The sequence below is a fragment of the Cibotium barometz genome, chromosome 65, assembly GCF_041138505.1.
Source record: "Cibotium barometz isolate CiBa-2024 chromosome 65, ASM4113850v1, whole genome shotgun sequence".
Classification (NCBI taxonomy): domain Eukaryota; kingdom Viridiplantae; phylum Streptophyta; class Polypodiopsida; order Cyatheales; family Cibotiaceae; genus Cibotium; species Cibotium barometz.
The window spans coordinates 26,425,979-26,570,157 of record NC_141110.1 but is presented as its reverse complement, the minus strand read 5'-3'; the positions used below and the strand labels follow the sequence as shown (position 1 = coordinate 26,570,157).

The 144,179-nt window shown below is 41.9% G+C and overlaps 2 protein-coding genes across 3 annotated transcripts; both read left to right on the top strand.

Annotated features, from left to right (window-relative positions):
* Positions 1–37,650: 37,650 nt before the first annotated feature.
* On the top strand, positions 37,651–46,778 carry LOC147603114 (light-harvesting complex-like protein OHP2, chloroplastic). The gene is made up of 2 exons (XM_086797250.1): positions 37,651–38,144; positions 46,386–46,778. Exons 1-2 carry the CDS (start codon positions 37,762–37,764, stop codon positions 46,498–46,500), a joined length of 498 nt encoding a protein of 165 aa, XP_086653376.1. The 5' UTR covers positions 37,651–37,761; the 3' UTR covers positions 46,501–46,778.
* A 49,956-nt stretch (positions 46,779–96,734) lies between these two features.
* Positions 96,735–136,979, top strand: LOC147603113 (uncharacterized). Of its 2 annotated transcripts, none has more exons than XM_086797160.1 (8): positions 96,735–97,113; positions 97,356–98,644; positions 98,766–98,846; positions 98,948–99,013; positions 99,250–99,315; positions 99,428–99,808; positions 99,980–100,116; positions 136,577–136,979. In XM_086797160.1, the coding sequence occupies exons 2-7, from the start codon at positions 97,436–97,438 to the stop codon at positions 100,091–100,093; spliced, it is 1,917 nt and encodes a 638-aa protein (XP_086653286.1). In that variant the 5' UTR covers positions 96,735–97,113; positions 97,356–97,435; the 3' UTR covers positions 100,094–100,116; positions 136,577–136,979. The 2 variants fall into 2 exon arrangements, with proteins under 2 accessions (XP_086653286.1, XP_086653284.1); XM_086797158.1 differs by having other exon boundaries at positions 99,951–100,116.
* The last annotated feature ends 7,200 nt before the right edge of the window (positions 136,980–144,179 follow it).

Here is a 144,179-nt window from a genome sequence, read left to right as displayed (position 1 = left end):
CAAAAACCTAACCAAATTCTTAAATGGATCCCATCACTACAGTGGATGGGCAGTTCGCTAACCCACGGGACTAGATGGGGTTAGGCTAGGCTGATGGATTCCTAAAATGAGACTCAATTCTGTTATGGTACGATAGATGAAGTAAATCCCAGATGAAAATTGTTCTATGGAAAAGAATCAACGGCTGTGCCTCTCTCAATGAGGAAAAAAGTGTTGGTCTCTATGATCCAAGTGCAAGTCTTTTCCTTGATCTGACTATGATACTTACCGGTTCGATCGGATGAGTTCAGTTAGTTAAGGCTCTTGACTACGTTAGAGTAAAAATATCCTGGAGGAATCACCCGTGCTTTCCGAGCGAGGGAAGTTTTTTTGGGTTCAGTTTTGGAAGAACCAAGGGATTAGTCTCTTGTCCGGATATTCTAAAAATATAAAAGTAGGGCACCATCCGGTAGAGACCCAAGCAATGGCCCCCAGAGACCCAAGCAATGGCCCCCACAGACCTTATACAAGAGTATCTAAGAACTGCTAAGTACCTCTAGAATGATGGTTGGTGTTTTTTTTAAAGCCCTTTATCGATAGGTTTTTTGCCACAAGATCCCATCCCATGGAGATTAAGACTACAGTCCCAAAGCTCCATCACTAAGAGCCAAAAGTCCTACCTAGATCGCACATGGTGATGGTTATCTTCTTGTGGTTTTTTTTCTTTGGTTTTTGGTTTTTAGTTTTTTTTTTGGGTTTAAACTAGTTTCACTTTCACAAAAAATCCATGCTGGTGCTAATTGCTAATCTAAACATGCTTCGATGGTGACCAAACTTTGCGAGCATGTGGGGGTGAATCCCCCCTACATGCTCGCAAAGTTTGGTCACCATCGGAGCATGTTTAGGTACGATGGCATGGGGAAAAGCAAGATTTTCCATGGCCTCTAGAGCATGTGGGGGCTTGCTTAAAAAGTTTTGGTTAGCATATCAAACGATGTTTGGGTTAGCAATTAGCGCCTAGTGTGGATCTTTTAAGCCCCCTATGGTGACCAAACTTTGCGAGCATGTGGGGCTTGGGTCCCCCCCACATGCTCACAAAGTTTTGTCACCATCAGAGCATGTTTGGGCACGATGGCATGGGGAAGAGCGGGATTTTCCAGGGTCTCTTGAGCACTAAGAGACTTGGAAAATCCACACAAGGAGCTAATTGCTAACCCAAACATGCTCTGATGGTGACCAAACTTTGCGAGCATGTGGGAGTAGGTCCCCCCCACATGCTCGCAAAGTTTGGTCACCATCAGAGCATGTTTGGGTACGATGGCATGGGGAAAAGCGAGATTTTCCATGGCCTCTCGAGCATTAAGAGACTTAAAAATCCATGCTAGGTGCTAATTGCTAATCCAAACATGCTCCAATGGTGACCAAACTTTGCGAGCATGTGGGGGTGGGTCCTCCCCACATGCTCTCAAAGTTTGGTCACCATCGGAGCATGTTTAGGTATGATGGCATGGGAAAAAGCAAGATTTTCCATGGCCTCTAGAGCATGTGGGGGCTTGCTTACAAAGTTTGGTCAGCATTAGTTTTGGGTTAGCAATTAGCGCCTAGTGTGGATTTTTCAAGCCCCTTATGGTGACTAAATTTTGCGAGCATGTGGGGGTTGGGTCCCCCCCACATTCTCACAAAGTTTGGTCACCACCATCAGAGCATGTTTGGGCACGATGGCATGGGGAAGAGCGAGATTTTCCATGGCCTCTCGAGTACTAAGAGACTTGAAAAATCTGCACTGGGTGCTAATTGCTAACCTAAACATGCTCCGATGGTGACCAAACTTTGCGAGCATGTGGGAGTAGGTCCCCCCCACATGCTCGCAAAGTTTGGTCACCATCAAAGCATGTTTGGGTACGATGGCATGGGGAAGAGCGAGATTTTCCATGGCCTCTCGAGCACTAAGAGACTTGAAAAATCCATTCTAGGTGCTAATTGCTAATCCAAACATGCTCCAATGGTGACCAAATTTTGCGACCATGTGGGGGTGGGTCCAAAGTTTGGTCACCATCATCGAAGCATGTTTACGTACAATGGCATGGGGGAAAGCGAGATTTTCCATGGCCTCGAGCACTAAGAGACTTGAAAAATCTGTGCTAGGCGCTTATTGCTAACCCAAACATGCCCCGATATGGTGACCAAACTTTGAGAACATGTGGGGGTGGGTCCCCCGCACATGCTCGCAAAGTTTGGTCACCATCGGAGCATGTTTGGGTATGTTGGCATGGGGAAGAACGGGATTTTCAACAAAAAATATGATAGCCAAAGTGTTTTAAAAAACCCATAAACCCTGAACATCAACTAAAATGCAATGGTTCTCAATAATGAAAAAGCTCATAATGATCTAAACATCAACTAAGTACATCAAAATGTGAGCTAACCCAACTACTCTAGGTTTAGCCACTAACTCAATAGATCAAGGCATAATGAAAATGAGCTACCCCAGCTAATCTGAGGTTAGTCACTGCCAATAAATCTAAGTACAATGTAAGTGAGCGAAGTCACTAAAAAAAACAGGCACCCAATCAATATCGTCATCTCTGATTAGTGGTTGACGTGCATGCCAAGGCTGTTATGCACGTCGAAGGAGGTTGTGCCAGCTGTGGGGGTCATCGAATATCTACAAGAGGTCTGCCTCAAAGGCAAGGTCATAAGTTGGTGCTGGTGTACTCGAGATATCACAAGTCCCATAAGCTACTAAGCTACAGCCATCTCCCTCTCTCTATGTCATGCTACTACAAGACGTCTCTGTCTGTAACCCAAAATCTGTAATCGGCAATGGTTTGTGCTTGCCATTCTACGTGTGTAAGCTCCTCTGTTGTTGTAAGGACACGCTGCTCATGTGAAGCAGCACTACTGCCAGCACCATCACCCGAGGTGCCACTGGGACCAGCACCACCCACATGCTCGTGTGCAGTGAGCCGGCTCTCTTGAAGGACTCTATGGTATCCATCGAACTCATGTGCACTCCACTTAATCTCTAGAGGCACCTCAGGCTCCTGATCTCTGTCATCGGTGGCATCGAGTCCTAAGTCACTAGTTGATGTAAAATCAAGTGGCCTGCTAGTCCTAGCATCAACTCAAGTGCAGCCTAGGTGAAGATCATCAATGCCGAGAACTCTGTATGTCACTAGGTCGTCTCGTGCTCGAGAAGAGGGACATGCCGAGAACTGTACTAGCTCCTAGGTAATGCAAGACAAATGGAAAAATCTCCACATCCCAAAGCATATCCACCAGTACTGCCGATGTTCTCGAGGCATAGAGTGCAACGGGCATCACGAAGGAATGGTGGTGCATCCGGAGGGAGAGGTTGTCGAAAAACCTCCTTAACAAGCCGTGGATATAAGGCCAAGTAAGGCATTGTCATGTCAAAAGACCTACAGAACTTCTGAACATGCAGGATCAACTGCTCTGCCCTGTGCTACGCAATCCTCTCCATAATCATGTGCTGCTCTATCTCAACTCTAGCACTCTATCCCAATCCTGGCCTACTCAAAAAGTAAAGCATACAAATAATTGATTAGCCTCTTTAATTAGGTATTACTTAAAGAAATTTATAACTTTAGACCTTATAACTCTTTTACATACAAGAGAGGCCTACCAGGTGGATGTCAATCTCTCTCGCATGGCGCGCCTCTGCAGTGGCTGCCTCTGTTGTCTGCAATGCTGCTCTAAGATGATCGATCTCTGCTCTTGCCTCTAGCAACTCATGTCGTAGATGTGAGATCCTACGTGACACAATCAACCATGCCTCTCATTTTAAAAATATAGAAAATTACATATAAGCATGTAAACAAATGACTATGGAAAACCTAAAGAAGCAATGAATATGTATAAATACCTCAACATCTGTCAGTATCAATCATGAAAATAGGTGCACCACATGCTAGATGCTCTTAGTGGTACTCTTTGCAAGCGCTTAGTGCCTTGATAGTAGACAGAGACACAAACGGAGGATCTATAGCAACTACACAAAGGGCTAGTGGAGGCCGCCTCCCCTGGTCCTGGAGACGACCTCGACCAGCACCGCCATCAGGCCAATGGCTGTGTAGTCTACCTGCTCTCCTAAGACAAACTCTGCATATAACTACTTTACAAAGTATATGGGGATCTGGCAGTTGTTCGGCACCCTCCCATATGCGACAACATATCGACTATAGATATGTGCTGCCATATGAAATAGTAAGGGGCTTCCCTGCCCTAGGCTGCATCCCACGGCTATCAAGAAAAAGGTCCAAATACGCTCCATACCTAATCTAACCAAGCTCACAAACCTAACGATATGTCAAGCCATGTGGTACTGGAGAAATGCAGTGACGTGCTATCCACTCATCTACATAAACAATATCGTGAATGCTATGAAGGGATGAGAGCATCGCCTCCAAGTCTACCATGATATGTAATGTAGATGGTGTGTCTCTAGCACTCCTAATGGATAGCCGCTAACTCACGGTCTATCTTTGCGAATGAGGTCCACAATAGAGACGAGCGGCCCTCCTCGCATGACTCCTATTGTTGGGGTTGCAACAATGCACACACACAAGATAGATAAACTTAAGAGGAAACAAACTCACTAGATTAGAATGAACAAATGTGTGCCAAATACAAAAGATAAGTACATACCCCAAAATGAGTAGATAAGAGGGTGTACATATGCACGAGGGAAAAAACCTCCTAGTGAGGGAAAAAGTGTCCCGGCGGTCCTAAGTGTGTTCACACACATCACTACCATATAATGCTACAAATCCTCCCTGGAGTGATGATGTGAACATGTAAGGGTATGGCCGATCAATCTTGAAAAGGTAGTAAGCCCAAAGCTTTACAAAAATCTTTAAACTTTTCACGAGGAAGAGCCTTCGTGAATAAATCTGCCGTGTTGTCATGTGTAGGCACATAGACCAAGCTAATCTCTACTGCAGAGTCTCTTTTCCTAACATAGTGGTAATACACCTCAATGTGCTTAGTGCGAACATGAAACACTGGGTTCCTCTCGCAACTGCTAATGCACTCTGGTTGTCAGTGAAAATCATAGTGCTAGACGGCTGTCCAACACCCAAATCATAAGATGTCTGAGCCACACACACTCAACTGTAGAGCTGTAAAAGCTGCCCTGTACTCAACTTCACAGCTAGAAGTGGCCACTGTAGGCTGCTTCTTGCTGAGCCATGATATACATGAATCACCAAGGTGAAAGTAAAATCCACTAGTGGACACTCGTGTGTCATGACATCCATTCCAATCTGAATCACTAAAAGCATAGAGCTGTGACTCACCCCCTGGATAAAATAATCCAAAATACTGAGTGTCTTGTAAATAGCAAAAAACCCGCTTAACAGCCTGCCAATGCTTCGTACTTGGGCTATGCATAAATCTACTCAACTGTGAGACCATATACTATATATCTACCCTCGTGTTGCATATATAAAGAAGGGATCCAACAGCCTGCTGATACAAACTAGCATCAAAAGAGTCTCCTATATCTTGAAGACTAAGTCGAGTACCTGTCTCCATAGGTTTAGCCATAGGTTTACAGTCTTCAAGATTAAACCTCTTCAATAGCTTCTATATATATTTAGACTACAGCATAACAATGCCATCATTATGATGCTGCATAAACTGAATCCCCAAATAGTGATGCAACGGTCCCAAATCTAACATCTCAATGCAAATCCGCCTTAAAGGCTGAAATATGATCTATGGAGCCCTTAAGGCCATAAAGAGCCTTTTTCAACTTGCATACTTTAGACTCTTCTCCTTTCACAACAAAACCAAGAGGCTGCGATACATACACCTCCTCATGTAAATCACCATTCAAGAATGCAGTCTTAATGTCCAACTAATGTACATTCCACCCATGATGTGCTACCAAAGCAATGAGACACCTAATGATAGTCACACGAGATGTGGGTGCAAAGGTCTCATCATAATCAATGCCCTTTTGCTAGGCATACAAGTCTGGCCTTGTAGCGATCAATGCTACCATCTGCTTTGCGTTTTAACTTGTAAACCCACCTCATCCACTACATCCTCAATAATTGCCTCATCAAAAGGCTAGTTTGCAAGTTGATTTTGCACTTGCAAAGGCTGAATTTCAGCACTTGGTTGAGCACTCAATTTCTTTACATATGGCTTCTCTCCATTAAACAAAGGTAGGAGTGAATCAAACATGTCGTGTGAGCATACATTCTGCTATTTTTTGCATGAAAGCATGGGCTGAACTGAGTTTCGACAAAAACAACATCTCTACTTACCAAAATCCACTTTGGGGCCAGATGGTAGAGTCTATATCCCTTGCTTTCTAAACTATATCCCACAAATATGCATTTAAGTGCCTTACCATCAAGCTTACTGCATTGTTGCTTTCTGAACTATATCCCACAAATATGCATTTAAGTGCCTTATCATCAAGCTTACTGCATTGTTGCTCAGGCACAAGAGCATAAGCAAGACAACCAAAAACATGAAAATGAGCCACAGAAGGCTTCCTGTCATGCCAAGCTTCATAAGGAGTTTTAAACTACAAGGCCTTGGTAGGGCATTTGTTCAGCACATAGTTTGCACGCATAGTTGCCTCTAACCAAAAACCATGAGGTAAATCTTGGGCTTTTACCATACATCGTGCCATCTCCATGAGAGACCTATTCTTCCTCTCTGTTGCCACACCATTTTGCTGAGGTGTGTATGGCAGTGTGTACATTGATGCCTTATGCCTTTTCTAGCCATATATACACGAAATTCCTTGGACATATACTCCCCCCTCGATCTAAACGAAGGGTACTAACTTTACATTCACATGCATTTTTAGCCATGGATATGAAGCGCCTAAAGCACATAAAAACCTCTAACTTCTGCTTTAATGGATACACCCAGCCATATCTAAATTATTCACCAATAAAAGTGACGAATCAGAGATATCCCCCAATAGATGGTGTCCTCATAGGACCACATACATCACTATGTATAAGCTGTAATTTCTTAATAGTTCTCACAGATCCATCCTTTGGAAATGATTCCCGATGCATTTTACCAAGAATATACCCCTCACATACATGTCTAGTAGGGTTCTCAAGAGTTGGCAACTCATACACCATATCTTGCCTTTGAAGGCATAACAAAACTGCCATAATTCAAATGGCAAAATCGTGCATGCCATAATTCTGCATCACTCATAGCATGAGTCGTAGAGACTGAGCAAGCATCATGCTACAACTTCTCAAATATATCCATCTTGTATAGGCCATGAAACAAGGTACCTGAGGCAATGATAGAATAACCATCATTTCTATCCTAAACTGTATATCTTTCATCCACAAATTTCACCATCAAGCCTAACAAAGCTAAGACTGAAACTGACAGCAAGTTCTTCTTAATGCCTGGCACATATAAAACTATAGAAAGAGTAAATGCACCCCCATTTGCAGTAGTGAGCACAACTCTACCAACTCCTTTGACAAGATATGAGGAACCATTTGCATATGTGACGGTTCCTGCACTTGGGATAGATTCCAGAGATGAGAACAATTTTTTTTTGACATAATGTGCTTACTAGCACCACTGTCAAGTACCAAACGTCCGATTCTGCCACTGACATGCATACATCATGAACAGAAGGGTCATAACTGCAATGTACAGTCCATGCCCAATCATCTTGAGCAAAACTTGCAGTTTCCTTCTTCTTTGTACTTGGTGCAGATGCATCAGCCACCACAGCCATGCCCGATTCTTTCTTTTTCTCCTTCTCTAGCCTTTTCTTGCACTCATGTATGTAGTGCCCTGGTTTCCTGCAAGTAACACTTGCCCTTATTTTTAGGCTTATCACCTTATTTCTCTGTATCCTTACCTAAGGATTATGATTTTGGCTTATAGCCACCATGTAAAGAAGCTTTGCCTTTACCTTTCTGATTAGCAAGCTTGGTCACCAACTCGCATATTAGATCTATTTTTCCTAGACTGCTCTTCTTGCAAGAGTACTGAAACCATCTCATCAAATATAAGGGCATTTGGATTTCCCTTCATCTGTGGGTCTAAGGGTAGAGGCAAAACTCTGATAAGAATTCGGCAATGCATTGAGAACTGTGAGCACCAATGTACTATCAGGATATATCTCATCCACACTAGCAAGCTGCTCCTTAAAGTCTTTGATCTTGGTCAAGAAACTGTCCATTGAGTCTCCCTCATTCATGTGCTCAGACTCCAACTGTTTGCGCAAATATGTAACACGTGCTTCATTGCGCACCTGGTATAATGCAGTAAGTGCATCCGATGCCTGTTTTGAAGTCTTACATGACCGAATATGACAAATAATGCTTCGCTTCACAGAAAGTGCAAGCAATGCATGTGCCCTGTGCATCTCTTCCATCCCATCTCGTTTGAGCAGTAGTGGGAGGTACTGGTGGTGCATATGGAGGAGCCACATCTATATCAATAGTGGGAGGTACTGGTGGTGCATATGGAGGAGCCACATCTCGTTTGAGCAGTAGTGGGAGGTACTGGTGGTGCATATGGAGTAGTGGGAGGTACTGGTGGTGCATATGGAGGAGCCACATCTATATCAGATTCTACTTCAGATGTACCTGCAGCCATGAGCCCATGTGATGCTATCGACTGGGTCTCATCTAGTTTTTCCAAGTCAATTATCCTTTCAGCTAATGCGTTCTTAGTTACAGGCTCCTGTACGAAAATCCTTAAGCTGGGGACTAGGTATGCCATGGTGGGCATAACCGCTTCATCAACACCATAAGCTAGACGAAAAGGAGTATATCACGTTGCTACCTTATATGATGTGCGGTGGGCCCAAAGATCTGCTGTCAACTTATGCTTCGAATCTGTTCGATTTGCTTCCAATGTTTTTGTCAATATGGTACACAAAATCTTGTTGGTACTTTCTGCTTGACCATTGGCTTATGGATATTAAGGTGATGATTTTTGATGGATCCTTAAGAATCCTGCAAGTAAATGATTAATCACCTCATTGATAAAATGTGAACCACTATCACTCATAATTCTAATGGGCAGCCCCGGAACCTTGATATGATTTGCTCATATACAAATTTTGCAGTTGTTTGCGCATCAGCTTTCTTTGAAGCTCTGGCTTCCGCCCCCACTTCGTGAAATAGTACGTGTGGCCACGATTATGTACCGGGCTTGGGATGGATGTGCTGCTGGACTAATTGGCCCCACAAAATCTATCCCCCATTTCTCAAATGGTTTCCTTACGAGCGATGATGGGGGTTAGCGGCAGCTTGTCCTTCTGTTGTGGACTAGAGAAATGTTGACATTCCTCATATCTTTTGACGAACTCTATGGCATCCCCGAATAACGTAGGCCACTAGAGTCCAGCTTGAAACACTTTTTGAGCTGTAATTTCTCCAGCAAAATGCCCGCCTGCTATCCCTGAATGAGACTCTTCCAATATGGTTATGAATTCATCCTCTCTTATGCACCGTCTAAGCACATCTTCCTTGCCTAGCCTATATAGTTCTCCCGTAATCAATTGATATGGTGCCACAAGCTTGATAAGCCACCGCATCTTATCTTTGTTCAAGGGTATGTCCTGTGGAAAACCATAAGCTAGATACTCTGAGATCTCTTTGCTCCACTCAGGTACCATGTCCAACTTGAATAAAAAAGCATCACGAAGGTCATCATCGACACCAGTTTTACTGGTTCCCCATTTGGAATTCTGGACAAGTGGTCGGGAAACACATGATGTGTTCCCTTCCTTACTGTGACAATAAAGTCAAATTCAAACAACAATAGTAGCCACCGGGTGATTCTTCCCGTGGTGCAAGGCTTATTCACTAGATATATGGCCAATCCTTCTCTCTTTGTAGTGGTGTAGTTCACCTCTGCATCATTCAACTGATGACTAGCAAAGCAAACTGGATAGTCCAATTTGAACTTACCAGGTTGGGCTAGCACGCAACCAATAGCAAAATTTGATGCATCGATGTGTACATGAAATATGAGATCCCAATTGGAGGGTCACAAAATAGGTGCTCTTGCCAAGGCTTGCTTCAAACAATCATGAGCTTCTTGACACTCCTCAGTCCACTCAAAGATAATGAGAAGTTTGTATAAAGGTCTAGCTATTTTAGCATAAAAAATGATGAAGCGTCGATAATACCCCACATGACCCATAAACCTTTGCACTCCTTTGTAGTTGGTAGGTGGTGGTAGCTCCAAGATCAGTTTGACCTTGCTATCATCAGTGGATATACCATTCTTTGAGACTGTGTCCCAATATCACAAATATGTGGTGTTTTTGTAAAAAAATCTATTAATGCTTGATTTAAACCATAAAAAATAAAAAAAATAGCATTAAACTCACGAAATTCCCCCGCAACGTCGATTCGTCCATTGAATTGTAGTAACACACGTTCCAATGACACTTCAATGTGTAGATATCCAAGGTTTCAAAATGTGGCACAACTACTAGCAAATAGAGCCCCATTGGCTTTGCTAGCACCACTTATGCAGATCACTGCCACTGCTGGACAACCCAACTCTTCCTACTTACCTAGGGGGATGTTCCGGGTACAAGATGCTTCGCCCTTGCCACCACCAGTTCTACCGCCACAACCACCACATACGAAGATCAATCAAGTAGTGATTGAAGAGCCATTAGAAGATGTTGACATGGTGCGGGAAATGGAACTTAACGGGGAATACTACGAGGACATGGCTAAGGTTACGCTAGAATACTATCTCCTACAGAATAACACACAAGTACCTGTGTTTCAAACCACGGTATAATGGAAGGACAAGGAAATAAACTCAAATCTGAGAAGAGGACCTTTATAATGCTATGGCTTTGGTATGGGCCACATCAAGTAGCCGCCAAATGCCCAAACAAGAATATAAATCATACACACCAACCACAACAAGTGGCAGCCACGCCCAATGACATGCCAGTGCTCACCTGCACTAAATGTGGAATTGATCACTTGATCAAGGATTGTCCCTACCAAGCAAGTGGCTCTGCTTCTACTGTTAATCATGCCACCATCCACACCATTAGTGTACAAATTGGGAAGATCACACCGCTCAATGTCCTAACTATAAGATTCCTCCCCAGCCTCTCAAGATGTCAAGTATCTTCCCCTGTAATCAATCCTCTCTTCAAAAATATCATGCCACCATCCACACCATTAGTGTACAAATTGGGAAGATCACACCGCTCAATGTCCTAACTATAAGATTCCTCCCCAGCCTCTCAAGATGTCAAGTATCTTCCCCTGTAATCAATCCTCTCTTCAAAAATATAAAAGATCTTGTTTTACCTGTTTTGGCCTAGAGAGACAAAATATTATAGAGAGAGATTATTCAAATTTTGAATATTTTTGGATGAAAAAATATCTCTTCTTATTAAAATAAGTTTCCCCGAAACAAAAGTTCAAAAAGATTTTCAGAAGGTGCATTAGAAATCAAGTATAATCTGTTCAAGAGGCCTTATCCTAGGGGTCCAAATTTTCAAAAAAATTTAAATTAAGGTTTTGAGGGGCCAATCAGATTCATCCAAATGTGTGGAGAAGATAAATAGAAGAAATAAAGAAAATCCCCCCCAAAAATGAGTAAATACTCACATAAGATGAAGAGTGGACTAAGGACCAAAGGAATTACTAAAAAAATAAATTTTCGACACCTCACAATGGGAATTCCCACCTCATGAAGGAGGCGCCTACTTCACATGTGTGGTGGAGTTTAAAATTATCAAAAATTGAGATATTTCATCTCTCCTCTCTCCTAATTCAAGTCTAGTTCCAAAAAGTAAGCTAAAATTGAGATATTTCATCTCTCCTCTCTCCTAATTCAAGTCTAGTTCCAAAAAGTAAGCTAAACTGACCTAAAAATGGTCAAAAATCGACCAAACTGATCTGGAAAATTCTAGAATCAATTTGCTTGGTTAGAAGCTCACTTTTTCCTTTAAATAGAAGCCTCCCCCTTTGTTGAAGCTTAATAGTGTTTTATGCACTGTTACTCTACTCCTCCTCCCAAGAGCCAAGAACTGTGAATTTCTTAATGATTCACTAGTTTTTGACCATTCCCTCTTCTAAAGAATTGGTGGCCACTCTTGTTGCAAACAAGAGTAGATCCCTCAAACCATCAAGCCAAAGGAAAGCTCCCAGAATTTCATGTAAGTAAGAAATCTTACTTTTTCTTATTCTTTTAATGGTTTCTAAATTGTTTGTTATCTTAAAATGATAAACAGATGCTATGCCTTCTTGGAAAGGCTTTCCCCCTCTCTCACTCTTAAAATCAGCCCTTCTTTATCCTATTTAAGTGATCTAATTGTTGAAATTAAACTTTTCATATTATTTCTCTCTTAAAAGTGAAAATTGATTAGTTTAGAATGCTTTAAACCAATTGGGAATAATTCCTAAGTAGATTAAGGTTAGAAAAATTAAAAAATGGTCAGCCATACAAAGGAGGTTATGGCAAAATTTTCTAAAAATTTATGAAATGAATTTCATCTTTTATTAATCAAAAAGAGTAATCCCCATCATTTGTGTATTCCAAAAGTGTCATTTTCATTCATGCATAGAAAGATGCATATTGATTATTTTTTAATTAAAAAAGAGTGATTTTTAATAGAATTAAGTTCTATGCATAGAAAGATGCATATTGATTATTATTATTTATTAAAAAAGAGTGATTTTTAATAGAATTAAATTCTATGCATAGAAAGATGCATATTGATTATTTTTTTATTATAAAAGAGTGATTTTTAATAGAATTAAAGTCTATGCATAGAAAGATGCGTATTGATTATTTTTTTATTATAAAAGAGTGATTTTCAATAGAATTAAGTTCTATGCATAGAAAGATGCATATTGATTATTATTATTTTATTAAAAAAGAGTGATTTTTAATAGAATTAAATTCTATGCATAGAAAGATGTATATTGATTATTATTTTTATTATAAAAGAGTGATTTTTAATAGAATTAAATTCTATACATAGAAAGATGCCTATTGATTATTTTTTTATTATAAAAGAGTGATTTTCAATAGAATTAAATTCTATGCATAGAAAGATGCATATTGATTATTATTTTTTATTACAAAAGTGTTAATTTTATCAAAATGGATTTTATGCATAAAAGAATATTTTTATTATTATAAAAGTGTTACTTTCATCAAAATGGATTTTATGCATAAATAGATGCATAAAAGAATATTTTTTTAAATTATAAAAGTGTTAATATCATCAAAATAAATTTTATGCATAAATAGATGCATAAAAGAATATTTTTTTAATTATAAAAGTGTTACTTTCATCAAAATAGATTTTATGCATAAATAGATGCATAAAAGAATATTTTTATTATTATAAAAGTGTTACTTTCATCAAAATGGATTTTTATGCATAGATAGATGCATAAAAGAATATTTTTATTATAAAAGTGTTACTTTTATTAAAATAGATTTTTATGCATAATATGATGCATGAAAGAAAATTTTTATTGTAAAAGTGTTACTTTCACTAATATTGATTTTTATGCATAAAATGATGCATAAAAGAATTTTTTTAATTACAAAAGTGTTGCTTTCACCAATATTGATTTTATGCATAAAATGATGCATAAAAGATTTTTTTTATCCAAATAAGAGTTCACTTTTATCCTATGTTTAAATCCCATGAATATTGGAAAAATGAATAAGTAAATACTCAGTGAAGGAAAATTATACCGTTTTATATTCTCTAGGATGGTAATGAGAAAATTCAGAAAAACTATCGAAGTCAGAATTTTATCGATAAATGACTAATTTATTCCTCATAGGAATTCGTGTTTAGTTTTGAATTCAGTAAAGTAGTAATTGAAATATTACCTTCGAGAAAGATAGTTCAAGGAGAACCTTTCCAGACTCAAACCCTGAATCAGACTATGACCAAGACGTAACTCCTTCGTCAGTTTCAAGAAATGATGATGTGACCAGTTTAGTAATCTACACTCAAATCACCCACCGAATCTGAAATTAAGTTGAGACCTTTGATTTTGATCTGAGGATCAAGATTACTGAATTCGAGGAATTTTGTTTGGGAATCCAGACCTGTGATCTAGAAGTCTTGGGATACGGAATTAAGATATACTCATTATATTCAAAAGAAAATCAAAATTGAAAACTTGCATAGAAACCCTGTTTTCTTAAAGGACTGTCTTACGCCAGAATGCTGGAGGGAGCATTTGGTATATGTGTGTTCTAAGGGAAGTTCTGTTACATACGCCAAAATGCTGGAGGGAGCATTTGGTATATGTGTGTTCTAAGGGAAGTTCGGTTGCAACAGCTGGTGGGGAGTGTTCAAAGGACGGCTCGATATGGTTAAAATGGTGCGCTTTCGATACGATGGACGAGGGCCGACGAAGCGGTCCCTGAGTGAAGTGCCAGGACACCTAAGGAGGATCCTAGAGGGTTCTGACCAGGCGATGCACGGGCTCGCGGTGCCGAGGACACCCATGCGTATGTCGTCGAAGATATATATGTATGATGACGAGAAACTTATTGTAATCTATTATTGGATCTCGTTGTTGCTGACCTGCTGGTCTTAACGGAGAGTCCAGAGTGATACTGTTTTGTGTGAAACAAGGATTGAATGGAAATTTTGAGTTGTGACATTTGTACCCAATAATTGTTTGTTGTCAATGGATTGTTTTATAAATTAAAGTTTAAAGAGGAGTGTGTGAGTATCTGTATTCTAAAGCAAAAGTTAAGAAAGGCTTTCAATTATGGGTGGGTGAGTACTTGTCTGGTTCTACTTGGGCGGTGGCTAACCCATGGGCTGGAATCAGTAGAGTTTTAATAATAAAATTGATTAATAAGATTACGCTTAGAACTTGAATAGTTAAATAATAACCTGAAGACTTCTCAAATGAATAGATCAACGGCTGTGCCTAATTCAATTAGGAAAAAAGCGTTGATTCCTTCAAGTTAAGTCTGTTATAGTTTCCCTTCTATCTGGTTTATTCAGATGAAGGTTAGATCAATCTTGACTTCGTTAGAAAAATTCGTTAAGAAATTCAAAATGGTGGAATCGTCCCCACTTTCCGAGCATGGGAAATTTTCCCGATTTTGGTTTTCGGAATGACCACCAGCTTAGTCTCGTGCTCGGACATTCGATGGCGAGGCCCCGAGTGAGAAACCTTGCCCCGCGTAAGAGGGACCTGCTTCCGCTGCCAGCAATCGGGAATCCGGTGCACGGAGGGGGCAGTGGGATCTCACACTAACCACCATGAGCTCAAGAGGCTCAATTAGGAGAAAAGGGAAGAAACCGCGATGCGACTACTTCCAGATCTGTCCGTAGGAGAAGAGTGAAGAAATTAGGAAAGGGGGACATACGGGTTACAATCCAAGACAGATCCTAAGAAGATACAATTGATACCGGATCCACTCAATCAAAGGATGAGGGGGGTCAAGGGACCAATCTTGGGGGATTAGACCATGGAAAGCAAGGAGAACAACCAGCACTCCTAAGGGGGTTGGTGAATATCCTAATGCCGGACAAAGAAATAAGGAAGCTAGAAGATGCCAAGGCCTTAGTCAAAGAGTACTACGACTTCATGAAACTAAGCCAAGGACTAGCCGAGTAAGGGATACCATCTATCCATGAGATGAACCAACCCGGAATAGGGTATTGAACATGCCAGCCCCGATTCCGGAAGGAACGGAAGAGGACTCCCAAATAAACACAATGTCTAGAATGTTTGAGGAAAATGAGTTGGGGGGTCTATCCATTCCTTCCCCATAGAAGAATACAAGACACCTACATGAGAAGAACCCTCTATATCCAAAGAGCCCACGGATATAGGAAGCCTCGAAGCTGTACTATCCACGCCTGTCCAGATGCCATTGGGGCAACTGTTACGCAATTGCAAACCACATCCATACAGATATGCCAACCTACGGAGGGGGAAACCAAGGAGGAGGAGGAAACGAGAATGTATGCGTCACTACCTCCTCCAGACTTCAGTGAAAATTGGATGCATGTGTTGGCTACCATTGATGTCCCCACGACTTCTATCTACATGGTTAATTGGCAGACCCTGGATGAGGAATCAAGCGGGGAGACATCAAGTACAGAAAGTACCGTGGCACGAAGCCGTATCAGTGCTTGCTCAACGCCTCAGATGATGGTGGCGGAGACAGAAATGGTATCGAGTTTGACGAAACGCCATGCTACAAAGTAGACCTACGGATGCCCAATGGTTGAGATACCTTGAGGCTATGAAAGTACATGATGAATTCTCAAAGGATTGGGGCGAGGAGTTGAGTAAAATATCATTGGAAGGGAGGCACAAAGAGAAAATTGCCCTTCAAGAAAGTGATGCACCCAAGCTTACAAAAGCAGGGTGCCGAAAACGCAACAAGGCCTTAGTAGAGGTAGAGTGTGAGGCCAAGAAGATTGTGGTAAAAGCCAAAAGTGACAATGAGGACAAACCAGACTTGCTTTCAGTACCCGACCATTTCAAGAACTATACGGTGGATGATCGGAGAGTGGTCCAGCCGCCGACAGCTACTAGGGTAAAAGAAGAGGGGCTGTTGGCATCATACGATGGCCTGACAGAAGTCAAGGAGGTTGATATTGTGGGACCATGGGAAGAAGCACGACCCATATACATTGCTAAGGATTTGACTCCTGTAGAGGAAGAAGAGCTCATTATTCTCCTCAAGGAATATAAGGATTGTTTCGCCTGGAATTACAAGGAAATGAAAGGGGTACCGCTAGAGGTGGTACAACATACGATTCCAATCATGGAAGGTTCAAGACCAGCCAGGCAAAACCATATCAAATGAATCCTAAGTATGCAACAATTGTAAAGGAGGAAATTGATAAGCTCATTTTGCTGCGGACTTTATCTATGAGATCGAACATACAGATTGGTTGTCACCAATTGTGATAGTGCCTAAAAAGAATGGGAAATGGAGAGTATGTGTAGATCTTAAAAAAGTAAATGCAGCCACTTGGAAGGACCATTACCCATTACCCTATACCGAACATGTTTTGGAAAGAGTGGCTGGGAGGGAAGCGTACAAATTCTTGGATGGGTTTTTCGGGTACAATCAGGTGTCCATAGCACCAGAAGACCAACATAAGACAACCTTCAACACAATGTGGGGGACATTTGCTTACAAGGTTATGCCGTTCAGTCTCATAAATGCCCCTGCAACCTTTCAACTGCTGATGTGCACAACTTTTAAGGACTACTTGCAAAAATGGTTGGAGGCATTCATTGATGATCTATGTGCACATTCTCGATGGAAAGATCATCTAGCCTGCTTGAGGAAAGTGTTTGAACGTTACCAATTTTATATCGTATATCACTAAACCCTTTAAAGTGCCAGTTTTGGGTCTGGTAGAATGGATTCCCTAAATTCTTGGATTTTTAAGGAATTTTTTCTAATTTTTTAGGAATTTTTTGAGCATTTATATGATTAAAAATGTATTTTTTATACATTTTTGTGCGGGTTTTTCCACGGGTATGCGATCAAATTTCTGTCTATTTTCTACTGAAATTCAGTAGTAGGGGACAGCGTGTTGATGCATGAAACGTTCTCCCGTGTGCGTGGGACTCTCTCCGCCTCTCAAATTTGATTTTTCCTTCTTTTTTTCGTGGGAAATTCTCTCAAAAATATTTTTTTAAACATTAATCATAATTAATGTTAATTATGATTTGTTTAATTAAAAACTTTAATCAAAGATTAAAGTTAATCTCTGTGATTAGGGGAGGAGAAAGAGAATGGAAGGGAGAAGAAGGAGAGGAAAGAGGGGAGAAGAAGGAGAGGATGGATTTATTTTTTACTCCCTCCCTCCCTCTCTCCCTCCTTGCGCGCAGATGGTGGGGGTGGGGGGCTGCGCAGCAGCCGGTGGAAAAAAACGCCCCCCCTAAAAAAATCAAATCCTCTAATAAGCTTAAAATGCTTATTTTTATTTTATTTTATTTTATTTTTATTTTTTTAAAAATGAGTTTTTTATTATTAAAAAAAGCGTTTGAAATCTTTTTCAAAAAAAGCTTGAAAAAAGCCTGAATACTAAGAAATTATGCGATTCGAGGAAAAAATCTCTAAAAAGTTTTTGAAAAATTTTTCTTGAAACTTTTTGGCTTTTCATCTTCCGAAAAACCTTTGGCTTTCCATTTTCCCGAAACGTTTTGGCTTTCCGAATTCCGGAAAAACTTTTGACCTTCCGTATTCCGGAAACTTTTGACCTTTCGCATTCCAATTTTTTTTGTCTTTTCATTTTCCCAAAACTTTTGGCTTTCCGTATTCTGGGAAAACCGTTGGAATTCTGAAATTTTTTAACCGTTCGTATTCTAAATGCGTTCGGGGTAATTTTAAAATTTTAAAAAATTTCTAAAAATTAGTGAAAAATTAGACAAAGGTTATTTTAAATTTTGGAAAAATGTGGGGTTGGTGTTTGGCATGTGGTGTGTCCATTCGGGCGCCCGTGACCATTCAAATTCCTTTAAAAATATATTTTTGACCCAAAAATTTAAAAAGTCCATTAAAATTATATATTTTCATTGGATTTGAAAATTATCGGGCGGAATTGGAAATTTCGTGAACGATGGGATTCTCAAGAAAAATTAGGAAATTTCTAGAAATTATTTTTAAAAATCCTCAAAATTGATATTTTTAAAATATTAATGGTATTTTGGCAAAATTAATTGCTAAAATTTTTTGGAAAAATATAGGTTTGGAATGCCATAAGATAGGTTTGGTGGAATTCAAAATTATCATATTTTGAGGCCCTATAAAATTAGGGAAAATTAGAAAAAAATCATGATAATTCTTTTTCTCGAGAATTTAATATTTTCAAGGGTTATTTAATGTTGAAGTACGTTTTCGCGTACTGACATTAGATAGATGCAGATTATCCACATATTATTAATACAATTATATCTCGTATTAATGGATATTTATGTTTGGATTAATTCTAAACAATGTATTCATGATTTTTTACCATTGTTTAGCTATTCTTTTTGGACATGTTCCTTAATTTCTTTTGATGGCTATAATTTGCATTCAAAGTGTGTTTCACCTTTGACACTTTTCCATGATAACTTATTTTGCACTTGTGTAATTGTGATTTGTGCTTAATTTCTTAAGCCTAAGACAAATTCTATCATGGGTAAGTTGATCGGTTTGTTTTGGTGGATTTTATTTGATGTTTTCCAAGTTTTATATGGACTCATCAGGTTCTGCCTAGGGGTGTTTTATTGAGTGCTACACACATGTGTTTCACTTGCTTACTTTGGAGTTCTGCTTGAACGACACAATGTTCATATACTCCGGATTGATGAGTTGGCCACCAATTTTAATGCTTCTTTTGGCATGATTAATGTTCATTAGATGGTATGCATTGATTTTTATGATCAACTATGGTCTTTATGGATTCGAGGAGCTTCTATGCTTTTATCCATGGTTTTATAAGGATCTTTTGATCTTTTGTGAATAATTACATGTGCTTTGAAGGTAGCATTTGCCTTCGTTTTTTGCACGTAATTTTGGAGTATATATCTTATACTCTTGTACATATTCCAACTCGGATACCTAGTTGCTTATATATCTAGGTGAGTTTTTTTTCTACCCTAACTTTATTATGTTTTGGGTAGTTATCATTAGAAAGGCGCCAATAATTCAATTTCTTTTCTAATGATGTACTCAAAAGGAGTTATTCCTTGATGTAGTCTCAAGTATATAGAGACAGGTTTAGTATGTGAAAGTTTGGATAAGGCCATCTTAGTCCTTTTATACAAGATTTTATTCATATTTCCTAGACGGCATACTAGGGAGTTTCAAATTGTTAAGGTATGTATGGGTGGTATCATGGTGGTATGGGACGCTAGTGATCCCTCACGTATATTATCTTATGGGATAATTTGGGCTCAAGATTATTGCTTTGCTTACATCACTTAGCATGTTGTCCTCAACATTCAAAGACAATCTCATTTTCTAAATTCACTAGAAGTTATATTGTGGGCATTTTCTAGATAAACTTCTTTTATCTATAGCTTATATGTTGTGATGAGGGTAATCTCATCGGCATTTTCACTTGTTGAAATCTCTTTCTTTAGAGTTCAAACAAGTTTATCTTGTTGTGTTTGGATAAGAAAATTTGGATTCTTCCTTTGTTGGCATTTCTTTCTCTAGTTCCGTACTTTAGGTGATTTATACAGTCAACCTGATTGTTTACGGATGGACATATGTGACTCATCGAGACGTTGATGACTCTCTATGTTGATATGGGTAACTCGAGACGTCGATTATTCCATATGCAAATGTGGGTATATCGGGGCGCCGAGATGAATCCCTGGTTTCTGCTGTTAAAATGCCATGTTTTCCTACTTTATTCCGAATGGTTTACAACGAGGAAGTTACTTGGAATGTGAATTGCTCTGATCATCGACAGTCTGATGGGCAAACAGAGCGTATGAATCAGATTATAGTGTATATGCTTCGTGCATATGTCTCTAGAAAATCATCATATTGGGAAAAATATCTTCCAATGATGGAATTTACCGATAACAGTTTTAAATATACGGCTATTGGTTATAGTCCGTGCATACTTATGTATGGGTATCAACCCAGGGCGCCTATTGATGTCGGTCTTAAAGGACATCGAGCTTGATGTATCGAGGGATTTCTTGCGAGATATGCAGGAAATGTTGACCGAAGCTCGGGATTCTATGAGGAGTACTCAGGATAGAGTACGATTTTATACTGATAGGGGACGCTCATCTCGGTCTTTTGAACCAGGAGCGTTGGTTTATTTTAATGTTCCTAAAGATTCTCAGACTTTGTCAATAGAAAAATGCTCGAATTTATCTCCTAGATATTGTGGTCCATTTTCGAGTTATACATCGGATTGACACGGTTGCGTTTGAACTTAAAACTACCTCCACATGTTAGAGTTCATCCAGTCTTTCATATTAATAGATTGAAAGGGAAACTAGGAGGTGAGGATAACACACTTACTCCTCAAGAACTCATTGAAGTCAAAGATGTATCCTATGTTCCACATGAACCTGATAAGGTTCTTGAATTCAAGGAAAGGAAACTTTGTAGTTGACTAATCCCTGAGGTTAAAATTAGGCGAAAAATAGGGAATTCGACTTGGGAGTCTGTTGAGATTGTTCAGCGCAGTTCTCCTTCTTTTCATTGCAAGAGTGCAATGTTTTGAGAGAGGGGAAGTATGTTATATGCACATTATGTGTGCATATACTAGGAGGCTAACCCACATTAGGCTTGTGAGCATGGGAGCATGGGAACAAGCTCTAGTGAAGCATGGGTTAGGACTAACCTTAAGGGTTAAGGTTAGGGTCAGGCATCCAAGGGTCACACATGGGAAATGGAGAGTCAAGAGTCACTTGAGGGCCCTCCTATATAATAGGGGCATGGGGCACACTCAAGGGAGGCTTGGAGGCTTGGGCTTATGAGGCCAAGGCTATGTTATGCTCTCTTGTGTAGAGGTTCATATCTACTCATCTACCATTTCACACTATAGCTACATGCTATTGGATTGGAGTTATACCTCTTGATGGTATGGGACATCAAGGTAGAGGTATGATGTATTTCATTATTATTCATGTGTGCATCTCCCCTTGGGCTCGGGGTTGGTTGGGTGGTTGAGTTTATGCCTGATTTATGCATGTTTATGCATAACAATTATCTAGAGAGATCTTAGGGTTTTAACACTCTCCATAGCACAAAGGGGATTGTGTCTTTTTCATTATATGAGAAAATGCCTTATATACAATTGGCCCTTGTTCACACTTGGGCGCTCAAAACTTACTTACTAGGCCTTGGGTGGCCAATATATTATAATGTGCAACCTTTATATATCATAATGTCCTCAATTAAGGATCATGTTGTTAATCTAAATGGGATTAACACTACCATATAATTCTACAACTCCATGCTAGACCCTAAGCCTAACACAAACGGGCAGGCCAATGTGAAAGGATAATGTGAAAGGTCCAAAGCTTAGTGCTAAGAAAATATTAATGTATCCTTAATGAAGCTATAAAACAACACTAATGATTTATTCAAAGTCCACTAATTGCGCTTCAATCCAAGAGAGAAAGGAGAGTGAAAATGACGTGAGAGAATGAGGGGGGGGGAAATCTTTGTGGTTTTATAATCTCGATCAAGGTTCAGTGGCATGCATTTTAAGGTTTGCAAGATGAACGACCCAGATATATGCGTGGTTTTAGGGGATTTTAGGGTTGGTGGTGATCGACGGCTTTGATTTGACGTGGGTATCTCGATCGAGATAAATGGACGGCTTAGATTTTGACTAAATACCTCAATCGAGATACCTTGGACAGTCCCAATTCGACTACATATCTCGATCATCGCATCATCTCGGAATAGATTTTAATGGACGGGCCAGATTATATGAACTTATCTCTATCAAGATATTTATATGGCTTCGATTGCATCTAGGTATCTCGAATGAGATATATGAACGGATGAGATCACATATCCATATCTCAATCAAGATACATCAATGGTTGAGATTACATTTTCATATCTCGTTTCGAGATACGTGGATGGTGGAGACGGCATTACTGAATATACTGAATGTACATCCGAGTGGGCAAGTCGAGGGGGATCCACTATGGCATGGACATGGATCCGAGGCCTACATATCTTTATCAAGATAGCGAGGTGGCAATGACATGTATAAGTGACATGGATGGCTCTGAGCCTACTGGCATGGTGGTTGTTGATATCTCGATCGAGATATAGGGCTTTTGGCTGGGGAGGGACTTGTCATGTTTTAATTGATAGTGATATCTCGATTGAGATACTCCTCCCGAGAGTTTCTCTCTTTGCGTCAATGTCCCAGTTTTAGAGAGAGTGAACGAAAGTGAGTCCTCACCTTGCAACCACCCTGCAATAGGGGTCATTATATGTCTAATTATTGGACTCTTATCATGTTGTATGTATTTTATTTTCCTAGTATTTTGGCAACATTTTGCACTAATGCTTATAGTTACTTTCTTTTAAATGGATCTCTTCAAAATTATTGGTGAGAATAACTCTTAGATTTTTATTATAAATGGAAAGGTTACAATCTCAAGGTGATTCCACAGCATCTAGGATATGTGGTTTGATATACAAATAGAGCAGGTTTTGGAAGCTTCACTCCTGCTTTCGATTTTCCTACATCAAACTTAAAATAGAAATCCCTTGGTGTATCACTATACATTGATTAGATTACATCTGTGATGGGGAAGATTGAGTTTCATCATGCATGTCTTAATCTAAGATTTACTAGATGCCTCTCCACATAGCAGTCGCCAAAATCGCATGCATAATGTTTGCCTCCCAATGAAATACCTGGTCATAGTAGAAACAACCAATGCTAAAAACTAATAGATGTCACCCTAACAGAATTTTCTATAAACACAAACAAACATTATGTTCTAATTTCACCTGAATGTAACATCTGGTATTGTTACTTTGCATTCAATAGCATCTTTAACAAAGGTCCTCTTTACATCCCATCTTTCCCCCAAAAACTAGTTCATCCAATCATTATCAAGTGACCTCACTTGATATGTTATCTTTGTTTTCTTAACATCCTCACATGTTGCAAACATCTGTGCAAAGGCGCTAAATGGTATAAACCAACTCATATGGATGTCCTTAGAACCTGTTGTGATGGTTTCATTGATGCATGCATATCTGTTCTGATCTTATTCTTACATGCTACAATGATCTCTGTGCAAGAACAAACCCATTCTCAGTTAGATAATGATGGTAGTGGGATAAACTCCAGTTCATTTGCATTAGCTAAAACATACATAGAAATTGTAAAAGAATATTCCTTGTGTTGCTAAATAGATGGGTGGGTTGTCATATAGCAATGTGCCTATCTCTATGTGAAAGACATTGATTCTTCCACTGATGCACTCTGCATTCTGCCACTCCTGCATATTCGATGGATATAAAGCTGTAAGAAAATTTTAATGCTTAGCTATAGATCACAAAACACTTACCTATTGAACACAAAAAACAAACACTACTTACTGAATCTTACTATTTATCTTAGATCTTATACTTTGATTGTTGGTGATGTACCATTATATGCTTGTACATATAAACATGCTGCACAAGGACCTCTATTGCACCATTTGACTGCCTCACATAACTCTAGGATCCTACCTTTCCAATGCTTGTTTGAATCATCAATGTCTTTTTATTTTACCTTGAATTCTCCTCGAGTGCTGGGTCTCTCGTGATCCAGTATAACTTCTTGAACCACTAAGGAATCCAACTGCCATCAGCATCCTTCTTGTTGAAAAGCTCCACACTTTCAATGTTGTAGACATGTTTTCTCCTATAGCTTATCTACTAAGGGAGAACATAAAATTATTGCCATTTTGATGCAATTAACAATCTAAATAACTAAAATAAAACTTGTAAAAAATGTTGTGAACCATACCTTGCACTCAGTTTTCTTTGTAGTCGAGTTGACAAATAATCATGTAAGTTTTCACAAATGACATCATGATTAGTAAGGTTCCATAACAAATAAAATCATAAATAAATCATGATTAGAAAACATAGCTTAAAGAAGTTTACTAGACTATTAAGGTTCCATAACAAATAAAATCATAAATAAATCATGATTAGCAAACATAGCTTAAAGAAGATTACCAAACTATTAAGATGGAAGAAAAAGAGGCTAAGAGAAAGAAACATATTGTAAATTTCTGTAAGAGAAGAAGAGATGAAGCAGATATGGCAGAAATGAGTGACGCACAAGAGAGGCAGGAAAACGAAAAGAATAAAGTTCAAATTGTGGAGAAAGTGAAACATTATTCTTAGACACAACTAAAACTCAAGTTTCTTCTAGTCTCTAGACTAGTTTTCAATCAATCTGGCTCTTTTCCAGAGATTCCTTCTAACATACTTTGCTTTTAAAGTTTGGGTTGTGGTATTCACGCCTGACATCCTTCTATTTTTTTTAGTTTTATGCTAATATACTTTATTCCTCTTTTTTAAGCTCAAATTTATGGGACCCGCTCTGACAAAAAGGATCCATATTTCATGGATCTAGAATCCAAGGTCTCTCATTCGCTAGCCTTATATTTTTTGAATGGGCTCTAAAAGGGCCCATTTGGAGTCCAAATCTCTCCTAATGAAGGCATTGGAAGGAGATCATATTGTCATGGAGAAAAAAATTAGAGTATTGGAAGCTATAAAGTTAAGCTATGTAACAACGCTTTCACTACAAAGAGAGTGGCTCAAAATATTCAAAAACACCTTGCAACCATAAAGAATATGCCCATGGGATTCAGAGAGAAAAATGAAGTGGCAAGTGGTAGACTCATTGGCTGAATGTAGTGGTGCAAGGAAAAGAAGACTAAGGGCCACATGGTATGAGCTCCTTATTTAATTTCATTTTCAAAAGTGTCATTGAATTGGGGTTACTTACAATTTCTCTTTTGATTTGTTTTGCAGAAATTTTGCTATAGTCAAATAATGGGATACAGTATTGGAGAAAAGCAAAAGAGAATTGGTCATCAAAAATGCAAATACCATTAAGATGTTAGATGATCCCAATAACATGACATACTACACAAAAGGTTTGCTGGGGAACTAAAGGATCTTGTTAGTCCATTAGACATATTACATGCATGGAATATAGTGGTGGAATCAACCATAGGGGGATATGAAGCAATATATAGAATCTTCATAGATGCACACACGGGGTGAAGTGATTAATGAGACCCTTTCTGCCGACTCCTTATAGTGTTAACATGACTAAACAATGCATGAAAGTTGATGTAGGTGCCATGTTGGGCAGTTTTATCACTATGTTGAAGATTCCATGCCTATCTCAAAAAAGTAACCCAATGAATTTAATAACCTTTACTTGGACTTGGTTACAGTTTAACACGTAATGATCAACTATTATAGATTTACATGAGATGAGTGTAATGGAACAATTGTATTTATCATCAAGTTGGATGAATGTCAAGTGGTCAAGGGTCACAACATGGAGAGAGTAAGCTTGACATTGATAAATAGAGAACTAAGGGATAAAGAGATGTCTGATGAACTTGTGACACCATTGGACCCTAACTAAGATGAGTTACTGCAAGGGACACCACGATTGATGATGGAAGTGTATCAAGTAATGTATCAAAGAAAAAAAAAAGAAGGAAGCAAATGAATATTTTGGTGTGCAATCAAAGAAAAATATTTGGTGAGTGGCTACATTTGAGGTGCCAATAGAATCACACAATACACTCAAATGTTATTTTAAAAGGAGTTCAATCCTAAATGTGATTAAACAACAATCTATAGGGATGAATCTAGAGGTAGATGGCATCAGCACATTTAGCATTGATGAGTGGCAATCTAAAGACACTAAAGTGCATGCATGAATGGAAACATGGGGCAAACTCAAAGTCACATGCTTTTCTGCTACCACACTAGAGTTGAAAATGAGAGGAATCGATGCAAAGAAAAAGGAAAAGAAAGGAAGGAATGTAAAGCAGGTGGGCAAGAAAGAGAGAAACTCAAAGCCAAAAGGAGAAGGGAAAAAACCCACCAAATGGGCCAATGGGAACAAGAACTATAATCAAAGTCTTTCCCCAAATCGGCATGAAATTATATAAGACTAGGACCCAATTCTTGATATCCCCATTTGTCATGTCCATCCGTGTACCCTACATGTAAGGCTTAGGATATTAGACAAGTTTCTCATGTTGCACGTTAACCATGCATGGAACATAGACCTGGAACAAAGGCGTGCCAAGTCTATTACCAAACTAGAGGAGATTTTGTCAAAAGTGGTCTTGCATGGAGAATCAGTTGAATTCATAAAGGATGTTAAAAAATCTAGGCAAACACAAGATTGGCCTAGTAAAATTTACATGGGTGGCTCATTGGCAAGGCATCTTCTATCCATTCAAATGTTGAAAGCCATATAGAGTTTGAGGTGTGGAAGAAAATATGTGACTGCATAACACATAGAGGAGCCATAGTCAATGCATGGGGAGAAATGCTTATTGCACATTACATGGGAAAGATATTCCTAACATGTACTTCAAGATTAAATTTTTTTATTAATTTTTACAGCATATATTGTATGCACATGGTCTCTTTTTTCTTGATGAATTTGGGTTGCTAGCCCTCTAGCCCTCTAGATCACCCAAGGATCCCATTACCTCATGAAAGCAATGTTCTTTAAAAACACCAAGCATGATAGGGGAATAAAAAGAGCACTAGCACCCCCATGAGATGTTCAATTATTTCTTTAGAGGTTTGGACAAGAGGAAGCATGTGCAATCTCAAAAACAAAAGCCCCTCTTACATTCCGTCATCAAAAAGGTCATAAGTATGTGAAGAAGCTTTGCAGAGGTCCTCACATGCACGGGAAGGGTAGCAAATGATGGTTTGCACAACACGTCATTGACACATTAACAAGTGGTTTCCCAATAAACTCCACAATCTAAAATTTTATCAAGAGACATGAATATATACTTTTCTAAACTTATCAAAAGGTCTATTTATAAATAAGTCTCACTTATAAGGTGGTCACTTATTATAAATATGTCTCACTTATGAGGTGGTAACTTCTTATAAATAAATATCACTTTTAAGGTGGTCACTTATAAATAGGACTCACCTATAAGGTGGTCACTTCTATAAATAAGTCTCACTTTATAAGGTGGTCACTTATAAATAGGACTCACTTATAAGGTGGTCACTTCTTATAAATAGGTCTCTCTTTATTTCATTTGTCATATGGCAAGGACAAAGCAAACTACATGCTGATTTCTCTCTACACCAACTAAAATTACATTGCAGGCAACTCTAGTAAGGTGTGCACGTTCACGTAGGTAGTGCAGTTATGTATCCAGCTTAGAAACCACATCCGCAACCATGAGCTTAAACCCTGATAACTAATAATCTCTTAACCTTCATCCTCAGGGAGACAAGTTTTTTATAGATGAGATCCTAAACCCCGTTAACACATAAGCTACAAACCCTCTAGTCAACCCCATTCCCATTAGTACAATAACTTCTAACCCTAACTCTATCATTCCTAACCCTCTAGTCAACCCCATTCCCATTAGCACAGTAGCTTCTAACCCTAACTCTATCATTCCCGACTCGGACCCAGGAGTCACCAAGACAGAGGTGATGTGTAGCAAGGTGGTTTTCCCAGATGTATGAGTTGCAATCATGGCTATAATTAAGAAAGGAGAGAGGAGATGTGTGTGTGAGTACTATATGCAAATGGGTGTGAACACCTTAATGAGTTGTATAAAAGGTGGATGTACTTAAGTTTCAAAATCAATATCAAGTGTTCTTTCGCCATGCCATTGTTGTGATTACTTTTCTATGAGTTGTGCTTATTCCCTTATGTTTGTCATTTTAGTTTGATTGGGCAATCAATTTATAAAGTAAATACCATCATGTCTGGGCCTCAAGCAAGTCAGGGATTCCATACAATTGCGGTACTTCCATCTGAAGACCCAATTATCAATTTATGAATTTCATTCTGAAAGCACATCTCAAGAGGAGTCTCCTTGGTAAGTACTACAGAAATAGTACACGCTTCTCAATATTAACATTGTCTTATTAGCATTCTTGGTGATGCCTTCTTCGCATAGACTTTTACTCAATGCTTTGCACTTGAGAAGCACTTCGGCTACATGGCTCATGTAGTCAACATACACCACTTTGTAGCACCTTAGGTGATAAGCTTCCTAGGTCATGCCCACGTGTAGCATACGTTCCAACCTTCTCTCGTGCACCTCCTTTTCTCCTTGCAAAGAAGTCAATAGAAAAGATACCGGCACTTAATAAATTAGGAGGTGTTCTCGCATCTAACATTGTTGTAGGAAAAATGAAAGATGAAGGAATTTACCCATCAAGTATATTTATTTTTAATGACTTACATCTTACTGATGTCAATGCTTCTAGGAGATGCATTGTGGGCTAGAGCTCGAGCTATCACCTATTTGCTCACTTAATAAATTAGGAGGTGTTCTCGCATCTAACATTGTTGTAGGAAAAATGAGAGATGAAGGAATTTACCCATCAAGTATATTTATTTTTAATGACTTACATCTTACTGATGTCAATGCTTCTAGGAGATGCATTGTGGGCTAGAGCTCGAGCTATCACCTATTTGCTCACTACCAGTCGGTGTTATATTCTTGCTGCCAGGCTCCTCTCTCATCTTTAATTGCAAGTAAGGTAGAAGCAACTATGTCGTCAATAAAAGAATAGGAACCATACGATAGGTACTCCATTGACTTCGTGAAGTCACTATCACTATAGTTGGTGAGGATAGATAGTGCTCCATCCTCCCTAAGGCCCAAATCCTTTTCAACATCATCTAAAAATAAAAACTCTTGCCCATCCATGATGACAAGGTTCAAGAGTTTGACATCAAACTCAGGGAGGAGATCAACAATTTCCTCTTCTCCTATAGAATACGTGTTACGGTAATTAATTTATTGGGTGATCCAATAAGTAAAAAGAATATCTTGGGTGACCCAAGTGTGATTAATTTGGTTGTGAGTGAATCCAACCAGGTGTGACATGTGTGTCCCATGTAAGAAATGTGTGAGTTTGATTGTGAGTGAATCTAATCAACTCTTTTGAATTAATGAGGGTGACCCTAGTTGGTTGTGAGTGAATCCAACCAGTTGTAACACGTGTGAAACGTGTGGTATACTTTGTGAATACGTGTGACGCGTATGAAAACATTGTGAGTGAATCCAATGTAGGAGTTTGATTATGAGTGAGTCCGATCAACTCTAAGACACGTGTGACGTGTGTAAAGGTTCTGTGAATTTGATCATGAGTGAATCCGATCAACTTTAAGACACGTGTAAAGGTTCTATGATTTGATCGTGAGTGAATCCGATCAACTTTAAGACACGTGTGATGCGTGTGAGGATATGTGGGAGTGAATCCACTTAAATACATAATGACATTGTGAGTGAATCCAATGTGGGAACAATTAATATATTTGATCACTCGCGTCGTGTGTTGATAGTTACAACCAAGGATGGTTGTTTTCTCAAACGAGAGGACTATCACGAGAGTGAGATTTTTCAGAATATTTTATCATGGGAGTGAATCCAATTAATTATGTGTGATGCATAGTTCATATGTTTGTGAGAATTATTTTTGTGAGTGATTTCAAAGTAATTGTGATCTAACATTGTGGATTATGTTGAGTATAGATCATAAGTTTGAGACAACCAAGGTGGACATTGGATGAGATTATCTAGCCAAGCACATGTGTGCTAAATATTTAATTTTGTATGGTTTGGCCCATTGTACATATGTTGGGCAAGGTTTATTTTTAATGAGATGCTTTAAAAGCATTGGACTAAGGTTCAATTTTGTAAAAGCCCAATTTTGAAAAAAGCTATGCTATTTATGGCTCTAAGGGCTAAATTTATTAATATGATTTAAATACCGCGTGTGGGAGTGAAGCCACACACTTGGGGGGTGGGAGATTGCACCCAATCTTGTGTTCTTTGATCTTTGATGCTCTTGATTTATGCTATGATGTTATGGTTAATTTCTTTTATTATTTAATTTTTTAGAATAATCTAATCTCCATGTACCATGGTCCTGTAACAGTGGTATCAGAGCACGACAAATTCAAGAATTAAATTTGGGTCATGGAGAGTTCAAGAAAAATCAAGAAATTGATGTTTTCTCAAAGGCTATTGGCTTGGAGCAAATTTAAAGACTTTTCAACAAATTAAAAATACTTACATTGGAAGTGGAGAATTTGGAAGTGAAAGTGGAGAATTTCAAGGAAAGCCTCCAAAGGTATTGAAGGAAAGCCTCCAAAGGTACTTACATGAAGGTCAAGCTCAAAAAGTACTTACACCAACGTCAAGCTCAAAAAGCTCAAAAATTGAAGAAGAAGGACTAAGGTATACTAAGGTATGAGAAGTTGCATTTCTTTCATCAAAAAGCTCAAAATTTGAAAAAAAGCTCAAAAATTGAAGAAGAAGAACTAAGGTATACTAAGGTATGAGACTAGTGGTTATTGACCAAAGGGCAAAGAAGGGTGGAAAACCACTCTCCCAATCCACCCTTACTAAATCAAACTTTATTAACCTTACTAAATCTTATTATTAAAAGCTTAGTATAAAGCTTTGATAAAGCTTTATAACTTAAAGCTTTTATTTTATATATATATATATAAGTTTAATTGATAAGCTTATATATACAAGCTTAATTTCAAAAAAAAAGCTTTTGAGGGATTCAAGAGAGGAGAAAGGGCCATAATTTAAAAATAAAATTAAAATTAAAATCTTCATATTTGTTTAAAAACTTCTTGCAACAAAGGTTTTGGGTATTATTTCTGAGCAATATTTTTGAAGATCTTTTGAAGCGGTTTTGAATGAGCTCCTTTCCAAATTGTCAACATCAAAGCATTACTGGATTATTATTTTAATTTCTTCGTGGGACGCCTCGATATCGAGCACTTCGATAACCCTTCTTTCGAAGTACATGGGAGTCAGATGAGTTTGCTACCTTTTCTATTTTATTTCTGTAATTCCATAATATTTTACTTGTTTCTTTTACAATGGCAATCTATCCACAACCACCTACTATCCAAGATCAAGTAAACACACTTCAAGCTCAATTATTGAGTGAGACGAGGCAAAGGGAAGATTTCAAGCGAAAATTTACTCGCAAGAAGCAAAGGCGTGCGTATCCCAAATCTGATTCTTTGGATTCTGACGACGACCCTATCCAAAGGACTGTGCGAGCTACTCTCAAAGCTCAAGAGTCTTGAAAGGGACACAAGATCAACAGAAAGGCTTTTACTTTTCAGGATTATGATGGCAAAAAGGATGCACACATCATACTCACATGGTTGAGTCAACTTGATGATTATTTTTCTGGAGAAAATTTTTCTAAGAAGGATAAGGTTCAATGTGCTACTAATCATTTAGTAGGTAGTACAGCTCTTTGGTGAAATGTTATTAGACAGGGCGAATGTAAACCAAAGTCATGGAAAGACTTCAAGAAGCTGATCAAGAAGGATTTCTTACCTCCGTCATATAAAAGTAAAGCCAGACAGCGATGGGATATTTTTAAACAGCTCGAAAAGAAGAACATATCAGCTTATGTTGACAGATTTTGGCAAACTTTATTGCAACTTCAAGCTATAGAGAAAGTTCGTGTGAAAAGAGCAAAGGAGAAAGTTTATAGTAGGTTTGAAGCCAATTATTAGAGCAGAAGTGAACATGTTTCATCCTCGTTCTCTTAGCAATGCCATCTCTCTAGCAACATATTGCAAGAAGAAAAATGGATCTCTGAGGGATAGTATAGTGACAGATTCTCATATTCTTTCATCTTCTCGATCTACACATTTTGAGAAGCTTCAGCACAAAGATAAAGCAAAGAAACACAATGGTCCACAAGTGAATGGAAAGAATACTCAAGCTGCAAAAGAAGACCAATAATATGGAGATCAAAAATCTTGTGTAATTATATACTACAGGTGCGACAAAAAGGGCATTATGCATACAAGTGTCTAGAAAAGAGAAAGAATCGAGTTGCAGTCGTGAACGTGATTAAAGACGAAGACAAAGGCGACCAACCTAAGCAAGAGGGTACTTCTAGTCACGATTTCTACCACTAGAGAGGTAAGCCTAAAACTCATACTTATGCATTGTTTAATTTTATTATTATTACTTAAAAAACAGTACAATTAATTTAAAATTAAAATATAATGGTTAAGATAGTTCAATGATTGATATGTACTTTCTACACGCGGAAGAAAATACATATTAGACCATTCACTATCAAGACTTAAGTGAACTAACAATGATGTATATATGTTTTTCGACTGATATGGAAGAATGTATGTAACTTATTGTTATTTCACATTTGACCTTTAAACTCAAATACCTCATTTAAAACACCTTCTTCAAATTATTTTCTTTTCTATTTCAAATAAGGTTAATCAAGTGTCTGTGAGAGATACTTGTATTAGTGTCTTTGAAAGATACTCATATTAGTATACATGAAAGATACTCTTTTGATGTCCGAGACAGATAATCTAAATGATATTTATATGTGACGGATAACTTATCACAATCTAGTGTTGAGAGGGATTCTATCTGTGATTTATACTTTGACTCTCTTCACTTGCTAATTAAATACGCAATTGAGGTCAGTTGCAACCTGAACAAGAGGGAATGTTACGGTAATTAATTTATTGGGTGATCCAATAAGTAAAAAGAATATCTTGGGTGACCCAAGTGATTAATTTGGTTGTGAGTGAATCCAACCAAGTGTGACATGTGTGTCCCATGTAAGAAATGTGTGAGTTTGATTGAGGGTGACCCTAGTTGGTTGTGAGTGAATCCAACCAGCTGTAACACGTGTGAAACGTGTGGTATACTTTGTGAATACGTATGACGCGTATGAAAACATTGTGAGTGAATCCAATGTAGGAGTTTGATTATGAGTGAGTCCGATCAACTCTAAGACACGTGTGACGCGTGTAAAGGTTCTGTTCGTGAGTGAATCTGATCAACTTTAAGACACGTGTGATGCGTGTGAGGATATGTGGGAGTGAATCCACTTAAATACATAATGACATTGTGGGAGAATCCAATGTGGGAACAATTAATATGTTTGATCACTCGCGTCGTGTGTTGATAGTTACAACCAAGGACGGTTGTTTTCTCAAACGGGAGGACTATCACGGAGTGAGATTTTTCAGAATATTTTATTATGGGAGTGAATCCAATTAATTATGTGTGATGCATGGTTCGTGTATGAAGCATAGTAGTGAATGATTTCCATTTGTGAGAATTATTTTTGTGAGTGATTCCAAAGTAATTGTGATCTAACATTGTGGATTATGTTGAGTATAGATCATGAGTTCGAGACAACTAAGGTGGACATTGGATGAGATTATCTAGACAAGCACATGTGCTAAATATTTAATTTTGTATGATTTGGACCATTATACGTATGTTGGGCAAGGTTTATTTTTTATGAGATGCTTTAAAAGCATTGGACTAAGGTTCAATTTTGTAAAAGCCCAATTTTGGAAAAAGCTATGCTATTTATGGCTCCAAGGGCTAAATTTATTAATATGATTTAAATTTATGGCTCCAAGGGCTAAATTTATTAATATGATTTAAATATCGTATGTGGGAGTGGATCCACACACGTCGCGGGCGAGATTGCACCCAATCTTGTGTTCTTTGATCTTTGATGCTCTTGATTTATGCTATGATGTTATGGTTAATTTCTTTTATTATTTAATTTTGTGGAATAATCTAATCTCCACATACCATGGTCCTGTAACAATACGGTCCTCCTCAATTGGTTCTTTAACCTTGTCCTCAAAGGCAAAGTGAAGGATAAAGTAGCCTTAGATGAGTACTTTGGGCATATTTTACAACTCATGGACCAAACAACTCACTCTGAGAAAGAAAATAGGATAATTAAAGATTACACTCTCACTGATGGATGCTTATTCTATCAAGTAATGATGTGCATGCCAAACATTAAGGAGTTAAAAGATCAAATCCTACATAAAGCTCATGATGCACCATCTGTCGGACATCGAGGATATGTTGAGATGCTGAGTGTTCTACAAAGGAGTTTCTTTTGGCCAGAATTAAAGAGGGATGTACTCAAGTATGTCACACAATGCTTAACTTGTTAGAGAAACAAGGTTGAAAGGGTAAAAATGTCAGACAAGTTGCACCCGCGAGACATTCCTCAAATGAAATGAGAATGTATCAGTATGGGTTTTGTCACAATTCTTCCTTCTGTACAAGGGGGTTATGACTCTATCATAGTGGTGGTGGACAAACTAACAAAAGTAGCCCATTTAATTCCTATCAAAAAGACCTTCAAGGCAATAGACATTGCAAGAATATTCATCAAGGAGATATTTAAACTGCATGGTTTGCCGAAAGTTAGGATGTTATTGCCGACATGGTTCTTTTTTTCCCCTACAAGTTTCAAGTATATATGATTTGAAGTTCTAGTAATGACTGAGAGCAAGTATTGATTAAGGTATCAATTTAACTTTTTCTATAAGTTTCAAGGTAGATTCGTTTGGAAGTTCAAGTAATGCCTAAGAGTTGATCTAGGTACCAAAAGATTGGTCCCATCCAGCGATTTGGAGTAGATTATATATTTGGATATTTGCATGGAGAGAAACTCTAAAGTTTCTAGAGAGATCCAAAGGAGTATCAGCATTGACATATCTACATCAACTTCACAATCATATAGACTAGAAAGCTCTTCAGCAACTCAAGTGTGTAGGCTAGGCTTGAATTGGTCAAGTTCAATGGTTGATCCATAACTTTCTTTGGGCTGGTAGAATGGGAGGCCTTCTCGGGCCAAGGTGGTGAGTCGTGTAAGGACTTCCTTCTTTCGGATGGCGAGCCCTGGAAGGACTTCCTTTTGGATAGGACCTCTGCCTTGGAAGGACTTCCTTCTTTCGGATGGCGAGCCCTAGAAGGACTTCCTTTTGGATAGGACCTCTGCCTTGGAAGGACTTCCTTCTTACTAGGATCTCCACCCGACCTTGGACCAAGAGGACGAGATGGATCTTCACAGAGATGCGGGCTTGTGGCTTTAGCTGTACATTTGAGGTCAAATTCGCAACTAGCATCTTGTGCGCTTGGGAGGCCAATCCACTCTAGTTGCATCTGTGGAGTGCCTCCATCAGCCTTTGATTTGGAACCCCCTAGTCCGTTTGTCTAGTGGTCAAATGTTGGGGGCTTGCTCGCACTTATCATGGGGAGCTTTAAGTATGGATCCTACTCGGTCACTCGGAGATTGGTTTATTTTCATATAGCTATCCCTAGAGGGCTAGGAGAGGAGCCTCACTAGGATACAAGGTAGGTATATGCTTAGCCTTGACATTGACTCTTCCATCCCCCTAGAGGGCTAGGAGAGGAGCCTCACTAGGATACAAGGTAGGTATATACTTAGCCTTGACATTGACTCTTCCATCCCCCTAGAGTGGCTAGCCCTGATCCCAGATCCTTCCCCCCCACCACAGTGATTGGGAGTGTTCACTATGCATGACATTCCTTTGGCCGTCCATGGCACTGATGAGAGCTTTGCCTTACTCACCTTCTCTATTGGAACACACATGGCAAACTTGAGAGAGAAGAGACCCCTTTGGAAGATTTCAGTGGATGCACCTTACAGGGTGATTGGTTTCCAGGTGCATGAGTAGCACATAAACCCTCCACCGCCCAAGGTTGGCCAGAGAGAGATTCTAGCATTTGTGGATTTGGGAGGGTCGCCCTCTCACACGCGACTCCAGTGGGACCTGGGGAACTTGGGGGAGTGGACATGGCATGATCCCTATTATAGTAAGGAGGCTCCCAGCACCCCCCCACCCTTCTTTACTTACACCGTATGGCTAGGCCATAGGATTCAGATGCCATAGATCAAGGGCACACCAACAGGTAGGTAGTCTTTGGGCCTCCCTCCTCAGTTTCTCTCACATTTCTAGAAAAGGTTGTGGGACAGTTAAACCACACGAATGATCACTCTCTTTCTGTGGTGGTGGCAGTTGCACATTGGAGCTTGTAGTTGGCTGGCCATAGGAGGTAGGCCGGCAGTCTATTCGAGGTGTGGCCATCCTCAAGAGCCCCAATGTCATTGCCTTTGGAATTGCCCGAAGGCTCCGCAGGTTTGGCAGCGGATTCATTTTCGTCACTATGGACCGGGTCCCCTCTCGTTGGCCGGGATTTCGGATCCCAAGTCCGAACTTGAGTTAAATTCAGAAGCTTAAGCACCTTGGGCAGAGAATCCAGAAGGCATTCCTTTAGTAGGATGATTGTTCGCTTCTGCCGGATGTAAGAAGATTGTAATTGATTCAGCCACTTAAAAAAGCGAAGCATTGTTGTATTTGGGCAATCATATATACGAATTCAGTTATTTCTCTATAATTCAGTTATTTCTCTATAATTCTGTGTAATGCTTTGTCTATGTCATGTTTCGATTTTTGGTTATGTTTTGAGTATTTGTATCCATATGTCTGTATTTCTACGATTTGAATGGTCTGTTTTGTATCCTATTGCTAGTAATGTTTACCTGCAATACTGTGGTGACCACGATGGGACTAGTTGCTTGGGCCACTGAAGCTGAGGCCGTCATGGCATATGAGGAGATGATGAGGATGGTGGGGGACTTGCCGTATAGGTCTCTAATCTTCGTATTTATGCAATGCCAGTCGCAACTCCATCCACTGATCGCGGTTTTGCTCAGTAACTACTAACAGAAGGATACCTTTCGGAGGGGGGGGAGAGAGAGAGAGAGAGAGAGAAAGAGAGAGAGAGAGAAAGTGGCAAGAAAGAAAAACACTCTAGGAATGGTTGAATACTCTCCGGGAAAAACATATGTTTCTTAAAAAAACGTATGTTTCAAAATGATGTCTAATTTCTCCCAAAAAAAGAAGAAGAAGAAAAAAAAGAAGTATGTTTCCTTTTGATAAATCTAACGACTTGAAAAATAACAAGGGCTTCCATGGACCTGGGCAGGGTCGCGATAAGGGCCGAGTTTTGTAGGGGAGATTGTGGCACGTAGACGCGTTTATAAAGCCAATCCATTTGGCGGCCTGCTGTGGTCCTCTTGACTTGCAAAGGACGGAGAGAGAGAGAGAGAGAGAGAGCGCGAGCGCGCGCATCGAGCGAGCTAAGAAGCTATTTCCAAATAGCCATTGCCATGGCATCGTCACTTGCTTTCAACCCCTCAATGCCTGCACTCTCCCGATCGTCTTTGTTATTGCCCGTCCGAGGCTCCAACGCGGAAGGCCCAATCCGTCGCCCGTCTGTGCCTGTCAAAGAAATCACTCCGCCCTCTCTTACCAGACCTTCTCCGCCACCATCACCATCACCATCGCCATCTCCACCACCACCATCATCATCATCATCGCCCATCATAAGCCCAGCTTCCATTGGCCGCCCCTCCTCTTCTGTCACCATCGAATACCAGAGACAGCGAGCCAAAGAGCTCCAGGAGTACTTTCTCGACCGCAAGTACGAGCAGCAGGCCACCGAGGGTCGGATCTTTGGATGGAGCACCAAGAATGAGATCGGCAATGGCAGGTACTTTTACAGAAATGCATCGATCTGTGCTAGTTTAATGAAATACTAATCGCAGAGTATGTGCTAGTTTAGTGAGCTACCGCTGGATTCTATGCTAGTTTAATGAAGGAATATGCAGCTAAGACCAGAGTTTGTGCTAATTTAATGCCCATATTTGCATTTTCTACGTCAGTATCACACGAAACACATTACCATCATCTTTGGGACAAGGGACTGAATATTAATATTATTATCGATGAGAGATGCATTCTGATTTACTACGTTCTGGCACATTGGTGAAACCCAGCCAGATGTTTTTCTGGTAGGACTCATAGTAGTCGCTTGCCACCTGAAAGGGGAGACCATGAGGGCAAGAGGGTAGCTTGAAGGTAAAAAAGGTTTTTAGTGCATCCTTATTTTGAAAATGAGTTATTTGGGGCTAGGTATGATGTGGGAATGGTGCCGAAAAGAACCTTCCCTTGCATCATGCTCCCATTGCCTTCTTTCTTTTACCACACGGAGATATGGAACTCCATGCCTGCATGCATGACAGTATAAGAACTGCCACGGAGGAAGTAAATAATGAAAGTGCATTTTCATGTAGATTGGCTGATAATGTCCCATGATCTTATTGGGCACATTGTTGGTGGAATGACCTGGGCTATCATAGGAGAGAGTTGATAATGATAATCAATCAAAGATGTGGCTAACCAGTGAATATACTTTTAAGGGACATGTAAATGTGTTTGCAAGTCTATACAAGTACAGGAATTGACCATTAAAATGACCTGTGCATAGAGTGATGTGTGCATAGAGTGACGTGTGGTAAGGGGTTCATCTTTTGTCAACCCTCAATCATGACAATTGGCCTCAATACAGACTGCCTAGTTTAGGGATCAAAACTAAGGAAAGTCTAAGGTTTAATCAAAGTTAAGCCCGAGTGACATATCTCGATATTGTAGTAGAAAAGCACTTCCACCAAGTGTAGCTTCAGGGGCTCTTGTTGGCATGATATTTGATGCAGAGATTGATTAATAGGCCTGCTCACTGTGTCAAGCTAGGCGCAAGCACTATTGAATGCAGGGAGGCTCTCTATAGCTTGGGAATCCACCTATGGTCCTATTCGTTTACCACAGAATTGAGCTTGTGACATTGTCTCATGCTTGGAGCTCTATGGGGGAGGGGTGTATGTATGTGAGTGCGCTCGCGCACACATCCAGGATATGGACATGCATTTTGAACTTCGTGTACACATCTTCAAAGTGACCTGGAACAGAAGTGATTTTTGATCTCAAGTTGAAACATGGTGTGGGAATTTGGAAAGCAGGCATACTATACACTTGAGAATTTGTGCTTCCAAGGTAGAACTGATTGGGCTTCTCTTGACACCTAGAGAGAGAGGTAGTCTCACATGCGGAAGCGTTGGGAGTCTTCTTTCATCCCTAAACACCTTCCTGGAACATGCTGATGCAAAATGCAAGCAAGAGATGGAGAGAAGAGAGAGAGATAGCTGAGTTTCAGTATATTCATAATGTACAAAAAGGTGTACAACTTAGCAAGACATAGGCTACCCTTTGAAAAGGTAGAAATACCTAATCTAACCCTTCTAGTGATCCAATCCCTACAGGACTGAATGATCACAATGAGCCCTGCTAATAGCTATGTATAAGCCTTGGAAGGACCTGTGGACTGGCCGACCTGCTGTCAGCCAGTTCCCTGGACAGAAAATCACCTTCCTGCACCAGACACCATAAGAAGTCCCTATTCTACTGGCCGACAGGACCCTGGTCCATCCCATTGTCTTCCATGCTCAAAATAGTTATGGTGGCTCCAGAATTTGGTTCAAAAAACGTCTGACCCTGGATGACCGTCATCATCCCCTTGTCTCCTCATGGACTCCGAAACCTATCATCCTTCCCTTCATGGCAACCTTTTCATTGAAAGCCTTGCCCTGTTCTCCAATTCCACTTCAAATTTGATGAATGTCTATGCATCTGTTCCAATTTGTCCCCTTGCCTTCTTGCCCTATCCCTGAGCACTTTCTTTGGTCTTCTTTTCCTGATTATTGAGTCTGGCACTCTCACTCCACCCCTTGGAGGATCATCCTCCCTTGGAACCGTTGCCTGAAAGCCTTTCTTGGTATGCCCCAAGTGGCATCCGACTCACAGGACTGCCATTCCCCTTGGGTCTTGTGGAACACCACCAACCAACCTCCTAGTAACTTCGTCCATGTCTTGTGTTACTCTCCTTGGACTGTACACCTTCATCTGGGACACCATCAGTGTTTAGCATTGCTAAACCTAATACTGATACAATGCTACCTAGTCACCACACCACCAAAAGATCAAGACACGGGCGATGGTTTCATCCATGCACGATGCAAAAAAGGTGGGTGCGACATTGGCAGCAACAATATCTCAGAATCAGCTTGAAGCTCTATTACCAATGTCACATGCGGAAGCTTTGGGACTCTTCTTTCAACCCTAAACACCTTCTTGGAACATGTTGATGCAAAACACAAGCAAGAGATGGACAGGAGAGAGAGAGAGAGAGAGAGAGAGAGAGAGAGAGAGAGAGCTGAGTTTCAGTATATTCATAATGTAAAAAAGGGTGTACAATTCGGCAAGCCATAGGTTGCCCCTTGAAAAGGTAGAAATAACTAATCTAACCCTATTCTAGTGATCCAATTCCTGCAAGACAAAATGATCACAATGAGCCTAGCCAATGGCTATTTATAAGCCTTTGAAGGACCTGTGGACTGGCCGACCTGCTGTCGGCTAGTTCCTTGGACCCAGAATCATAGCCGAACCATGAGAAGTCTCTATTCTGCACATGACACCAAAAGATGTCATGTGCTGTCATGCACATGACATCCCCTCTTGCTAAACTTGATGATGGGATTCTAGCTTTTGAACCTAGATGACTATCATCATCCCCTTGTCTTCTCATGGGCTCCCAAACCTATCATTCTTCCCTTCGTGGCAACCTTTTCACTGAAAACTCTGCCCTGTTCTCCAATTCCACTCCAAAATTTGGTCTTGATTTGTTGCCCCTTCAGGGATTAGCATGTACATGTTATGCACATGACAGGTAGGTATCATAGTTGAGTTGAGGTATGGAGAGGCAATATTTTTGAAAGCACATGGGTTGAGGTAGAGAGAGTTTATCAAGTGGGTCACAAACTTCTTCATAGTCAAAGAGTAAATTCTATAGTTGGCTCAAATTTTTAGCCTTCCACTCTTTTGAGACGTTCTTTTATTTTCTGAGCTCTAGCAAATAAAGAAAGAGCGCAATTTTATTACCATCTACAAAATACCCAATGGGTCCATGAAACCACAAGTTGTTATACTCAAGTTCCATTTGTAATTGAGAGAGAGAGAGAGAGAGAGAGAGAGAGAGAGAGAGAGAGTTGTGTGGCATATGCACGCATGCATGTGTGTGAGTTTGTGTATGTGGGTGAGAATTGTAATGGTAATAGGGGAACAAGAAATGATTTGAACAAGCTGTCTTTGGCATGAGCATCAAGATCAGCATTTGCCTCTTCATGTGCTCTCCATGCTTCCTTACTCTCCCAACTATATAGAGGACCCTCTTTGATCTCATCAGGTCTCCAAAGGAGACTACTGAGCTACTATGTAACGTTATCTATGTTTGATGGATGATAGACCCTCTCATTTCAAGGCAGACTTTAATAATTCCAGTGTTTCCTTCTCCTTTTTAAGTTTTTTAGTGGACTGAGTACAAGATTAAAGTTAGAGGTGGCTTTGAGAGATTCATACAAAAGAAACTAATGGAAGCTTTGCAATTTGGAGGTACACATCAGTTAAAAAACTAAGTAGAATTTACCTTTTCAGGGGTGCAAAATTCTTGAATGATGGCACTATGTTGCATGCACGGAAGCTTTGTTGTACTGATCCACAGCCCTAAGCCTGATTAAGAACATTGATGCTGATTAAACATGATTAAGACTGAGGAGAGAGAAGAAGAGAGAGATTTGGTGTCAGGGTTTCCTTTTATTCATATGGAACAAAAAGGTTGCTTTACTGCTTGCACATGGGTTAGGCCTTCGGTCAGCCCCATAGGGGTGACCCTAGGCCTTCTACATGACTTATACTGACTTCTAGATGAGAGAATTGATTTGTGAACTTGATGGAATGACTGAATAATGACTAAATGCTTATATATGCTGAGAGGTACAGGTCGGCTAGCTAACAGGGCCTGTCGGCCTGCTGTAGACATGATCCAAGGGAAAAATCCCTAAAAATACTGCACCTTATGCCATGCTGCCCACACAAGGTGCCAACTCCTTTTGGTCACCTGGCTGCCTGCTGTTGGAACCCTTGCTGGCAGCCGACAGCATAGCATCTCTGCTGGCTGCGGACAGGGTTCCCATGCTCTCCTGATGATGATGATGATTAATTGGTGTTGATGCTTCTGATGATGGTAAGCTATTGCTGATGATGCTTCTGATGCTACTAACGATGATGTGAGGCTACTGATGATGTCCTACATGCTAACTTAACTGATGATTAGTCAAGGATTATGCTGTTCGTGGTGAAGATTAAGCCATGGCACAGGCGTGCATGTGGCATTCCCTTTGCTAAACTTGATGACGGGGTGGAGACTCTGTCATCCTTCCTCCCTGGACTTCTACTGACTTTGCGACTTTACCCTACTGACTTTGACTTGAGTAATCTTTTTGTCTGAATACCTTCACTCCTCATCTCCACTTCCAAGTCTTGCTAAAGAACTAAGCACATGTTTAATTGCCATCCCCATGCCTGCTTTCCCTTACCCTTAACACAATATTGGGTCACTTGCTGGAATTGATCATACCTATTACTAGGCCTTTGGATTGATCTGAGAGCTTAATGATGTAGTGGTTCTGTGTACATACCCTCAGGGAATGCTTCCTCTGGCTTCGCCTGTTGCAAACCACTCCATCTGCTACCCTACCCTGTTGCATCCATTCTTTTTGATGGAACCATGCACCTTCCTTGGGACAATGGTTAGTGGATTGAGCCTGAATGCTCTAATACCAATGTTGCATGCGCGGAAGCCTTGCTGTAATGATCCACATCCCTAAGCCTGATTAAGAACATTGATGCTGATTAAGCATGATTAAGACAGAGGAGAGAGAAGAAGAGAGATTTGGTGTCAGGGTTTTCTTTTATTCATATGGTACAAAAAGGTTGCTTTAATGCTTGTACATGGATTGGGCCTTTGGTCAGCCCCATAGGGGTGACCCTGGGCCTTCTACATGACTTATACTAACTTCTAGATGAGAGAACTAGTTTGTGAACTTGATGGAATGACTGAATAGTGACTGAATGCTTAGATATGCTGAGAGGTATAGGTCAGCTAGCTAACAGGGCCTATAGGCCTGCTGTGGACATGATCTAGGGGAAAAATCCCTAAAAATACTGCACTTTATGCCATGTTGCTCACACAAGGTGCCAACTCCTTCTAGTCGCTTGGCTGCCTGCTGTTGGAACCCTTGCTGGCAGCCAGCAGCATCTCTGCTAGCTGTCGACAGGGTTCCCATGCTCATATATGCTTAGAGGTACATGTCATCTAGCTAACAGGGCCTGTCGCCGGTCGGCCCTCTGTGGGGGAAAAAATCCCTAAAAATACTGCACTTTATGCCATGCTGCCCACACAAGGTGCCAACTCCTTCTAGTCGCTTGGCTGCCTGCTGTTGGAACCTTTGCTGGCAGCCAGCAGCATCTCTGCTAGTTGTCAACAGGGTTGCCATGCTCTCCTGCTGATGATGATGATTAAGGTGCTGATGTTACTACGAATGCTGGTGCTGATGCTTTCGATGATGGTAAGCTGCACTGATGATGCTTGTGATGCTACTGACGATGATGTGTGATAAAGTCCTACATGCTGACTTAACTAATGATTAGTTAGGAATTATGCTGTTCATGCTGAAGATTAAGCCATGGCACGGGCGTGCACGTGACATTCCCTTCTGCTAAACTTGATGACAGGGTGGAGACTCTATAATCCTTCCTCTTTAGACTTATACTGACTTTGACTTACAGCTATTGCCTTCGACTTCTACCTTATTGACTTTGACTTGACTAATGTTTTTAACACCTTCACTCCAAGTCTTGCTGAAGAATTGAGCACCTATTCAACTGCTGGCCCCATGCCTACTTTCCCTTACCCTTAACACAACACTGAGTCACTTGCCGGAACTGATCATGCCTGTTGCTAGGCCTTTGGACTGATCTAAGAGCTTAATGATGTACTGGTTCTGCGTACATACCCTCGGGGAATGCTTCCTTTGGCTTTGCCTTTTGCAAACCACTCTATCTACCACCTTGCTGCATCATTTCTGCTAGAACTGTGCACCTGCTTGGGGACAATGCTTAGTGCGTTGAGCCAGAATGCTCTGATACCAATGTTGCATGCGCGGAAGCCTTCTTGTACCAATCCACAGCCCTAAGCCTGATTAAGAACATTGATGTTGATTAAACATGATTAAGACAGAGGGGGAGAAGAAGAGAGATTTGGTGCCAGGGTTTCCTTTTCTTCATATGGTACAAAAAGGTTGCTTTAATGCTTGTACATGGGTTAGGCCTTTGGTCAGCCCCTAGGGGTGACCTTGGGCCTTCTACATGACTTATATTGACTTCTAAATGAGAGAACTGATATGTGAACTTGATGGAATGACTGAATAATGACCGAATGCTTCTATATGCTGAGAGGTACAGGTTGGCTAGCTAACAGGGCCTGTCGGGCTGCTTTGGACATGATCATCTAGGGGAATAATCCCTAAAAATACTGCACTTACTAATGCTGGTGGTGATGCTTCTGATGATGGTAAGCTTCTGCTGATGATGCTTCTGATGCCTCTGACGATGATGTGAGGCTACTGATGATGTCCTACATGTTGACTTAGCTGATGAATAGTCATGGATTATGCTGTTCATGCTGAAGATTAAGCCATGGCATGGGCATGCACGTGACACTCTGCCATTGCGAAAAACCACCCACGTGTCCTCTTGACATGCTGCTCGCATCTTGACTAGTTCTGCTCCTTTGCTACCTTTATTGTAGTAACCTTTAGTTTGTTTGATTGTTGCATAATATCCACCCAATCTGTCTGGTCTTTGTTTGTGATACTGCGTGGTTTTTGCTTTTTTTCTCATAGATTGGGGCGTGGTTATTCCATGTGATGTTTGGTGTCGCCTTGGTTATGTTGTACCATGATCCATGGCAGTCCGCTGGCTTGTACCACTCATCAGGTAGTCCCTCCAATTTGAAGTTGATGAGATGCTGATTCACAGCATTTGTGCTCCACAAATTTGGATGTGATCTGGGTCTCGACTTCCTTCTCGAGGTTTCCAACCATTGTTTGCAATGTCTGCTGGACTTCTTTGACCTAGGTCAAGATTTCCTTGGTCTTGGGGGAAGTGGCCCCCATGTCTGGTTTGGATTTGAGAGCAGCAAGACGACATCCAACCTTGGAGAGATGTGCTTTGAGTGTCACATGCCCTTGTTGCAAGAGGGCAATCTGCCGTTGCAGGTAATCCATCCACTCATCCTGGCAGCTGTTTGTTTCGTGGGTGAGAGGACCCCGGAGAGAGACGGGGGGTTTGCTGATGTTTTCTGCTGAAAGTGGGTCTCCCAGGGTGCTGCCCATCAATACCAATGCGAATAGTTGCTGGATGCCACTGGCTGCCTCAGGTGACAGGATGAGGGGCTAGGTTGCTAGGGTTTGAATGTTTGCAGCCATTGGGAGGTGTGCACAATGGGCATTTGCAGTTGGGAGCAGGCAGGGCTATTGGTGGAGGAGTAGGACAGAAGGGACTAGGATGTGTCTGGACAGAGGCGCCCACTACTAAATCCTGGGAGAGAGAGAGAGAGAGAGAGAGAGAGAGAGAGTATATTTGACCCTCCAAGACGTGCAAGTACAAAACTGTGTAAAATGAATAGCAACTTGACGGATATTATTAATACGATTGTACCTCGTATTAATATATATTTCTGTTTGGATTAATTCTGAACGATGTTTTCATGATTTTTTACGCTTTAAGAGGTGTGGTTTTCTAAGTAGCTAGCTCATAGTGTGTCTATGTACATAGAATCCAAAAAAGAGCTGTAGATGCTGTTAACATTGAGAGGGCTCCAGGTTTGGAGCCAAGTCACGAATGAATCAATCATAAAGTGTTAAGGAACTTGTACTTAATGTTGTTAATAGCCATACATGGATTGTGGTCTTTTTGGCTCTGATTTCAGATGTTTTTGCAGGTGGGCGATGTTCGGAATTGCTGTTGGTTTGCTCACAGAGTATGCCACAGGGTCTGATTTTGTGGATCAACTGAAGATTATCATTTCAAATCTGGGGATTGCAGACTTAGAGTGAGGATCGGCTTCAGGGTGGCATGGTTTGTTTGGGAACACAGCATTGGATTGTTCTTTCTCACAAGCACTGTGTTCCAACTTCCATTATACCATTCTGGTGGTCAAGATAAGCAGCTATGTAAATGCTCTCCAGTTTTTGTATATGTGATGTCCTACAGGTTCACCACCTTCTTCTTATTGTTGTTGCTCTGCAAGTGTGCTATTTATTATGACCATCATGCTGATGTGTAGTATATTTGATGCATGAAATAACCAGAAGTCATGATCCTTGCAGCATCAGTGATGGTGTGTTCTTGTAAACGTCCAATGATCAAGTCCATCTCGTAAGGTTTAGGGTGCCTAACCATGACTCTTTGAACTTTTTATTTTGCATGCTAGGCACATCATTCATGTTTTGTGGAATCTCTGAACTTGGTTCAACATGCTAGCTAATCCTTCATTTGATTTGTTAGCCTTCCCTAAATTATCCTTGGCATAGAGTGGTTGCCAAAACTAGAGGACAAAGCCTCCATTCTTGCAAATTTTAAATAGAATTTTCACTATTGATTTCATAATGTTTTCCATTTTTTATCAGTCTCCAAAATAAAAATTTCACTATTGATTTAACAATGTTTTCCATTCAGTCCTTACTTGAAGATCAATTCAAATAAACCCCTTGATTAATAAAACCTTAATTATCTCACTTAATTTTTACAAATTATTATGCTAAATCCAAAGCACAATTATAATTTGTCGTATAAATGTAGCAATACATATCCATGCACTACTCACTAATGGAAGGATGTCTTTCATATCACCACACACTTGGAATAAGTAATTAAAGACAAGTGTGACATTTCATATCACCAATCAAAATAAGTGAAATGAATAAATACATGATGCAAGATAGTATATCCTTTAGCTCCCTTTAAATGAGTAGAAAATGCCTTTTGTTTTGGGCATCTAAAATAAATTTTAATGACCAATGAAATATAGTTAAAAAGCTTTGAAAAATAAATTTAAAGGTTTAAGAAAATCACTTGGATAATTTAAAAAAAATTGGGTTTATATGGAAGGTAAGAAGTTTGTTGAGAAAGAAACTCCGATTTCATACGCATAGTGAGTGGAGTAGATCCTTGCTTGATTTTGATATAGGAAAAATAGGCCTTAAACCCGATGCAAGTTTTACATGGGTTTTAATAGGTCTTTATTGTAAAGGGAAGACTCAAAAAGAGCTTTTGAGAAAACCTTTGATGTACAAGGTTCATTTTGTTAAAGGAGAAAGTATTGAAGAGTCTTTAAAGGTGGCTTTAATCCATGTGAGAGCTTCATGAAAAGATTGATATTTTACCTTTTATTCCCTTTGGGGCTTTGACACCCCCTACGATACCTATGGGTTGATAACAAGAGACAAGGATGATTTTTGACAGGCTAGGTCACCCTTCAAAATGGTGGGTTTAGTGGCAAAGGTACCCATTTTCGCATTTTGATGGAATAAATGTTTGTATTTTGCAATCAAAATGCCCACAAAAATGGGCATGATACCCATAAAAAAGAAGCCCTAGTAAGAGGGGTTACCACCATGTGAGAATCTGGGGACTATCGTCTTCCTGGCTATGATATACGGCTATAGAATATATGCAAAATTGCCAACAATAGACATTGTAAATGACCACCGTCACCTTAAACAAATCACTTGAACATGATATTTTCCATCAACATGTATATAATCATCATGATATCCATGAAGTAGTGCTCCTTAGTAATACAATATAGTCCATGTCTTTTTTGTGCAACTATACCAAGCTCACGATTTTGTCCCATGTAGCCATTAGTGATTTTTTTCAAAGATTTTAACTACCCTACATAAACAAGGCAATTTTATACCCCTTTCAAAGATTTTAACTACCTTGCTATAACATACATAAACAAGGTAATTTTATACCCCTTTGAAAACTTGTTCTAACCCCCCCTCTCTCTCATCACTTCAGAGAAGAAATTGTAGCTTAATTGCTAGTAAATATAATTAGCACACTAATTTTCTATCAATCACTTGGAAAATATATGGAGAACATAATGGGGCATGGGCTAAGGATTTTCTTCACTACTTCAATTACTATGTATATCTCTTCTAATCAGTTTCATAATCAAAAAAGCTTTCATTTATCTTTTAGGTTATATTCTTTCTCTAAGCATGCTTGTTAACTACAAGCTTCTAGGTTATATTCTTTCTCTAAGCACGCTTGCTAACTACAAGCCCACATTCACATGTGGCTTACACACCTACTCATATGCAATCACACACTAGCCATGGCCATACTAACCATGTGGTGGCCATTTTATTGCTCCCACATATGCGTGCATATCTACCCAACACAACTAGTATCTGTAGATGCCACATGATGGTGTTCTGATTGACTCACATCATCCCTGGGTTACTCGTCATCCATGATCTCAACTCCTAATGCCTTTATGAAAATGTCAGCTACCTGCTCATCTGCGCGAACATATACCAAGTCAATATCACATGCTAGAACCCTCTCTCTAATATCACATATTAATGTAATGATAATGCACCACTATGTGCTTAGTTCTAGCATGAACCACTAGGTTACTAGAAAATATGTATACTATTCATATTGTAATCACACGATGCATGGGCCGATCCAAATCACCAAGAAGCCTCACGATGGTAATCTGATTGAATCCCATCATCCCATTGGAGGTACCCATCATCCATGATATGTTGAGCTTGCATTCTCGGCGCTCCCACTCAAGCTCAACTCCATCTCATGCATGCCAAGTTCCTTCTTGAACTTTTGAAACTTCTCAACTCCCAGCTACTTGCTCATCCTTACGAATATATACCAATCGATATCACCTGCTAGAACCCTCTCTCTAATGTAATGATAATGCACCTCTACACTTAACAAGGGTTTTGAAAACCTTATATCTCCTGTCAATTAAACCATTTAAAGTACCTGATTTTCCCTCATTAAGTTTTTCATAAAACCTTACTTTTGTTATAAGAGAAAACCTTACTTTTCTCTCGTTAAGTTTTTCATAAAACCTTACTGAGAAAATTCTCTTTTATGGACAACAAGATTCACAAGCAAAACTCTCAATGGTTATTAAGCACAAACTACACTAACAACCAAAACTTTTCACAAATTATCAAACTATCACCTTGGTTTAGAGGCTAGAAATTAAGCTTTGATACTAAATGAAATACCTCAGGTTAGAAGTCCACTTACTTATGTGTCTATCCAAGATCCATACATACATAAACATACCTGTGAATCATTTCTAAGCATCTACATTAAATGGTAAACCATAAATCCATAAGGACATAGGTGGGATCACCTAATAATAGGTAAGCAATAAATCTATAAGGACGTAGGTGGGATCACCTAATCATAGGCTCCAAACCATCTAAAATGGTAACCCACCCTTGAGCTAAAGACTAAGGCAACCCTAGTGTAGCCCACACTCCCAACCCACACCCTCAATGCTGAGATATCAAGCTCAACTAGTGCTATGGACATTGTGATAACTTTTGCACTTACGCCATTGGCTGAGATGGTGAGATTATGGGCGATATGGCACCAATGGTTTATAGGCTATGCGGTAGCCACTTTGGTGTATTAGAGTTATGGCAGTTATAGCTCCAACTCATGTAGTAGTCAGCTTCACACTATGGAAAGACCTTTGTAAGTTATAGAAGGAGAGTACTTTCCCATATAGTACGTACTCTTATCTCTTTAGTTTATGGTTGTGGAGAAGAGAAGAGAAGAAAATTCAGCCATACAATATGGGAGAGTACTTTCCCATATAGTATGTACTCTTATCTCTTTAATTCATGGTTGTAGAGAAGAGAATAGAATAAAATTCAGTCATCCATCTCTCTTGTGTGCTTGAGTTCGTGTAAAGAGCTTAAGAGGCAAGAAAAGGAAGCAGTACACGAGTAAGGTAACTTCATCTCTTTCCCTTTGATTTGAAAGGAAATCTCTACAAATAGCTACTAGGCAAGAGCAGTAGGCAGACAAAATAGTAAGGTGCACTGTTACATCTTGAGAGGTGCCCTTCATGATGAACCAAAGGGGCATTATACTATACAAAATTTGGATTCATGACCATTTTAAGTCCCATTTTGACTTTGCAAAGAGATTGCTAAAGAAAATCCAACCCATAGTAGGTGTAGGCATATAAAGCATGGCATGATAGAGCTAGAGATTGCTAAAGAAAATCCCACTCCACAACAAGTGTACGCATATAAAGCATGGCATGAAAGATCTAGAAAGGTGTTGTAGTGGTTGTCTATAAGTGTGACATACTCTATGATTGTGTATATACATGATGCACAAGCGAATAATGAGGCTTGGGACACCTTCGTAAAGATGTAGAGTACAAACACCCAAGCTCAAAAGATGTAGCTAAAGCAGGGGTTGCATAATGTAACCAGAGGAAAGCTAAGTATAAATGATTACTTGGTGAATTTTAAATTGCTTACATATGCTCTTACTTCTATTGGATCACCTAGTAGTAGATGATGATGATATGGCATCGCTGGACTTTCCTAATTTTCAAAAACTAATTTTTCTCCTCATCGGTGTTGAGATGAACATTAGGGGAGGTTTATTCTCCAAAAATTCACAAGATGCAGGTAGAGAAAGGGGCAAATTGTCATCTAGAAAATGTGGTGGTGGTTGGTGTGGAAATCAAAACTAGAAACAATATCAACAAGAAAATGAGTCTCATATAGGTGGAAGAGGCCACTCTAGCAAAGGAAGCCACCGAGATGGTTGGCAAAGAAATCAAAATGTAAATAGCATCAAGTGCTATTATTATGGCAAACCAGGGCATATTGTAAAGGATTACCCTATAAAATATTGCAGCAAGGCAACTATGCATCACCAAGTAAATAGAGTGATGACAAAAGTGAGCAGATGTTTGTGGTGTATAACATGAGATGTGTCAAGATCAAGAGATATTTGGTATGTGGATTTTGGAACCTTTAACCACATGACTAGTCATGGTAGTGAGTGGTTTAGAGATGTTTAATATGTGGATTCTGGTGCCTCTAACCACATGATTAATCATGATGAGTGGTTTAGAGATATATAGAAAATGGAAAAATCAAGGTATGTGGAAACAGGTCATGATGCGCACCCCATTGCACATGTTGGTAAAGTGCCATTCTTTGCTCTGTGTCAGGATGACAAAATGAAGTACTTGCTCGTCATGTTCTTAATATTACAAGAAATCTGGTTTCTAATGGTTGAGGAAGGTTTATAAGTGAGGTTCAATCCTCAAGGGTACTTTGTGGAAGACTTCAAAAATCAGTGCGGCTTAGTCGTAAAGGGTAACAAAAATGGTAAGGTTTATAAGTGAGGTTCAATCCTCAAGGGTACGGGTACTTTGTGGAAGACTTCAAAAATCAGTGCCGCTTAGTCGTAAAGGGGAACAAAAATGGTAAGGTGTTTACTTTAGATATTAACATGCCTGAGGTGAAGGTAGCCATGTTTACACATGGGACATGTATCATTGTAGATATTAACATATAGCACAAGTGCATTGGTCATGTGAATACACATCGCAACTAAAGTCTATGCAAGCCCAAAATATTATTATAGGTTTGTCAAAGTTTAAGATTGATGGTATCATTGTAGATATTAACATATAGCACAAGCACATTGGTCATGTGAATATACATCGCAACTGAAGTCTATGCAGGCCCAAAATATTCTTATAGGTTTGTCAAAGTTTAAGGTTGATGATATGCACAAAGTATGTGAAGCATGCCATCTTGGTAAGCATGTCAAACATGCTTTCCCACATGAAAAGCACGTTAGTGCAAGGCCATTGATATTATACATTTTGATGTATGGGGACTGACCAAGACTACATATTATGAGAATGTATTTTAAACCCTCTTGAAAATATTATTCTATCCTCTTAGATAATTCAAGGGGACGCTTGGATTGTCTTTATGTCATGCCAAATTATGTTAACATTAAAAATTAATACATTTGATGCACATTGACGTATCCTTATGGCTTCCTGTGTTTGTTGTAGTTAGTTTGTATGGTAGAGTGTGATGGTTTGTATATCTACAGAATAATTGTTTACCATTTATTATTTGTATACCTATGGAATAATTGTTTACCAATTTATTGTTGGATATTTTATAGGTGAAGAGGATGTTAGATTTAGAATCTCTAGTGCCACCAGCCCTACATACGAGCACTTTTTACCTTGTGCTCGCAGGGTTTTTCCCCCGTGTGAACACACTGTAGTGTGTTAGCCACATTAGCCCTAGGGCTAGGGACACTAGTACTTTGTACTCCACTAATTTCATATCCTTATCATCGAGTACTTCCAACTGTTGCTTGTGGTCTCTCTCACTCTCTGAGCTCGTGTACAACTGTAGCATCTACTCCCTTATCCAACATTGGTATCAGTGCCTTGTTTTAGAGTCTTAGTCTCAAAGCCTGTGTCCACATTTGGTTGTCGGCATCTTGCCTTGACATCTTGATGTTGGTCATGATGTCTTTCCCTCGTTGTTGGCACTGTTAGCTCCTCACCCCATTAGTCTCTAAAGTGGTGAAGCAAGGTGTACATTGCTGGTGATATGCATTTTCACCGTCGTACATCCATTCATTTTTTGTCGGTGTAAGCTTGGTAAGCTCTCACACTTTCCATACATCTAGGTTTTCAGCCTCCTTCTATACATTGGTTAGCTTTCCTTTATGCTACTATACATTTTGTGCAACCTTGTACTCTAGCCCTACACTCAACTTTTAGAAGCTTTCAGCATCGGCGGGTTCTAGTATATCTACCAAGTTCTTCTGTTTATGTTTTTGGCATTAGAGTTCTCTCTATTGTTGTTGATGTCTGTTGCTTTTTGAGTACCCGCTTTCAATATTCGGCATTAGAGTTCTGTCTATTGTTGCTGATGTTTGTTGCTTTTTTAGTACCTGCTTTCAATATTCGGCATTAGAGTTTTGTCTATTGTTGCTGATGTCTGTTGCTTTTTGATTACCCGCTTTCAATATTCGGTATTAAACTTTTGCATCCATCAATTTTGCCCAGTCAGCCATTTAGCATTCCTTTTGGCATTGGACTTATGTGTCTCTTGCATTCGTCAGCTTGGCCTAGTCAGCAGTTAAGCCTTTATCTTTTCTCATTTAGCATTCGGCTTTAGCATTCACACATTCAACATTCAGCTTCAGTTTTGCTCGATTAACCATTCAGCTACATCCGTTGATTTTTCCTGGTCAACAATTCAACCTTCAACTTTTAGCTTTTGGCATCGGACTTCTATGTCCGTCAACTATATTAGTCGGCTTTGTCTGGTCAGCCATTCAGCTATTTGTCTTCAGGCTTTCCGCATTCAACCATTTGACTTTAGGCTTTCACCAGTCTCGATGCTCGGCTTTCCGCATTCGACTTTAGGCTTTCTAGTCAGCTTTTAATGCTTGGCTTCCCGCATTCAGCTCTCAGTGGCATTTGGCATTTGATTGCGACTTCCACATGAGCAGCTCAGCATTTAGCAATTAGCCAGGTTTACTTACTTGGCTAGGTTAATTCATTGGTTGGCTGAGTTTACTTTCTTGGCCAGGTTTACTTACTTGGCCAAGTTTACTTCATTAGTCGAGTTTACTTTCTTGGCCAAGTTTACTTTATTAGTCGAGTTTACTTTCTTGGCCGAGTTTACCCATTTAGCATCAGCTTTCTGCGTTCGGCCTTCCACTTTGGCACTCTACATTCGTTGAAATTCAGATTTTGGACTTCCACCTTTGGCATTTAGTGTTTGGGTTTCAACTTCCGCCAGAAAATTTCGTTAGCTGATTCAGTCATCCGATTTAGCGTCCATCCATCGCCCGATTCAGATTTTGTCCATCAGCTTGTCCGTCCGTCCGTCCGTCCGTCTGTCCGTCCGTTAAGTTGGTTCAACGTCTGTCCATTAGTTGGTTTTGCATTTGTCTCAGTTAGCTAATTCTGACCTAACGACTCTGCCAGCTTCTGACATGTTGATTGACCTTTTGATTCTACTCCAGCTTCCGACCTATTGATTCCATGCCAGCTTCCAACATGCTGATGCCACGTCAGTTTTTGACTCGTTGATGCCATGTCAGCATCTAACCTACTAGTGCCACATCAGCATTCGATCTACTGGTGCCACGTCTGCTTTTGATTTGCTAGAACCACGTCAGCTTCTTCTAACTTGTTGATTTCACATCAGCCTACCGACCTGCCGATTCCACATCCCCCGACTCTACCTACATCTTTCAACCTACAGATTGCTAATTTGGTAAGTTTGCACATACATTGAGTAGACATTTGAGGTACTCAAAGTCACTTGAATCTACTTCTTATGTCAGATACACTTCAGTTTGCACATTTTTCCACTGTGTAAAATGTCTGGAAACACCAATGATTTATTTGGCATGTTGTACATTAAGGACAAGGTGGATGGTACCAACTATCCCATGTGGACATATATGCTAAGGCATGTACTGGTGGTAAAGAACTTGTGGGTGTATGTATCTAGTGTTGATTTAAGGCTTGCTAGACCCACATCCACTGTCAGCATGTTAGGTGGATCCACTATCTGAATAAGTAAGTCTGATTCCAGTGGAAGTGTACCGCATGCACCTGTTCCTACTACAACATAACAACTCAGATGGGATGCTAAAGGTGTGCAAGCACATGCCTTGATTGCTCTCTCCTACGAATGGAAAGTCATGCCTTATATCCGATTATGTACTTCTTGTATGGGATATACTTGCCTCCCTGTATTAAATCCGCAATGAATTTCGAATTTCCTATCTATGGAAAAAGCTTGGCTTGGAGCATATGATTGAGGGTGAATCTATGGATGCATTTCTGACCTGTGTTAAGGATCTAAGAGAGCAGTTGATCAGTATTAATGAGGTCATACCTAACAGTTCTCTTGTCTCTACAATGCTCAATGGCTTGCTTGGCAGAATACAGATTTGTACACATTTGATGAGTTGGTAGCTCTCTTGTTACATGAAGAGCAGACTCGTTCCAATCAGAACATGAATTTTACTTCCAATTAGGCTTTTGTTGCCTCGCATTATGTCAAAGGAAAATCTGGGGCTACTTCTAGTGCTAAACTTAAGGGCAAAGCACAAGCCTGTTTAGATCCTCCTAAGTCTGAAGGGGACAAAATTGAGAAAATGGGGATTTTGCATTACTATTTGGGTATTAAGTTTATACCAATTAAGGGGGGCATCTTACTATCTCAGAGAAGTTTTTGATGCTGCCCCTTATCAGCAAGCTATCGAATGCCTTATTATATATGCACTACCCATCTAGATATTCAGTATGTAGTGTCACAATTAAGTAGATCTATGCATTGCCCCAACACTCGGCATTGGCAAGCAGTGAAACGTATGCGTCTTTTTTATGCTTGTCCACCTACATTGACAATGGACTGGGCATGATGTTCTAACACTAAGGTGTCAACCACAGTGGTAACTGTTTTCTTCCATAGTAGCCACTTCAACTTTGGAAGTTGAATACAAGGGAGCATTCACAGCTATTGTGGAGTGTGTATGGCTCCGCCGTCATCATTGCCAGATCTTAGTATTAGACAATCGTCTTTTCCTACCATTTTCACTAACAATCACATTGCATATGCAGTCATGTAGAATCTAGTTTTTCATGAGCGACAACGAAATATTGAGGTACATTATCATTATGTCAGGGAGAGGCTCCATGTAGGAGAGATTGCCTTGACTTATGTGCCTACACAAGCCAATGTGGTAGATGTGTTTACTAAGTCCCTTTCTAGGGATCAATTATTACCTCTACCAAGGTAATCTACTACACCCTGTACACATTCACACTACTGACTTTAAGGGGCTTATTAGCCTTGGAAGCTCTGGTGTGAATAGCTCTACACACGGGCACTTTTTACCCTGTGTTGGGGCAGGGGTTTTTCCCCCGTGCGAACACACTCTAATGTGTTAGCCATGTCAGCCCTAGGTCTAGGGCTACTAGTACTTTGTACTCCACTCATTTCATATCATTATCATTGAGTACTTTGAGTTATCGCTTCTAGTCTCTCTTGCTCTTTGAGCTCATGTACGACTGTGTGTGTCTGTATGTGTGCACAGCGTCTACGCCCTCATCCAACAAAGGACTTAGAAGACTAAGTCGGAAGCACATAAATTATTATTTTTGAAAGGCATTCATAATTTTGGATAAGCTTTGTATATATGTGCTAGCTTGTGCACATCTATTTATTTATTTCTACAAGCTTAGACTTGAAGCATAGACTTGCAAATATTTATTTTGTAAAGTTTAAAAGCTTTCCCCTAGCCCCAAATAAATTTCTACAAGCTTGTCCACATCTATTTATTTATTTCTACAAGCTTAGACTTGAAGCAAAGACTTGCAAATATTTATTTTGTAAAGCTTAAAAGCTTTCCCCTGGCACCAAATAAATTTAATATTTAAGGGCGCTCTATTTTGGGTAAGAGAGAGCGCTATGCAAAAATAGGCATAACTTTTGTATTTTTAGAGGCTATGGCTTATTACTAGCAAATTGAATGCTCAAAATAATCATATGTGGGGAATAGGCCAAACAAGTGAGGAGGGAAGATTACACCCAATGTTTGTGTCATATAAGAGCTAAATATTTTCATGGGTTAATATTTTAAAGCCTAGTTTATGTTGAATTTGTTGTAATAGCTTAAGTTGAATGGTTAAATAATTATTTTGCTTAAGAAAGTATTTTCACAAATTCCTAGATGGGGATCCTTATGTCCGTGGTATCAAAGGATAGGCTAGGTCAATTTGTGGAAGAGATTGAAAAAGAATTGAAGGTTAAATGCAAAGGTTGAAGGCTAGAGGTTGAAGATTAAAGGCTAGAGGTTAAAGGTAAAGGTTGAAGGCTAGAGGTTGAAGATTAAGGCTAGATGTTAAAGATTAATGGCAAAAGTTGAAGGCTAGAGGTATTTGTGACTATTGGGAAATAAACAAAGGGAAAAGGAAGGTGGAAAACCATCTTTGCAAATTCAAAACCACTCAAAAACCCAAAAACACTTTTCAATCTCGTAACCCTCTTTTGGGCCCCATAGATGTGATTAGTAAGCAAAGGAGGCTTCAAACTTGCTTCAATCTCATCAAATAATGCTATTTCATCTTCTCCACCAACTGAAGGGCTCTACGTGACTTTAATTCTTCTTTTATCACGTTTTGAAAGTGTTTGCTATTAAAGCTACATAATCTAAAAAGCCCAAAAAGACTTAAAAATGCTCAAACTCTCAATTTTTGGAGTTTTCGGTGGTCAAATGGATTGCTATAAATTTCTAGTGGATACTCAAAGATTCAACCAACAATTTCAGAGTTTTAAAGCATTTTTGGTGATTTTCTTGCAATCATTTTGGGGCCCAAAACTCATTTTTGGCCTATTTTGAGCCAAAAGGTCCTAAAAATAGCAAAAAAACCCCCAACAAATCTCAAAAAAAAATCCTCAAAATTTTAATTTTTTCTTCAGCTTTTGGGACCGAAATTGAAGTTTTCAAGTAATAAACAAAGTGCATAAATTAATTTTGACCATATTTTAACCTACGCTCAAGCTCGTATACCCACACAAACTCCGTATAAAAAATTATTGCGTGCGTGAAGCAAGATTTGAGTTCAACCTTTGACAAAAAGTTTTTGTTCAGCTTCAACATAAATTCAAGCCATCTTGGGATTATTGAGATAAGTCAATTTGTATTCTTTATTTAATTGTCAAAATAAATTATTTACTACACTTTCTTTATTTATCTATCTGTTTGCATAAAATGGCCGATTTACCTACACAATCCACAATGCAAGAGCAAATTGTTGCACTTGAAGAGAAAATAGCAAATGACTATGATCATAGGTGCAAGCTGCTAGAGCTCCACATTAAGCGTTCTAAGTACAAACGTGATTTTTTCGATACTAAGAAAGAGGAAAGTGATCATGTTAGACGTACTATTGAGGCTACATTGTGTACCCAAAGTTCTCGAAAAGACACCATGGATTAGCTCAAAGACATTCACTCTCTAGAATTACGATGGAAAGAAAGACTCGCGTTTACTTACTGAATGGCTCAGTTAACTAGATGATTACTTTCACGTTCTCAAAAAAAATACAAGATTAAATTTGCCAATCATTTGATTGGAAGTGTTGCCTTATGGTGGAATGTGATTAAGCAGGGCAAGCATTGACCTAGTACATGGAAATAATTCCAAAAACTTTTAAAGAAACATTTTTTCCCTTTGTAATACAAGGCTAAATCTCTTCAATGATGGGATACTCGATGCCAAGTGGAGAAAGAGAATGCCCAGGTTTACATCGATAAATTTTGGGATATTTTATTGCAAGTTCAAGTGATCAAGAAAGTTAGAGAAAGAGAGAAACAAAGGAAATTCATTGTCAATTTCAAGCCAACCATTAGGGCAAATGTTAAAATGTTTCATCCTCGTTATCTCTTTTCTACTATGGATCTTGCTCTTAATTTTGAACGTAAAAATTCTACTTCTAAAATACAAGACAATTCTAGGGATTCTAGTTCTATTTCTAGAGATTCTACTTCTAAACTACACACAAAAACTTCTACTTCTAGAGATTCTGAACCCTCTTTTCCTTCAAGCAATTTTGATAAATTGAGGATGTACAATGGTAAAGATGTAGCCAAAGGAGATGTTTTAAAAAATGTTAACAATAAACCCTCGAATGGTAAGTCGAAGAATTGTATAGTCAAGTGTTTCAAATGTCACAAGGAGGAGCACATTATTGCACCACACTATCCAAAAAAGAAAAGAACTTCGCACCTGTGGCTCGTCTCAACATGGTTGCATATGGTGGCGACGATGACTCACTCAAGAAAGAGGGTAACTAGGGTAACTGCGATCCTGACTATTTGAATGAAGATAAGATTCCTATTTATGCTTTGTTAAGAATTAAAGGAAAATTAAAATAAAAGAAAATTTCTATTTTGCATGATGATGGTAGTTCTCATGATTTCATTTCCAAAAACTTCGACATTAAAAGCACTTAACCTAGATGCATCACACTCTAGTTATAAAGTGAAAGATTCATTTCAAGAAACTAAGTACAATTGCACTAAAGAGGTTAAGGATCTAGAATTGGAAATAAACTCATTAAAAGAAAAGAGAACTTTTTTAGTTGCTCCTTTTTGCAAGGTGCTAATATCATATTAGGAATGCCATGGAGACATGAACATAACTCATACAATGTGGTTAATGAAAGATGATAAAGAAATTTATCTTGAGTGTCAGAGACTGAGGGTGATTTAGGTCCTCTTTTAACTCATACTCAAGTAAAAGATCTATAAGATAGAAAGAGAAAATATTTTTTATTCTTGTCAAACTAGCTTATTACTCATACTGACTCCAAACTAAATGTGTCACATGATCCTTTTATTTTTTATTTCTTTGACTGTTTTATGGATGACCTACCACTTGGTTTACCTAAACCCCATCCAAAAGATCATAACATTGACATATAACCCAGGAAGCTCTCCTCCATGTAAAACTCTGTATCGAGTTAACATGCTTAAGTAGAAAGAGAAGCAGAAAGAGATTCACAAATAAGTAGAAGAATCACTAGAGAAAGGACTAATTAGACCTAGTAATTCTCCATTTGGTGCTCCAATTCTTCTTGTTAAAAAGAAGAATGGGATGTATCAAATGTGTATCACTTATTGTACTCTTATAACAAGATTACTGCAAAAAATTGATATCCGATATACCACGAGTGGATAACTTGCTAGACAAGCTCAAGGTAGCACAAGTCTTTAGCAAAATTGACCTCAAGTCCGGTTATTACCATCAGATTTGTATGAATGAAGGAGGCATTTTCAAGATTACTTTTAGAACCCAACCCAACCGCTATGAGTTTTTAGATTGTACTATTTTTTGATGATATCTTAGTTTTTAGTAAGAATCGTCAAGACCACAAACAAGATTTGGAACAAGTGTTATCACTTCTTTGAGAGAATCAGCTCTATGTAAAAGCAATTTCTTTCAAGAAGAAATTAAATACTTAAGATATATTGTATCTGTTGATGATGGTATTCTAGTAGACCCAAAAGCATTGTTAATTGGCCTAAGCCACATCATATTCATGAACTTTGATCTTTTCTTGGCTTATGTAGCTCCTATAAGAAGTTAGTCAAAAAGTTTCTAACCCTTGATTTCTAACCATCATATCAAATGGGATTCATTTATTTAGAGTTTCTAACCCATCATCCAATATCAACTAGGGAATAAAAACATTGTGGCAGATTCTTTAAGTAGACTTCCTAGTGTCCATAACATCTATGTGATTAAGAGTGAACCCTTCAGTCCTATGAGACAGTCATCCTATGTGATTAAGAGTGAACCCTTGAGTCCTATGGGACAGTCATCCTATGAGCATGATCCTAACTTCTCTGAAGTTTGGATCAAGCTTAGAGACAATAATTGGAACCCTATTGGTGATTACTAGTGTCTTGATGGTTCTCTTCTTCTAGAAGAGATTGTGTGTTACTCATATCTTAGTGATTATGGTTACCTATTCTTTCAAAAGAGAATGTGTGTTACTCAACCTTTCCAGATAGCTTGTATTAGAGGAAATGCATCAACCACCATACATGGGTCATAGAGGTGTTTCTCTTCTACATTTTACAATTAGTGTCTAGAGAATTCTTTTGGCCTTATCTTAAATAAGAGGTAGAAAAATTTGTGACTAAATGCTCTATTTTTCAAGAAAATTAAAAGCTATAAAGGTAGGACCCAATGACTTCTCACATCTCTACCAATCCCTAATGATACTTGGGAATAAATATCAATGTACATCATTACAGGTTTGCCTACTACATCTGGTCATAAAACATGATTTGGAATATAGTGGACCATCTGAGTAAGCAAGCTTGCTTTTTAACTTGTAAGAAAACATTGACTTCATAGCACCACAATCATGTTTATCAAACAAATCTTTATGCATCATAGCTTGCTACAACTTTTCTAACGTGAAAAGCATGATTGGATTTCACTGCCGTGGATAATAACATTGGATATTCATGCTAAAAAAATGGTTAGTTTTCAACATATTTGATGCTTGTTAGTTACACTGGTTATGTCTATGAAGTTAAGAACAGATGCTATATTAGAGATTTCTTAGGCGTGAAAAACTAGGAGGGTTTTTCATGCGTGATTTAAATGGGTAAATTCATGACCAAGGAGTGTCAGTTGTGAGGTACAAGATGAGGTAAGTAAGAGTTGTTAAGTAAGAGTGTTTAGATGTGAGGTGCAAGATGAAGTAAGTACGAGTGTTTAGAGGTGAGGTGCATGAAGTAAGACTTGTTAGAGATGAAGGGTGGCTTTCTTGTTTCTTGTTGAAGTTAGTCGACATGAAAAACTAGTTAGGGTTTTTCATGGGCATGAATACAACACAAAGATATTCATGCCAAAAATTGTGTTACCAAAACATAGGGAATAGCCTCTAAGGGGTGCCAATGGTCGTTTTAGGGCATTTTCCCTTTCATATAAGATGATAGATCTTGTGTGGAAAACCAATCGATCGTCGTGAAAAGCCAAACTAGTTTTTCACGACCAAACCCTTGACATACCTATTATTCTGGGTTAGCATAGATGTGAAGAAGAGACCTCAGGCATGGTTAGTTTTTTTAAAAATGAGTTTTTCATATATGTGCATGTACAACCAGAACATACCTTATTAGGGTTTCTGTATACAGAAAATCATGACATTTTGATATAGTCTTACCTAGTGTGGTTTAATTAAAGCATCAGTTGATATATCACATGTAGAGAGAGAGAGAGAGAGAGAGAGAGAGAGAGAGAGAGAGAGAGAGAGAGAGAGAGAGAGAGAGAGAGAAACATGAGAAAAGGCATCTATCCAACACTGTGAAGATTACTCACATTACAAGTTGGACAACCCATAGACTCAAAACATAGCAAAGGGTAAAGACAATCCACCTACGTTATTGTGGGTAAAGATGAACTATAGAAGATTATGGTGAGATAAAATGATGGAGGCTTGGTGCATGCAATGAGAAGAAAGAGGTAAAAATGAGAAATAATCCAAAAAAATAGGCAGAAAGAGAGAACATGCAGTTTAAAATATCAACAATTAGTGATAAGTATGGGCAACTATCTCATAAATAGGGGTGGGTGATTGTCTCATTAATAAGGGTGAGTGACAAGTGTCAACACTTCATGTATAAAAAAAGTTTTTCACAGCCGTGAAAAAGTGGAATTTTCATGTCAAAAATTGTTCAAAAGTGGGATTTTCATGTCGAAAATTGTTCATTTTATTTTTCTTTTGACAAGATGTAAGCTTTCCCCATACCCTTTAGAACTAGTGGGTTACCTTAGATGTTGATGTATTCTTTAGAGTAACTATTGGTTTTTTATGCCAAAGGATCTTTTGAACTTCTTCAAGATGAGCTCATCTTATGAATTCCATGATCAATATGAAACACTCTGCATGATTTCCTTTGCCTTAGGACTAACATTTTTTGGCATGAAAAACTCAAGATACAATCGTATCTTGAGTTTTTGCCTTAGGACTAACATTTTTTGGCATGATTTCCTTTGCCTTAGGACTAACATTTTTTGGCATGAAAAACTCAAGATACAATCGTATCTACTGGTTTTTCATGTAAAAAAATCTTTTGATTTTTCATCCTTTGAAGTGATTTTCTATATTCTATGATCCTTCTAACTTGTTGGGTATACATATCTTGCTTAAGGGAAGGCGTTTTTTGGGTGTGAAAAACTCAAGATACTCATGGCCACCATTGGTCCTTCATGTCAACTACTTTTTATCATATCATGTCAACTACTTTTTATTATATCATCCCATGAATTTATAGATTGATTCCTTTGACCTTGTGATAGCTTTGAGTCTTGTTCCACTTAGGGCTGTTTTTTGGGTGTGAAGAACTTGACTTAGTCATCTGCCTCCCCTTTCCAAAATTATAAGCTTTGAGTTCCTTTACCTTCTAGTCTTGTAGCATCCTCTTCCCTATCTGGTTGTGGAACATTATTGCTATTGGAAATTCTCTTATTTCCTCCTTGAGTTGCACATCCCACTAGATAAAACTAGTTGCTGGGTCTATGATGGGAACTATGGTAGGTTCCTCCTCTACTTTACACTTACCCTTATCACTCATGATACTCATCTTTGGTGGCTTTAGTTCATCAAGTTCCGTTTGGATTATTTCTATCTTTTCATCAATGGGATATGGTGGCACTTGTACTTTCCTTTTCCAACCAAAGTTTGTTTATCTTATGTAGGCATTGGACACTCTTCTTTTATTTGTCTTGACTTATGCATTCGACTTTGCTAGACCTAGGGTGTTCCTAGCTAGCGCTTCAATATTTCCTGGCTTCTCCACCCATTTAGGTATCCAAATCTTTATGGCACCTTGGTAGTATCCTTGCGCTTAGCACTGCCCTTGGTACCCAGCAGATTTAGCTTGGTTTAACTATTTATTTTTTCTGTATAGTAGCTACCAGTGGCATTGTTCTTTCTGGTCATGTGCTAGAGACTTCCCCTCGTGCTTCGGATCTTCGGAGGCAAACCTATTCATTCCCTTCTAACCTTGTGCCTTCGAGAGGTTTACTAGACTCCACCGCTTCCAAATTTTTTAGTTTAGCAATTCGTTGCTTTTAGAAATTGTTAGATTTATCACTTTGACTAACCTTTTCTCGATGTAGATTTCATAGCTCATTGGATATGTAACACACTCACTGTAAATATAGCACATTGGATCTGTAACATACCCATTATAAATATAGCACATTAAGCACAATCTGGCATATCCATTGCAAATACAATTCACTCAGTTCATCATGGTTGCATTTAGTTGTTATTTTTATCCCAAGGAAGTTGATATTTTGAGGTGATTACAAATCAAGCACATTTTACTTTTAGGAAATGAGAAAACTGAATTCAGAATTGAAATCTTAAGCATGACATGACCCCTGGTAGGGCTTTTTTCGGAATTGAAACGGTTAACTGAAGTGGCCTAAATCGACCCGTGAAGTTTTGAAATCTGGTAGCTTTAGACCAAAATTAACAACATTCCAGACATCCAAACGATGGACAGAAAGCAACCATGGGCTCGTGAGGCGGCCCTAAACAATTTCTTTAAAAAAATCCTGATGGCTTCATGGACATCCCTGGGCGCACGCGTTGGGCACCGCCAGACCCCACCCAAGTGATATACGATGCTTACGAATGCCTAACCTAAACATCCAAGAGCTCATTTCTCAAATAATGCATGTACGCATCCAGGGGCATGCTGCCTACCAACACTTGGGATCCACGGCGGATGCACCGCCCACACCAATAACCTTAATAATGCCCATCGCCATGTCCCCTCCTACACGTACCCCCTACCACCTCCCCTTTCCCACACATACACCCCTTCTAGGCCCCTCCTAGATAGGCGGTGCATGTACCCCCCCTTTTCCACCTTCCCCCCTCCACATATAGCCCCTTCAAGACCTCTCCTAGACAAGTGGCGCTCCTTGCCTGACACACCTAGCACCCATACAGCTTACCCAGATGGTGCCCCCACATGGACACACTTGCACCCCCTATTGGCACTCTCTCCATGTGCAAGCACCCCCTCCCCAAACCTATATAAACCCCCTGCCCTCCCTCCTACAGGTACCCCTCGTGTAGAGGCCACGTAAAGCCACCCACAACCAAGGCTACCTGTTCCCCTTGAGATCCCTATGCCTAAGGACACCCTCTCCAAAAGTGTCCCCCTCCCCGGGGCGCGTGCGGCATGAAGAGACTTAAAGGTTAGCATAGGGTTTGTTCTTAGTAAAGCTTCAAGATTGCGAATAAGCTTTTGGTATCCCAAACGAACTCCACTTCCAAATCCCTTTGATCAGCAAAAGAATCCTCTCTTTCTCCTAGTAATCCCTAGTATTTCACACCCACCTTACTCTCTTTCTATTCATTTGTAAACAAAGGTGCTACTATAATGCCAAAATGCCACTAAAATGAAGAACCGCGCAACATCTAAGGCGGAAATGAGGAGGCACACGTCCATGAAAACGGCTTTGCTCCTTCCGAAGCTAATCATCACATGCAACAACAACCAGTTTGGCAATATTTTTAATTCTTTTAAATATAAGCAACTTAGCCTTTTTGGGTCATTGAGTTAAGATTCTTAGGCTTAGAAATATTACGTCCCTATTGGATAAACATACAATGATTATACGACTAGCATCATAGAAGTATCGCACCTCACTTTTTATCAAGTAAGTAGTCTAAACGATTAGGATTCTAATATGGGGAATTGCTACTTGTTTTCCTTGTAGATGCCCTTAAGAGTCCTAAAGCAAGGCTAGTAAGCGAAACTGTGAGCGAGTAATCTTGCTCTTAAAATTCTTTATGGTTCTCTTTTTATATTAATAAGGACTACTAGAGCTAAGAAGATCATTATTATCTAATGTTGCCTTCTATATTATCATTCAATGAATTGTTGGAGAAAGAATGCTTAGAAGAGAATGTTTCCCTGGTTTCGATGGATATGTTTGCTGGTTTCATTGCTAATCTATAAGTATATCTTCTCCCCCCCTTAGAAGAGAATGTTTTCTTGGTTTCACTGGATATGTTTGTTAGTTTCATTACTAATCTATAGGTACATCTTCTCCCCCCCTTAGCTAACTCCACTCTTACCTATGTAGCTGGGTAGAGGCAGTAGCAAGGCTGGGAGTTAGCACAGGAGGGTAATTCCCCCTATGCCACTAGGAATTGGATTTTTGCTCTGCCAGGGTGGGACATGTGATTATGGATGTTGCCTAGTTCTACGGGCCCAGGCTAGTGTGGTGAATTAGCCCACCTCATGAGTAGACGTCCCAGCATGAGGGTTTGGTATAAGAGCGGTAGCGCTTGAGCGACAAGCCACCTTGGCTCTCAAGCCGACGTGACTAGCCGATGAGGGAGTATGGTCCGTGGGGTATGCCTAGTTGGTTGAGGCTAGAAGATCGAATTCTAGATCATCAGTGGTTTGATTTTGGTTTGGATATGTTTATGGACATGGGTATGGAAGCCTGGATCATCTGGCTCCTGACCGGATTTCAAGTCTCTTTTGTGAATATTTTGCTGTAAGTATTGTTTTAATGTAAATAATGTTTTGTGCACTAAAGACTGTTTTAAGGAACATTATATCATCCTATGGATGGGTGGACCTGATGATTCAGGTAACTTTCCAATAGATTTGTTTATTATGATCCATAGTAAAAATAGGTCCCCAAACAAGTTTCATTTTTAGGGGACCGAGCCAACATCCGTGCCTCAAGGGGGGGGAAGCTGTTAGTTTCTATGAACCAAGTGTGGGACTTGTTCCATCCTTGTCCTTGATGCACATTGAGTGCTGTTCGATCTGAGAAATACATTCCTGTTTAGAATGACTACATTTCTCCTCTGAGATAGAGTTAAGTCCCTCTGCCATTTGCTCGTATCCTCATATTTCAGAGAGGTTGAGGTGTCGTTAGACCAAAGGACTTAGCCGCCTATCAAAAAGATCTCGTGGCCCAGTTACTATTAGGTATATAAAGTCCACAGTACACTATGAACTTTGTTATGGGAGGCTAGAGAATAGGTACAGGTACATGGACATACAAATGCAGATCACTAGTAGCTTTATGTTTTTATAAAGGAGTGTTATTGTTAGCTGGAGTAGTAAGAAGAAACCACAGAAGAACCTAGTGCCAGATATGGATGAGACCATGGATAGGGTTATTGTCATTTATTATGATAACATAAGTAGCATACAAGTAGTCCAATGTATCATTCCAACGAAGCACATTGAGGTGCATTATCACTTTATGAGGGAGAAGGTCCTAGTAGGTGATGTGGATTTGGTGTATGTCAAGGATCAAGCAATTGACATCTTTATGAAGGCATTGGGTACAAAGTAGCTCCACAGGTTCAAGAGCTTACTTGGAGTACAAGGAATGGAGTTACACTTAAGGGGAGTGTTGAGATATTGAGCTCAACTAGTGCATGGATTTCTAGTTACCTACACCAAACATTGACATCTCCTCACTTACACCACTGACATGGTCGATAATATTATGGGTGATATACCACCAATGGTTTACAAGCTATGTGATAGCCATTTTAGTTTACCAGCATCATGGCATATTTATAGCGCTAGGTCATGTAGTCAAGTTCACACTATGGACTAACCTTTATATTATATAGTAGGAGAGCACTTTCCTTTACACTATGTACTCGTATCTTTATGGACCGACCTGTGTATGTTATAGTAGGAGAGTACTTTCCTTTATAGTATGTATTATCTTTATGTTATGGTAGTAGAGAAGAGAATAGAATAGAAGAAAATTCAGCCATCCATCTCTCTTGTGTGCTTATTTACTCTTGTGTGTGTGTGTCTACTCGCGCGCACGCGCGTGCGTGTGTATGTGTGTGTGTGTACTTTTGTGTGCTTGTCTACTCTTATGTGTGTTTGCTTGTAAGGAGCTCAAGCTCACCCTCTCCGGGCCCGCATTCTTCTTAGCACCTTGGCATTCAAACTTTGAAATGCTAGAGAATGATCCTTATTATTATATTATCATTCTTTCTTCAAGTTAATCACTTGCATAGTAAGGGATTCTTCTTACGTCTCGAGCTCCACTATCCTACTTTCCAACCTATTTTTCATGCTTGTGTGGTCATCTAATGTGAGTTTAGCCTATATGGAGGCTAGTTTACATGCTTTTCTTCTTTGAGTTATAGCGAGGTTGTAGCGGTGGGACAACTACGCATTTTGCCTTTGGGTATCCTTACTCTATATGTTAGCCTACAACTATTGCATTTTCTCTTTTTGAGCCTCTAAAAGAGGGAAAAATTGAGTGACAAGAAGTTAATGGATTGTTTCCTCTTGGGCTTGCACAATCCAAGACTTCATGCCCACATGTTGGTAAAGGACCCCTCCACCTAGCTTAGTACACATAGAGCAATTATCGTCTTCGAGTTATTTTAATTATCATCTTCGAGTTCTTTTACCTTTCCATTAACTTGCCTTTGTCCTCCTTCGGCTCTTCATCTTGAAGCTCTTTTTCTTGTGCTCCGACAACCGCCTCCTTCTTCCTAATTGCCTTAACAATTTCTTTATCCATACTTTTAGTTTCCTCCTTAAGTGTTTGGGGTGGGTTGCAAGGTTTGGTTATGGTAGATGTGTACTAAGTGTGTGTATGCTTGCCACCCTACCCTCGTGGTCACTATCCTCTTCCTAGTACTTTTTGCAAGATATTGATCGTATTATTCATATTATGGCTTCAGGTAGTGTTTCAATCCTTCAATCATTTCCTATAGAATGCATTCCATCCACTAGTTATACAATTAGGGAAATTTCTTTTGCAGAGGAGTCTTCTAGTAGAAGCACATCCTCTTATACTGTTGTTAAAATAGCTTCCTTTCTTCCTTTTATGCTCCCCTTTGAACTATGGTCTTGATCATTCTCCCTATCAAGTTTCCATGAGGTAATAGCATCTACCTTTGCTATGGCAAGGCATGCTTATCATGAGTGGTGGTTAGCCATGGTGCATTCCCAATGTTTTCTTTTGAAAGGCAATGAGCAAGTTATCAATGTTCTCGGTGCTACTGAAGGTTGCATAGTGTCTTATACCATTGTCATTATCGTTTTGGCCACATCATGAGTAGGTATATGCTCTTTTTGCCTCTTTAATCCTTCATGGAGCTATACATAATAATACCCTCTTGAATGTTCTGCCACAAGGTATTATGCTCCTTCTTATAGACTAAATGGAGGGTTAAATTTCCTACTTGTTCATGTCTTTGGTAATTGTTTGTTTTATGGTGGCTGTGCTACATGTATCTACATGTCATGCATCCTTAACATCCATAATTATGGTAACTATCATAGATGTTGGCGGGTGGACAACCGCAAGCGGCTAGCCACCTTACTGTCGAATTGGGTCAGCCCTGCTAGATGTCAAAGACGGCGGAATGTCAGAGACGGTGGAACAACGCACTTTACTATAGAGACGGCGTGCCAGAGTTAGGTGTGCCCACCTACCTTATTTGGGGGGGGGGGCATTCAGATCTTTCACGTGAGTTGGTTGAGTGGCTTGTAGAGAGCGTGTGTGCTGTTGTATGAGAGATATTCCCGATTATGGATTTTGGATGGTAACAGAGCAATGGTGTTTTTCTGTGTTCTCTTTTCTTTTCTGTTGTTCTTTCATTGTTAGGGCAGAAATGCCACTAACACTTTGGCGACCACGATATCAAGAATCTCCTTTGGGGGTGATGAAGGCCAGTGGTGGGTGATTGGTGCCGCTGTGAATGGTAGCAACCCTAGCTGCAGCAGCATAAAGAGCTCATCAATCGTAGAAAGGCTCATGACGTTGAGGTATTTACTGCGTCCCTTCTTCAGCGGGTCAGCTAGCTGCCTGCAGAAACCGGAAGCGCATCCCTCTCCGGAAAGCGCAGGTATTCCACTCTCTGAGGACGAAGGTCAGAGCAACAATGTATGCACCGCTACAGGAGGGGTGGCCATAGATCTCTTCTTCCTAGACCTGGGTTAAATGCATCGGTAGCCAAATTGGACAACCGGGTCTGCTGACCAGATCCGCATGCCAAATATGTGCTGAAAAGAAGAGTAGCCCTGAGTGATGGGCCAGAAAAGCATGTAAGCATTGTGGCAGTTAGAAGCATAGGTCCAGTGAATGTGTGACATGCAAGTAGTGTGGCCAACATGGCCATCGAACCAATGATTGCTTCTACCATGTGTGTTGCCAATGCAGATTCCAAGGTCACAGCTCCGGGGTATGCCCAAATGCATTGTTGGAGCAATTTGAGACTGTCCAGCACCGATGGCTCAAGTGGAAGAATGCTCGTGATACCCACCGCCTTTTAAAGAGTAAAAAGGAGCTAAAGTAGTTTCTCAAAGATGTTACCTCAGTGTGGAATGACATTCCCAATACCCTCGAAGAAGAGGAGACTCCTTGTTGTTGCAGGATATGGCATGGACAGTAATTGCAACCATAAACTTCTCATCTGACGTTCATTTTTTCTTTCGTCATCATTTGAGTGCTCTCTCTCTCTCTCTCTCTTCTCTTCTCTTCTATTCTTTTCTGTTATACCCTTGCACAGTGGATTATACTCTAATGTCTATCGCTAACTCTTTACTCAATGCAAGAAAACGCAGATACAAACTTGCTATTAACATAGATCAGGTCTACTCATCTTGGAGAAGTCCTCATCACTGAGCATTGTTGGACAAAGATGAGGCAAACAGACTACGACTAGAGGGAAGAAAGCACATTGATTTGTGGGTAGATGGAAGTATTTATTCCAATGATCCTTCAATTGGTAGACCTCCTCCATTTGTAAATGTTCATGACTTGATTAGTTTTGTTGGAGATGGTTTTGATGATCTGCTTGGTTACTATATGAAGTTATATTCTACATCTTCTGTGTGCTCAGTCCAAATGCATCAATTGAAAGAAACTTTGTTAACATCTCAAAAAACTATTTTAGAGCTTTATGATAAGATTAGAGAGCTAGAAGCTGTAAAACACTCCTTAAAAGAGAAACTAGTAAACTTGAAAGAAACCCCACTGGCAGGAGGATTCAGAGAGAGGAAGAGAACTTTAAAGAATATAAGTGAGTTGTCTGAAAGTAGTGGGACTAAAAAGAGGAGACTCAACCTTGCAAAGAAATGTGTCTCTCACATTTCAGGTATTAGTATCTGTCGAAATGAGGAGAGAATCAAGCTTCTCATTGAAACCATGAATAAGGCAAACCTAGTCAAAATTCTTCAATCTCCAGAGAATACAAATTTGAGAGATCTTACTCTCAAAGAGTTGGTAAGAGACTTAAGGACCATTGTGAAACCACATGAAATAGTAGAGACTTGTGACACTGTGGGTATTAGTTGTGTAAAGGTTACCAAGCTCTTTCTGGATTATGGTTCCAAAATCTTAGATGCAAGAGAATAAGGGCTTTTGGTTTGCCAAGAACCCTTTCAGTTTCTACTGCTAGGACTGCTATGAATCAGAAATTTTCGAGTATTTTTGGAGAGTACATACATATTGAAGGGATAATGCCTTATGAGAAGTAGAAGAAAAAGAGTACATTTGTCTATAATGCATTCAATAATATATGGGTGGATCTTAGAAAAGTACAAATTACAATGGTGCATATGTATAAACTTACTGTAGAAGAATGTGGTGGTGTTCTAAAGTTCGTGTTGAAGCTAGATGAGGCACAGATCCAAAAAGGACAAAAGATGGAAAGAGTAAGCATATCTATAATGAACAGGGCAATTGAGTACAGCAATGGTAGAGGAGAGAAACCACAACATAAAATCTAATCGGAGATAGAGCTTTGGTGGGTTGGTGCAGCTCAGATACAAACTGAAAATCATCAAACCCTCAAATGGTTGTTCTCCCACATAGGTCTCCCTAATATCATTCAATCCCAAAGTACCCGGGAGATATGTTGATAGTTGATGGAGTTGGCAATTTCAAAGTGGAATGGCATTTGGGTGCTGACTTAAAGACTATCACATGTATGCTTGGAATATGCAACGGGGCTAATGCAAAGTATCCTTGCATTTATTATATGGAAGGTATGGGATCAAAAGAGTGGAGCAGTTTCCGACCAGCAAGGAGAGTCCCAATGAGAGACTTTATAGATCTGAGTAAGTTCAAGAATAAAGAAGACATTTGGGATCCCATTCTTCTTATCTCTCATAAGAATGTTCACATATGCACTTTGCATACAGAGATAAGAATAATTGACAAGCTTCTGAGATTGCATCTTGATTATGCATATTCTATTAAACCAACATCGTTGGCAGATCAATGTATTGATAAATGTGAAGCATTTTTATCAAAAATGGGCTTTCATGGGGGTCAGGTTCATTTAAGTAAAGATCCAATAGTTTCAGAGAAAACACGAGATGTCTTGGCAGATGTCTCCATGGGAGGTGCAAAAGCCAGAAGATTTTTAGGAAACCATAGTAAAAAACAAGCGAATGTTACGTGGGATTGTTGGAAAGAATTGTGTGAGATCACGACAAATGTTGCCAGTACACCGCGGCTAGCAAATCTTCGAATGGAGGTTTGGAAGCATCTTGACATCTTTTTAAATGTTCTTGGACAACAGAAGACATCAGCTACATATGTGCAAGGGTACAAAAGTTCTATTACAAATCTCATTTAAATAATCAAAGAAGCATGGGGAGAAAAAGATATCACATACTATTTGGTAAGACTCCTTTGTATTCATGATACACTCAATGGAATTGACATATGCTAATTTTATTTTTTTGTTATGCAGCACATCCTCCATGTACATAGGCCATATTTTGTTGAGGAGCATGGACCCCTAGCAACATACAGTAACCAAGGGATGGAAAAGTCACATTACCAGGCACGTACATCATTCTTTCGGAGCACAAGACATGGTGGAGGGGCTACAAGAAGCAATGCTCTTGCAGAGTTATTAAACTGGTTTTTCAGAAGACAACTACAAAGAATGCAGAAAAATGACATTTCGGACACATAACACTGTCAAAAAAGAGAACTGTTGTATTCATAACTTTGTACAAAAAGTTATCTATTGTAATCCAGAGTATGTACAAAAAGTCTATTCCGAAGTTTTCACATCATCATCCTTTGTTGGTGCTCCCCTGGAGCGTAGAAATTTCCTTCTATTGTAGCCACCTAGTGTGTTTACATCGGTTTTATTTGTAGCTAGAGCATACGCAGAGTATGTCAAAAAATATCGTGTTGTTCTAGAGGCGAAAAACCTAGGGCCATAACCAAAAATTCTAGTAGCGGTTGTCTTCTCAAAAAACATGATTTTGTTAGCGTTGGCTTGTATAGTTGAGAAGCCATACAGTCTGCATAGAGCTTGCATCCTCGGAGAGCTGGCGATGCAACACATGGAAAATATTCTCATCCATTTTTTACAAATAGCGGTCCAACTGCAGTATCTTTCTTGCTAGAGCCTGCTTGCCTTGAGCCTTTACCTCTCCCTAAGAAGTTGTCTTCATTTGCTAGCTCCAACTGTAAACAACAAGAGGAATACTGTGAAATTATTGTAAGTTAAAACAATAAAATGTATGGATTCAAATTCATATTCATTTACCTTTTAATTTTCATCTTGTTCAAGTATATCTGATGTCCAGAGTGAGATTGAGGTTTCTTTGATGTCTTTAAGTTGGACATAATCACTATGTTCCCTACCAACATCTGCAATACCAAGTGAAGCTTGAAGCTAATTAAATTCATCTTCGGAGATCAATGGTTGTGACTCTTGTGCTTTCTTAATACATAATGATAAAGCATGAGTTGAGTCAATGAACTTGTCATCTGAAGTAGACACATCTAAAGCAGCAAATTCATCATTATGCTCATTCTCAATATCAATGAGCCCTTCAACAGGTTCACAACCCTCTGCAATGATGGCAAGACAATAGTCCTCCCTCAAGTTAAATAACTTTTGAATATCAATAATGAGTAAATACTCCTTATCCTTGATAGGAAAACTTGGCAGTGAAGGAACAATATATTTATGCAATGGATCTCCACCTTCCTTGGGTGACTGAACAATTGTATGTGCCTTTAATTCTGTGATTTCATTATCCTTGGCAAGCCTCTCCTCCTCCTCAGGTCCAAGTTCCTCCTCTATATCATTTGTCTCTAAATCTCTGAGAAAGCAAAAGTTTTAAGAGCCTTCAATCTCCTCAAGTTCCTCCTCTTCACCTCTAAGAGAATATTTGACAATGGAGAAAACTATGAATGTAGCAGCTTTGCCCATTCTCCTATAGCCTTTTGGATGAGAGGAGCATTTTGCATTTTCTACTAAAAACCTTTGAAGTTTGTACATACTACATCTCTTTGTAAATGTTTCTCTCTGGACAAAGGAGGTTCCCAACAGGGACATGGACATACTCCTTGTTATTAATCAAGATAGAAGGCCCTGCAAGTTCCTCAAATTCATCAAAGTCCTCTTTGATAAATTGCATGGCATGATTAATAATTACTGAAACATCAATTTCTGGATTGAAAATATCCTTAGCAAAACTAGAAAGAAAGAGGCCTCAATTCCACTTTCAATAAGAAAATCCAACATTCTCTCTTCTCTACTATCTCAGAAAGACCAGGAGCCTTGGGTGATGACTTAAACTTTTTTGATGCTATAGGACCTACCTTTGGTGACTTTGTAAGCCTTTCACATGCTTTGGATACACTAGACTTTGATTGGGTATCTAGTGGACTAAGAGAAAGACTTGAGGACCTAGTAGGCTTTGTTGGAGAGGGTTGGCTTGTCTCCTTCACTTTCTTAGTAGATGATTTTGTTAACTGCTGTAGCAGATTTGGAAAGCCCTCTCTTTTTTAAAACTTTGGACATGGATGGAGATACTTGTGAAGACTGCAAACCAATAGGTGTTTTTGGTGAGGTAGACCTTTGAGATGGTGAATCACCCACTAGAGATGGTGACTTTGGTGAGGCATGAGTTGGTGATGGGGAAGATGCCATTTCGGAACGGTGTGATAACAAAGACCTTCAATTTCTATAAACCAAGCCTTCGCGCCGTTTTGCGGATACATTGGAAAAATGAAATGAGCAACAATGTTTATATACAACATTTACATACCTTGTATAACAACGAATCACGGAAGGCCACGTGGAATGTACCGTTCAGTAAGAACGTGCCACGTGTCACTAGTTGTTGGAGACAACGAATGGCAATGTGCCGCGTGTCCAACGGTCCGTGAGGTATAAATAGAAATGTGGGACCACATTATTCATTTTCCACTTGTTCAAGAGAGCTTTGTCCTTGCGTGCAACCACATCATTCCCAAGTGAAGTCTCCACGTGCCTTCAGGTAATCCAGTGTGGTCTTCTCACTTCCGTAATGGCGTGAAGGGATCTAAAATAGCACGCGGTTTTGCCCCTATCGTGCCGTTGCGGACGAGCATGTAGGAGAGAGGGTAGTGTTTTTTAGTTTTTTGTAACGGCACGAATCACCTGGTTCTTCAAGGGAATTACCACCTTATCATGCCGTTACGGAATGGTCTGCATGTCTTTTATGTGGAAGTACTTTATTCATTGATAATCAGTTCTAAAATATGTGTTTTTTGCCATCCGTCGGCATGAATTGTCTGCATCTTCAAGGGGATTTACCACCTATCACACCGTTACGGATTGTTGTGCACGTCTTATATTAGAAATACCATATCCAACCTCCTTGTTTATCTTTAGTGTGTGTGCTTAGCATATAAGTGTATGGATAATATTTTTTTGCTTCTGTTTGGGACATCCTTTTGTGTGCCTTTTTGAAACCACTGGCCATGTACATCCTTTCTTTATTTCTTCTTGTTTGAGGGTCTTCTATTAATCTTGAAAGGATTTTGACTACTGTTGCAGGGTTTCTCAAATATTTCTCAGTTTGCAATCTATGGCAAGGACAAAGAAAACTACAAGGAAAGTATATACTCAAGATCCAAAGATAGCACAGGTTGCTACTGCACCCAGTCCTAAGAAGAAAAGAAGGTCAAGATGGTATTATATGAAGAGGTGTCTTTTAGAGATTAGGAAGGCCCAAGATGACACGGCTGCCTTCGTCCGTGTAGTAAAGCAAATATGTGACAGGATTGGTCTCTTGACCAAAAGTAGTACCCCATACAAAAAGTGGCAAGCTTCTGCATTGTGGCGCTTGCAAGAAGCAGCTGAAGACTTTCTTATAGATTTCATGAATGATGCCTATATTGCTACTGCACATGCACACAGTCACTTTAATGAACAAGGATTTCTCAGTGGAGCAGGCTTAGGTATAGATTTGATAAAGTTCTCAAGCCACTTTCCACCACAGATACTAGGGCCTTTGATATCCTGACAATTCCTCCCAAGAGGTCCCACAAAGCTAAAGGGCCTACTATTGAAGATATTACACATGAGTATGAAACAAGAAAAGCACTTGACCAAAAAGAGATGCTTCTCAAGAGGGAGGTTAATTTTTATAGAGGAAGTTAGGAGACTTGGTGCTATGAATTATGATAGAATGGGTAACGTATTTGGTCAAATTATTATCAATGTCTCCTCCAACCCTCAGAATGAATATTACTTGAGCATTTCACCTGAGGACAAAGTGATGTTAGAGAAGACAGATATTGAAATATCTGACTCTGTATTATTCTATTGCATGAGGTAAGCATCATTCTTTAACCATAGTTTTGTCCTTTTCTCTCGTTTTTGCATACTTAATACTGTCTTTGATTACAGGGCATACATTTCTACAATGCCCACAGAGGTTTCAAGCAGCATATTTGTGGTTGATCCTCTAATATTAAGTGATATCTTTTCAAAGAGACAAGACCAAATATTCAAGTGTTTTTTAGTGCATATGACAACCTGAGAAACTATTATATATTCATCCCATATAATGAAAGGTAGTATATTTTAATAGTTTTAAGGTAGTATTTTTTATAGTTTTAAATTCATAACTCATGTGAGTAGATATTTTCTTACTATTGTTTTATTTACAGTCACCATTGGAGTCTTATACTCATTGATGTTTTGGATAGAGAGGTTACTTTTATGAACTCCTTAGCTGGTATCCATGGTCAATGCAAAATGTAAGTATCTCTTTTCATCAACTACCATATTATCTCTTTTCATCAACTATCACAATTTTGTTACAAACATTGCACCTGTTTGATATGCTCTTACTATTGTTTTATTTACAGTCACCATTGGAGTCTTATACTCATTGATGTTAGATGCAATGAAGCTCAGTGAGGTTGAAAAAGAGATGAGAGAGAGCTAGAAGATGAGAGCTTCTAGACGTTGAGAAGAAGAATGAAAATGGTATGGGCACCAAAAGAAATATTGGAGGTAGTTTGTCCAAACTTCAAAAATTTCGGCACTAACTACATGCCATCTTTTTTCAAATCTTTTGATAGATTTGTCAGTATAACGGATCCTAGGGACCACCACAATTTGTCTGAATTTGGAGATTTTGGCTAAATTAGAGGAAAAAAGCTCGAAATGGACTCTACTACCTCCAAAGTAGAGGAGACAAGAATACCATACTCTACTACCTCCAAAGTAGAGGAGACAAGAATACCATACTCTTGTGCACGTGGCACACTCTCTTTGGCTCTTTTCTTAATCATCACGAGATTAGTAAAAGACCCTTTTTTAGGCATTTTTGGCCCTAATGTGGAAGGGATCTTTCCTATATCCTTACCAGGTGGAAAGCTCTATGTGATATGCGTTCCATAAAGTCATGGTCATCAGATGCTACCAAAGATTCTTTCATGGCAAAAATAGCCAATGATGCCAGTTTTCCGGATGCTCAAGTATGGAAGAGGGATGAGGATGGATATGTCCGGGCCACTTCCATAGAAGCATAAGAGATGTTTGATACATTATTAATCCGAAAGGCAGTCTCCCAGAATGCTCTAATCTCTAGAAATGCTGATGAAGGTCTTAGTAAACAAGCATTGGATTGCTTTTGGAACAAGTGCAATGTGCCATGATGGTGGAAGGAAGAGGAAAAGACAAAGCCAACTGGAAGGGAGATTTCACAAAAACTATGACTGCCTTAGAGTAGCATGATAGGGCTGAATTGCCTGTATGGAATCTTAAACCTGTGGAGGAGCAGCAAGCTCTTTTTGAGATAGAAGAAGATGCCGATCTAGATAAGTAGAGGTGGCTGGACAGCCCCGTGACACCCAAGACAAAGCTCAAGGAACAACATGGTTGCCGGATATATGCTCAAATGAAGGAGCAGGATACATACATGATGGATGCTCGCGTGAATGAGCAGGAGGTTCACCTTGACAATGCTTGAATGAATGAGCAAGAGGTTTGCTTTGCAGATGCTTGCATGAATGAGTAGTATGTTCGCCTTGAAGATGCTCAAATGGATGAGCAGGACAGGTTGGAGCATGCACCCATGGATGAGGAAGAGGGTGAGGCAATGGAAGAGCTATGTGGCCAAGAGAGCTCAGAAAAGACCTCACATGTCGAGATCCCTTGGTGGATGGATAAGTAGGTGAATACCCGAAATGTAGTTTATGTTCGGATGATGAGCAAAGGAGATTCGAATGATCTAGATGGTAATCCTAGCCATGATGATGGGTTGGTTATGCTGAAGGAGGCTGAGAGTGCATGGAAGGAGCATGAAGGCCGAAAAAGCCAGGTGATGCTCTTGGATGTCTCTAGATTTGCATTAGGTTTCCCGCATGGTGCAGATATTTTGGAAAATCCAATTTTCAGCCAAGATGATGACATAGACTGGTTTAACATGTTGCTTGCCGAGGATGGTGTGCCTGTCCATGGTGATGGCCTTATAGAGGTTAATGCAGCTTGGTTTGACACCTTGCTACAAGAGGATGTGGATCATGCAGATAATGCTTATATACCGAATGTAGTAGAGCATGGAGTGAGTGTTCTTGCTGAGCCTACACAGCATAATGAAGATTTGGATCAATTGCTTCATTTTCTGCTTATGCACACACTCTTGTGCTATTTAGTAGATTTCTTCGGAGATTATGTCCCATGTTCATCGAGTTGAGCTCAAGGTGTTGTACTATTTGGGGTACATCAGCATGTAACAGATGCTAGAGCTTCATCGACATATCCTTTTGATGGGCAATGTTATGCCTACCCTGTGTCTACTCCATGCCATTGGAGTCTAGAAATATTGGTGACCACCTGGTTCTATGTTTTCATTTTGTATGATCATGGCTAGATGGCCTTGTATCTCATGGGCTCCCAGCCCTAGCATGTTGCCATCAAATGGTTGTATTGTACTTGCACTAGCTACATAGTATGTGCACGATGCTGGCATGACCCTATCATTGTGGGTTCAAGTCGTCAGATTGTGAATCCAATCCACCGGACGTGCCAAGTATTGGTGGTTAGATAGCCGTAGGTGGTCAGCCACCTTATCACCAAATCGCGTCAACACAACTGGATGTCAAAGATGGCGGAATGTCAGAGACGATGAAATGGCGCACTTTACTATAGAGCCGACGTGCCAGAGTTAGGTGTGCCCACCTACCTTATATTCGGGGGGGCATTCAAATCATTCACGTGAGTTGGTTGAGTGGCTTGTAGAGAGTGTGTGTGTGTGTTGGTGTATGAGAGATATTCACAATTATGGATTTTGGCTGATAGCAGCAATGGTGTTTTTCTATTTTATTTTTTCTTTTCTATTGTTCTTTCACTGTTAGGGCAGAAATGTCGCTAACACTTTGGTGACCACAATGGTGTTTTTCTGTGTTCTCAATGGTGTTTTCCTGTGTTCTCTTTTCTTTTCTGTTGTTCTTTCACTATTAGGGAATAAATGCGCTAACAATAGACAACATCGACATAGCATACTTTCTATTGTGACAACATGCAATTTCATAGACAAAAGCATTGGCACAAACCATTGGCATATGTATGGACATGGCATCACTCTACTCAATACCAAGTATACATTGTGTGCTTGCAAGAAACTAAGACATCTCATGTATTGGTTGCACATTGATGTATAGTTAACATAACCAATTGACACCACAGGTTGAAGTGTCAGTGACACTGGGTGTGACACTAGTTGTGTCACCGACACTTCATGATATGTGATAGTTGACAACACTAGTTGTGTCACCGACACTTCATGATATGTTATTACTTCTATCCCTATTGTACCTGGAACATATGTTTAGAGTGGAGAATTTGGTATGTTGTCATGGACTTCTTCCTCATCCTCTTCATGTTGCAATTTTGGCTTAATTGGCTTCTTGCCTCTCTTTTGTGTTAGCTTCTATCTTTGCTTTTTCAGGTTCTCATCTCCCAAGGTAGCTACTAAAATCTTTGCCCAACTTGAACCCTGGCATTGGAAGAAGGCTAACTTAAACCCCTAACTTGAACACTGGTGGGAAGAAGAATGCATGTAGAAGAGCTTGAAGAAGGGTGATGGAAGGCGAAGATAGCTAGATGTAGGATGGCGTGCACATAGGAAGAAGAGAAAGAGAGAGAGATTCAAACCATTTTCACGACTTCTTCCATTTTCACAGAGTTAGGGTTTTTTTACAGTTTCAAGGCTAGGTTCTCAGTGATTGGTTTTTACATTTATTTTGTTTAGGCCTTTGGTCATCATCAAGGACAAGCTATCCATTCTAAAAGCTCTATCAAACTTACTACTTGTAAGCTCAATTTCATCCTCCAATTTCTTGCCCTCTCTAATCACCATGATTAAATACTAATCACTATCATTAACTATGATTAGTAGATATTTAATAGATTAGAGCTTCAAATTTAAAAAATTGGGGTTGATATAAGCCCTAAGGATTTGTCATTACCATTCAAACCCTTCCACTCTCTTGCATTGAATCTTAACAACTTTCTTATATGCAAGCCTTCAATTGTAAGAGAGTAAAAGACACTACCATGAAATTTATCACAAGCTCATGGCAAGACCCTCTCATCAAGGAGCATGTAGAATTTGTCTCATGCTTTAATGGTGATGGGTTTTACACATGGCAAAGTAAGACCTTGTACTTGCTTATTTATAAGGGGCTTTGGCACCTAATTGAGGATGAACAACAAGTGGAGGTTGAGCCACTTCAAAACAACAAAGCTGTTAAACTAATTCTAGGATAAACTAGAGCTACCGCCATTATGTTACATCAAAGAGTCACGGTAGATACACCAAAGGGTCATACATTCAAGATATGAAGCAATAGTGTCCAAAGCTGCAACTTGGACGGGCGCTCGTAATGGTGTGACGGAGTATTTATGGCGATTCCCGCTTCAAGAGCGTGTGGTAGCAAGTTAGGATGAAGTTCTAATAAGTGATGTACTTCATGGATATATTATGAGAGTAGTCATTGTAATAGCATTAGGCCCCTTATGAGCCTAAAGTGCCCGGTCTAAGTGAGTGTGAACACTTATGGCCATGTATATAAGTGAATTTATCTCATAATACAACATACTCTCCCATTATGCAATTGAGTCTTGATCTTGCTAATTCTCTTTCTAATCTCTCTCCCTAATGCATGCTAGTGAGTGTGTGAGTGAAGTGAGGTGAGAGGAGGGACGAGGACAGTGCAATGTGGCAGTGTGACAACACTCGTGGGAGACACGATGGAATTGCTTCTCAAGGAGTTGTAGAGCTTGGATACCTCAAGGGTTACGAGCTCGGCCGTTGGAAAGATCCTCAACGACAGTTACGGTTCAGCAAGTAATCTCTTTTTAGATGTGTTTCAAGAAAGAAGTGAAGCAATGGCAAAAGAAAGATCGATCTTGGAATTGACATTCCCAGAATTTTATGCAGCCTTGCTTAAAACCTTACAGCCAACATCTCTAAGAGAGGATGAAAACCTTCAAAACCAGACATCCTTAATGCCTCCAAAAGTGAGGAGCGAGATGCCTTGTGTTGAGTGGAATCACTACGACCATCCCAATCCTCATTATGCATACAAGGCACCTGTTCTTCTATACTGCATATATTGTAAAACCTTTGACCATGATACTAAAAAGTGTCCCGCTTCACCCACAATGGACTCAAAACCTCCATCTCCCATGCACCAAACAGAAATAGTCCAAAGCGTAGAAACTGCTCATCACATCAGGAAGCAGTTAATCAGACACTTCCGTGTTTCTATTGTCATGGACCTCACAAGGTGGCATACTGCACAGTTTGGAATACTTCCATGCCCATAGTCACTGACACCTTGCGAGCGACCAATGTGTAACTATGTCGCATTGATCACATGTTCCAAGATTTCCCAAGAAGAGTTGCATCAATGCAGCTTGTCTCACAAAATACAACTCTTAACATCTTAACTGTACAAAACGGGCAATTGTCCATAGTGCCATTGAATGTGCTTATACGTTTACAAGCCAAGGCACGACAAACAGTCAAAAAGAATGTAAAAGACAATACCTCATCATGGGTAGAAGAACATGCCTTAAAATAGAACCCAAAAGAGAAAATAAAACCTTCTAAACCTAAGAAAAACAAAGGATAACAGACTGTCGAAACCAAGGTCGAATTAAAAGACAGGGAAAAGGAGTCTGTAAAGGACATAAACCCAAAAAGGGACATAAACACGAAAGAGCCAAAAGCTATACATTATGCAGAAGCATCCACATCAAAGACCACCACACAAACCTCAACACCCATATATGTGACACAAAATATAAAAACCCAAAAGAAAATTCGATCTTATCGCATGGGTAAACATAATGAAAAAATGACAAACCAAAGAAAGTCAGAGAATGAAACAAGTTCTAGTACATTACTAAGTGAGGATAAAACAAGTTCTTACTCTTTGCTCAATGCACCACATAGACCAATCAAGAAACTAGAACCCACCCAACCACCCCAAATGGATAATGATCACACGACATATGTGGAACGTAGAGAGCAAGCTCAGGAAAGCATGCTTAGCTTGGTTGAATGTCTTACAAGGTCACCGGTTGTGATTGAGCCTCATAATGCCAAACCTAAAATAGCAACCAAGATACAAAGCCTAGAGGAGTACCGCTTTCCCTTTCAAGAGACAGACATACTCTCTATAGAATAGTCATTTGAAACAGACTGTACAAACTATAGGCTTGAGAAAGCACGTGAGGAATTCGATAATTCCCTTACAATATTAAAACAATCTCTCAAAACCTCATTCGGAGGAATGCTCTTCTCTCATAATAAAGCCAGTATCACATCGGCACTTACACCTTTAATGGCTCATCCTGAGTTATACAAGGACATAACAAACTCCATAAAACAGGACTGTCAGGATTCGCAAGTTTCCAAATAGCCCTCATTAAGAATTGTCAAAGGGCCAAGTGTGTCATTGTACGCATTAGGTACTCTTCAAAAAGTTGAGACCCAAACAGAGGATGAAAGTGAATGGGAATATGAAACAGAAACCGGATCTGAAATTGATTCAATAACCGAAACATCCATGGTTCCTTTGGAAGATTCTATCATGGTATGGTTGGATTTCCCTACAGGCAATAATGTTCTATCATGGTATGGTATGGTTGGATTTCCCTACAGGCAATGATGTTCAGCACAAACGCGCATTGATTAGCCCTCGAGCAAGTCATAACATCATGACAATAGACATTTGGGTATCATTGGGACAACCTAAACTCATCCCTACATGCAATAGTCTTGCAAGAGGAGCCAATGGACAAAACATTGAAGTTCCAGGTTACTTTAGATACACTACTCAAACAATCGATGGCGATATGAAATTTACATTTCATGTTACCCTAGATTCCCTTGAGTATGATGTCATCTTTGGTGGACCTTGGATAAGTGAATTGTTGTATTCACTAGATGAATCCATGCAAACAGACTCCTTGAACACTATTGCAGGCAATGTACAACTGCTATTTACGGGAGGAAGAAACCTTGCAGGAGCTGGAACTTCCAACATATCTTACTGAAAAGATCCCTAGGATTTTGGCGGGAGTGAAAATTTCAAATAAACTCACCACAGCTCAAGCATATCTTTATCTAACACGAGAACACAATCTCATGACTCTCAAGCTATGGGATTTGTTAGGTCAACCAACACTCACGGCACATCCTGAAAGGATTACCTTTACATAAGACTTGCACATGCCATGTTTGGGGTACTTTGAACATACAATGTATATTGAAACTAACCCCCTCACTTGTAAGTTTTTTGTGGTTGAGTATGTGTTGGAAGTAGATTTGATCTTGGGACATAAATGGACTATTTCTCCCCAAGCACCATTGTGCTTTGCTAGCGATAGAGTCATCATGATGGTCAACGACAAAAAGTTGACAATACCATACTGCCAGGAAGAGGATTCAACCTTAATGGATATCTATGATGCTAAACGCAAAAGGATACAAGCCTCTTCCACAAAAGCCCCTCTACACAATGACCTACTATCTGCATCACCAACCAACTCTGATAAAGCCTCTACTCCTTCAACCCTATCCTCACCTACGAAGTTCGATGCCAAACCCTCGTAATCAGCAGTTATTCCTGGAAGAAGTTCCCAGAGCCCAACCTTCTATCTCTAACACAGCAGGGAACTCCAAGGAAAGGCCCCGAAGCCTATGCATCTTCATTGACAAACCTCACCAAAGGATCATTGACAGCCTCTCCACAAGAGACTCTAACCTTATCATCATTAAGAATGCCCATGAGTCTCAAACTTGCAGCCTCAGCGTTAACCAAAGTCAAGGAGGGCCCCAAAACTTCCACATCAACCCTAAAGAAAACTCCACCAAGACTCCCACAATCACGATATCTTAATAGTATCAAAAAGTGGGTGGAGAAGCAGTAGCTCAAGGCTACTATGAAGGTGCCAATCAAATTTGGGTTTCTCGACAATCAAAACCTCTTCCTCAATGCAGCACTAGGAGGCCAAGGAAGAAGAAGAGTACTCCACAACACCATCCACAAAAGCCTATGTGAGTTCCTCAAAGAACTCCACCAATGCAACAAGTGTGGGTACCAAAAACACTGCTGCAAGCACAAGGGTAATACCAAAGCTTAACAAGATTTTTGGCATCAACTCGAAGAGCTCAAAGATCAACCTTCTCATGCAGTTTTACAAGCTCGACAAGAAAGACACCGAGACCAGGGCGGCACAACACATCAACAAGTTCAAAGGTATCAAGCAGAAACTTAGTGCTTTGAAGAAAGTTATTGAAGAAGATGAATCTATTGTTGTGATGTTAAAGAGTGTTGACAAAGAACCATATGAATCACTTGTTTCTACACTTAAAAATGTGCCCAACACTAAAATTCAAGACATAGAATCATCTTTGCTTGATCACATTCAAGTGAGCAAGCATTCTATGCAAAGAGTGGGAGATTTTGAAGGATGAAGACTACTGGGGAAAAATTGGTCACCTGGAAGAAGATTGCTATTACAAAAAGAAGCAGGTAAACTACATCAAGGTCAAAGATGCATATTCCCCTCGTATCTGTATAAAAAGTGTTGTAATCAGCCTCTGAGGCCATGTGATGCACTCAAGCTAAAATTCATAGCCAAAGTAGCTATAGTGCCAAAGTGAAAGCCTAAAAGTTGTACCCAATCTAGGATCAAGGGGGGGGTGTTAAAATGAGTGATGCTAGAGTGCCAAGTCATCTAGTCAAAGTTATCCCACATGCTTTATCAAAGCCTTGTTGTACCTCCCTTATATAAAAGGGGTCACTTTCAATCAATGAAATCAAGCAAGCTCTCAAGCCTCTTTATGAGTACAAGCCTTAATCTTATAACCTAATTGTGCTTGAGTCTAAATTTAATTAGTTTAGTTTATTCATCATAATTGTTCTTAGGTATCATCCATCTTAACTTAGCTTGGCTTAGCACTATCTCCATGGGAGCTTGGATCCTCAAGCTTTAGCAATGTCCCTAGTCTCTTCACCTCTTCTCTTCAAGGCTATTAAGGTTTGGTGATTTCATATCCTCAACATTCCCTCCAGCTGCTTCTTTGCCTCACTTTACAAGCCTCCCGTACTACATAAGGTTTGTGCCCCTCTTGTCTTCAAGAACCGTCAAAGTTTGGTGATTTCAAGCCTTCAGCATTCTCTCCAACTCCTTTGCTTCTCCACAGCTTCCAATGCTCCTACACCTGAAAATAGCCCCTTTCGTGCACTCAACGACTAGCTTCTCAACAACAAACTCACCCCAAAACCCTCACTAGTTGGCCCTCTATGCCATCCACATTCCCATCTCCACATCAATAAATCAGACTTTACATTGATATACAACATACTATGAAATACAATTACACAAAGTAAACTCGACTCTAAAATCAATTTGTTCAAAAGAAACAACACTTGCAAATAACATATTCTCATCATACACACCATTGGACTCAATTCGAGTTCTGTTGCTTGTTCTTGATTTTAAATTATGATATTCATTGATGACCGTAATTTTATATCACTATAGAAGGCATGTGTATATACTTAAGTTTTGTGATGTTCTAATGTGGCAATCCTAATGATGGTATTCCATAAAGTATTGTTTTGAAATGTAAATGTGAAGTTTGTGAAGTATTTTACAAACTAATGTAAAGCATATTCGAGGATCTATAAATGAAGTACTTAAAGTTGCAACACTTGCAATATTGTTTGCAAAGCTAAAGGTATAGTATACATGGACATAACACTTGACCAACACTTAAACAAGGAACTTTTATGGCCCACACTAAAGAACTTGGATATTATTTTGTATTATTAGTATGGTTGGAATAGGATGCGAATCTTCATGCATTAAGGTATTGCATGGATATTATTTTGTATTATTGCTATGGTTAGAACATGATGTGAAATCTTGATTGTGTTATTGTATGGATAAAGGGTCTACTTTACAAGTTAAGAAAGAAGATATTGATTGAAATGAGAATGCGATTGAAAAATATAGCATATCAAAACTAGAGCATGCTTGAACATGATGTGAGAGTTGCAATGGTGACAGATTATTGTTTTGATAGATTATTAGCCCATTAGTAATGCAAGGAAGAACTTAAAATTATTTGGTACTTTGCTATCATTGGCATGAATGATAATGGGATGTGACTACTCTGCATTATGTGCACAGAGACCATACAAGTATAAAATAATGCTTCAAATGAGAATGCATGTAGAGAATCTTATTTTCCAAAAGTAGATGATGCCTCCAAGGCTCCAAACCAAACCAAAGGTATAACTTGGAGTAACAAATGAGTTGTTTTGAGGAGATAAAATTCGCTCATAAGCGGAGAAGTGTTTTGGAAGCCAAAAAATAGTATGTGAGAAGCCATAAGGACATAAAGCTTGGATGGTACTTTGCTACTATTGGTGTAGATTATAATGGAATGTGACATGCCATGATGAGAGCTGCTTTTTGGATGGAAGTTATTGTGACATGATGGACATTGAAGAGATAGAGAGAGAGAGAGGAACTTTTCATGCTATGTTGTAGTGGAAAAGATGCACTAGCTTTTGGCCACTTCTACAATTGGTGCGTAGTGTACAGAGTTGCTTCACAAGTAGTGAAAACTAAGAGACCCTCCCAGTGCTAGAGAAAAGCCAGTGAGAAAAAAAACCAGTTGGAGTACAATCAGTTTCCCCTATTCAAAATCTCATTATTAACCGGCTTTTATAACTGAAGACCTATAAATTTTATCGGTTTTTGTAAAGACCGGAATAAATACAATAGGTTTTTTTGAATTTTAACCAATGCAAAATACACTAAAGGACAGTTTTTTTGCTAGCACTGAACGCTCCTACAAATATGCCCGTAAAATTGTAAAAGCCACTACCAAGCGTGTGAACATTCGGTGTGCCTGGGGAGAGGGAGAGAGAGAGAGAGAAGTCTAATATCTATAGGACTCCAAGTTGCCATGGAGAGTTCACGACATGGCCCATGGCAACTTGGAGTCCTAGACACGTGGGTTGTCCCAATCATTTTGAACTTTGAACCGTACTCCACTTGGCAACTTGGAAAGGCATGGATTTGAAAGAATTAAAATGAATATAAGATCTCCGAACCTTTCGAAGTTTGACCTGTTCGGAGGTGTGAAAAGGGGAAACGCCATGCCACGTCATTAAACGTGGTACCGGGGGAGATCTAAGGGGGGGGGTCAAATATTTTTTATCAGGCCACGTGAATAGTGGATTAAGGTTTAATAAGGTTTATTAAATAATAAATTTGGCCGTTGACGCATCTGTTATCGTGAAAGGACGGGGCCTGAGAATTGTCCTTTTGAGAGAGATATCGTGGACGTAGACGTTCACAAAAAGCAAATGATGGGGTCGGCCTCCCATTTGCCCACACAAATTATTGTATAGCGTGTGTAACCCCAGCCCACAAATCCGTTGTCGAGTGTCCATGCATTTGAACTCTGAAGACTTTTAAGAACCCTATAAAGTTATGGGGGTGTTCGTTTCATTATTTCATCCCCCACCTTGTGGACCTTACCGTGTGAGAGGGTGAGGGCCATAGTTCCTTTTTCGACGGGAATCACGCCCGTTTTTTAGCATTTCGGCCTTAAAATACTTGCAAAATTTTAAAATGCCCATAAAAAATTTCACTACAACACAAAAAAACGTGTTACGTTTCTTCAAACCCGTCAATTTTGAAGGGCAAGGATGCTCATCAAAAATCAAGCCTGCCGAGGGCAAAGGAGTAAGTAACGCTATGTCATGGGGCTAGTTTCCACACCCTTGTGACCTAGCTTTTAGGGCATTTCCACATTTCTCCCAACAAACATAGGCTCTTAGCAACATTTTACGATGGGTAGAGAGACAAACAAGGGAGCTTCCCCGTCCATAGTGCTTTAAAACCACCCGCTTTCAAGTACAAAAAACAACCACCTGCTTTTAAAACAGGTTTAGTAAGTGCCCACGTGTTTTTGAAAAAAGTGCAAGGAATCTTGAAATTCAAGGAGATCTTCCCCGTCTGGCTCATGAACTCTGGGAGTCTCCATTGTCCATCTCCTCACTACACAATGTTATAAAAAGGTATGCATTCCCTTATGCTTATGTGTAAAACCACATTTTGCTTTAAGTTTGACAAGCTCTGAAAAATCAATCCTATTACAAGTGTTTATTACATTTATTAAATGCAACTTTACCTTTGCTTCTATTTAAGAATGTGAACTTGAAGAACACCATCAACTAATCTAAGTGCATGCATTGGAGGTCGTGCATGCACAATAAAGGATGTGCCACAAATCAGTCTCCTAATCTTGTACACATAGAAACAAAGTTAAATAGTATACTTTTTGAAAATATGTATAAGTTGGTGAAAAACCTACACAACAATGCTAGAAAGACATGGCATTTGATTTAAATTTTCTTTGCTAGAGTTAATAAATCTTGATTTGAATTTGATCTCGTCTTTAATTTAGAGAGTTGTAATTTTTTTGTGTGGTATGAATATAATTGGCATCATTTTGGTTGTTTTCAATAGAGGAAATATGTTACCTTCAAAGCTTATCTTTAATCTCAAGTATAATTAAGACCAAGAAATCATAAATTATTGTCTCAACCATCCATTTGTCTAACTTCTCCACCTCCAGCTTGAAATGCAAGACTACTGACAACTTTGCGAATTCTGTTATGGTACGATAGATGAAGTAAATCCCGGACAAAAATTGTTCTATGGAAAAGAATCAACGGCTGTGCCTCTCAATGAGGAAAAAAGCGTTGGTCTCTATGATCCAAGTGTAATATTTTCCCTGATCTGACTATGGGACTTATGGGTTCGTTCAGATCAGTTGAGTTAGTTAAGGCTTTTGATTACGTTAGAGGAAAGTTATCGTGGAGGAATCGCCCGTGCTTTCCAGGCAAGGGAAGTTTTTCCGGGTTCGGTTTTGGAAGAACCGATGGATTATTCTCTTGTTCGGATATCCGTGGGTGAGGCCCCGAGTGTGGGACCCTACCCCGCACAAGAAGTGCTACTTTCACTGCTAGCACCCCTGAATTCGTTGCGCGGTAGGGACAGGGATCTCACAGTCGTTTCTGCGCAGGTTTCGTGTGGAGAAGACAGTAGCCCAAACTTTGGAGCGGCTACTGTAAGATTCCTCCCCAGTCTCTCAAGATGTCCAGCATCTTCCCCTGTATAATCAAATCCCTCTTCTGAAATATAAAAGATCTTGTTTTTACCTGTTTTGGCCTAGAGAAAGAAAATGTTTTAGAGAGAGGTTATTCAGATTTTTAATATTTTTGGATGGAAAAATATCTCTTCTTATTAAAATAAGTTCCCCGAAACAAAAGTTCAAAAAGATTTTCAGAAGGTGCATTAGAAATCAAGTATAATCTGTATCCTAGGGTTCCAGATTTTCTGAAAATTTGAAATTAAGGTTTTGAGGGGCCAATCAAATTCATCCAAATGTGTGGAGAAGATAAATAGAAGAAATAAAGAAAATCCCCCCAAAAATGAGTAAATACTCACATAAGATGAAGAGTGGACTAAGGACTAAAGGAAATACTAAAAAAATAGATTTTTGACACCTCACAATGGGAATTCCCCCCTCATGAAGGAGGCGCCTATTTCACATGTGTGGTGGAGTTTTAAATTATAAAAAATTGAGATATTTCATCTCTCCTCTCTCCTGATTCAAGTCTAGTTCCAAAAAGTAAGCTAAATTAACCTAAAAATGGTCAAAAATTGACCAAACTGATTTGGAAATTCTAGAATCAGTGTTACTCTACTCCTCCCAAGAGCCAAGAACTGTGAATTTCTTAATAATTCACTAGTTTTTGACCTTTCCCTCTTCTAAAGAATTGGTGGCCACTCTTGTTGCAAACAAGAGTAGATCCCTCAAACCATCAAGCCAAAGGAAAGCTCCCAGAATTCGTAACCATGCATTGATTGTGTACAATCTCTCCTAAAAATTGTGAACTAGTGATATCTTCCCTCAGTTAGTACTACTATCAAAACAAATCATGTGGGCTTAGGATGATTTCATGCATGTGGTCATTTTATTTTATGTTAATAGCAATCTATAGTGCAACACATGCTTTTACATGATCCATTGATGCACCCTCTATTGAATAACGAGTACTCTTGATTATTTGGACTTTTAGTTGCACTTGTAACTATCACATCACACTATCCTTTCACAAGTGAAACACTTTCATAAAAGTAACAAGAACAAAAACATTTCATGTAATCCAAGGACCTTACCTGACACTCCATGAAAAAAGCCATTAAAACTTATTCTTGATTGCAAGCTTATCATTCAACTTTCTTCAAGATAAATCTTATTTTTTATTTTTTTGGGGAAAAAAGATATATATTATATTACACCACATACATCATTACATCCATGATCCACATCCATCAATACACCAAAGGACAAGCATCTAACTTATCGATTGGATTGCTTTAATTTCACTTACATAAAGAAGCTAACAAAAGGCACACTAGAGTTTATCGCTCATGTATCGTAAATATATTTCCTAGTTTTGAACCATCGTGAAGCTTTGGATCAAAACATTTTGATATACACATATAGCTTTACAGTTAGTTGCATTCATAATGTATTTGTTTCACTAATGTGTAGTAAATCCATGTCCTAGTTTTAACTTTTGAACCATTATGAAGCTTTGCATATCAAAACATTTTGATAAACATATATAGCTTTACATGTATTTGTTTCACTAATGTGTAGTAAATCCATGTCCTAGTTTTAAATTTTGAACCATCATGAAGCTTTGCATATCAAAACATTTTGATAAACATATATAGCTTTACATCTAGTTGCATTAGTGATGTAATTGTTTCATTTTATCCTCCTCATTGGATTTTTATTGCTTATACAAAATCCAAAGTTATCCATGTCTATTTTTCCCTTAGTGGTGCAATTAATAGCTTCAAAATGAAAGCCTTTTAACTCGTACATGTAAATAATCCGGCTTTCATGAGAGCACAAACTACACATCATTAACGAATCCTTCTCAATACACCAAAGGATTCACAAATAGGATCCTTGAAATTAAGTGTAAATACATGCATCCATGATGTGTCCACCTAAGTGAGCTATATATGAAATCCAATTGGAGGGATATTATTGTGGAAGTGTCAAGTCTAAGGGTAGTTTGAGATCTAGTTTAGAGATAAGCAAATACTACATTCAACCTATGGTGATGTCCACCTTTCTACACTTCCTTTTGTGGATTCTTACTTGCTTATTGCTTTGTTGAAAGTACTCACAATCCTGATTACCTTTGATTTCATAAACACTATCCTTTTCAATGTTTATTGCACGTGGAACTATTATGTGTCTCCATGTTAAAAGGAATTAATACCATTGAAACTTGGTACATTCTTATGTACAAGCAGCAATAGAGTAAGGAGCGAGAAACTGAACTCCTTTATGCATGCGAGCCTGCATTAGCTAGATAGGGAAAGTCAGTATGACATCATGGGGGAAGAGATGTGGCTGAAATATGGGGAGGGATGGAAGAGGGGTTTGCCTCGCTCACTTGGGAGGGATGAGCGGGATGGGGATTTGGAGATGAAAAGAGGCATTGATGGTGGAGAAGTGGCCATGGCAGGCAAGAGATAGAAGGCCGATTGTTGGTGAGAATGAAGAGATGCTTCAATTAAAAAGTTTTTATGGAGGAATGGGGTGAACCTGAAAGGTAGCCCCACTAGTTAGTGTGGGATAAGATATGTCTCCCCAAGGCTTTTGGTGGGTTAGGTATTTTACACATATAGATTCATGTTGAGGCTAGGAAAGCTACCTTTCTTGCCATTCATCTCACAGGACCAGCCAGATGTTGATAGATGCTAGGAGAGTTACCTTTCTTGCTTTCTAGTAGGACTAGTCAGATGTTGATGGAGTGCATAGTGTGTTGTGAACAGTCATGGTAAGTGGCATGGTCTTCTTTGGGGTTGACAATAAATTTTCAATGGCTCCAGTCAAATGGACATATGCTCGTTTTCAACGGCCCCAGTCAAATGCAAATTCTTCTCCTTTCGTCTCCTTCTTGGTCAAAAGCTGAAAAGTAGTGATGGGCACTTTAACTTGGAATATGTCCACTAGAGTCACTAGCAACTCTCTACTCTCTAACCATATTGGGTCCACTAAAGTCACTAGAAACTCTCTACTCTCTAACTTGGAATGGGTCCACTAGAGTCACTAGCAACTCTCTACTCGCCAACCATATTTATTGGTGGTCCCATGTATACACACATGAAGCATTACTAGGTTGGAGGGATAAGCCATGTAGTAGTCATGTTTGGTTTTAACAGGTATGACAGGGAGCTTAATAGGCCTTAATAGGTATAAATGGGAGTTTATGGGCTAAACTAGATAAAATTCAAGTCTCCACTAATGTGAATGAGTTGGCTTGGCCGCCCAAAGACTTGTATTTCTTCAAACCCCAAACAAAATCCATATATCATGTATTGTGTAGAAAGGTGGTCAATAGACTTATAGGATTTGACATCGTTGCCTGCGAAGGTGTTTTTATTTATTTATGAAGAGTCATGATGGTGCTCTTCCCATAGGCCTCAAATTGATAAAGAGAAACGTGTCATCTGGAAAATGCTATAGATGTAGGTTTGCCAAAGATTACTCTTGGCATCTCTTTTAGAGATATCTTGCACTAAGAGCAATGTGGATTAATTTGGGGAGATGAGCTCTACATATCTTGGGTACTAGAGTGACATGGTTTCATTGGTTGTTTGGTAAATATGTAGGCCTTTCTAAAGAGAGTAATGTACTATCAAGAATGATTAGGTTATTGACATACTAAAGAGCTCTTTGCAATGGGGAATGCCTTCCAACACATTGATGGCCTTCATTTTTGTTGAGTTTTAGAGTCCCCACGTTTGATTGCTATGTGGAGGTGGGGTTGGTGCTCCTAGGCAGGTGGGTGTGGGTTCCTCTCAAGTTGGAGAGACATGCGCGGCTTTTTCTCTAGAGGTGGTCTATTCTCATTCTCATATTGGGCTTGAATACTCTTGGGAGGGCCTTGGGGGAGGTGGCCTATTCTCATTCTCATCTTGGGTTTGAGTACTCGTGGTGGGAGGACCCTGCGTGATGCTATTTGTGAAAGTTGCTATAATATTTTCTATGTAGACTAGGTTCAGCTAAGGACACATATGTATTTAGTCCCATTTTTCTTATGAACACACACACACACACACACGCACGCACACACACACACACGTATGCACGCATGCAACATGCACACACGCACGCGCACGTACACACATGCTATAAAAAACTACTTGGTACCGTATTTCATAAACTTACATAATAACATATCAATGCAGATTATGAATCGTGTGTAAGAGTAGGTCCATTACTTCCACAATTTATAGCATGCCTAAACTTCATTTAGTGGAAATCTCTAATGCTTAGCTATTATGCTATAAAAAACTAATTGATAGAGGTTATTGTTGTACTACAAGAATGGAATATAAGGCTTAGCTTAGTTACTAAAGCAAATTTAACCAAGGTTCATTCCCCTATTACGACGATGAAGCACACACTTTCAAAAGCATGAAAATCTCGATAAAACAGCACACTTGTGAGGTCAAGCAAGAGACATGCAAGCTTGGATGAGTAGTCACATGAGTCTCTTTTGCCAATGTGTATTCTAAACAATCTAACAAAGTCACAAAATATAGAGGTTTGTTAAATCCTTTAGAAAGTTATGTGCATTCTTGGAATGGTTAATAACATTGCCATTGTATCAATCCCCATTGGTTATGCCAGCATGTTTGACTATTTATGGCCTTAGAGTCATGCTATCTACCCTTATTGCAAACATGTGTATTGCCTCCATTTTCCAAGCTTGTTGCATCACCAGGCTAAATGCATAAAATATATCACTAGTATATACGATAAACAAAGTAGATTGTTATGTATAAAAAAAAGTATAACTAGTACATCAATCACTTTGCGGTGATTAATGTTGGCATGAAAGTGCACACAAGACTCTTTTTGCATTAAAGGCTTGCCTTGCCAGCTGTAGCATTTTTTTAATATGTGTCTTGCTTAGCATTGTCAATAGTACAAGGAAGGAGCTTTGTGTGGCACCCTCAAAGGGTCCTTAAAAAACATGCAAGAGAGCTTGTGAGGTTAGCTGAAAGGGTTATATATATGGATTTTGCTACATATTTTTACTAAACTATACTTAAACAAGGGTTACTTGAGTGATTTTGAAAAAGAGTTGTATGCTTGTACTTAGCCAAGATTTACATGTATGGAGTTCTATGGATACAATGCACACAATATCTAAGGTTTTTGAAAACCGAATCCTCTTATGTGGCGTGCACACTTTACAACTATCTTCCAAAAGTACAAAGTTATTTTTGATCCCTCTCATTTCCCTCTTACACATATGGTGTTAACCTATGGCGGACATTGAGACGTATTACTTTTTACGTCATATAATTATTTTACGTATTCTGAGTCATGGGCCGGGCTTGTCGGCACCACATGTTCTTGAATTTCATCAGGATAAGGGTTAGGATCGGTCGGCCATGTGTGGGCGCCCATGTGTAACCTAAAACCTCTCATTCTCGGAGTGTTGAATACAAGGAGTGCTCTTGCTTCATCTTCTCCATATCCTTCCCCAGCGTGTGTGTGTGTGTGTGTGAGAGAGAGAGAGAGAGAGAGAGAGAGAGAGAGAGAGAGAGAGAGTGTAGCGATCGAGCATTGCATGGCGGCACGGTTGCGGCGAGGCGGTAGAGCGGTGGCAGCGGCTCCTTCTTCATCGCGGCGTGAGAATCCTTCATGACGGCGGTATGAGCGGTGAGTGACACACCATTGCTCCCTGTTTTGAGCTCGTTGGTTTCCTGGTTGTGTGCTTGCAGCCATTCGTGGCTCGCACATGGTGCTTGGCAAGTCCCTAGCTCCGACACGTGCGGCAAGAGTGCACATATGGCCACACAAGCACTCTAAGTAGCATGAGCTCCATAACCATTGAGTAATTTTGTGATCCCTCAAAATTTTGAATTTCCTTCTTATACGTTTGTATGGCCACACAAACACCCCAAGCAGTAGATTAGTTCCAAGAGCAAGGTTGCCAGTCGATAGGTTATGATCAAGTTGGTTGAAATCCCACGTTAGCCAATTTAATCCCTTACAAAGGAGGTAAATAATGAAGTTTTGAAAGGGAAGCCATATGTTTGCCATGTTGGTGATGTGGTAGCAAGAGACTTACTAAAAACATAGGGCATTCACCCACTTGCCATGGAACAAGAAAAGACAAAGACCTCCATTGTAAATGAAGCTTTATCAGATGTAGTAAAAACATAGTGCCTTCACCCACTTGCCATGGAAGAAGACAAGACAAAGATCTCCATTGCAAATGAATAATAATTGTCCAATCTCTATTATAGGCCGTGAGAGCGACCGACGACCAATCTTGCCAAGTGCTCGAGAAGAATAAATTCACCCAGGTGTATGTAAAAACATTCTTCATAATTTCATTCAAGTATAGCTTACAAGAAATTTTGAGAAGTGATTTTCCTGCTCTAATGAAATTGGGGCGCATTTTCCAAATGTGAAGCTCATGCTTTGATTCTTATCCATGGTGTAGACACCTTACTCGAGTGAAAGTTTCTCTAATGGCCAGCCGTGGGAGACGCCGCTTAAAAGAAGACGGAGGGGAAAGAGGTAAGGAGCCGGCAAGAGTGTTACCCGCCGCCGGCGAGCAAGCTCGATGGCGACAACGACGACCTTCCCCGCCATTAACCACACACCACGAAGAGCAAGACCTCCCTCGGCACCTCCCTTCTTAAATTGCAACGTGAAGGAAGAAGAAGGCGAACTCCCTCACTCGCAGAGAACTCTTCTTCTTCAAACATGAGGAATCCTCGAATCCAGCTCCCACCAGCGTAACCGAGAAAAACGCGCTACCTCCTGCTGCTGCTGCTGCAGCTTCTTTTCTGTATATGCCTTTCCTTCTTGTTGTTATGGTGCAGAGGCTGCGCAGAGTATGACTCTCTGTGTTCCTCACTGTTATGCCCCTAATGGAGATTTTGAACTCACCATAGCCCCAGATCCCAAGCGAAGTGTCGAGATTCGTCCCGAAGCCTCCCCTTCGTATACAGTATCTTCATCGCTAGCTACTTTGTAAGTCTCTCTCTCTCTCTCTCTCTCTCTCTCTCTCTCTCTCTCTCTCTCTCTCACCCTGATAAGCACAGTTCTCTACTTCTGCTAGCTACTTTGTAAGTCTCTCTCTCTCTCTCTCTCTCTCTCTCACCCTGATAAGCACAGTTCTCTACTTCTGTTAGCATTCGAAGCCCCTATCAACGTGTTCATGTGCATGTGTAAACATGAAGCCCTAATGAACATATTTTTTTACTTCTGCATAGGCCCAACCATGAGCCTGCTATCAACTTAACTCGGTCTGAGCAGCAGTTCATTATGCGACCGCGCATATCGGTCAGTGTGGATGCAGGGCAGCTCAGCTTGGATGCCTGAGCCTGGTGACTTAGCAATACCCAGGGTGGATACGATGGACGCCGATGGAATCCTTCATGCCATCATCAATGAGCCAGTCCACTCTGTTGATGTCCCTCTTCGAAACCCTAATTTCCAAGACCATGAGATGTTTTCATGGCTGCATTTCCCCATGGATGACACGCACGACAAGGGCTTCTGCTCGGACTTGTTTGGGAATTTGCCCAGTTCAAGTGTGCAGATTGTGAAACATTCTTTTAATCAACTTGACCTTCAACAACAAGAGGCACCTTTCAACACTTCCGGATCCATGTTCAGTGCCATCTTACCTTCAAACCCTGGGTTTTCGGGGCTTAATGTTTGCCCCACCATATCTCAAGGCACAGTAGAAGCTGTAGAATCTTGCGGTAGTGGTCCAGATGAATTGAGAAACATGGTAGCAGGTGCAGATGCTGCAATGGCTGTGGATGGAGGGCAAGCTGTGGGCCTCACCACCTCTCATTCTGGGCCAGAGGTCTTCAGTAGAATGCAAGCCACAATGCAGCCACCCCTATCTATAGACAAGAATTTGCAACCCGTTGTGAGGCTGCAGAGCTCAGATATGGTTCCACTTGTCAACCATAACTATTATTCTCAACTGTATGAGAGCTCGCTGCATCCAATTTTGAAACCTCTAGAGGTCACGTTTTCCACACCGCAACCCCCTTTGCAGAGAAATTTCTCACTTTTCTCCAGTCCGGTAGCAGAGACTAAGGCAAACTTGCACATGGTTGGTGCTGGCAGTGGTCCGACAAATGTAGAGAGAGCAAGGCAGCGCTATGGGCAGCTGGGAAAGGCCGAACTCAATGCTATTAAACAACCATCTCAAAGGGAGTCAGTAGCTATGCAGAGTGATAACATTCATGGGAGATGGGCCCCACTACAATCACCACCTCCACCACCTGCCTCTTGCAGTGGACAGCTGGTGGGCGAAACAAGTAAAGGAAAGAGCATTGGGGAGGACAATCTTGTCTACTCCAATGCATCCAACAGTGCTGTCACGGCATCTAACAAGGCGATGGACAAATTACACATTGCTGAGCAAACTGCCACATCACCATCCCGAGGCTCTGACAGTAGCTCTGAGAAAAGCGGTAAAGAGACTTTTACAATGTCAAAACGAAAATTTAGTGGAGGAGATGATTCAGAATATCAGAGTGAGGTAATTTCAAAGGTTTTTGACTTTTTTCTTGCACTTGTTCCTCTCGCTCTCGAGTTATCAGCCAAGCACAAATATTCTCCCAGGTCTTAGGCTAGTTTGGACTGCAAATTGCTGTAAGCAGGATGTTGAGGAAGCAACTAATAACAGCAAGAAGCTAGTTAAGAGAACCAGAGCTGCAGAGATGCACAACCTATGTGAAAGAGTACGTCTGAGATTGTCCTTTTCCATAGTTGTGCATGAAGCTTGCATTTTTTTTGGCAATACTTGAATATTCATGGTGCTCTTAATGGCTTTGTATTTCAGAAGCGAAGAGATAGAATCAATGAGAAGCTGATGGCGTTACGTGAGCTGATGCCTAACTCAAGTAAGGTGAGGTTATACTTGCTGGCAAAACTTTTGGTCCAATAATCTGGTCACTCTCAGCTTAGTACCATTGGTTCCAACTCTTGGTCGTAGATCTCATGTCCATGAAGGTCTGTCTGGAGACGGGCACCAGCTTAGTACCATTGGTTCCAACTCTTGGTCGTAGACCTCATGTCCATGAAGGTCTGTCTGGAGACGGGCACCAGAACGTTAATTGTTTTGTGTGATGCTGTGCTATGCAGACGGCCAAGGCTTCAATACTTGATGAGGCTATTGAGTATGTGAAATTGCTCCAATCACAGCTACAGGTTTTGTATATGAACCACAAGTAGATCATATTTTCTTTATTCGGATTGTGGTTCTTATAGTCATCAGCATTTTGTGGATCTAAACTTCAGGTTCTATTGCATTTGTAAGCAGGCATTGTCCACCAGAACAGGGATATGCATTCCTCCAGCATTGATGCCCAACATGGGCATGCAGCATTTGCAGATGCCAGCCTTGCCACACATGGGCTTGGGCATGGGAGTGGGAATGGGTGTCGGACTTGGCATGGGTATGGGTATGGGTATGGGAATGGGGATGGGTCTGATGAATGTTAATGCTGCTGCTGTTGCGGCTGGACACACAATCATGCCAATTCCACCATTTCCTCCTCAGCCATCTGCAGGGCCATCCCATGCCATGAGTGGTCTACAGCCATGCATTCCATCTTTGAGCATGGCTGATGGTCAAGATCAGTTGCAAAGCCCCCACATGTTGGATCCCTACAATCTCTATGTGCCACACCATCAAGTTCAGGTACGTTGTCCTATCCCTGTACTACTCTTTTGCACAACACATGCACTATATCATGCGCATATATACAGCAAGTAGGGAAAGCCATTTTGATGTCATACGCAACCCACCCATAACAAGGTAGGTTATCTGTATCTTTGTGCAGCCTGCTTCAATGAGCCTGAACATGTACAGGAATTTGGAGCTGTACAATGCATACATGCAGGGACAGCAGCAACAGCAGCACCACCAACAACAGCACCAATGGCAGCTACAACAGCAGCAGTTACAGCAGTTACAACGAAATAATGGAAGCAAGCCAGCCCAATGAGGTTTGTTGCTCTTTCAAACTTGTGGTTCATTCCAGCTTTTCTTACAATAATATTGATTTATGGTGAATGATAGTGCAAGAGAGCACATTGAAGCAAGGGAGGTACAAGTTAGGATTTCAGAAATACTAGACAAGTGCAGATAAAACGTGCACTTTGAATGTTTAGTTACTTCATAAATATTACTGAAACTTGATATATTGGTTTCTCTTGTTTGCTATTGGCATCTCTACCTGTTTTGCCTTCTACCAGTATCAGGCTTTGAAGAGGCTGGCTGCAAATTTGTCCTCCATGGTGGTGCTAAACTTGTGAAGCGGGGCCTCTTAGAAGCTCCAACGGGTGCTAGAGGGCTAGGGGCCGCCACAAGTGGGGGTAAAATCTAAAATGCAGGCTAGAAAGAAGTCCTTTAGGCTTTCACGACTCTCCCTTTGGCTGGAGGCCATGGACACCTGTGGTACACAGAGGATAGCATGTACAGGCCCATGCAAGCATAGGTGCCATGTGGCAAAGATGACGTGGTGGTGATGACAAGTGGCAGGTCGTGGACAACATGGTGATGTGTATGATGATCAGAGGTGCCGGGCATGTACTTGGAGCTTAGGCGTCGTAGGGGTGTGAGATAACATTCCGAGAGACAGATCCCATACGATACTTCTCGTTTATCCTTGGTTTTGGGCGTCTTGTTATGGATCTCACAAAGCTTGCAGATTTACTTTAGAGTCTCAAAGCAAGCATGGAGGCCATGTCTAACCATCTTGATTGGATAGAGTCAGCACCCTGAGTGCCTAATGTTCTGGATTTGGATTCTACCATCGCTCGTGCTCTTGAGCCCCTAGGGGCAATTCTGAGGACTAAGTGGCTAAACTTTTTGGATGCAGGTAAAGATGTACTAGATGAGCTTCGCTCCAGGTCCGGTGCATAGTTGGCACGAGAGACATCGTCGACGATCTCCTTCGCGTAGTCCCTCTCCACCAAATTCATCAGATAGTTCTCCTGTTTGCCTTCACTGGCTCGATGTTGGTGTTCTAATGGGTTGCCAAGTTCTTCCTCCATGCTTGGTGAGGAGCGAACTCAGTTATTGAAGCTTCTAAAGCCTCCCAAGCTCAATGGGAAGATGGACTGGACCCAGTAGATGGCTGCCATGCAACGTTGGCAATAATAGGCGTTCTGATGTTTTTCATCTCCATTTGGTGCGAAGAACTTTGATAGGTGCTGAGAAAACCACCTTAGGCACCACTCTGTAACTTGCTGGGATGATTGCCCCGCAAGGTGGTCTTAAAGCAGTTTATTTGTGTGGACTATTACCTTGAGTTGAAGCAGCAACAATGGGAGCTTTGTCTAGAAGCAGGGTGAGCAGATAGCCGACTACTCGACACATTTCTGGAATCTTCTGCTCATGCCCCCAAGGACTGTTCATTGATTGCAGGAGGTTGAGTACTTTGTGGATGTTCCTTGCACCATATTTGGTCCCGTGATCTTTTGGACGCAGTTCGTCTTGCCCCTCTGGATGCGGGTGAGTTCCGAGTCTCTGTACAAAGTCCAACAGCAAAAGAGCAAGGAGATTCCTAAAAACAGAGCTGTTCAGGCCATTGAGGATATCACTTGTTTTAGTGGGGGAGAGTAGCGAACACAACTCTCTCAAGAGGACATTGGAACCAAGCGAGTGGCTGGTCAATGTGCGACTCCACCAAGCACATCGTGAAGGATTGTATGAGGACCTTGGAGGAGCAATCCGAGGAGGCGGCTTCTTCAAAACCAGAGTCATCGTCCGAGGAGGAGGCTTTCTGAGAATTGGAGGAGGAGTGTGAAGGTAAATGTGTGCGCGCCTCAGCTTTTTTAATTTCTTGGGTTCAGCATGCACCAAGGGTGCTTCATTGCATTAGGCCACAAGCACGAATAGAGGAAGTATTCAGCCAGGACTCTGAGGGAGAGTCTTCACATTGGCCGTCGCATTAGGTCATAGCGGTATCCATAAATGGAAGGAACCCTTTCATTGAGTATCCTGGTTCTCCTTAAGCTATAATCACATGCATATTAGTAAATGGAAGGAACCCTTCAACATAATACCCTGGTTCTTCTCAAGTTTGATTGTTTGGACCATTTAAATAGCCTTGACACACTTCAAAGAGCCTAAGGCCAAGTTGTGATGCCTTCAAGTCTTCTAGAGCCCTCCGCAAGGGTATGGGCAGCTCTTTCCTCAATTACCAGCCTCAAAGGTATAGGAAAACAGGTCCTCTTTAAAGCTCTCGGACAGAAAAATAGAGGCACTCAAGTCATAGGTTGACCATACCTCCATGAAACAGAAGACTAAAGCTGTTGCATTGCCACTAAAGGGAGACGAGAAACACCAATACAGGTCTTGGGCAACTTTCATAAGATCATACAATTCATGGACAACAGCAAGACAGTCTTGGTGCACAAGAAACAGCATGTATAAGATATGGAGCAGGTGGTGCAGATGGCACAGCATGTGGGGAAAGCTTCAATGTGACCGTACAGCAATAAGGAAGCTATACAACAGTCAACAGTCAGGAGCCTCCAAAATAACAGTCTCACATGCACCCATGCACTGAGGTGTGGGATACACTGGATCATCATCATCAGTGCCATATTTGTACAGAATTAGTATATTTTAGGTTTATTTGTCGTACTCGGTGACCCTCATGTCAAGCACGTGCTATGTAGGTCTTTCCAAGCCTTAGGTGTCAGAGTCTGTCACATAAAACAGTTAGTGCATATAGGTTACCAGCATAGCAGGCATTTAGGAGCATGTAGAAGATGTTTAGCAAAGGGATTAAAGGCTCAGCACTTGGACCAGCCTATGAGCCCCTATGAGCCTTGCTTGTGGGCCACCATGGGCTAGCAAATACTTAATCTCAGTCAGCAGCTCCATGTAGCATGTCTGCAGCCAGTTGGCTGGGTTCTGCAGTACTCGGCCGGCAGCATGAGCAGGCGCACCACACGTGTGAAGCATGCTTATTATCAGCAATCGTGAGCATAATCATGTGGTTGATAGCAGCACAAATAACCGACCAGCATCCTATGTTCATATATAAGCAGCCCTCAGCCCCTTGCATAAATCATCTTATTCTTCATAGAATTCATTAGTAGAACATTGCAGAAAGTATGTGTGCTTAAGACTTTGGTCTTGTCCATACTTCAATTCAGCCAAGCACTCTTTGTGCTACAGTCCAAGGCAGCCCGAAGCTATCTTCAACTTTCATCCTTCAGTATTTTATCTCCCTCGGCAGATTTGGGTGTGCATAAGGCTCTCCGATGTGGCTTCATAGTCGTCTTCAACCTGTTTGATGGTTCAATAGATGCTTGGTCTTATCCTCCTCATCACCTTCCTTCCCTCTTCTTCTCCAACCTCCCTCCTTCCCTTTTCCATCTTCTGCTACTTCTTTCACCATTACTCCTGCTTCCTTCATTCTCTTCTTCTCTCCTTTTCTTCTTCCTTTCTCTTCTTCTCCCTTGCTCTTCTTCTCCTTTTCTCTTCTTCTCCTCTCTTCTTTCCCCTTTTTTTTTCCTTCAATGTCTTAAATCTTTCCCAATTTCTACCTTCTCTTCTTCAATTTCTAAAGAGTCCTTGATTGAACCACTTGTGGCATCTAGTCAAGCAAAATTGCCATAATGCCTCAGCAAAATAAGCATGGTTCCTTGAGATGTGTGAGAAGAGACCATTTTTTGGTATCCTTGCATTCACATGAGAAGGTGGCCTAGCAAGCCATTTGGTTTAGAGATGGCTTGAAGTAGCTTCAGCACTTTGTGAACAATGAGATGTTGGACTGAATACATGGCTAGGCTTTTTATACTTTCTCATGTTCCTAGTCGGCTAGCACACAGAAGTCGGGTGGCAGCAGTTCTCTCCACGACCTGAATAATAAGGTGTTTAATGTCTATTAAACCATGTTTTCTAGGCTGGTCATCCACGCATTCCTGCTGGGCTGCTGGGCAGCATGTGTGGGTTGTCCCACGTCTAGCCGACATGCAGCATAGGGCCTGGTGCCTTGTCGGCTACCTGTCTAGAGCCCCTAGGGCTGGCCGACACAACAGCAGTCGGCCTGCTGTAGGGCAGCCGACAGGACACAAAAATCCCCACGACTGTAAGATACAGAGTCGGCCAGCAGCACAGGGGGTCGGCCAGCATCAGGGAAGTCCACGACCCATGCAAATTAGTCGGCCACCTCCAGAGTCTCCACAGATGCAGTCGGCCAGGTTCAAGGTCCTCCTGCCACTACAAGACTGCCTCCCATGCCACAGAAAAATAGGGAAAAATGGGGGAAAAATACGGAGAGTGGAAAAATGAGAAAACACCTAATAAGGGCGGACACACCCACAACAAAGGCCCTAGTGTATAAAAATAGTCAAGAGATGACTTCTAACACCCCCTCTCAGCTCTTGGCTGTGAAACCAACCACAGGGAGCTGGGGTGCCGCCTGAGCAAATCCTCAGATAGCGACTTCGTGAAGAGGTCCACCGTACTGTCCTCTGTCGAACAGAACTCTAGCAAGATGTCATCAGCAACGATCTGTTCACGAACAAAGTGCCTCTAGATGACCATGGGTTCCTCCAGTGGAAGCCCAATCATGCAATGCAACCTTTGCAACCTCACCACCTCACAAGCAGCATCACAAGCAGCCCGGTACTTTGCCTCTGTCGTCGACAAGGCAAAAGATGACTGCCGCTTACTGCTCCATAAAACTGCTCCTGGGCTTGAAGTAGATCTCCTCGTGTCCGGATCTCCTCCCCAAACTGAGTCACTCCAACCGTGGAGTCGGACTCCATCAATCAATTCCCCTCCTGTGTAAAAGAGTCCATGATCCTTCGTATGCCTTAGAAACCATAGGATACGCAATCCTGCCTCCCAAAGAGTCATCTACAACCATGAGCTCAACTGCCTCATCAGGAAGCTCTTGTCCAATCTGGTGTCCATCAACCAGATCAATGAACCATTCTGCTTCCGAGTCAATGAGGCATCACACTGCTCACAAGGATCAACACCTGGTACGGTGCAAAGCCTAGTCTTGGAAACCTGCTGAAGACCACGCAAGGCCTTCTGAAACCTGTCAACCACCCCCTTTGAATCCGGAACCACAAAGCCTGGAGAAACCACCTCCTTCTGCAAGTAATCAACTGCCACTTGCCTGGCTTTCCGAGAGGTCCCCGTGGAAAGAACATCCTCATCTACAGGAGGTTCTTTGTCCCGAATACTACAAGACATGAGAGCATAAGTTACCTGTTCAGTTTCCTCTGACTGACGAACACAAGAACCACCAACATCAGTACTGGAAAGTTCCTGCCAACAACTGCTGCCATCAACTGGCAAGCTATCCACCATCTGGTCCCGGAAAGCCTGCACTTGCAGCGTATCCACACGTAAGTGGCTATTACCAGACTGCCACTCATCACAAACCCGAGGACCTGGGAGAGAGAGTGTTGAAAGCTTGTAAACTCCATTCTCCACTCCGCCTTCCCAAACCACCTGGCATGTTGCTTTGTCCCGAAGAGCAACAAAATGCTCATTAAACTCCACACGTACGCCAGTCTTGCAAACCTGATGCATCGACAACAGATGAAAACCAAGTGACGGAACATACAACACCTCGGAGAAATGCTTCCCCCCTCTGCCATTGGGAACTATCTCCAACCTGCCCTCACTGTGGACTGGGATAGTGGATGTATTCCCAATACGAATGTGACCAGAATACCTGCAGAGATCCTGTAAATCTGAACGGGAAGGAGGCATGTGCCTAGAAGTACCACTGTCTAGAATCCACTCCCGAGTATCCGTTGCGGAGAATCCTCCAATCTCCTTGCTTGAAGAAAATGAAACATCGGTGTCCATCACCTCCAAGTTCACAAAAGCCGGAGTCTTCATGATTGTTGCTGAGGAATCTTCACCCTTCTCGGTCTTCCGCTTGGGACACTGCCTCCAATAGTGGCCTTTCTTGCCACAATCATCACAGGTCCTCTCTGCCTTTAGTTTCTCGCGGTCAGTAACGGACTTCTTCTCAGAAGACTTCTCCGATGAAGCCTTCCCTTTGCTTGTGTTACGGCCTTTTGACCGTTGGCCAGTTAAGGCCTCCGAACCTCCACCCTGAGGAGGGTTCGTGAATCGTTTCTCTTGGTCCAAGACCATGGGCACAAGCTCCTCCCACGTGATGGTGCTGAGCCTGCCATTGGTAATCAAACACGAGTAAAATGCTGAGTACTGAGAGGGCAAGTGTGACAGCAACGTTATGGCCATGTCTTGTGACGATATCTCCTTCCCAACCTGAAGAACTTCCTGCTGAAGAGCCTGCAGCTTGTTAATATGCTCCCGCATCGTCAACGACTTTGCAGGGCTCATAACCCGCATCTGTACTTCCAAGGAAATCCTCTTCATGGGCGATACCCTATTGTAAAGAGAGGCCAAATGCTGCCATATGCCTCTGGCCAGCGTCATATGCTTTACATGATTGATTACCTGCGGTGTGCAGTTGAGAAAGATAAACGAACGGAACCTGGCGTTGACACGATTCCACATCTGTGTCTGAGCCTCCCGGTCCTTTCGGATCGACGGTCACTCCCCTTCCTCTACTTCCGGCCAGGGAACCCCAACAACGACGAAATGAGTGAGATCGTAAGACTCCAGAACAGATTCCATCATAACCTTCCATATGCCGTAGTTGCTCCCGTCGAACTGACGGTCCACTAGGAACGTGGGGAGTGTCCCGATCTTCACATGCCTCTTGGCCATCTCAAACAGATCTGCCATTGCGGGGATGTACTCTGAAAAGGGTGGGTGGGTGGGAACAAAGAAGAACTAACACCTGTAAGTGGCTGTCGAGCAAATCAGCCCGTCGTCCTCTTGCTTCTCCTCTTCCCGAACAGTCTTGAACAGTCACCAATCAGCAACACAAGAGTCTCCCTCTTGCTCACACAAATCCCAAGAACTATCTAGAGCCTAGGCTCTGATACCATGTCAGAATGCGCAGCGGAAGACTAACGCACGTAGGAGACGCATCACCATTGAGCACCACGAACACCCCCAACGGGCACTGTAGCATCCCTCCACCGGACTCCCATCTCCCGGTGAGCTACCTCCCAAAACACCGGCCGGAGGAGATGATTATGACAAGGTGCCACTCTAGCCTATATATGGCTCTTCAACTTCCCATGCTTCCACTTATGGGATAATCCAAGGCACCTTCTAGCCATAGATCACACACTCGAAATCGCCAACCTTCCAACACCCTCCCTCGATTCGAGCTCCACAAGCCATCGAGGCCCGAGGGGGTCGCCCAGGACCACACACGCCCGGGCTCTGATACCATGTCAGAATGCGCAGTGGAAGACTAACGCACGTAGGAGACGCATCACCATCATCGAGCACCACGAACACCCCCGACGGGCACTCATCTCCCGGTGAGCTGCCTCCCAAAACACCGGCCGGAGGAGATGATTATGACAAGGTGCCACTCTAGCCTATATATGGCTCTTCAACTTCCCATGCTTCCACTTATGGGATAATCCAAGGCACCTTCTAGCCATAGATCACAAGCTCGAAATCGCCAACCTTCCAACATCATCACCAGTCGGCCAGCAGCAGGGTGTCGGCCAGCTCATCTGGGAGGTCATGGACCTGAAGCAACACAAACAGCCAGCAGCAGCAGCATGTCCAGATGCAGTCGGCCAGCTTTAGAGGTCCTCCTTCCACCACGGGGCTGCCACCCAAGCCACAGAAAAATAGGGAAAAATGGGGAAAAAATACGGGGAGTGAGGAAAAATGAGAGAACACCTACAAGGACGGGCACACCCCCAACAAAGGCCATGGTGTCTACAGAAAGACAGGAGATGACTTCTAACACTCCCAGCCCAAGCCATGGCTGGTGGGCACGTGGGGCCTTCCTGGCCCCTTGGGGTGGCTCTAAGTTGCCCTTTGCCCCCTGCCAAAGCTCTAAGCTCTAATCTGGGGTAGCCCCTATGGGCTGGCCCCTTCTCTACATGCAAACCTACATGCCTACACAGATGTCTGGCACCTGGTCGTAGACCAGATACTCAGATCACTTAACATCATTCTAGAGGGAGACTCGCAAACCAGATACTCAGATCACCTAACATCATTCTAGAGGGAGACTCGCAGTACGAATTGGCACTACCTCCGGTGCAGGACAATGCACACCTGACCTTGGACGCATAGAGTGGAACCTTGGTTGACTTGTCCCGGACTCGGCTCACATGGGAATAGTTTCCACTCCAGGTCCTGCACCTTCTTGTTCAGATATGTTGTCTATGTGGCATCCAAGTGCGGGATGCACGTGACATGTGCCTCAAGTGGCACCCGACTCACAGGATTGCCATTCCCTTTGGGTGTTGTGGAACACCACCAACCAGCCTCCCAGGAACTTCTTCTTCACCTTCCATAAGGTGTAGCTGGAACCATCCAACTTTGCAGACTCAGAGAACATATGAAGAGAAGTTGGAGCAGCCATCACAAAAGCTTGGGCTCAATCTCAGAAATATGCACAATCTCAGAAGAAGAAGTGTTCTCCACAGGTACCAAGAGTCCCACCAAAGCCCGAACCACCACAATCCCCCTTTGCAATAGGGAATGTCCACCGGAGAGGAAAACGCAGCCAAAGAGGGGCTGCTGTCCAAAAAACAGGCTGCCTAGATCCAAACTCCAAGTAGGAATGAAACGCTGTTGAAAAGTTGCCTTCTGGCTGCAAGTGATGAAGCCAAACTGAAGGAGAACCAACCAGCAGAAACTGTCCACAAAACGCAGCAAGAAGAAGGCTGCAAATCTGTGAAAAACGCAGAGGATAAGGGGCTGTAAATAGGGCTAAATCTGGGGTAGCAGATGGAATCGTTGAACCAGGAACGATGATACCATGAAAGAGTGCATAGAGCGGAAGCAAAAGGGCACTAGAGTGTGCTGAATAGAGAGTGCAAGAGAAAGAGAGATATGCTGGTATGATCGTGTAACGCATGGCAAGACCTTCTTTATACCTTCAGTTAATGAACATGAAGCAATCCACTTTAATCTTTATTCACGGGAGATAGAACTGAAGAGAGAGAGAATGTAAAGATGACCCCAGATTGGGTCCCAACCTACCCAATTACGGGGGCCCTCCCGCAAGCAAGAGTATTTGCTTTATTGCTTTGGAGAACTTCTTTTACAATGCAAAAAACTTATTAAAGATAATTTGAGGGAGGAGTGCCAAACACAAGGACAATGTAGACCAAACGTCTGTTGAACCATCAAACAGGTTGAAGACAACTATGAAGCCATGTCGGAGAGTCTTATGCACACCCAGTTCTGTTAGCACATTTATCCCCAATTTCTGCCCATTTCTGGTGTCCTTTTGGTCCCTTTTGCATGGCCCTTGATTGTGGGCTGGCCACCCCTGTTTTACATATTTTTTTGGGATTTTTCCCAACCCCGTATGGTATTTTCCCAGTCGGCCAGCTACTCAGCTCTAGCCAGCCAGCATTGTAGCTCTAGTCGGCCAGCTCTCCCCACCTATAAATAGGTGGGGCTGGCCTCTCACTTTTTCATCTTGTCTTGTATATCTTTTGCTCCCTCACTTATGAGACTACTTGTGTCTCTTGCTTGGGACTGTTTTGCTTCAGTATATTCAGCATAGTTACTGCATGTTACAAGTAGCGTGGATCTTTAGAAGAGAAAAATGTCCCTAGCATGGTTGATTTGTTTTAGCGATGAAGAAAAAGGGTAGGCTGATTTTTGATGCCCATCTTGCACGTTTTGTGTTGTTTTCAACATATTTTACAACTGGGATTTCTCTCTTTTCGTGAGAAATTACGCCAAAAACCATAGTTTACTTCGAGTTTTGGTGATTTTGAGAGGCAAGGATGCCCGTCAACTATGAATGGGGGTCGTCCTCTCTCCAAAATGACCTTCCCCTATGTGTAGGGAGTTGGTCGTTCCACTCTTCAGCCTCATTGCTCTCTTATGTGGGGGAGGTGCCACGCATTGGTGCTTAACTCTTGTGTCCCACAACTTCTCAAGATAATGTCTCTAGACTCTATCTTTTTTAAGATTTGGAAAGGCCCATAATATCTATTGGAAAGTTTTAGATACAATCCCTCTTTCCCATGCCTCTTTCGAAGACGAGCTTTCTCAAGTTTTACCAATACCCAATTACCTTCTTTGAGATTTATCTTTTTATGATGCTTATTTGCTGCTCTTCTATACTTGTTCCAAGATCTTTCAATGGCCTTGCTGTAATATGCGGAAGCTTCGGAGAAAGATTGGTAACTTCAAAACTCAGAATTCAGCATTCTTTTCGCGATGGAAATTAACGCACAACACTTGAAAGGAGAAGTGCAAAAAATAGAGAGAGATAGAGAGATGGAGAGGACACAGTATTGGGTCCCAATTACCCTCTGTAGGGCCTCCACCACGGATGGTGTATTTGCTTTATTAGAATGATGTGAAAAACTGAAAGAAAATACAGCAATCTTGGACCTTTTCTTAGCTGGGAATACCCTGCCCTTGACGTGAATCCTTCACCCCTTTGGGTTAGCAAGCCCTTGGCTGTCTTGGCCCCTTGGATTGCTTGAGCACTTGGTGAAAAATGAGATGAATCATTGGGATTATGGCCTCCACTATTTATACTTCTCATTAGGAGCAGTCGGCTGGTTTACTGTACCTCCACGACTGGTTTTAATACTATTAAATGCTGAAAGTGCCACGTTTCACACTGGACTGCCATGGCTGCCCCTGTGGGCTGTTGTCCAGTCCAACGCAGGCTACTGGGCAGCGCCTGGGCACTGGCCGCCTGCAGTCCAGGCTGCCCTAAGGGCTAGCCAACTGGCTGGGCTGGCCCAAGAGCCAGTCAGCTGCTTGGCCAAGTCCTCTTAGGCTGGCCGAGAGCCTGCCCAGCCCCTCCTTGGGCTGGCTGACAGCCTGCCGAGCCCTTCCTTGGGCTGGTGGGCATGTCCTGGGGCTGCTTGGCCCCATTTTTGGGTGGCCCAAAGCCTTCCCTGTGTCTAGATCTACTGCCTACCTACATCTACACAGTTGTCTGATATCTGGTGGCAGACCAAACATACAGAACAACTGACATCATTCCAGAGGGAGACTCACAGTGCGGACTGGCACTGTTTCATGTGCAGGCAGTGCACACCTGACCTTGGACGACTGAGATGGATCCCTGGCTGACTCGTCGCGGACTAGGCTCACATGGGACCAGTTCACCATCCCAGGTCTTGCACCTTATGTACAGAAATGTCTACGTGGCATCCAAGTGCGGGATGCACGTGACATCCCCTTTTGCTTAACTTGACGGAAGCTGCATAGCCTCCAAATAATCCGTCAATAATACCGGATAGTCTTCGAAGAACTCTTTGTCGAGCCATACTGCTTCATGAGTTCCTCGGTCCCTGAAACTTCGTGAGGAACTGTTGTAGTCTTCGGCCTAAGCCATGCTTGAAACGGTGCAGAAGGATCTGTTCTGGAACCATTACTTCTGCTTCATCCACAATGTCTGGTTCCGCTTCGTCTTTGACCTGTGAAGGGGGTGGACCTGCATATGGCTTTAACCAACTGACATGAAATACATCGTGCATGGTCCAACTTGGAGGTAGCTTTAACTGCATAGACACCTCATTAATCTTTTTCCGTATGGGAAAAGGTCCGAAGCTCTTGAAAGACAACTTTGGGCATCGCTTGTCCACCTGTTTCAGTCTTTGCTTCATAATCCGAAGATAAACCCAATCTCCTTCCGAAAACTTCATATCCCTTCGGTCTTTATTGGCTTGTCGAGTCTAGGCCTCTTGTGCTTTAGCCAATCTGTCCTTTACTGACTCTAAAATCTCCTGGTAAGACTCCGTCACTTGCGTCCGGTAGTACTGAAGACGAAGTCTTGGTTAACAACGACTGGAAAGGTCTTCCAAACGCTGCCTCATATGGAGACCTGCCAAGAGCTGAAGAAAAAGAGTCATTCAAAACAGCTTGAACTAAAGGCAAAAACGATTCCCACTTACCTTGCTGATCGTGGACATAACACTTCAGCACATCAAAGGCCAAGTGGTTGTATATCTCTGTCTGGCCATCTGTCTGTGGGTGGAATGCACTGGAAAAATTCAGCTTAGTACCAAAATTATCAAACAATGCCCTCCAAAAATGACTGGTAAACTTGGCATCTCGGTCTGACACTATGGTTCTAGGAATCCCGCCAATCGGGTACCAATGCCGAATGAATAACTGGGCAACATCCTCGGCAGTCACATTGGCCCTGCAAGGAATAAGCATAACAAATTTGCTAAACCTATCAACAATAGTTAAGCACTGCGTATTACGCTTACTTGGACTGGGAGGCAGATTTGTGATAAAGTCCATCGAAATGTCCTGGAAAAGGACCCTTAGGAATTGGCAAGGGCCGTAACAACCCTATCTTCTTTCCACGAGGAGCTTTCACCTTTTGACAAATGTCACAGCGTTGTACATATGTAAACACATCACGCCTCATCTTTGGCCAATAGTATTGCCGTTCTAATTTCTCCAGAGTCGAATTCATGCCCCTGTGACCACCTGTAATGGCGTCATAGGCATCATGGAGAAGAGCTGCCCGGAATGACTTCATGACACATAGTCGGCATTTGTAGAAAAGCCAACCATTGCGTATCAGAAAATGGCATGGTCCTATGCCATCCAATGCCTGTTCCCACTGAGTATTGAATTCATCGGAATCCGCGTACGTGTGCTTCATGTCCTCTAGTCCTGTACCAACAAGGTGAAGTCTAGTGGTCTGAATTGTAGACACTTGTCCCTTCCTGCTCAAAGCATCGGCCACTGGATTGGCTTTTCCTGGAAGGTACTCAATCATACCACCGAACTGCTGGAATATCTGACTCCAGCAGTGTTGTCGATCACTCCACTGTGCACTTGGCATCGTCTGAATCCAGCGCAATGCCTGATGGTCAGTGCGAACCTCGAAGTCACGGCCATACAGGAAATGTTTCCAATGTTTCAAGGCCTGTATCACTGCTAGGAGTTCACGATCATAGACTGAATAGTTCTTCTCGGCGGGCAGTAACTTACGAGATATGTAAGCTACCATAGCCTGCAAGTGGCTTATGAGCGGAAAGTTCGGAATACCTGGCTCACACTTAATGGTCACCGGGGTGTTTGACACATTCCGATTGATCTGGAACGTGTGCTTGTCCCACTTGACATCAGGAAGAAACTTGTGAAACCACTGCATACCCAAAATTATATGTGCTCCTACAAGAGGGGCAACCATAAAGTCACGCACAAACTCTATGCCCCGAATTTCTAACTTAGCACCTAGAGCTTCATACTTGACGCTCGTTGTCATACCTGTGCTAAAACCCTCAACCTATTTGTCCACCGGAGTCAGCTCGAAACGGGCACGCCTAGCGGCCTGTTCCGTGACCACATCCTCCGTGCTGCCACTGTCAAACAAGACAACGACTCTTTGGCCACCTATGTGGCCAAAGGACTTGAGCAATTCGTTGCGCTCATACTCCTGGTCATGGGCGCCCTTCTGCTTATCTTCGAGCTCCCGGCTAATAATTGCTCCAACTGAAGCACCGGGGTTTGAAGAACTAGGGTTAGCCGCTGGGGTCTGTGTGGGAGCTGAGCTCACCACGGAAGCTGTGGAGGCGGTGGCGGCCTTTGGAGGCTTCTTCGGACAATCCCGAGAAGTATGTCCTTTTGTATGACAAAAGAAACATCTACCCTCCTCCTTGTACTGAGAAAGCTCCTCAGCACTCAACTTGCCACCTGTCTTGCCTGCTTCTGCTTTCTGGTCTGGAGTAAGCTTAGACGCATTGTTCGAGTTCTTGGAGCCAGAGGCTCCCGGGCTCTGTCCTGGGGAAGACCCGGTCTGGTTCTGGCTTTTTGCCCCCCGAGGTGTTAGCCCTGGGAGAAGCCGGCTGGGAAGTCTTGGGCTTGCCACCATTGTGTTTCATTTCTGCACTCTGTGCAAGCGAGAGTGCGTCCTCAAAGGTGGCTGGCCTAAACATACGCACCTCCCATTGGATTTGCGTGTCCAGGCCATACAAAAACTGCCCTTTCTTGTCCGTATCAGATAAGCCTGATTGTAGACATAAGGTCGAAATTTTATTGGCAAACTGAAGGACTGGTTGCGCGTTCTGACGCGCTCCACTGAACTCGTCTTCGAGTCGCTCAAGGTAGTGGGGCGGTAGAAACCGCTGCTTAAGGTCGCGGACGAACTCGTCCCACACATAAGCTGCCATACCTGCTCTGGTGTGGGCATGAGCCCACTGAGTCCACCAAGGAATGGCCTCACCTTCCAAGTACCAACTGGCTAAGATCACTCTGTCAGTATTTGTTTTCCTCACTGCGGCAAAGTAAGCTTCAAATTGATGTAACTATGAATAAAGAGTTGTGAGATCGAGTTTACCATTATACTTACTGAAATTCATTTTCTCAGGAAAATGATTCGAGGGCGCCGCCGGTGTCAATCTAGCGTCCAAATCTCTAAGGTAACGCTCGTGTTCCACGCGTCGCATGGCGTTGTCTTCTAGTTGTCGGATCTCCAATGCACGCACCTGCAACTCAAGCAAGGAGCTTGGCTGCGGCTGTGACCCCGCGAGAGGGTCCCTGTGACGAGGATCTGGTATCTGGGATACGGAAGGAGAGGGAGGAGGAGATAGAAAACGCGACGCTGGAGAGCGGGTACGCTCCTCCAAAGCCAAGATCCGCGCCTTCTGCTCATCCAACTTGGCTGTCTGTTCTGCGACGAGTGCTCGCATCATCTGCTGGAACATGTCTGTGACACTCAAGCTACATTGCTCGACAACGAGAAGTGCATTATAGAGCAAGCGGCCGACAACACAAAGCGGCAATGGGAGAGGAACGGAGTCTCCCTCATTGTGGATGGATGGAGTGACACCCGCAAGAGGAGTATTCACGGCATGGTTGCATATTCCCGCGGAGAGATGTACTTCATCTCATCTCATGATGCATCCGGCACTGGGAAGAGCGCGGATGTGCTTGCGGCGGAGTGGGCTACCACCATGGAGATCGTTGGCCCCGAGCATGTAGTGGGCTTTGTTGCGGATGGGGAGCCTTCCAATAGGGCGGCGGGAGCTATTCTCCAAAGTATGTATGGACATGTCACGGTGTCCTTTTGTATGGCTCATTGCCTAAACAACCTCCTCAAGGACATCGGGGCATTACCATGGATCAGCCTGCTCATTGAGGAGGCCAACACCATGGTCTCCTTTGTCCTCAACCAGTTTTGGGTCTCTCCCATCGCCGAAGCTCGCCATAGCAGGAAAATGCAATTCCTTTTCGGAACGCAATCTGACAATCCACTATCTGTGTGGGAGACTTCCAGAGGCTTTCGGAGGCTAAAAACCAACCGTCCTTCGAGAGACAGGAGTCACTCCGAAAGGGGTAGTCCACCGGCGTCTAAAAACCAACCACACGAGCGAGAAAAATTTTCTAGTTTTCTTTGCTGAATCTTTGTACTTGAAGTAGCTTTGATACCACTGTAATATGCGGAAGCTTCGGAGAAAGATCGGTAACTTCAAAACTCAGAATTCAGCACTCTTTTCGCGACGGAAATTAACGCACAACATTTGAAAGGAGAAGTGCAGAAAATAGAGAGAGAGAGAGAGAGAGAGAGAGAGAGATGGAGAGGACACAGTATTGGGTCCCAATTACCCTATGTAGGGCCCCCACCACGGATGGTGTATTTGCTTTATTAGAATGATGTGAAAAACTGAAAGAAAATACAGTAATCTTGGACCTTTTCTTGGCTGGGAATACCCTGCCCTTGACCTGAATCCTTCACCCCTTTGCGTTAGCAAGCCCTTGGCTGTCTTGGCCCCTTGGATTGCTTGAGCACTTGGTGAAAAATGAGATGAATCATTGGGATTATGGCCTCCACTATTTATACTTCTCATTAGGAGCAGTCGGCTGGTTTAACTAATTTAGCACCTAGAGCTTCATACTTGACGCTCGTTGTCATGCCTGTGCTAAAACCCTCAACTTGTTTGTCCACCGAAGTCAGGACGAAACGGGCATGTCGAGCGGCCTGTTCCGTGACCATGTCCTCTGTGCTGCCGCTGTCAAACAAGACAATTCCTCTCTGGCCACCTATGTAGCCAAAGGACTTGAGCAATTCGTTGCGCTCATACTCCTGGTCATGGGCGCCCTTTTGCTTATCTTCGAGCTCCCGGCTAATAATTGCTCCAACTGAAGCATTGGGATTTGAAGAACTAGGGGTAGCCACTGGTGTCTGTGTGGGAGCTGGGCTCACCACGGAAGCTGTGGAGGCTGCGGCGGCGGTCTTTGGAGTGGTAGAGTCTTCTTAGGACACTCCCGAGAAGTGTGGCCTTTTGTATGACAAAAGAAACACCTACCCTCCTTCTTGTACTGAGAAATCTTCTCAGCACTCAACTTGCCACCTGTCTTGCCTGCCTCCGCTTTCTGGTGTGGAGTAAGCTTGGACGCATTGTTCGAGTTCTTGGAGCCAGAGGCTCCCGTGCTCTGTCCTGGGGAAGACCCCGTCTGGTTCTGGCCTTTTACCCCGCTGAGGCGGTAGCCTTGGGAGTAGCCGACTGGGAGGTCTTGGGCTTGCCACCATTATGCTTCATTTCTGCACTCTGCGCAAGCGAGAGTGCATCTTCGAAGGTGGCTGGTCTAAACATACCCACCTCCCACTGGATTTGCGTGTCAAGGCCATGCAAAAACTGTCCTTTCTTGTCCGAATCAGATAAGCCTAATTGCAAACATAAAGTCGAAATTCTATTGGCAAACTGAAGGACTGGTTGCGCGTTCTGATGCGCTCCCCTGAACTCGTCTTTGAGTCGCTCAAGGTAGTGGGGCGGTAGAAACGGCTGCTTAAGGTCGCAGACAAACTCATCCACACATAAGCTGCCATACCTAATCTGGTGTGGGCATGAGCCCACTGAGTCCACCAAGGAATGGCCTCACCTTCCAAGTACCAACTGGCTAAGATCACTCTGTCAGTATGTCTTTCTAACTGCAGCAAAGTAAGCTTTTAGACTGATGTAACCATGAATAAAGAGTTGTGGGGTCGGGTTTACCATTATACTTACAGAAGTTCATTTTCTCGGGAAAATGATTGGAGGGTGCCGCTGGTGTCAATCTGGCATCCAAAGCTGCTAGGTAACGCTCATGTTCCACGCGTCACATGGCTTCGTCTTCACGTTGTCGGATCTCCAATGCACGCATCTGCAACTCAAGCAAAGAGCTCGGCTGCGGTCGTGACCCCGCGAGAGGGTCCCTGTGTAGAGGATCTGGAATCTGGGATACAAAAGGAGAGGGAAAACGCGGTGCTGGAGGATGGGTACGCTCTTCCATAGCCAGGATCCACGTCTTCTGCTCTTCCAACTTGATCATCCGGTCTGCGATTGCTCGCATCATCTGCTGGAACATCTTTGTAACACTCAAGCTTGGTGCCCTAGCTGGGCTGCACGGTGCACTATGGTCCCAAGGTTCTTGGTCTCTCTCGTCGTCGAAGCTCATAGCAGGAAAACGCACTTCCTTTCTGGAGCGCTATCTGACCATCCACTGTGTGTGTGGGAGACTTCAGGAGGCTCAAAACCAACCGTCCTTCGAGGGACAGGAGTCACTCCGAAAGGGGTAGTCCACCGGAGTCTGAAAACCAACCACACGAGCGAGAAAAAATTCTGGTTTCTTTGCTGAATCTTTACACTTGAAGTAGGCCCTGATACCATTGTAACATATGGAAGCTTCGGGGGAGATCGGTAACTTCAATGCTCAGAAATCAGGACACTTATCATGACGAAAATAACGCACAAAACTGAATATAGATGTGCAGAAAAATAGAGAGAGAGAGAGAGAGGGAGAAGAGGACACAGTATTGGGTCCCGAATACCCTCTGTAGGGCTCCCACCATGAATGGTGTATTTGCTTTTATTAGAATGATGTAAAATACTGAAATAAAAGACTGACTGAACCTTTCTTGGCTGAGAGGAATCTTTGCCCTTGACCTGCAATCTTTCACCCCTTCTGCGTTAGCTTGATCTAGGCTGTCCTGGCCCTTGCTTCAGCTTCAGCACTAGGCAAATGATGAGATGAAAAGACTGATTTGTGGGCTGGGTATTTATACCCTCTAGGAAGACCAGTCGGCTGGTTTAACTGCAGTCAGCTGTCCCAGATATTGCCCACGACTGAATATTACAGCATAAAATATTAATTAATGCTGCGCATGCCTACATTAATTGCTGGGCACTAGGGACATGGACCTAGGGGGGCTGGGCACTGTATGCCTGCTGTACTGGAGGCTGGGCAGCCTATATGGGCTGCCCCACACTTGCCCCATAGCCATCCCATGGCTGGATAACCAGTCGGCTACCCTTGGTATGCCCCTAGGGCTGTCCTACAGCCCTCCCATGGCCTACCCATGGCTGGTGGGTACAGCCAGGGCCATTCTGGCCCTTATGGGGATTGTCTTGTACTTTCCCCATGCCCACAAGAGTTCCTGGGGTAGCCCTATGGGCTGGCCCCTTTTCCTAACTGCAAACCCTAACTGTCTACACAGTGTTTTGGCATCCAGTATCATACCAGATACACAGAGTCACTGACATCATTACAGAGGGAGACTCACAGCGCAGACTGGCACTGTTTCATGTGCAGGACAATGCACACCTGACCTCGGACGAGTGGGATGGAACCCTGGCTGACTCGTCCCGGACTGGGCTCACATGGGACCAGTTTACCATCCCAAGTCCTGCACCTTCTGTACAGTTATGTCTACGTGGCATCCAAGTGCTGGATGCACGTGACATATACATCAGCCCACATCTACGCTTACATCAGACTTACGTCAGGGTCTATATCAGCGTTTATCTCAGCCTTCTTCAGCGCATACATCGGGGCTCACATCCGTGCTTACCTTCAGCATATCTTGTGTGTTTTTGGCACAACCCTTGGGACAGCAGCCGTCTTTGCTACACATTGGGTCGGCAACCCTCTCTGTTACACATTGGGATGGCAGCCCTCTCTGCTACTTCGGGATGGTAGCCCTCTCTGCTACATTGAGACGGCAGCCCTCTCTGCTTCAGGTACGCAGCACCCGTGTCACCAGAGCTTGCACCACTCGGGACGGCAGCCCTCTTTGCTTCAGGTATGCAGCACTCGTGTCATCAGAGACTGCACCGCCATCATCGTCATCGATGTTACCTTTTTCCGCTGCCACTATCACCTCGGAGTGCTTTGCCTCACATCGACGCGAGTCTTCGTCATCTACCGTGCTTCAGCTCCGACGTCTTCTCTGCTTCAGCACTGGTCTTCTCTTTGCTGAGAGTCACCTCTCATATGAGGGCTCTTGTACATATCTGCACTCACCCTTTTATATATATTCACTCACATATTTCATGTTGTGTGGTTTTACTCTGATCTCTCGTATTTCTGGTCCTTCCGTCCTTTTGCCCTCACATGGTATCAGAGCTATTGTGAGCAAAGGGATTGAAGACCTCGAGAGTGCACAGCATGGATCGTCTACCCGCACTCCCAGAGGACCGATTCTTCTCACTAGAAGATGCTTCTCCAAACTGTGATCTGGACCACATAGGTAATGGGATTTCTTACTCAGTGGAGAATCCTGTTCAAGATCATACTTTGGAAGATGATCAACCCAACCCATGCACATCACCTCATCCACACCACCTTTGCCATCACGATCGCCCTCTCAGACTTTATCAAATTTTGATTCCAGGGGGGAATACATTCCTTCTGCCGTTGTGTTTGTGTGGGACCCTAGCATACTTCATCTTTTTTCATCTTCTCATGGTCCCCTTTTTGGCCTGAGAGGGGGTGTGAAGAAACAACACTTTTTCCAGCCCTAAAAAGGGACTTTCTGGATATTTTATATTTTATATTTTATATTTTTGGGGGGTTTTTTGTCTTGGCTGCTGGCCTACACCTTTTTGGTGACTGACCAGCAACCCCCTTTTACTATATATAGCATTGCCTATACCTCATCATTCACGTACCACTTCATTGCTATATCAAGTACCCTCTGGCCGCCTACAGCAGGGGCTTATATCTGCGTTTTCCTATGCTGGTCCAGGCTGCCTTCTGCAGGGCTTACATCAGCCTTACATTAGGCTGTTTCTTGGCGCTTACATCAGGCCTTCTTCTGCTCCACATCTGCGTTTTACTTCAGCACATCAGCGCTTTGCTTCAGCAATCATCTGCGTTTTGCTGCAGCATACATCAGCGCTATACATCAGCCCACATCTGTGCTTACATCAGGCTTACGTCAGGGTTTATATCTGCGTTTATCTCAGCCTTCTTCAGCGCATACATCGGGGCTCACATCCGTGCTTACCTTCAGCATATCTTGTGTGTTTTTGGCACAACCCTTGGGACAGCAGCCCTCTCTGCTACATCGGGACAAGAGCCCTCTTTGCTACACATTGGGATGGCAGCCCCCTCTGCTACACATCGGGACGGCAGCCCTCTCTGCTACTTTGGGATGGCAGTCCTCTCTGCTACATCAAGACGGCAGTCCTGTCTGCGTTAGGTACGCAACACCCATGTCATCAGAGACTGCACCACCATCATCGTCATCGATGTTACCTTTTTCCGCTGCCACTATCACCTCGGAGTGCTTTGCCTCACATCGACGCGAGCCTTCGTCATCGACCGTGCTTCAGCTCCGACGTCTTCTCTGCTTCAGCATTGGTCTTCTTTTTGCTCTGAGTCACCTCTCATATGAGGGCTCTTGTACATATCTGCACTCACCCTTTTATATATATTCACTCACATATTTCATGCTGTGGTTTTACTCTGATCTCTTGTATTTCTGGTCCTTCCGTCCTTTTGCCCTCACACTTATACATGCAGATCTTGTAGGACCTATGGAGGTTGAGTCTCTTGGCGGGGCTCGATATTTTCTTCTTCTTGTGGATGATTTCACTCGCAAAGTCTAGGTATGCTTTCTGGCATTGCAAGTCAGATGCTTTTGCTAGTTTCAGGACTTGGATCGCGATGGTGGAAAATCAGTCTGGGGGTAGAGTTTCATTCCTCCGGACTGATAATGGTGGCGAGTTTGCACCATTTGATGACTTCCTTGCTTCGAAGGGCATTCACTGACAGACTACTTTTCCTTACACTCCTCAACAGAATGGAGCTGTGGAACGAAAGAACCGGACCTTCAAAGAGATGGCTCGTGCTTTGTTGCATCATGCAAGTCTCCCTCTTGCTTTCTGGGGTGAAGCTGTGGCTACCTTAGTTTATCTCATTAACCGCTCTCTCACAAAAGCAGTTGAGGGGATGACTCCGGAGGAGGCCTTTATAGGACACAAGCCTTCTCTATCTCATCTTCGTGTTTTCGGTTGTGTTGCTTATGTACATGTTCCAGATAAGAAAAGGACCACACTCGCCCCGAAGTCAAAGAGGATCTTCATAGGCTACAGTCTGAGATCCAAAGGGTACCGCTTCTGGGATCTGGAGGATGATGACATCATCATTTCCCGTGATGCTCGGTTTGATGAGAGCTTGTTTGGCATTGATTCCTCTCCACCTAATGCATCTTTGGACTTTCTGGATGATCCATTTCCGATAGATGCTAGTGATCTTTTACCTCTTCCACGTCCAGCTCCCCCACCTCCCTCTGCTGCAACCCCGGTGCAAGTTGCTCCTTTACAATCACCTGTTCCCGTTGCATCAGCTTCTGCAGCTCCCGGTCCCTCTATGAGTCCTGCTTTGACTCTGGGATTACCCTCACCAGTGCTTACTGAATGGCGCTGAAGTGCGCCTGCTGGGCAGCGCTGCTAGCTTGGCTATGGCGAACAACAGTGAGCTCACTGCCCTCCGTCCTGAGTGGCCAGCGCTTCTACCATGTGCACCACGCCTGTTGGCTCCTGTTGGATGGGCAACAAAAGGCGACCAAATCAGGGTACGACCATCACCTTCAGAATTCAGCACGACAGTACGAGTTAGGCTTATGGCTCTGATACCAGTTGAATGGGAGAGATGAATTAGAGATTCATGTGGGAGACATACACAGAGAAACAAGGGAGAGAGAGAGAGAGAGAGAGTTGTGGGGATAAGTCAACTCATGGGAATGAGTGTGTGACTCCTCTATCACACATGTATATTGCACTAGTACACATAGTGCACTTAGTACATTAAAAGTACTAAGTGTACTATGTACTATAACTTATGGGCTTGTACACACTATAAGGGTGGGCTTGTACACACTATAAGGGTGGGCATAGTGCCTTTACCCCAACACTTACCTCATCACCACTTCTAGCAGCATCTGATGAGTCCTCTATTGCAACTGGCTCTTCTTCTTCACGCTTTGAGAGGAAGCCTGGCCTACCTCGGTGGGTTCAGCAACTCTTTAGAGATTCTGGTCTCACTGATGCACAACTTCATAACCAGATCTCTACCACCACCCCTGGACCTCGCCGTTCATCTCGGGCTTCCACATCTCATCACACAGTGAATTATGCTCTCATTAGTTCTCTCCAGGAGATTGATGAGCCTGAGAGTCCAGAGGAGGCTCTTTCACAGCCGCAGTGGCGGCCAGAAGCAGAGATGGCCTCTATTGAGAGGAATAACACTTGGTCTTTGGTACCAGGGCCTTTACATTGTCATGTTATTGGTGTGAAATGGATTTTCAAAGTTAAGTTTCGTGCAGATGGTACGTTGGACAAGTACAATTCCTACCTTGTTGCATGAGGATATACAGGTGAAGGCTTTGATGAGACATTTGCTTCTATAGCCAGGTATACCACCATTAGGATTGTTTTGGCTCTGGCTGCACACTTCAGATGGCCCGTGTTCTAGATGGATGTCAAATCTGCTTTTCCGAATAGAGCTTTAGAGGAGGAAGTTTATGTTGAGCAACCTCCTGGTTTTGTGATTTAGGGGCAGGACACCCATGTTTATCTTTTGCAGAAGGCTCTTTATGGTCTCAAACAGGCACCCCGTGCTTGGTATCAAAAGATTGATGCTTTGTTGTTATCTCTTGGCTTTGAGAGGGCATATGTTGACAGCAATTTCTATGTGCTTCTTTCTCTATCTGCCTGGTATCAAAAGATTGATGCCTTCTTGTTATCTCTTGGCTTTGAGAGGGCATATGTTGACAACAATTTCTATGTGCTTCTTTCTGATAGAGATATTTGTCATTGTTTTGTTACTTGTATGTTGATGACCTTATTCTTTCTGGCTCAGATACTGGGTTGGTCACGTAGGTTCAATCCAAGCTTTCAAAGACATTTGAGATGACTGATCTTGGCCTTCTACATTATTTTCTTGGACTGGAGGTTTGGCGGAAAGATGATTGTATCTTCATTTCTCAGTAGAAGTATGTGAGGAAGCTGCTCACCACTTTATGGGTTGTTAGATTGTACACCTCTCTCGTCCCATGGATCCCAATGCCAAGTTATCCAAGGAGGAGGTGGATTCCACAGAGTATGGGCAGATTGTTGGCTCATTGCTTTACCTTGCCAACACCCGTCCAGACATCTCCTATGCTATGAGTGTCCTCAGTCAGTTTTCATCAGCCGCTCGAACGTCTCATTGGCAGGCAGCTTTGAGAGTTCTTCGTTATCTTTGAGGTACTTTAGATTATGGCATCACCTACTCTTGTGGTGCTGATTTGGTTGGCTTCACATATTCTGATTGGGCAGGCTGTATTGATACACGGAGGTCTACATCTGGATATTGCTTCATGCTTAGTTCTGGGTTGGTTTCTTGGAAGTCTCAAAAGCAGAGGACTGTTTCTGCTTCTTCCACTGAGGCTGAGTATAAATCCTACCTTCTCTCCTCCATTGAGGCACTTTGGATTCATCAGATTCTGGAGCATTTGTGTTGTACCGACACTTCCCCAGTTACTATTTTCTCGGATTCTCAGAGTGCTATTGCTCTGGCACAGAATCCTGTGATACGGGGACGATTCAAGCATATTGAAGTGCATTATCATTTTGTACGCGATTGGATCAAGTTGGGCCTTCTTCGAATGACCTACTGTTCTACCAAGAACAATGTGGCTAATCTCTTCACCAAACCACTTTTGAGAGCTACTATGGAGGTGTTACTTCAACGTGCTGGTAATGGACCGTCCCTCTGCCGCCGCTGGAGAGGAGGTGTTGGATTATATCATCTCCAGAGGGTCTACATCACCTTTTTTATGCTTGTATTGGCCATTTATGAGGCCCTACATTGACATATCTTAGTAGAGATTATTCTGCATTTGTCTACCATTTTTTGGTATTTTTAGGCATTTTTGTAGCATTTTATGCTATTGCCATGCTGTCGGCTTGCTACAGCTGGCCGACCAGCATCTTGGGGAAATATATAAGGGCCGACTCCCTTTCCCCCAATTCATCTCATTTTTCAGCATTTAGTTGAGGTCATTAGCAGTTGCTATTGCTTCTTAACATTGTACAGCACCTACGGGCTTCCCTCGTGCTCAGATTTCAGCAATAAACATCAGTTTCCAACATTTATAGGTCTTGTACCTGGGCCTACTTCTGCGTTTTATATTTGCTTCACTTTCTTTCAAACGCTTCAGTTGACTCACATGAAATAGTGGGTGGACATGACAGTCTTGTGGTAAGTCTAACTTATAAGCCACATTTTTGACTCGTTTCAAAAGTGTCCATGGCCCACAATATCTAGGCAACAACTTAGTAGATTTACCCACACGAAGTGTCTCAATTCTCCGAGGAACAAGTAGAAATACACTCTCTCCCTCTTTAAAAGAACGAGCTATCCTCTTGGGATTAGCATACTTAACCGCTCGATTTGTAGCATGACGAATATGATTTCGAGCTCTAGCTACTCAAGTAGAGTTGCGTGCCAAGTTTATTAAAAACATGCTTCCAAAAATTACCTATAATTCACGGATCTCTATCTGACACAAAGGATTTTGGCAAGCCATGTAATCTATACACATTGGAAATAAATAATTCCGCTACTTGCGGAGCTTCGACTTTGTTCGTAGGAACAAAATGTGCCATCTTAGATAATCTATCGACAGTAACAAAGATAGCATTATATCCTTTCTTGGTTTTGGGTAAACCCATAATGAAATCCATGGAAATGCTCTACCATTTTCTCTCTGGAATAGGCAACGGATGTAACAATCTGAGCGACTTCACATGCTCAAATTTAGTAACCTAACACTGTAAACAATGTGTTACATAATGATTAACATGTTTCTTTAACTGTGGCCACTAGTAGAAACATTTAATGAGCTCAATTGTTTTCTTAATTCCGGGGTGTCTAGTACATGGACTATCATGGCATTCTCGTGTCACTAATATCCTCAAATTATCTGAGTCCGGAACGCATATCTTGCCGTTTCTCCATTCTCAATGGTAAATCTATGTTTACCAGACAATATATCAGACAGGGCTGATTCCTCATCTACTTGGCTAGCCTTATTCCATAACGATTGAACATACGGATCCGTCTTTTGAGCTTCAGGTGTTCTATGAATGATCTCGTTCTCGACTATATTGAAACTCCTCTGATACATTACACGAGACAATGCATCGGCAACAACATTGTCTTTTCCTCGTCTATACAAGATTTCCATGTGAAGCTCTTGTATCAATTCGGCCCATCGTGCTTGATGGGCTCTTAAATCTAGCTGGTTATAAAAGTACTTCAGTGTATCATGATCCGTGTATACTTTAAACTCAGGTCCATACAAGTAATGCCTCCACACCTTGAGTGCATGTATAATTGCATACAATTCAAGCTTGTGTGTGGGCCACTTGCATTGTGAACTACTGAGTTTCTTATTCTCAAAAGCCACTGGTCAGCCTTCATAGTTGTCACGGTATGAAAATACGATACCGTACGGGAATTTTTGGTACGATATGAAATTTTGGAATACCGTACAATAAAATACGGTTTTTTTTTAAAAACGCTTACAAACTATGGAGCTTCAAGCTTGAATGTGAGGGAAGGTTGGGGGGGGGGTGGAGGAGTCTACAGTGCTTGAGGAACCAGAACATGGAGATGTGTCTCTCCCGGTTGGATCTCCCAATTGTCTCCAAAAAAGAGCTGGCATGGGTAATGCGATACCAAAGGTCTCCCATTGTAGCGTTTATGACTAAGGGACCGTCCTTGCACAAATACGGGCAGTGAATCTAGGGTGATAGGCTTAGGGATTCCTCTGTAGATCAAAATGGCCCTGTCCAAATCTTCTCCCTCGTACATAACTTGAGGATCTGACTGTCTAGCCTACATATACCAGGGATCTCCAAGTGATGCAGCAAGATTCTCTCATCCTACCAATCAAGTGTACACTACTAGTCTACCTTGCTAGATATTTTAGGTCTCTCAGCAATCCCATATGGAATACTGAGTGGACACGAAAGTTGCGAAGTATTGCGGGCATTTGGGATCTTCGTTGAGTAGGAATTTTTTTTGAGCATTTGGAATTTTTTTCTCAAGGAGGGGGGGGGGATCGTACCGTACGAAACTGTACGATATCGTACGGTATCTTATCGTACGGTACAAATAGGTTCGTACCGGTACGAGAAACAATCTTGTCGGCCTTCTTGGCTCAACACATAGCTCCAAACATGGCACACACACACATGTAGGGAGTGTCGACCAGGTCCCATAGTAGATTGTACATCGGCAAATGTAGTGCTCCTCTGTCTCTGCCTCCTGGTAGCATCACTGACAAATGCGGTCATCCGAGATCTGATGCACATATCGCCCTGTCTCAATCCGCAGCTGGTGTGATGAGGTCCGGATCTGTCCAATGGCACAACGTATCCCATGTGATAGGTGTACATCCATGTACGTCGGGTAGGTGATAAAAACATACGGTGAGAGGTGTAGAAAATGGCTCTTGTAATGAGTCATTTCGTGCCTAAGGGCTCAAGGGGACTAGTCCATGTCCTCTCTGTGTCCACTATGATGATATCCATCCTGATCACGCGGTTCAGCAATGAGTATCTCCATCCTTTGCCAACTGTATGGATGAGGTCAATGCTAATCGGGAGTACCTTTGCTGAGGGAGCTCCCATAGCCGTTGTAAAAAGGTAATTGCCTGGAATAGGGCCTCGGTCACTACTGGTGCAGCACCCAGCTCAGCCCGAACAATCTGTTGGGGTAAAGGCATAATGCCCACCCTTATAGTGTGTACAAGCCCATAAGTTATAGTACATAGTACACTTAGTACTTTTAATGTACTAAGTGCACTATGTGTACTAGTGCAATATACATGTGTGATAGGGGAGTCACACACTCACACTTGGTGAGTTGACTTATCCCCACAACTCTCTCTCTCTCTCTCTCTCTCTCCCTTGCTTCTCTGTGTATGTCTCCCACACATGAACCCTAATTCTTCTTCTCCCACACAACTGGTATGAGAGCCATAAGCCTAACTCGTACTGTCGTGCTGAATTCTGAAGGTGATGGTCGTACCCTGATTTGGTCGCCTTTCTCTGCCTATCCAACAGGAGCCAACAGGCGTGGTGCACATGGTAGAAGCGCTGGCCACTCAGGACGGAGGGCAGTGAGCTCACTGTTGTTCATCATAGCCAAGCTAGCAGCGCTGCCCAGCAGGCGCACTTCAGCGCCATTCAACTATTCGACTGGGTGTGTAGAAGCGCTGGCCGCTATCGCTGGACGTAGGCAGCTGGGAGCGATTGCGTAGAAGGTCGCAGGCAGGCGAGCGAGGAGGCCTGCGCGAAGTGGTGTAGCGCTACTAGGTGGCGGATAGGCGAAGGGAGAGTTGCGAGCGTTAGCCACAGGCGAAGCTAATTAAACCCGTAGCGCTAATATGTGGAGGCGGCGAAGGCGAGCTCGACACGACGAGTGGCTTGTTGGGGTAAAGGCATAATGCCCACCCTTATAGTGTGTACAAGCCCATAAGTTATAGTACATAGTACACTTAGTACTTTTAATGTACTAAGTGCACTATGTGTACTAGTGCAATATACATGTGTGATAGGGGAGTCACACACTCACACTTGGTGAGTTGACTTATCCCCACAACTCTCTCTCCCTTGCTTCTCTGTGTATGTCTCCCACACATGAACCCTAATTCTTCTTCTCCCATTCAACTGGTATCAGAGCCATAAGCCTAACTCGTAGTGTCGTGCTGAATTCTGAAGGTGATGGTCGTACCCTGATTTGGTCGCCTTTCTCTGCCCATCCAACAGGAGCCAACAGGCGTGGTGCACATGGTAGAAGCGCTGGCCACTCAGGACGGAGGGCAGTGAGCTCACTGTTGTTCGCCATAGCCAAGCTAGCAGCGCTGCCCAGCAGGCGCACTTCAGCGCCATTCAACTATTCGACTGGGTGTGTGGAAGCGCTGGCCGCTATCGCTGGACGTAGGCAGCTGGGAGCGATTGCGTAGAAGGTCGCAAGCAGGCGAGCGAGGAGGCCTGCGCGAAGTGGTGTAGCGCTACTAGGTGGCGGATAGGCGAAGGGAAAGTTGCAAGCGTTAGCCACAGGCGAAGCCAATTAAACCCGTAGCGCTAATAGGTGGAGGCGGCGAAGGCGAGCTCGACACGACGAGTGGCTGGGCGGTGGCGAACCTGGAGAACCTGACGGCGCTGCAGCACAGCTACTCCTCGCTCGCCTGAGTATGGACGCCCAGTGTTCAACTGTCCGCAGTCCGCTTTGGAAGCCTTAGCGCACAACAACGCGTTGGGCAAACAGGTTGAAGTTTTGTCTGTGTGAGATTTGCAACACCAAGCTAGCCAACAACAAGCGTGAGGAGTCCTTCGGCAGCTTCATCACCCCCCTTCTCCAACAGCATCAGATTTCTGCAGAGCAGCACCAAATTCATCACCCACTTTTTTTTCCTGCAACAAAAAATCAAAAATTACAAGGTATTTTGCTTCAATTTTTTTTTGGGATTTGCAATTGAGCAAGTACAGTCATCAATTGAGCAGATACAGGTGCCGAATTGCTCAATTTCTGAGCAAAATTGGCAAAATTGGGTGACATTGGTCACAATCAGGATCAATTTGCAGGAAATTGGATGTCAAAATTTGGGGCTTTTGATGTAATTGTGCAATTAAGCAGTCATACATGCTGTATGATGTGAGAAATCGCACATTTGGGCAAAATTGCAGCAAATTGCAATGCAAATCAAGGGGCTTTTGTGCCGATTGTATTGATTTGCAAAATTGCAGCAAATTGCAGTGCAAATCAAGGGGCTTTTGTGCCGATTGTATTGATTTGCAAAATTTGCAGCAAATTGCAGTGCAAATCAAGGGGCTTTTGTGCCGATTGGATTGATTTGCATGCAGGCACTCGCAGTTGATGCTTTGGGCAATGTGTTGATGCCTGACAAGCACTCAATGTGCCTGTAAATCAAGGGGGTTTCATGTATTTGATGTATATGTGGCAAGGGGAAGCACCGTGAAGACTTTGGATGCCTTCATGTGCGTCAATGTACCAGGTATGATCAGCAATTGATCTTAAATCAAGGGGCTTTTCAAGATTTTATGCTCGTTAAGCTTGGCAAAGCAGCAGGCAAGACATTTATGCCTTGAATCCTCAAAAATCAGCTTGCAGTCAAGGGGCTTTTGCCCAATTTTTGTTAGGGACTGTTGTATGCAGTGTTCGGGACTGTAAAAGTTTGATTTTCACTCATTTGGACAGCCAGGAGAGCATTTATTGCTACTGTACCTGCTGGTATAGATTTGGCACAGCTTTGTGCAAGTTTTGGCATGGCTGTACACTGATTTGAGTGAGGAAAAGGTTCAATTTATGCTGCTGTACTTGTCGGTACAGGTTTGGTACATCACAGGTGAGCACTTAGTACTGCTGTACAGTACTTTGGAAGGGGAACAGAGCACATTTAAGGCGCTGTCCTAAATCTGCAACAACCAGATTTTGCTAATTTCATCACATAAAGTGGGAGAAAAGTTGCATTCTTGCTTCCGCAGTGGGAGATAAAGCTTGGGAGAAGAACTGTGAGCACTTTGTGTGCTTTTGGTGCAGTGTTTGCACATTTTGCAGGGAGTCAGGCATTGACAGGTTGCATATTGCTATGGCAACCACAGGTGAGAGCTCTTCATTGCTTCACATCAAGAAGCTTGAAGGCTCACATAACTATGATATTTGGCAAACCCAGTGCTACAATGTGTTGCTCCAGAAGAAGCAGCACAAGCCTATCAAAGAAAGGAGTGTAAAGCCCGCTTCTCTTACTGCTGAAGATATGGATGAGCTGGCAAGATCTACTATCATGTTGTCTGTGTCAGACTCTTTACTTTTCAGCATTCGTGAAGAGAAGACAGCTTGGGGAATGTGGCAGAGATTGCAGGACTTGTATGCCCAGCAAAGTGCCTCAAGCAAAGTGTATTGGTTGAAAAGCTCATAGGTCTTCAGATGAAGGAAGGGGCGTCTATGACAGCCCATCTAAATGAGTTTAATGGTATTGTCAGCTAGGTCATTAATCAAAAGTTGGCAATGGACGATGAGTTCAAAGCCACTTTTTTGTTATGCACTTTGCCAGAGAGTTGGGACACATTCAGGACAGCCACTAGCAATTCGAATGCTATGCTGTCATATGCAGATGTTGAGGTTGCTCTTCTTCAAGAAGAGATGAACAGGAAAAACAACTCTGTTGGAAAGTCCAATGCAATGAATGCACGTGGGAGATCCCAACAAAGGGGTAAAAGCCAAGAACGGGGAAGGAGCAAGTCCCGCTCCAAAAAGAACTTGGAATGCCATTATTGTGGCAAGAAGAGACACATTAAAAAGCAATGCTACAAATGGAAAAATGATCAAAAGGAAAAGGGAAAAAGCAAAGACAAAGACAAAGATGAAGCCAAAGATGTAAAGCCAAAGGGCAAAAGTGGAGTCAAAATTGAAGAAATCAATGTGTCATATGCAGGTGACAGTGAGGATGAGGTCCTATTCACGTCTTCACTTGATGCCCATTCACTTCTTACAGGTGGTCATGGTATGCACTCATGGATCATTGATTCAGGTGTCTCCTTTCATGTCACAGGTTGCAGAGACTTGTTTGTCAGGTATACTGCTGGCAATGAAGGAGTGGTTTATTTGGGTGATAACCATGCATGCAAGATTCTTGGCAGAGGTGATGTGAGGCTTGTGTTTTCAGATGGCTCACAGCTTATGCTCCATGATGTTAGGCATGTGCCTGAGATCAAGAAGAATCTGCTTTCTACTGGACAGCTTGATGATGCTGATTATGTTACCACATTTGGTCGTGGAAAGTGGAAGATTAGTAAGGGCTCACTGGTTGTTGCCAGAGGCTCTAAGGTGGACACTCTTTATTTCATGCATGCAGGTGTTTGTCACCATGCTAATGTAAATGCAACCGAGCTGCCGGAAATTTCTATGTGGCATAGCCGGTTGGGACACATGAGTGTCAAGGGAATGGAGCAATTGTCTCGTTTGGGTTACTTGCCTTCTCTAAAGTTTTCAAGTTTTCAGTTTTGTGAGCATTGTATATATAGCAGGCAACTACAGTGCCCCCACAAGAAAGCTCTTGGACAGAAAGATGCTCAGTTAGAGCTTGTGCATACAGATGTATGTGAGATGCCTCAGCTTTCTTTGGGAGGGGCAAAATACTTTGTGTCTTTTATAGATGATGCCACACGCAAGGTGTGGGTTTATCCTCTTCGTTTGAAGAGTGATACATTCTCAGTGTTTCAGAAGTTTGTTGCTCATGTTGAGAATCAAACTGGCAAAACACTGAAGGCTTTGCGTTCCGACGATGGAGGAGAGTATATGTCCAAACAGTTTCAGGACTTTTGTGATGCTAAAGGCATCAAGAGGGAGCTCTCTACTCCTTATGATCCTCCACAAAACGGGACAGCAGAGAGGATGAACAGGACCATTCAGGAGAAGGTCCGTTCTATGTTGTCACATGCTGCATTACCTCATGGTTTTTGGGCTGAAGCTGTTATGACAGCCGTTCACCTTATAAACAGGTCACCTAACACGAGGCTTGGTGGGAAAGTGCCAGAGGAAGTATGGACAGGGAAGCCTCCGTCATACAAGCACTTGAGAGTGTTTGGTTGCGTTGCGTACGTGCACATACGCAGGGAAATGCGCACCAAACTTGATCCTAAGTCTCACAAATGCATATTCCTAGGATATGGTGACAAAGGTGAAATGGGGTATAGACTTTGGGATCCCGTGAATAGAAAGATTATACGCAGCAATGATGTTATTTTTGATGAAACATGCATGTATAAGGAGCCTGCAAGGCAACAGGAGCTTGGCAGAGTCATCTTTGATGATGATGGACATCATGGACAACAACCAAGGGCTGTAAATCAGCCATTATAGCAACAAAACCAGCCCTTAAATGGTGCTGAAAATGGTCGAAATGGACAGCCAGAGATGGCAGAAGATATCCCTATGGATATACCACAGTTAGAGGAGATACTGGGCATGATTTTTCAGCCTTTTGGCATGGAACAGGAGCCACCAATGGGTGATATGCAGGCTGGACAGCAACTTGCAAATGATGGTCATTGGGTACGGAGGTCCACAAGACCCTCCAGGGCCCCTGACAGGTTTGTTCCAGGGGTTGACTACTTGATGCTTACTGACTGTGGGGAGCCCTCATGTTATAAGGAGGCTTTACAGAGGGCAGACAAGGCTCTTTGGGAGCGTGCCATGAAGTCAGAGATGGATTCTCTGCACAAAAATGGAACATGGAAGTTGGTGCATTTGCCTGTAGGCAAGAAGGTTTTGCCATGCAAATGGGTTTACAGGCTCAAAGTTGCACCTGATGCAAAGCCAAGATACAAAGCCAGGTTAGTGGCTAAGGGCTTCAAGCAGGAATATGGTGTGGACTTTGATGAGATCTTCCCTCCAGTGGTCAAAATGACCACACTTAGAGCTGTGTTAGCTTTGGTTGGACATGATGATCTGGACTTGATTCAGATGGATGTGAAGACTGCTTTTCTTCACGGTGATCTCCATGAGGAGATATATATGCAGCAGCCAGAGGGTTATGTAGTGAGTGGAAAGGAGAAGCTTGTATGCAAGCTGAAAAAGAGTCTTTATGGGCTCAAACAGGCACCAAGGGAATGGTATCATAAATTTGATACATTCATGAAATCCCAGAAATTCAGGAGAAGTGACATAGATCACTGCTTATACACCAAGAAAGCTTTGGATGGCAGTCTATCGATTCTCATTTTGTATGTTGATGATATGTTGATTGCCGGGAAATCTCGTAAGGAGATGGATGCCTTGAAGCAGAGGCTGCATCAAACCTTTGATATGAAGGATTTGGGTGATGCAAATCACATTTTGGGTATGCGGATACTTCGGGACAGAAATCAGCATGTGTTGTATTTGTCTCAGAAGGAATACATTGGCAAAGTCTTGCAGAGGTTCAATATGGACGGGGGGAAGAAGACTAGTACTCCTTTGCCTCCATATGTGAAACTCAGTGCTATGGACAGCCCACAGTCAGATAGTGGCAGGGCTGATATGGCCAAGATTCCGTATGCTTCAGCTTGTGGCAGTCTCATGTATGCCATGGTTGCTACTAGGCCGGACATTGCATTTGTAGTGGGAGTGGTTTCTAGATACATGGCGAACCCTGGCAAGAAGCATTGGGAAGCAGTGAAAGGTGTCATGAGATACCTGAAGGGCACACAGGATATGTGCATATGCTTTGGCAAACAGGATGCATTAGTGCATGGTTACACGGATTCGGATTATGCCGGTCATCCAGATAACCGGAAGTCTACTACCGGTTATGTGTTTACATTCACAGGAGGTGCTGTGTCATGGATATCCAGGATGCAGAAGTGCACAGCCTTATCTACTACAGAGGCCGAGTATATTGCAGCCACAGAGGCTTGCAAGGAGGCATTATGGCTATCTCGGTTAGTGGTTGATTTGGGCTATACAGGGGATATTCCATTGTTGCATTGTGACAGTCAGAGTGCCATCCAGTTGGCAAAGAATCCTGCCTTTCATGCAAAGACGAAGCATGTGGATGTGAAGTATCACTTCATCAGAGAGGTGATAGAGAACAAGCAAATTCAGCTTGTTAAGATTCATACGGATGACAACCTGGCTGATCTGTTGACAAAGAGTTTGCCTCCGGAGCGGTTTGCTCATTGCAGACACTTGATGGGCATTGGATGAGGCCAGTTTCAGCCTTGATATGGCCTTGTATATTATCATGTACATGCTGATTTTTCTTTTCCTTTACTTAAGGGCACTTTGCCTTTAAGTGGGAGGTTGTTGGGGTAAAGGCATAATGCCCACCCTTGTAGTGTGTACAAGCCCATAAGTTATAGTACATAGTACACTTAGTACTTTTAATGTACTAAGTGCACTATGTGTACTAGTGCAATATACATGTGTGATAGGGGAGTCACACACTCACACTTGGTGAGTTGACTTATCCCCACAACTCTCTCTCTCTCTCTCTCTCCCTTGCTTCTCTGTGTATGTCTCCCACACATGAACCCTAATTCTTCTTCTCCCATTCACAATCTCATGTGGTACTGATGATTTGCTCCGAATCATGCGGGCAATCATCATAATCAGTGGTCTCTCCATTTGCCTCCATCCCTCATCCGTCCCTCTCTGAGATCTGTGATGTATGCTGGGCCCCCAAATTGGAGCTCCGTACAGGAGGGTTGGTGTGACAAGCGTATCAAATAACCACAATTTGGTGTGCGGCTCCTGAAACTGTATGTGTGCACACTGCCTCTCAAGTGGCCCCAAGGCTGCATGCCCTCGAGCTAATCTAGCTGCTGCTAATCGAGAGAGAGAGAGAGAGAGAGCGTGAAGAGCAGTGAACCACATCCAAAACACAAGCACAAACAAATGAAGTAACCCAAAGTTCGAACCATCTATTGTGTGTACAATGAAACGAAGTAAATGCTCTAAAAATGCAAAGATAATCAGAGAGTGATCTTCCTAGGTCTCAGCCCAAGATCTACAGTAGGTGGCTGCAGATCCAATTCTCAGCTCTTCCAATTCGCCCTCGGTCTTGCACTCCTGATGGTTGAGAATACTTGAGATAGGATCCAGAATGCCCCATTTATAAGTTTTTTTGGAAGGGAGAGAGAGAGAGAGAGAGAGTTTGTGTGCTGGTGGCCAGCCAAAGCGAAGAGGTCAGCAAGGTTGTGGATGGCTTGAAGCTGACCGTGTTCGCATCTGTTTGTGCACTCAAAGCCCAGTAGTATCTTGGGGGGGCGGTTCGCTTGGCAACAAGGCTCAAGATCTGGGACAATCCTGAGCTAGAAACACAACAATACCGACAAAAGAGCGAGGATAAGGTTAGAGAGGCAGTTGTTAAGGACAAAGAGGGCAAGGATAGTTTTAGAGGAGTGTACAAACCACGACTCTGGTGGGAAGCGTTCCAAAAGTGCTAACTTGCCTGATAGACAGGAAGGACCAATCTGGGGAGAAAGAAGGCATCTGTAGAACCAAAGGATAATTATGGAGGGTGTGTAGAATGACACAGTTTCTAGCCAAGTATGTGAGAATGCATCCTCAATGGCATTAGAGGTGTTGGTGGAGAGTCTTTGCTATCATTGGTGGCCTTTTCAAGAGTATCACAGGAGGACATGTTAGTAGAGGTGTCCTCACCACGGATTAGAGCAGATTTTGTTGCAGAAGCTAGTACAGCAATGGTTGCAATTTTGGCTTCTCTATATATCACTGAGTTTATTCCCTTGAGTATGTTCCGCAAGAGCGAGTCCATAGGGAGGACTGAGTAAGGCCAACGTGGAGCTAGTGGATGTTGGTTGGAGCATGCAATAGCCAAGGAAGTACAGGTGGATACAGGTTCCAATCAGAGTTTATGATGAGGAACATCTACCGTTATGAACGGCAGGGCTACTTTGGATTTTGCGAAGAGAGTTCCTGTGATCCATTTGAGCAGGTGCACACCAATGGATGGGTATGCTTGAGTGAGTACTGGAAGGGAGTCCATCAGGAGAGTTCTCACAGAGGTTTCGGAGTTCTCAGCTCTTGCTTATACAGGAGAAGTCAAATCAATGGCTGTTAGTCAAGCAGTGCTCGTTTAGAAGCTTTGTTAGGAGATACATTTGCAGATTCTCGTGGTGACAAGACGAGGGTGTAATGTCAGTTTCAGAACAGGACACCAAACGCATATTGGGGCATTGAGTACCTTGAAATAGAGCTATGAGGCCAAGTTAACAAGAGTCGACGCATGAAAACATGTAGAAAGAATAAAACGATTGAATGACTACTCCATAATAGAGGTTGAAATGGGTTGACTATAAAAGCTAGATATAAGGCTGGCATGACATAAATGGCTGAGAGAGAGAGAGAAGGGGGGTTTGGGGGGGGGGGGGGGGGGGGGGGGGAATAGAACCTATGGGATGTTACAAGCCCAAAACATTAGTTTCCATTGGGCCGATAAAGTAAGCAAACAAAAACCTACTAATTAGCTAGTCTGTCCTTCATGATCGGAGGTCGCATCGGGTGAAAACTCTGAGAGAGAGAGAGAGAGAATCTAATTATATATTTACTTGTTTGCAGTTTTTTTCAAGAAGTGGAGTGGAATCTCTTCTGTAAATTATTTTGGTGGCATTTCCTGCCAATCAGCCTGTATAATCAGCCTGTACACTTTCTTCAGCAAAGTGGCTCATGCTCTCTTTTTCATGGTTGACAACAGGAGCCTTGTATCTGTTGTATATTTGTATTTTATGTAGAAAGAGCATTGGTGGTGTAGGGCAACAGTTCCAAAGTAGTGTCTATTGCAGCCAACACGCTGTACTGACCTATGTTTCTCATGAAGATCGTCCATGTGAAGGTAGACCTAGAGAGCCTACTGTATGGTAGAATTGTATTGGATAGCGATGGAAACACTTATGAAACATGGTCTTGAGAGTACTTATGTAAACAATCTGCACATAATATCGGGATCTCTTGATTGTGTTAACATTAGTAGGCGTGGTATCTAAGTCAGGCATGATGGAGTAGATGGTTGGAGGTTTGTGATAAACCAGGTATATTACATGACATGTAAATGGAAGTATTCACAAAAGTGCACATAGTGGAATGGAATCCCAAATCTAAAGATCAAACAAACAACGATTAGCAACCTTTTAATTGAACTAATACATCGATTGAAACAAGATCTCTAGCTCCCAACATCTCCTTCAATATATTGACATGAAAGACAAGATAAACCCTCACCCTTGGTGGAAAATCTAGTTTATAATCTACCTCATTATCTTAGCAATTTTAAAAAGTTTGTTAAACCAAGGAGAAAGCTAGTAAACTTTTCGAGTTGTAATAACGTTTTAATTCTTAGATAAACCATTTGACCAGCTTGGAACTTTCAAGGTGATTACTTCTAATCCACATAAAACTTGGCTCTTATGCAAAGGCTTTTATTGGCAAAATTGCAAAATTTCTTGTTGCTCTTGTAAGAGATCCAAAGATGTTTGCACCTTGACTCTGTGTAAATCAATCATCCAAGGAGCTCTAGGTTGATAGCCATCTTAAGGAGTCATTCTATAAAAATCCATATAGCACATTTTTAACACCCCTTATGCAAACCCCATTTGTAAATTTACTTGTTGAATCCCCTCTTACATGTGTATGGCATGTAAGTCCCTCAATAAATGAAAACCCCCTCTGTGTGCAAAGGTACTATTGCTACATGTGTATGAAGCGACCACCCTGACATAGCCATACAAAAATACACGATATACAAACTCTAGATGCAAAGAGAGAGACTTCCCAATACAAAGTCTTCCCCATTAAATTGCCTTTTGGGAATGAACACTTGAAGCATATCTTCAAGCATTTGATTAACCCTCTTCATTTTTACGATAAGGTTTAGGATGATCTAGTGAACTCATAATCAACTGTGTATTTGATTTCTTGAATATCTCTTGACAGGAAGAAACTTGTCAACTTAGAATCGAGAAGGGCAATGATACTCCTTAACCCATTCAATAGGGAGTGGTTGCTATAGGACAACCGATCTAATAACCCATTTGTTCTTGTTATAGGACAACCGAGTACCCATTCAGTAAAAAGTGGTTGTTATAGGGTAGCCAAGCTATTAATCCCTGAGCTATTAACTCGTTCAATGGAAATCTCTTATGGCCAGTGCGCATGATTAACACCCACTAATACTTCTCATTAGGATACCACATCTCAAGAAAGAGGAGTCAAATCTCAACTTCGAGTCTCAAATTAGAGGAGTTACCTAGCACAACTGACTTGGTTAGTCTCATAGCTGAGTCTTAGCCTCAAGTCTCAAATTAGAGGAGAGACTTACCTAGCCTCAATTGACTTGGTTGGTGTCACGGCTGAGACTAGTGTAAGATTATGTCATGAAACATGTTTACATTATCTTGTTGAAAGAGCTGTAGATACCACACAAATGAGAAAAACAACCACAATGAGTGTATGAGAAACCCTAGGAGTATACGAAGATCTAACATGGCGATCTTCTTGGTTCTCCTTTTTTTTTTTGAATATAGATTTTTATTTTTTATTTTTTGATTATAAATAAAGCTATCCTCACTTGCGCAACTCACCTAGAAGGCTACACTTTAACTAGTGAAGACACACCAAAGGAAGGTAGAGTACTTGGCATACCTTAAGTTTAGTCTTGGTAAAGATTGAAGTAGGACCATTTCCAAGAGAGGAATTTAGTGCTAATGGTTATCCAAATAATAACTAGAGAAAATTTGAACTCGTCATATGAAACATGAGCAGGCACTCAATTAAACATCAAAAATAAAAGAAAAAATTAGAAATAATAGTGACATTTGAGGATTGGTTTTGAATGCATTTGGTCGATCATATGGTTTGAAAGTTGCTCTTGTAGAATTGCATCCTGTATTATGTAGACTTCTTTTTGTGGTTACATCTTGCTGAACCTATAAAAATCTTCAATCTCATTGCAATAGTTCGCTGTCAGATAGCCATAACTCATACATTGGGTGTGACTCAGCTTCACAAGGATCATCCTTCTTCTCATGGGTTGCCTTTAATAGATATGCCTTGGGGTAATGGTATGAGTGCATGATGACTATAAAATGGCATGGTTACTATAGGCAGGTGAGCTAAGTAGCTGCCTCGTTCTAAGCTATTAAGGAAATCACCCACTATGCTGCAAAAAGGACAAATAGATGGCAATGTTATTTCATAGAATGATGGTGTGAGTGCATAATATCTTTCCTTTCCACATCATTCTACGAGTTCTTCTTGGATAGTCCTTAACTTGATAGGGTCTACTAATTGGGTAAAGCACACTCAAGTCATCACTCATCATGTCGTTGTGGAGTTTCTCCTCCGGCCTAAAGTAATTTCTATAATACCAACATAAGTAGGACGTTGGAGAGCGTGTGATGCTAGGCCAAATATCAACTGACCCACAACAACAGCTGTCTCATCACTCAGTTTGTCAAACATGGTGAACTCAGCCATGCCCTCGCCCTCTACCAGAGGATTCAGCAGCATGATTCAGTACATCCCACTACTATTAATTTTGTCGCTTTACTCAACGCTTGCTCCAGACTGGAAACAGATTCTGTGTGGGGTTTGCGTGTAGGCTGTGGACGCCTAAATCGAAGGAAGCCGCCCCTGCGGCAGCAGAGGCGGAGCAGAATTCTCTCTAAGCATCGTCCGGGTCATCAAGCGGAATAATTATCCGTTTCCGGATTTTGCAGGCGGAGAGCATTCCGGAATTCGTGTGGAATCAGCATGGCTGATGCAGTGTGAGGGTGGCAGAGAAGTCCGGAATGTGGAAGACTGCGGATTATATAATACGACCGGGTGCTTCTCGTGCAGCGGAAGTTGGGTGGCGGATGCGGAATGCGAATTGGGTTGAGTTGCGGAATCAATCGGGGTTCCGGGTGGCGGGTCTTGAATCGTGGCGGGTGTGGAATTATCGTTCTAGGTGGCGGTTGGCCCATTCCGCGTTTGGTATACCCAGACCTCGCCTGCTGCTGTCAGTCGGCTTATCAACCCTGCGGATTCTGTAGCTGTTGCGATGACTAGTGGGCCGAGGCCTCCGTCGCCGCAGATGGGTGCATGGGAACAATTCCTACCAAATGTGCTGCTGCTAGGCCTTCCACCAGGGCATACATAATATGTGGCATGGTTATTACTATTTGTTTTATTTTAGAAAGTTCTAGATGACTTAAAGGAATATTATCGGGCCGGGGTTTTCTCCATTCTCGATCCAAACGAAAAATTGCTCTGGTGAACTCACTGAATCTGAAGGGGACCTTCAGAAGAGTAGATCACCAAGCGAGCCGCCATTATAGTATGGGAAAATAGTGATCCAAGGAGATTCTTTTGTGAAGGCAATACACCTGACAATTAATGGGTGTAGAACCTGCATGCCCTGCTCTGCCTGGAAGCTCTCAAACTTGGCGCTGCCTTCTCCTTTGTAGTGCTTTCCGCAAAAAGTAATGTGCTCTGGCAAAAATGATATACCTCTAACTGTATACTCTTTTACTGTGCCAAAAACACCAGAGCCTATTGTTCGCCCTTCGAGCAGAGCCTCGTGCGGGACTCCAATGAGGTGTGTGCACATAGAATTGTAGATTGTGCGATTAATGGCACCCGTCCCACTCGCATCTGGCTGGCTGGACGTTGCAGGGACATCCTGGGCAGCAATGCTCACTCTTTTGGGGAGTGACTCTGCATCCAACGCCTTCATGCGCTTGCTCTTGGCTCTTTGCTCGCTCCATACAGCGTCCCATAATTGTAGACGATATATATTAGCTTCAAGCGGGGCAGCATCCCTAAGATCATTGCATGCTACACGCATGCTCCCCAAAATCATTCGTGTTATATGTTGATGGTTGAAGCCTGCTATCTTTTGTCTATCAAGCAGCTCAGCGTTGCCTCCACTTCGAAGTCGATGTTGTGCATGTTCCCATATCTGCTCTAATAGATCTCGCATGAGTATCTCAGACTCATTGATCTTTTTGACGATGTCTTCTGAACATTGTGACACTGCGATGACTGCTTCAATGCGAATTGCTCGTAGAACGATTTTACGCTCTTCAAGAGAAAGCATGGTGGTCGTCTTCGCAAATCTAGCAAATATCACTAAACACAACAAAAACAGAATATTAAACAACATTACTGAAATCAACATCAAGTAATACATCATCAATCGTGAGAGAACCGCAACAAGTGTATCATTACTTATCATTGATATCAAACAAAAATGGAATATCAAATAATATTACTGAAATCAACATCATGCAATACATCATCAAACGTGAGACAACCGCAACAAGTGTATTATTACTTATCAATGATCAAACAAAAACGGAATATCAAACAATATTACTGAACTCAACATCATGCAATACATTATCGAACTTGAGACAACCGCAACAAGTGCATCATTACTTATCATTACTTATCAAGTGCATACATGTTGCACTCCTCATCTACACACCTACCGTGACAGAGAGAGAGAGAGAGAGAGAGAGAGTTGTGAAGTGTATCATGAGAGAGAGAGAGAGAGAGAGAGAGAGAGAGAGAGGGAGGAAGAGAGAGAGAGTGGTGACAGATAGAGAGAGAGGAAACATTAGATGACATTTTTAATAGTTTTGTGAGTTCCTAAAGAGAGAAAAATAATGTTTAGTATTGTTTTATATTTTAAGAAAATAGAGGGAGAAAAGGTAATTTATTAGGGATTATGTATATTTTAAGAGAAAAAAAAGCACTCCTCATCTACACACCTATCGTGAGAGAGAGAGAGAGAGAGAGAGAGAGAGAGAGAGAGAGAGAGAGAGAGAGAGAGAGAGAGAGAGAGAGTTGTGAAGTGTATCGAGAGAGAGAGAGAGTTGTGAAGTGTATCATGAGAGAGAGAGAGAGAGAGGGGGGAGAAAGAGAGAGAGAGAGTCGTGACAGATAGAGAGAGAGGAAACATTAGATGACATTTTCAATAGTTTTGTGAGTTCCTAAAGAGAGGAAAATAATGTTTAGTATTGTTTTATATTTTAAGAAAATAGAGGGAAAAGAGGTAATTTATTAGGGATTACACACCTATCGTGAGAGAGAGAGAGAGAGAGAGAGAGAGAGAGAGAGAGAGAGAGAGAGAGAGAGAGAGAGAGAGAGAGTTGTGAAGTGTATCGAGAGAGAGAGTTGTGAAGTGTATCATGAGAGAGAGAGAGAGGAGGGGAGGAAGAGAGAGAGAGAGAGATATTCATTTTTACGAGTCATGACATCATGAAATTAAACTTAAAGACAATATGATGTAAACTTTGATCCATGAAATACTCATGCCACGTTACCAACCAAGTATCTCATGGATCACACACAATAAAAACAATACAAGCCGCATCAAGCAAATTTATGATATTTTTTCGACCGCGTTAACGATCAAATACCGCAATATGCAAAAAACAATATATGCACTAGCGGACGACACCAACTTGCCGCGTTAACGACAAAATGCCACCCGAATCTATGGGAATACGAATAGGATACGGACATACACTGGCCGCGTTACCGACCATATGCCCGCATTTGACAAAGGGAAGGGAAGGGAAGGTGACATCACCATAACGATACTATGCTTGCCGCGTTACCGACTAGTACCGCTACGGTGTGCCATACTTACCATAGGACACAAACCAGTCGCGTTTCCGACTATGTGTCCCACGATAAGCACCATTCCGAAGAATGGCCTTACACACACACACCTCTCGTGTGGCGGACCACCCACATCCTGCCGCGCATTGCGACCATGGGTGGCTGCCCGCACGAACACACACACACCCACAGACACCCCCCCACACACACACACACCCACAACTATCAGTATCTGTGTATACTGTCAGCAATGAATTGCCAAAGGGCCTCCCGGGCTTGTATATATACAAAAATGTAGCTCTCGGGCTAAATGACGACCCCGGCGGGGCCTGCCGGGGTTTTAATATTCCTGGCGGGACCGCCGGGTATTGCAAAAATCACGGCAGGATTTTAGTCGGTTACCAGAGAACCTCCCACCGGCTTTTTTGGGAACATGTTAACATGTTAACACGTTATTAATAAAAAAAAATTGTGATCACGTGAATATAAAATCATTGTTCACAAGGATCATCCTTCTTCTCATGGGTTGCCTTTAATAGATATGCCTTGGGGTAATGGTATGAGTGCATGATGACTATAAAATGGCATGGTTACTATAGGCAGGTGAGCTAAGTAGCTGCCTCGTTCTAAGCTATTAAGGAAATCACCCACTATGCTGCAAAAAGGACAAATAGATGGCAATGTTATTTCATAGAATGATGGTGTGAGTGCATAATATCTTTCCTTTCCACATCATTCTACGAGTTCTTCTTGGATAGTCCTTAACTTGATAGGGTCTACTAATTGGGTAAAGCACACTCAAGTCATCACTCATCCGGGTCATCAAGCGGAATAATTATCCGTTTCCGGATTTTGCAGGCGGAGAGCATTCCGGAATTCGTGTGGAATCAGCATGGCTGATGCAGTGTGAGGGTGGCAGAGAAGTCCGGAATGTGGAAGACTGCGGATTATATAATACGACCGGGTGCTTCTCGTGCGGAAGTTGGGTGGCGGATGCGGAATGCGAATTGGGTTGAGTTGCGGAATCAATCGGGGTTCCGGGTGGCGGGTCTTGAATCGTGGCGGGTGTGGAATTATCGTTCTAGGTGGCGGTTGGCCCATTCCGCGTTTGGTATACCCAGACCTCGCCTGCTGCTGTCAGTCGGCTTATCAACCCTGCGGATTCTGTAGCTGTTGCGACGACTAGTGGGCCGAGGCCTCCGTCGCTCGCCGCAGATGGGTGCATGGGAACAATTCCTACCAAATGTGCTGCTGCTAGGCCTTCCACCAGGGCATACATAATATGTGGCATGGTTATTACTATTTGTTTTATTTTAGAAAGTTCTAGATGACTTAAAGGAATATTATCAGGCCGGGGTTTTCTCCATTCTCGATCCAAACGAAAAATTGCTCTGGTGAACTCACTGAATCTGAAGGGGACCTTCAGAAGAGTAGATCACCAAGCGAGCCGCCATTATAGTATGGGAAAATAGTGATCTAAGGAGATTCTTTTGTGAAGGCAATACACCTGACAATTAATGGGTGTAGAACCTGCATGCCCTGCTCTGCCTGGAAG

Excerpts from the sequence above, each read along its gene's own strand:
- LOC147603114 (XM_086797250.1), top strand. The coding sequence starts at position 37,762 with ATGGCATCGTCACTTGCTTTCAACCCCTCAATGCCTGCACTCTCCCGA. Across the intron at positions 38,145-46,385 it reads AATGAGATCGGCAATGGCAG|GTGGGCGATGTTCGGAATTG; the intron begins GTACTTTTACAG and ends ATGTTTTTGCAG.
- LOC147603113 (XM_086797158.1), top strand. The coding sequence starts at position 97,436 with ATGCAGGGCAGCTCAGCTTGGATGCCTGAGCCTGGTGACTTAGCAATA. Across the intron at positions 98,847-98,947 it reads TGCACAACCTATGTGAAAGA|AAGCGAAGAGATAGAATCAA; the intron begins GTACGTCTGAGA and ends TTTGTATTTCAG. Across the intron at positions 99,014-99,249 it reads TGATGCCTAACTCAAGTAAG|ACGGCCAAGGCTTCAATACT; the intron begins GTGAGGTTATAC and ends TGTGCTATGCAG.